Consider the following 144,179-nt stretch of genomic DNA (forward strand, 5'->3'; position numbering starts at 1 on the left):
TTTTAATAACCAGTCACCACAAGCGAAATTACAACATTTTTGAAGTGGGCCAAAAACTCCCCTATACAATGGTTGGAGCTTACGACTCGTATGAGGCGGGAATATCAAAAGAACTAATTCAAACCATCTACTGTAATATGACCTTTATAGTTATCAAACTTTTTGATCCATTGTAGATCTGGTATGGTTATTGAAATGCTTAAGGAATTCTAAAAAAAGTTCTGAGTTGGACCATCCAGAAGGGTGAGCAAAACCAATACTTCCTGGAGCTGCCTTCCTTTAGCATGTGTTCTTTAAAAACACTCTTGGGAGGTGGGAGGAATAGAATTACCTATTGCGTTTACGCCTGCGATCATTGTTACGTTGATGCCTCTCTCACCTGACGTCATGTGTCCTACTTATTTCATTTCTTTTAAGGCCATAACATTATTCGGATTATGGACAGTTGATATTCAAGTTTTGTCTATGTTATACACTCTCTCTGGAGTAAAATGTTCTCTTTCCATCAAACCTGTAAGTTTCACAAAAAAGATGGATACGTTGTACGGTATTGTACGGTTTGAAACTGGTGAAACAGAGAAACAGCATCCTTGTCACGATTCATGAATTCATAATACCAATTTTTTGCAGAAAGACGCTTAGAAAGCTTAAAATCATTAGCATTCTTTCCCAAGACATCACACAACGGAATATATTACGGCCACTGCCGTCTGTTGCAAACAAACACTGAATGTCCTCGTTGTTTGATTTGAAAACAGAACTGTAGTATAATATGCCTAAAAAGGCTTCAATTTCTATAACATCAAGGTCTTCCAGTTCTGGTTTATTAAGCCGCTTATAGTTTCTTCTTAACTCAGATAATTTTCGATTAGTATGTATAAGAATTTCAGTTAGAATGTCATTATCGATTACACACCTCCATATTTGTAAAGGCGATGCACTTTTGCCCAACTGTTTGGCATCAGCACGAAGTCATGGTAAATACGAAAGTATTTACGAAAAGGTTGTGACGACCACTTAAAACTATTTTTACCATAATAACTCATTCCATTTTCAACTTCTTCACCACTTTCAGAATCGGATTTGTCAGACAAGTCACCACTAGCTCCCTCACTATCATCTTCTACTACCGAATCTGTATCATGCTCACTTTCAATGTTATTTAAAGAGCCACCTGACTCTTCCATATCGCTAACCTCACTTTCTACCTCGTCATGCCATGCAAATAGAGTTTCTTCATAGTTTTTATCACCGTAATGTACTGTTTTGGATTAACCTACCATTTTCGTAAATTTTCCACAAATACTGACGTGGTGCCAAAATGACCCCTTTCAAACTTTAGATAGTTATAAACTAAATATCACATTACTGAAAAACGTATGAATAAGTGAAGCGATCGACGTCACTGTAACTAGAAAGTAGCTGCGAGTCACAAACCTGTAACAACAAAAATAAAAAATTACGCGTAATTTGAATTTAGACGTTGATCATGCGGGCACCACGTCCGTAGTAGAAAGTTAAGATAGGACGGCTGAGGTGGATAGGACATGTAATGCGAATGGAACAAAATGAACCAGCTAGAAAAACGCTCCTTGATAGACCCATTGGTCAGAGAAGAAGAGGAAGACCCAGAGCAAGGTTCCTTGATAACATCGATGAAAACATGAGAAATATGGGAATACGTGCTTGGCGGAGAAAGGCGATCAATAGGGACGACTGGAGAGAAATTCTTGAGGAGCCTAGAACCCACGCAGGGTTGTAAAGCCAGAATGATGATGATGATGATGAATTTAATTTTCTAGAAGATGCGGCTCGTTAAAAATGTTTGAATTTATTGCCCTTGCTGCAAAATAGCAATAAATACAAAACAAGAGGGGGAAGCAAGCCAAATTTTATGAAAATTGATTTAATAGATTTCGCATAATAATTTTGCAATCTGGGATTTCATGGTTGTTTCATCAACAGTATTGATGTGACTGAAAAATTTTATTATAAGAAAAAGCCATATTGTGAAGATTGGCAACTGTTCATCATTTATTATACATGTGCCTTCGATTTACCTCAGCATTCATGTTGTTGTCCATTACTTTTAACTTATTTATCAACGGTATTAGATTATATATTGGCTCCGATTTCTTGCTTGTCTTTGAAGATGATATCAAGATCTCCATAATTGTTGATTCTGCAGTTGTTCCACTGTTAAAAGAGGATCTCTTCACGCTCTACAAATGGACGGTTTTAAATTGTAGGGAGCTAAATATTTCTAAATGTCATTGCATACCTTTTTTAGGATGCGTTCTCCAGTCTTTATATAGACAGAGTAACCTTGCAATTGTCTTTTAAGAGAATTCAAGATACTCTTCTTCTTTTTATGTAGACATGGCTCTGTCTGTTTTTATGTGCCTCCAGTAAGTTGTTGTTTCATCGTTTTCGTATTATTTCTACTGATCGTCTTTCTATTGGAGAACCGTCTATTGCCATTACTACTCTATTTGTTGTCATTCGGCTTATATGATCGTACCATTCTACTCTTCTCTCTCCCTATATCTACCCAGTCCTTGATGTTCTCCACCTAGAATCTACGTCGTATATCTGTGTGTTTTATACGTTGAGTTTAATTAATTCCTCTGTAATTTTCTGGGTCCGTTTTGTCTCCCTTTTTGTAGAGAGGTTTTAGGATGCTTAATATCCATTCTTGAGGAATTGTTTTGTTATATGATTTTTTGGATTAGTTTTAATAGCTGTTTGGTCAGATCTGTCCTCCGTCCTTTAGGAGTTCGTTCGGTATTCTGTCCTCTCCTGATGATTTTCTACTTTTTTAATTTCGTTAATGCTTCGTTTACCTCTTCCTCCTCAATATTTATTTCTTCGTTTGTCTTCAGCTGTGGTGTTGGTAGTTCATTATCGTCACCTTTAGCAAATAGGGATCGAAAGTAGTCTGCCCATGTGTATGCTTCTGAATGTGCTTCGTTTTTATTAGTTTGTACGCTGATCATTCTCCATATTTGCTTCTGAATGTGTTTCGTTTTTATTACTTTGTTTATCTGTTTTCTTTGCCCTCTGATCATTTTTCCATATTTCTTTTTGTGTTCCGTAGAAGTCGTGGGTCCATCGTTTTGGTAAGCTCTGCCAGTGTTTCTCTTTTATTTGCTAAACGAAACTAAAGTATTCGTTTCATTTCTGATTCGTTTATAGTGGTTGTATGCCTGTTGTATTTGTTGTGTGCTGTATTGTAAAAAGACTTACTTGTTTTCTTCACATTTTGTCTTCACGTCCTATCCAAACCATGGAATTTTATTTTTTTATATGTTAGTGTTCGTTACTTTCCTCTCTCCAAGTGATTATGTTGCTGCGTTAATATAATGTTATTTTTGAGTTTTTCCCAGCTTTCCTAGATGTTATCGTTTTCTAATATTTCATTCCCAGCAATCTTCTCTGATATTCCTTTTCTGATTTTTATTTGAGTCGGCGTGATTCAAGATATGATTTTCATAAATCATGAGTTTTGAAATGGTAGATTTTTTAGAAACAAACCATACCATTCGTCAAAGATTTAGCACACTATTCGTTCGAAATATGGACTCAGGAATGAATGAGTCACAGCTAAGACTGACTAACAAGAATGCTGTTGAAGTGAAAGAACACGAATCGTGTCGAATTAAGAACTTGCAGACTACCTTGACGCAGGATCACCAAGTAGGTTTGATTATTTTAGCATTAGAGAAGACTTAGGAGGTAATCACAAGAAGAAGTATCGATACTGGATGGGTGGAGTCCCCTGTTGCGTAGAATCGAAAGCCAACACGGTGCATGAGATTCGGACATCTTGTGGCCGCCTGTAATAAATCTAGAGATGTATGTCTGAGATGTGAATTACAAGGATACTTGGCGAAGAATTGTAAGTCAAAGAAATCTGCATATTAAACACGCAGGGTGACAAACCACAGGCGCTAATAAAACCAGATAAGAAGAAGAAATATAAATACGAAATGAACAGCGGAGGCATGGCTAGGAACGAGAGATACAATTAAGTAACTGCAAATGAATGTTAGTATATGAGGAGCAGCGATTATCTGGAAAACGATCCAGGATCAAATGGTGGATGTTGTAATTGTGAGTGAACCGAATGTAAGATGTGCAAGCCGAAGCATGTCATGGTTAGATGAGAATAATGTGGCAATGAGACTTGTCTCTAGTCTAAAACACAAATTAGAGTCACTTGCAAGGTAACCTACGGATGAAGACACAGCAGTGGCGAATAGGAATTAGAAAACGCCGTAGAAAGTTCTAATTCCAAGATACATATACATACAGTTAGAACAATTCTTCATACCTCTTACAACTCATTCTTGTGGTTTAATTGTGGCACTGAAATATTTTTGGAATATGTTTTGAGATTCGTAAAACTTTTCCGTGCCTTACTTTAATTTTAAACTAGAGTTATAAACTTAGCTATTCAAAAAATGACAACAAACCAATGAGTCATATCATGTTGTAAACAAATGCCTAAACTAAATATTTCACTAAAATAACTAAAAACGCAAAAAGCAAACATAATTATCACTGTAACCATAAATCAAATTATTACGTTACTTTTTTCATTGTTCAACACTTCAAAATCACAATTACTTTTGAATACCTATTTTAATTGATCAAACAAAACGTCTACCTACACCTTTTGGCTCACTTGATATTACTTGATATCAATTGAATATCGATGTTTAAAATTAACTCGTGGACCGAATTTACTACACATTTATTTGCCAAGAATCTTATTTTAGTAGTTTTTTTGCATGTGGCTTTGTATTAGTTTATAAACCATATTTTACTAGTTCTTGCATCATTCAAAGTTTATTTTGATGCTTTACTTGCATAGTCTTATTAATTAGGCATATACACTTAACACAATACAATTTAATTTTTTCAAATGTTTTGAGAAATTTACATGAAAGTATACTATATTTATAGGTAAAATAAACATCGGTAAACAATCGTTATCAATGCAAATGTCAAATAAAAGCCCTCAATTAACAGATAAATTTTCTCCTATCCTGCAATTTTGCTAGTTAGCTAGCTTTAGTTACGTCACGTTAATTTGTTCTAACCTAAAAATCGTACAATGCATTCATTCAGCTTTGTTGTTTTTAATTACTACGACTATTTTAAGACATACTATAATTATTTTAAGACATACTATAAAGTCAGCATTGTCCATACAATCTTAACAACCAACTGTTATACAAACAAATACTGAGATCATTATGAACGCATGGTTGTCAACTATGGGGCTGTGCCACTTCAAGTAATATCCAGATCATCCAGAGATTCCAGAATAAAGTATTAAGGAACATAGTTGATGCTCATTGGTATATTAGAAATGACTACCTCCACCAGGACCTTAAGATGGAAGATGAAGATAAAGTTATCAAGAAGATGGCAGGTAGTCAGGAATAACGGCTTCGTAGTCATGTAAACATCGAGGCCTTCCAGCTCCTCGATATACTGGGTTAGAAAGAAGACTCAAATGAAGAAAACCATTTGAGTTTGTGTAAAGTGTTAAGTAGTCTAAAAGCAGAGCCTAGTGCTGTATTGTGGGTTATCTATAGTGCATAGTTGTTAGATAAAATATCTCTTATTAGAATATGTCTCTCCTTAGAATTTAGGTACCATTTAGTAATTTTAGTTAAAGAAGAATTGATAATTGGTCAATTGTTACCAGATTTCGGTGGTATAAACATAGTTTAGGTGTTTATTAAATAAAAAAAAAAGCCCTAAAGTCTATCAAAAATTGAAAGAAGGTACGTTCAAAAGCGACATTTAACTGTTTTATATTAAAAAATTAGCAACACGATTTCTACAAAAATCTCTTATTGTAGAATTAGCAATTATTTGTTTAGATTAGTGAGCTAAGTGGTTTTATTCGATAATTTCGGGAACCGCTCATTTAGCCACAAATTAGATACGCGCAAATTGTTAACCTAATTGAGGGTTTTAATTTGATAAATATAATTATTTGATAAGGTGTAAATGAAAAATTTTATCGTTTGAATGAATATTTCCTTTGTATGTCTACCTATTTGGTGCCCACCTATCTAACCGTCGTTTATGTCTTGTGTGTTATAATGAAGTCGCTCTGACGAACCCCTGAGCGTGAAAAGTGTCCTTCCTGTACAATTCTGAATGAATATTAATATTTGTACGTAATTACGTGGCTAAAGGTTCTAAACCAAGCTAAAACAAAAATACCTTGGTCTTGAAGGATGATTATGTTTATTTTATGGGTATATAAGTATAGTATAGTGATAGAGCTGTGTATAAATTATAAATATTTATACAGTATTGCCCAAAATAAACAGTACTGAAACTGAAACATAGATGTCACTTTGTGCGCGCCTGTCATATTCAAATTAACTAGTATAGACCTGTCAAGTAATCCTTAAACAAATTAATTATTAGGGCCTAATTGTTAAAAATGGTGTTAAGTACAGAGGAGAAAGTGTTTCTTGTGGAGCATCATTTTCGCTCATAAGGAATCGGCCGACGTAATAGTGCAAGTCTGCAATACGTGCGTTTAATGCACAACGTTTAATAAACGTTCTCCAAATAATGCTGTAATTTTGAAGGTTGTTGAAAAGTTGAGAAATACGGGTAATGTATTGTGCCAACGAATAGGAAACTCAAGGCGTCCCAGGACAGTTAACAATAACGATAACCATGTACGTGTTTTTGAGCGAATCTTGGAAAATCTGAAAGACAGCCAGGCAAGAACAGCGTTGCATCTTGGCTTAAAACAAACTTCCTTGCAAAGAATTCTGAAGGAGCAGGATGCATTTTCGTATGTGATTTATGTACATCAACAATTATGTCCCAGGGATTATCGCAGTAGAGTGGAATATTGTGCTAGAATTCTTGCATTACAGTAGGAAAATCCTGAATTTTCGAAAAATGGATGGTTTCAGACGAAGTACATTTTCATTTGTCAAGCTATGTAAATCGTCGCACAAATCGATTTCTGGGCTTTGCCAGACCAGATGAAGTTTCGGGACACGGAATCATTGGTCCATACTTTATCGAAGAAAATGGCAGGCAAGTCACACTTAATCAACAGAGGTACATACAAATTTTAACACGCTTTATCCCTGACCTACGTCAATTTTGTCGTGCACGTAATTTGGCATTTCGAGACCAATTTTTCCAGCAGGATGGGGCAACTTACCATACTGCTGTCGCAGTTCGTCAATTTCTTCAAGGACATTTTCCAAACAAATTCATTTTACGATTTACTGACTTCCCCTATCCGGCACATTCTCCAGACTTAACATCTCCAGACGCATACATTTGGGGCATGGCTAAAACTGCCGTTTTTAAACGGGCATAACAAACCATCATTGAGTTAAAGGATGCTGTTAGAGCCTTCTTCGCGGACTTGAGACAACCTTTATTCCATAACATCACGAGAAATCTGGAGTATCGGTATGAAGTCTGTCTTGAGAGAGGAGAGCTCATTTAGAACATGTTATAAAGTGTCAATAATATGTGTTTTTTAAAACAATAATACAATTACAAGTTCAGTACTGTTTATTTTGGGCTATACTGTATTATAAATATAAAAATGTCCCATTAAGAATGAGACATAAAATAACTGAAGACTCTCTGCTTCAGAATCATACATAATAACAAAAATGTTTAGGTAAAATGTTGCATGACTCTGAAATACCGGATGTTAAAGTTAAAAATTAAAAAACTATTATTTATAATTTTTTTATCGCCCACTATAGTTTTCCTACATTTGATAAAAATATTTTTTGAGTCATACGATGCATCTGTTGGTAAAATGTGTTTATTTTCTTTTACCAGTGGCCCGCACAAGAGAGGTTCTTCAAGAAAAAGGTCTAAATTTAGTATGGAACAAATATAATATCTACAATAATTATTTAATGATGAGGGTACTGATGATAACTTTGAATGGTAAAATTATTTTAAGAAGTAAAGGGTTTAGAGTTAGAGCAGAATGGACTAAGAAAAATAAGTGGAACTAACTGTGATGAGTGTTAGACGATAGAAAAATTGCAATGAAACTGAAAGATAAATTTTATAAGACCGCCTCGCTGTGATCTGATGTATGGGAATAATATCTTTACTTTGAGATTAATTATAGAATGACGAGTAGCAACTTATACCAAATACCTAATATTAATTCTTTAGTGGACACCTCGGTAAGGTCCAGATAAGGTAAGGAAGTATTTACATTAGATTATGGTATCTTATAATAAACTTTCTGTTTATATGGGACTAATAAGGTTTGAACAGAAACAGGTGCATGATAGAAAAGAAATCTAGAAACAAATGGAACCTAAATATCTGTATACTTGTACAGCTTGTCTCAAAATATATCGTCTTGGCTTAGGCTTGTATTAGTGGTATTATTGCCATTAATGATAGATAAACAAGTTTTAAATTTCTACGGAGGATGGTTTTTAATTTAATTTAATTTAATTCAATTCGATTTGATTCAATCGGATTCAATCCGATTTTATTCGATTCGAATCGATTCAATTCATTCAATTTTATTTCATTTTATTACGAAATAAGCATGGGACTGCGTTTACTACTCCACGTAGTCTTTGGTCGCCCATCTGTCGTGTCACTACGTTTGTTTTGTCTTATTTTTTCACACCTCTTCTTTTCACAAAGCTATGCTTCTAAAAATTACGTATTCTAAAAACCCATCCAGTTTGGAAATCAAAAAGGCAAATAGTTTGTTTTATAGGTAATAGTGATTTATACACCAGAAAATATTTGATAAGTTGAGATGCTGCAAGAAAGCTGTTTCAGAAGATAAATATTATTAATGTTTATTATTTTTATAATTGAAAAGCATAATATCATTTATTTCATAATTTGTGTGGTATCTTTCACAAAAGATATTTTATAAAACTGAGATTTGTCTGAAAGAACGCGTCAAATAATGTTTCTTAGGAGACCGACGTAACGAAAACATTTTTTTAAAGAAAAAGTTTTTCACTTCTTAACTGTGCGCTTTCTGTGGTCATTAAATGGAATCTATGGAGCTATGGTGTCTTCAGTAAGTCTCATACCATAGATGTTAGTAAATGAGAGCTGAAGACAGTCACAGAGGTAATGACGAGACGGTTAACTGAAGAAATATCTTGTAATATAGGAAAGGGTTGAATAAACCACGGTATTAGCCCAGGGAAATAAGCTTTTTTTCGTGACACTGATCCGACCAGACAAACGACAGTTTTTTTGGGTAGTATGGACCTACCTAATAACAAGAACCTATATGTTTCCTGCTGTCGACTTTTTGGACTTAATTAGGTATTAACAAAAACCTTCATAATAGCGTTTTTTTAAATGTTTCAATGTTTATTTGTTGCTTAAAAAATTGCAAAAATTTCGGTTATTTATAATTATTAAAAACTTTTTAAAAATAAACTTATAAACTTCTTATTCCAACATTCTGTGGAATTTATTTAAAGCAAATGCTACATCTTATTAATATTTCGAAAAAGCTTAATTTTTTTTCTCAATATTTTCGTAAAAAAATCATCAATATCTTTATTATCAAAAAAGAAAAGTACGTTCAAAGCATAACGTGATTTTATCGAATTGTAATACTCATTAATGGAAGCAGTTAGTTGGCTACAAAAAATCAAACAATTTGAAAGGACAGTTTTAGACTGTCAATATTGTTTACATTTCAAAAAATTGTTTTGCTATTTTGCGTATGTTACTTAGTTGACATGGACCGTATTTCAAGAAATTTGAGCCGAAATGAATGTGTTCATTCAAAGTAATTCAAAGTTTTCGAGAAACAAACGACCATACGAGACGGCGCGTGGACAAGGAAGAGGAAGACTTACAAACTCCCGACAAGATCAGTTTATCAGGCTTCGTGCTATAAGAAAACGTTTTCTCACAATAAGACGTTCACAAATACAAGTGGCAAGTTCATAATATTCAAATTAGTAGAAACACTGTAAAAAGGCGTCTCGCTGAACAAGATTTACATAGGTTTAAGGATACCAGACGGAGGACCAGCTTTAAACGTAAATCATCGTAGGAAGTAGATTACAATTTGCCAGAGAGCACCTTGACTGGAATGTTGATGAGTGGGAGCACGTTTTGTTCACTGATGTATCGAGGTATTGCTTATGTAGCTCAGAGAGACGTGTGAGTTTGACTTTGACGGCCAAGAGAACGCTACGCACAGTGTAATATACGACCTATTACTTTATTCAATGGAGGATCTGTAATGGTTTGGGGAGGAATATCTCTTACAGTATAGTAAATAATTTTCTTTTAATGCATGATAACGCTCGACCACATGTTGCACGTGTGGTACATGAATATTTGGACGAGGGTGGAATACAAACCATGAACTGGCCACCCTGCCTCCCCGATCTCAATCCCATGGAGAATTTGTGGGATATTATTGATCGTCAACTCAGAAGCCGACAATCACCACCTGTCTCTCTTGGCGACATAGAAGTTATGGTGAGAGAAGTTTGGTATGCAATTGATCAAGACCAAATACGCCGCTTGATTTTAAGTATGCCTCGTCGCTGGGAAGAAGTTATAAGATGTAGAGGTGGAAATACTCGTTATTAAGTGTTTTTTGGGAAAGGGGAATTGTTAAAGATTACTTTATATTTATTTGTATTACATGTCAATAAAGTTTATGTAAATAATGTTTTCTTTGCCTTAAATGTTAATAAAAACTTATTACATTTAAAGTTCTGTATAATCTTTGATAATAGATATATCGAGATAATTTTTTTACGAAAATCTTAAGAAAGAATAAATCTATCTTAAAATATTAATAAGATGTTGCGTTTATTTCTAATAAATTCCACGGGATGTTGCAAAAAACGATGAAAAAACAACTTTAATTTTTCACCCCGTGTACGGGTAAAACGTCGATATTTTTTAGAAATATTAATACGTTGATTTACTAAAAATAGACCAATAACATAAAAAAAACATCATCAAAATCTAATCATTCGTTCAGAAGAAAAATAGCTTCAAACTTATGGTACATTTAAGATGGTGCGTTCATTTTGGGCAGTAGTGTATTATATGCATTTTTTTCTTTGGTTTTTATTATAAATCTCTTCGTTCTAAATAATTTTAGAAAAAACTAGAAGCTGGAATAAAAATATTTATACTATCTCCAATGCTTTACATAAAACAATTACCAAGGATACCCAGTTACCTGGGTATAGACACCAAGGTTAACTTGAAGTTAGATGATAGATTCCAGAGCTTTTGTGATGCTCACGGTCATCATCACATGATGATAGTTTTAAAGCGCTCAGCTATGAAATTAAATGTTTTATAAATTTAATTTCGTAAAAAATACCTATTTACCTTACTTACATAATTCATAAGACCAGGCTGATTAAATATAACTTTAAAAAATAATAAACTGATAGCACAATAAATCGAAATAGTATTATTTGGCCATAAATACCACACAATCAGATATCATAATACTTGCAAATATTTTATCATTTTTTAATCGATACTATATTTATTAGTCACTTCTAGAAAATATTTAAACACTAACTTCACTTTCATCATCATCATCACTGCTGAAATGTCTACTGCACCTCCACATTTTTCCCGTTAAGAAAAAAGTAGAAAATAGAGAAATCTTAGGTCTTGAATAACACTTTTTTGCATTTGTTCACATTTATGGATTACCCTTCAATACAGTAGAGATAATGTTAATTATTCAAACCTGATAATAATATTTGAAGATGATAATCAGTGAAGATAACGGGAGAAACAAAATGCCTTACACCTTAATTACTGATTCATCTATATTTTTATCGATTGTAATATCATTTACATGGATTATTTTTTACACAAATCAAAAAATATATACTTACACTGTTATATTTTAAAAGCATGATTTAAAAAAAACATTCAAAATGTCAGTTTTTTTAAGCACACTTTTCTAGTAATAATTAAAAATTATTTAATAGATATACGGTAATTACTAACGATAGTATAAGGGAAAAATAGAGCTATATGATGTACTCTAAGACAATTATTTGGTATTTCATTCCTTATGTTACATAACTTATTTTTTTAATACAGCTACTTAATTGGCTTCAATAGACATTTAACTTCTGGACTAGATGCACAGGTCTTTCATTTTTACACCTGCAATCCAAGATATGTTGCAGACATGGATTATTTTTTTGGGCATGTTGTAGCTGTTGAGATTGCCAATGATCATTTGTGACGCTGATTCGTTTCACATTGTTAAAGTCTTAACATATCACCAATCATCCCTCATTATTTTGTTAAAATTATTAATAAAACAGGAAAATGCATTCTATTTATTTTCGATATATCTCAGCTAAAATAAAACGAGTTTTTTGTCTAGTTCGTTTTCCGTTGAGACTCCCGTTAAAATAGGTTGTTAGATTTGGTATCTAAACACGCTTCGATATTATTTTACCGCCAATTCTCCTCTTCTCAATATAAAAAGTTATCATTTTTACCACCACAATTGGTCATAAATGTTTTTTCCTCGTACCAACCGCTTCGCTAATTCGTTACAAAAAACAAGATTATATGTCTACCTAGAACTGGGTCAATAATGTTTATTTATTCGCAGAACTCTTAAAAGGGCAATAAATCTTTTAGTTTTATTGTTTTTATCATTTTGCAGTTTCTTCGTAAATGTATGGACAAAGTGGCTTATTAGAACCCACCGTTGGCACATTCAAAATTCGTTACAAACCGTTGAAAAATTGACGGTTCTTATTCATATAAAAGGTTGAATCAAAGCGGCATTCGGAGACATCGTTACCGGTCCTAATGCCGGACATTCAAGACTTCTCTCTCGGTTCTCACTCGCACCAGACTCCGTTCTCTGTTCTCGTACCTGACAGTAGGTACATCTCGACCTCTCAAGATTTGTATAAAAATTCACGCGCTCACATAGCAGAAAAGTAAATAGTTTGGTTTTAATTAAATACGTTTGTAAAAATAACTATCTTTTGTAACAGTGCAACGTAAAATAAAGTGTCCTTAAATTCATCAAGCATTATTATTACCATTTCGACTTAGAACATTGTTTCGACGAAGGATTATTTAATCCTAATCTACATACTTATCCAGTTCCAACGTCTGGTCCGCTACTTGTGTTGTAGAAAGGAGACAATTCACAATACACATGTCAAATTCATTTTGAATAGAAGCTATAGTTAGTGCTACATAGCCTTCTTGAAAAGACATGGCTTCTAAATGGATTTTTCTGCCATGTGCTCGATATCATAATTGAAGAGCTTATTTCCAAAGTGTCGTAAGTCCATTAAATAGTAAAACTCAGAAATCATACTTTTATTTTAAAAAGGAGTTAGTTACTATTTTAATGGGAATAAACCACAATTGAAGTTTAAAATAAGTTTATTGACGTTTCAATTTCCACTTCGGAAATTGTTCCATATTAAAAGAGAAAGTTAATAAAAGGAAATACCACTATTAGTAAGACAGTAAATATATAGAAAACCTTAACAGAGAAAAAGAATTCAGAGCATTCTATAACAAAATTAACATCAACAGAAAAGAATTCAGGGCAACCACAAGACAACGCAGAAGTCAGAATGGCGACCTATTAACAACAAGGAAAGATGTATTGAGTAGATGGGTGGAATACTTTAACCAGGCACTTAATATGGAGGAGGAAGAAAACCTGGAAGAAACCACCAACGATTCTTGAAGTTAAAAAACTAGCCAGAAACAAATCACCCGGAATAGATAATCTCCCAGCTGAACTATATAAAGAAGGTAGCCATGATACCATTATGGCATTAAAGCAGCTTATAAAAGAAATATGGACACAGAAACCCCTCCCTAATGATTACAATTACCACGTCGGGATAGTATTATGAGGTTTTTTCATGGTTTCTAACAGGAGAATTTAATTTTACTATCATCAAGTATGTGGTTGTCTTTTTAAAGACGAATCACATACTATGATTTTTCTGACACATATTCTCAAGTTAAAGTTGATTTAATGTAATCTAATGATCTATCTTACAATAAGGTCGTCCCAGGAACGCAGCTCAGCAATATTCTCAATATCATTTTAAAGTCTTCTTCTTCTTTTTATGTAGACATGACTCTGTCCATCGTTTTCATGGTCTTCCTACTGATCGTCTTCCTATTGGAGAACCGTCTCTTGCCATATTTACTACTCTATTTGTTGTCATTCGGCTTATATGATGGTTCCATTCTACTCTTATATGTCTTACCCAGTTCTGGATGTTCTCCACCTTGGATCTGTCATACTTCTAGCGCTGTCCCATAGTGTCTTACCATCTCTGCTGTTTCTAACATTCTTTTTGTCCTCTCTGTGTCAGGTCTTGTTTCTGCCGAGTATGTCATTATTGGTCTGATGACTGTTTTGTAAATTCTGCCTTTAATTTCTTTCCCGATATTTTTATTTCTCCATATTGTTTCATTCAGGCAACCTGCGGCTCTGTTTGCTCTATTTACTTGATATTCTACTTCAGTTTCAGGCTTTCCATAGCTATATAGTGTGATGCCTCGATATTTAAACTTCATCACTTGTTATATTATCTGACCTTCCAGCGCCAATTTACATCTTAGTAAATTTGCTGTTATAACCATGCATTTTGTCTTTTTTGGGGAAATTAACATATTAAATTTTCTTTCGGTTATATTAAATTGGTGCAGCATATGTTGCAAATCATCTTCACTTTTTTATTATTTCATCCATAATCAGGTTGAACAATAGAGGACTCAGGGAATCTCCCTGTCTTATCCCATTGCCAGATTCAATAGGGTCGGTTAGTTCTTCTTCTACTTTTACTTTTATTGTGTTGTTTTGGTAGATATTTTCGATTGTTTTGATTATTCCATTCCGTGGATAACATCCTGTAATTTAACATTCATAACAGTCGTCTATACGATGTATAATATATGTCTGAATTGTCAATATAAATGAGTCAGATAAAATTAAATTATTAGAAGAATTTTTCACCAAGTAACAAAAAACAAAATTTGTTTAATTTATTAATGTTAATATATTGAGAGTGATTTTAAGTGGAAAATTGAAATGTTAATAAACTTTTTTTTAACTTCAATTATGGCCTATTCCCATTAGAATGGTAATTGCTTTAAGATGCCACAAGAAAATAGCTTTAGAACAATATTAAGAAACCATTATGGGCTCAGCATTATTCACAATTTTGGGAGATTGGAAATTGTTTGTGAAAAAATGGCACATTGTCAAAAATCAATCAAATTTTTATGAAGACTTGCTATCAACAAGTCCTCAGACTTCGTTTAAGGACTAGCAACCCCAGTGAAGTCTTACTTTGCCATGTGATAACATCATAGTTTTTAAATATCAAAGAAGTAGTAACCCAAAGTTAATCACATTACATTTAGAGGGTTTTCACTCACATATTTAGTGGCTTCAAACATGTACATCTAGATAGCACTGATAATGGAATAGTTATTCCGAAAATGTTCTGTGATGGCCGGCTCAAAAAACAATATTTGAGCCGGCTCAAGGAGTAAAGTGTGAGAAGTAAAGTGTCTTGATAACATTTTCCTCGATTCTGAGATACAGTGCAAGATGGCCAGAATATGTGAACTGGGTTCTCTGATCACAAAGGACAACAGGTTGGTTTTTCATTGTATCAAGTAGATAAGCATCAGGAAGAAAAAATTGCTTTTAGGCCAATTACACAGAAAGGTCTCTCTGCGTCATAATAGAATATCTTAAATAAGATATTCTATTTTTGTTTTTTTTCTGTTCCCTATGGATCAGTCAAACACACCATGAAAAGATGTGTAACAAAATTTTAACTTTCCAACTAAATTTTAAAATGTATATTGTCCATTATTTTAAATGTTATATTTTATATGTGTGTTTTTAATGTTGAGTGTCGTAGCTTTGCAAAAATAATCTCAACGACTAGTAAGTTGTAATGACAATTTGAGATATGTTGTAAATATTTACACTTTCTTCTAATTGCAGTGTCTTGAAGAAGGAATAAAAGAATTCCTAAAGCTCGACCAAAAGTCAAAAGAGTGTTTCTATAACATCCCGGCCAAACCTACTGACTGCAGCCCTAATAAACTGCGTTGTTTGTTTATATCGACAGTCAATAATATCCAGTATTTCTTATATATATATATATATATATATATATATATATATATATATATATAGATATATGTTTTAAGATTCTATTTATTTATGTAAAATTTTATAATATAACCAGTGATCAGAGCATAAACCACTTTCTGTCACTTGTTTGGAGTAAATTTCCAACTTATTTCATATATTTTAAATGATATTGCATGGGTAAAGAACTATGGTAAAGAACCATGGACTCAACTGTAATAAAGAATTGAATTGATTTTTCTAGGTATGTGGGTGCTTAGTTTATTATGTTAGGGTTGTGTGGCAATAGTTTAACAATCATTTTTCTAACCTATGGATGTGCCTAGCCCATTCATATATTGGTCATCCTATTCTCATAATTGTTTACTTCTTTCTTTAGAGACTTATCACAAAAAAGATAAGTACGTAAATATACTTTGTGTAAGAAATCGAAAGGTGGAAATTACCTTCAACAGAGTAAGAAATGTAAATAAAAACATTTTAAGTGCTAAATGTTTATAACTAGATGTTGAATTAGCAGAAGCAACTGGAAAAGGAAGAAAAATTATTTCTCACATTTGATTTTGTTTAATTAAAATTAAGTTGATAAATTTTAAGTTGTTCTCACTTTATTAATAAATATATTTCTCTTTTTTGGCTATAAAACATATTGTATATGCCCTGAATAATCAAACATTTTAATTTGGTCCAGAAGTAGACATATTAATGCATTCTTTGTATTAAAACATTCTTGAAAATTAAACAATTTTCCTATTCCTGTTTAACTCGTAATTATGTGATCACAGGGTGTTCTTTTTTGTCTGGTATCTCAGTGACTTTCCAACTTTTAAGTTATCATAATCTTGTTAGTAATAAATACATATATTTTTATGAAGTTTTCCAATCTAAATAGGCCACAATTTACTTTCTGTTTGAATTAATAGTTTAAATACATCTTGTAGCTGTTGGTCGCTCTCTTTTCTGGAACCATTTTCCGGGTGGTAGATACGAGACTAGTTGGCATGCACAATATCCTGCCACAGACACTTGCAATTTTTATATATCCTTCTATTTAATGAGATTACAAAATAAGAGAGGTAGAGTGTTGTATGCAGTTGTGATGGCCAAGATAGTATCTGAGAAATTTGTTGAGGATTTGTTAAGATGCTAAGGTATATTATATTCAGGTTACATACAATTTTAGTTTAAACTTATATTAGTGTTCATGTTGTAGATAGAAGTCTATGGTTCAACAAGGAATTGAAGATAGATTTGAAGAATAGCTTCAATTCAAATTATGTTCTATAAAATTGAAAGTCAGATTTGTTTTCTCTTTTATAACACATGTCTAATTGAATTATGAATTTTCTAATGATATCTCAAATCTAACACTTGCAAATTTAACAATGTACAATTGATTTGTTCACAGTACAATAAACAATTATTTCTTCATGTAAATGTTACCAAGCATTGTTTCAGTCTCTTGCTCCAGCAATTGTAATTAAAGCCCTCTTAAAAAGAAAGTTGAGAGATTAAATTACCATTCTCAAGAACTACATGTCAAATTCATAAGTGGTTCAAAAGTATATACCTACATATACTACTTGAATTCGACTATTTAAATTACTGGAATTAACCACACATTAACTAATTAAATAAAAAATCTAGGACATGTCCATTTTTGGTCTAAAATATCAATGTCAACTTTACAACTTGTGGAAAGAAATTTCGCTTTTTATGAGATAAAAATATGTGCAATTTGATAAAGTTTGCTTAGAATAAACTTTCTTGGTCGAGTCTCAATAAACAAGTCGAGTTCTCAGTTCTCCCTATCTAAACTAGTCAATTGTACATGAAAGATAACCTGCAATAAATGGATTAAATATATAATTAGCCTCTCGTGACTGAAGGAGGTACATCCTTGAAACTGCGGATATAGATATTTAACTCTGAACCAACTGTAAAAACTCTGCTATACGCCCAGATTTAGTAAAAACAATCCCAAATAGTTATTTTTTACCTGGTAATAAGAATCAGCCATTTTGAATCCAAATTTTACATCACTAAATTCACAAAATATCTTCCTATTATTTTTTTCAACTTATTCAAACACTTTGGTTCTTATCCATCTTCATAACGTTGATCTTAATTCACATACACTTAATAATACTCTGGATTAATATCAAAGAATTTTCAGTTTTTATTATTGTAAGAATACTGTATTTACAAATTTGGCAGGCAGAGACATTTTTATATTTATTCACATCACAATCACGAATCACAAATCACAACAATCCAACCAAATTATTAAGTTGGTTCGTTTCGTTTTTATGCAATAGTATAATAAATATGTTGTTTTCGTCTAACCCACAAGGTCTCTTTTTATCTCTCTTTAGTAACAAAACCAACACTGACATTTTATTGAATTGATACATCTGTACAGAGTGGAGCCGAACATTTCAGTGTATTTTTAATGACAATATTAAGACATTGAAAAAATCGTAAGTAAGGTTTTATGTGGAATTTACATTTAAGTGATGAGTTAAACGTTATTTAAAAATAATTTACAAATAAAATTACATGAAGGAGTAGGAAAGGGAGATTAATGACGACCTAATGGTAGTGGTAGACGCTTTCGTAACACCGTAACACATATCACTGAAGGGGATTGATTTTGGAAGGACACAGGACACAAGAAGAAATGTAATGGGGAAAACCGCTTCTCCATATAAATAAAGTTAATAAAGGTAGAGAGAATGATGATCATGCCACCTGGTTACAGTACGACTGGTGTATAAAGAGTATCTTTACTTTGAATTAATTTTGTTGTTATTACTACGAGACCACAATCGAATAAAAAAATAATAGTTTAACAGTTTAAAAATAACAGTTAAAGAAGCTTAAACCATATCAGAAAAATACTAATGGGTGAAACTTTCGTAGTAACTTGGAATCTATTTGTATTTTCAGTTAATAAGAGTTAAGTATAATATCTTAAATATACTATTCCAAATGTAGTCCAAATTTTCAATATTATTTAACAGGAACCTTAACTTGATAACCTTCTATACTTTGAAAAGAACTTGATGCACGCCTACACCATGCTAAATTGGCAAATCACCGGACAGCCGCATCACAATTGATTCATCATACTGTTACTGCGTTCACCAGTCCCGAGGAATATTATCATCGTATCTAGATGACGGAGGAATCTCTATATCTAGAGATAGTATAGGAGGAAAAGTGTTAAAGATAGTGCAAACACTCCTGACCATGGAGCTGCGCGAAGGCGGAGTCGAAATTCACGTAAAGGCAGAAAGGTTCTATTGTAAGTGGAATTATAATAATTAAACTGAAACGTTCCACCTTCGACGTTGCATAGTACGGTGCGTTTCCCATGGAAGTGGGGACTAAACCAAATTTCGTCTACTGCGCCCTGGTCAGGAGTGTTTGCACTATCTCTACCTAAGCTATGATCCAGAGAGCTTACAAACTGTGGGTGATTGCAGCCTTGGCACGTTATGGGCATACTCTATGACTGATAGTATTTCGTCCGAACTCATAAGAATAAAATGTAGAAAAAGACAAAAAGAGATGTTCTAGAAGAGGATTAAGAATGACTGACTCTTCTGAGTCTACAAATGAAAATATAAAGAAGAGTTACGATTTCGATCACTAACTTCTTCACTAAATTTTCTCTTTCCCAAACAGGGTCGAACCTTTAGCACAGTAAAGCAGCTTCAGCAGAACTTAATGTTTCTATTATAAGGTTCGATGTCATCTTGAGATACCAGGGACAAGAGCCCTGAGTAGGGGAACAGGGGATAATGAAAGCCAGCGAGTAATGGGAGAGGTATGACTAGAGACAAAACTATCGCCTGTATTTACTTGGTTACTACTCGGGTATATTCGTCATCCCGCCGCCATGTTACCTGCAACGCTTTGCATGCCAGTCCCTCTTATTGTGTATTCAAATTGTTTCCTTATAAGCTTACAAAAAATACAAAATTTCAACAACCCGGTAAGTGTGAAGTTATAAGAAGCTATATTCAGGATATCATTTTACTAAATTTTAAGATAGTAGTATTCGGGTAATCAGAGCTTATTAGGCTCTGGTTACCCCTTGTAGCTCTCATTACCCCATTGCATTTTAATATATTGAACTGTTTTTATAAATCTAATTTATTGACTTTATTTATTATAAAAAATGTTCTACACTTGTACTTTACGAGTTTATTTACAGACATTTATTTATTTAATCTACATAGAAACACTTTAATAACCATTTATTTACATTTATATAATTTATTTAATACATTCACACCGGTTACAATTTAAATAGCCGCGCGAACAATTTATTAATCGACACTTGTTTTCCGATTGTCCTTTTAAATCTCAAATCGCCCGTTTTATACCTGATTTGTTTATCTAGAAATTTCCGCCTGCTTCTTTAACCTTCGGTCGGGACACCAACGATATTATTCGATCCTCATCTGGAAAGTTATAACAGCAGGTATAAGCGGGGACCCGTGTTTACCGCTTATGGTATGACTCACATTTATCGTAACAATATTTTGTAATATTTTTTCCAGATGCCAAAATGCAAAAAAAAAGGAAACGAACCACTACGAAAACATCTTGGACTGTAGAATCCATGGAAAATGCTGTCAAAATACTTCGGCGTGGCAGTACATATGTATAAAAGGTATCAAAAAGGACTGGAATACCCTACAGTACTTTGAAAAAGAGGTTTACATTAGCAAAGTTGAATAATAACAGGTACAAATGTCCTCCAAAGCTAGAAAGACCCTCAGTGTTCACTGCCGGCTGATCATCTTCACAAAAAGGCAAATACATTTTACAGACTGACGCGGGGTCAGTTTTGTAAGATATGTTACTCCGTGGCTGAAAAATTTGGTGTCGTAAATCGATTTAACGAAGCCAAGAACTCTGCGAGCAGAGACATTTTAACTGGCTTTTCAAACGACATTCTGATCTAAGTATTGGAAAGCCAGAAGCGACAAGCATTAATAGAATACTTGGATTCAATAAAGTCGAAGTAGAGATCAATACTTTAACAATCTGAATAGTATCATGACCAAACATCATTTTCAGCCATCTCATATTTACAATATGGATGAGACTGGCATAACGAGGGTTCATGAAACAGAAAAAATTATAGCGCCTAAGAGACAAAAACGAGTGGCACCAGTAACATCATGGGAAAGAGGTAAAAACGTCATGGTTATCTGTACTATAAGAGCTTCAGAATTCTTCATCCCGAATCTTTTTATTTTCCCTCGACAACATCACTCGTCACAATCAAAAAGATGGCTCACCATAAGCTGTATATGCATATTCTTATAACGGTTGGTCAAATAAAAGCATATACATTAAATGGCTGCGATATTTCATTGAGCACTTAAAACCTACTACTGAACAGCTTGCTCTCTTGATTGTGGACAACCACAATAGTTATTGTACTTTAGAAGCTTGGGAAGTGGCTAAATCAAATAATGTCATAATGTTTTCCCTTCCACCACATTCATCACATCGCTTACAGCCTCTGGATGTGACTGTTTTGGGCCGCTCGAGAGCGCCTACAACAAGGAATGCGACATGTCTATAAAATCCAAAAATATGGTAAAAATTACACCATACGAGATTGTAGGACTATTCAACAAAGCTTATTTCAGAGTAGCAAGCTTAGACAAGTTTATTAAAAAATTTGGTTAATAATATTGAAGCGAAAATTCTATACTGGCGTTGTATTACTTTTCTCTCTATAGTAAAATGCCGAGGCCTTAGTAGAAGTAAAACATTAAAAGAATATTTGTTTGAAAGTTTAGAAGTTTAAAAACATAGCATAAAGCTTTGCACTAGTCTACTATATCGCCTACTCTAACAACTTTTTTTTAATTCATAACTTTATCATCTTGTATTTTGGAAACAAACATTTTACCTAAGCGGAAAATCTTCCGATAATCTGTTTCATTCTTAATAAAAGGAGGCCCTATATCATTCTATAGATAGATCCCGGGACTAACTCTCCAGTGTCCCTTCAGCTACGCCCATAGGCAAATAATGGTTAAAATTTACATTTAGAGGTGGCTATTATCTTAAACTTTCAACAATTTTATAGATTATTTGCCATTTTTATATTAGCACCTGAATATTTAATATTCCCAGCAACAGACAATTAAAATCGATGGATAATATATTTAAATTTTAGGGATTGAACGTTCCGATCGGATCTATTCAAGTTGTCCGGGTTTGGATCTTAGACTGCATCTTCTTTGAATTTAACAGGTGTGGATTAATTTCGGGTTATTCAAAAAACATACTGTAAATAGAGGCAATTCCATGCCCATCTTTCACCTGTAGCAGCTACATAATTATATCTACTTACTCTACTCCATGGCACTAGAGCCCATGGTGGTTAGCTCAGGTCTGACCACTATTTACATTCTTCCAAAAAATGGATCGATTTGGCATAGGGTTTGGGTTAAAATGCAATTATTGCATTTGTGTCAAGGTTATCTCGAATCATTTATATTTGTGTCCTATTATAACCATATTACTAATACTAGCGAATTTACTATTAAAAGTAATAAAACAGTAAACTATCAGTTTGTAAACGAATTATTATTAAAAAATTGGAACATACTATTTTTGATTATGTGTTGAAAATACAGACATATATTAATTCAAAGCAAAGTTGTATTAATATTAATATAAAATTTTCAGTAAAATTGAAAGAAACGTTTTTTTAGAAAACGAATTTTAAGCAAATTGATAATGGATGTCTCTCAAATTAATTTGATGTAATATTGTGAAACCTCCTATATTTGTTTCACTCTGTCTGGAGGAGTTAATTGCTTTTCCCTTGTTACACTGTCAAACGAACGCAGCTCGGAATACCCTCCTAACGTAACTGTAACGACAGACACTTTTTGCTGATTGGTTAAGTTCTGTGTTGTTGACGTTGTATGTATATGCGCGCAAGGATTTCGTTTTCGTGAAACATTTACGTTGACGCCAGCCTCGCCATCTCTGATTCGATAAAAAAGACGCAGCCATTATAACACGCCCTCACAGGACATTCTTGGAGTTAAGGGTAAGAACTTTGGTCATTTTCCGATAATGCATGTTTAAAGCATTTTATTCACATGTAGGATATATATTATCATAGCTTTTGGTACATAGTTGTAGTAACGGGGCGAAAGTTCTTTAAATTAATGAATTTCCTTCAAAAACTTGGTTTTGTTAGACCACCATTTTCGTCCGTTACTCCAATTGATGGCAGCGCCAGCGTGCTAAATTGTAGAAATTTTTGTCGAAATGCCCCCTACATCCAGCGCGCTTAACTTGCCGATTTGATAAGTTTTCAAATAATCACCAATTAACTAAAAATTAATATGCAATTATTGGAAAAAATTAAATTGCAAACTTGAAAATGGCGTCTGTCCGAATAGTTCTGCTTTCATTTGAAGAAGGTGACCTGGTGATAGTTTATTGAGGGTTAAGTTAATCCTTTATTTCTGTGTTTACAAGATCCCCTTATTGTAAAGTAAAAAGTATTGTTAAAAATCTGTGGTCCAGGATGTTTAATTAAAAAACAGTTATTTCTAATGAGTATACATAAGGAAGATTGTGAATATTGGGAAATTATGTTGACAATGTAATATACAACTATATAATAACATCAATTATTAATATAATAAATAGAACAAGTTTATCAATGCATATTCTAGGAGCTCCATAATGAAGTTTGATTTATCCAGAACTAGTAAAATAATTATTAAGAAATATAGTGTACCTATAATCACTTGCCACTCAAAATTTCAATTCATCAGCTTGAGAATAATTTAGTGAAATGTGGATAAAATCAAATCAGTTTGTCTATCTGAAAAATCCGGTTTAGTAAACAGTTGATGGTTACCTATAAAACCAAATTACAGTACTTAACAAGGAAGAAATATATGTTGAATGAATCCAGAAAGGTATACTTAATTTTTTGCTCATTTATAATGTAGGATATGTGGTAATTTGACTAAACAAACCAGAAAGTTATTCAAAAATCAATCAATAAAAAATGCCAGATTTTACATTGTTTCACTTGAATAAAAATTTCTATTCAAAAATTTTTAACTCAAGTAATAGACTTGTTATTTTTTGTAAAATTAGTATATTTGTTAATTAAGCAATTTGTTATAGCCATTTTGTATTATGCTACATTAGTTGACATATATGCTCCATTATTATTTCGTTCTGGATTGTTGCAGATTCAGGCTTGCACTAAGATTCATAGCCATTCTGCAATTTGTTTATATTATAGCCATTCTGTATTATGCTATATTAGATGACATATATGTTCCATTATTATTTCGTTCTGGATTGTTGAGGATTCTGGCTTGCTCCAAGATTCATAGCCATTCTGTTCGGTTACTGGTGACCTGTTACTGACATTGTTGTAAAACTGACTTGGGATATTAAAATTCAGGTATAATAACACCAATGTTATTCACGGTTAGCAACAACGTGTCGATAAATCTACCTTTATCAAAAATGTTTATTTCTTTAATAATGGGAATAAATTAGATTTTAAATACTTCGTACATTTAAGCCATCTTTTCATCATTTGTGTTATTAGTTTTATTTTTAATTCATTATTTTGAAAACTCTTCTAAATATAAAATTCCTTATACTTCAGTTCTACAATATAAGAGTTGTTAACAGACATACATGTTCTTGTTGTACAAAAAATATTTAGCCAATCATGCATACATTTAATGAAGAAAACAGTTACTATGTTCTAGTTTTGCATGTCGTGGCCTAAATGATTTTTTAATTGGTTTCTCTTTAAACTTGGCTCTGTGTTCAACGATTTCCTTGAATATCATTAATCAATATTCATTTTTTTATGTTCACACAATTCTGACGCAATTATTGCTATTTGTACATATAGTTCTATATGCATTACCCAGAAATCTAAAATATCAGTCAACCTATAGCGCATATTGAAATTGCTGCAGTTTACTTCAAATTAGTTCAGTAACAAACAAATATAACTGTCCTTTATAACAAAATATTAACAAGTAATACAGTCTTTTTGTGATAAAAAAATTAAACATCGATTCGTTTCATATAGTAAAAACAACCTAACTCCCTAGGGAAACATCCCTAGTACTGGTTGTCTTATGTGTCAATGGACGACTTATTCATATATCTTTATTATAGCATTTTGAAGTTGGTATGTACTCTATTTAGATTTTCCTCTGTGTCGAGCGATGTATCCAGTTCCCCCGTTTCACTTTCGAGATACTCTTTATAAGTATTTCAATCAGTCTATTTTAGGACTCGATATTCCTCAAGGCCCTCTTAAGATGCACCCACGTTGAACCTTATGAGTTGATGGTCCAGCATTAAGGCTTCATTTGAGACATGCCAATTGTATATTTTATTTGCTATAAACGAATTAGTTAGGGTAATATTAAGAATGTCTTTCCTAATTGCATTTAAAGGTGGGGTTGTTACCTCTGTTTGTATTTTTTTTAAGTTACACTCTTTAACAATCAATACACAAATATTGTTCTGTAAGCCTGGCTGCGGAGCAGAGGGCTCCTATTGGCTTGGTGAGGTCTTCACCAGTGACAAGACCACTTTAACTGTTTCTCATGTCAGCTGGCCAGTTCCTTTTGTGTCTCCTATCGCCATTATGTTCTATTAGATGTTGAAGTAAGGAGTTAGTGTGTGATTCTAGTCCTCACATCCCCATAGTTGGATTCCATACATCCCGATATGTTTTATGATAGCTCTATAGACAAGGATTTCATTCACTTGGGTCAGTTTTGATTTACTAACGACTAGTTTAGATCTCCTATTCTTAGGTCAATTAGAATACGCTTCTTAAGAATATCTTCTTTCCAATTGAGTTTTGAGTCAATATGTATTCCTAGATATTTGGTGCTAGAGGAAGTTGGACATTGTTAAGTGTAACTGGAGGACACTGGTCTCTTCTCCAGGTAAAAGTCACTTGTACTGATTTTGTTTCATTTATTTTAATTCTCCGCTTGTTTGACCATGTCTCAATTTCATTCAGTTGTACCTGTAGAATGTTAGATGCTATAGTTATATTTTCGTCAACTGCCAGGATGACAGCATCATCTGCAAACATACCAGTGATGGTTTCATTATTGTAGGGTAGATCTCATGTGTATAGCACATATATTAGTCCAAGAATTCTGACTGGTGGGACACCAGATTTTATAGGAAAATTATTGGAATTACTTTCATTCACTCTTGTTCCGAATTCTCTCCCACTTAGATAGGATAGGACAGTTTCAGGTAGGTGATATGAAGATATCTCTTGCTTTTGAAAATCTGGCCTGTGTGCCAAACCTTGTCAAAGGCTTGACTAACGTCTAGAAAAGCAGCTGTGCAGTACTGTTTGCTTTCCATTGCAGAATTTATGGAGTGTACTATTCTGTGAACCTGTTGTATTGTTAAGTGTTCTTTTCGAAAGGCAAAGTCCAGTAGTGAAACCCACATAAAATGTAATTTTGGTCATCCCTGTTTATTCAAATAGTTTCAATATTAAGAAATCCTTTTTTTTTCATATATAGAGTTCCACTGTAGGCCCCATATTTTACTGGCGCTTTGCCGTCAGATTGCACCTTTTGTCACCATCTGGTTATTTGCCAATGAGGCATGAAAAAATTTTGAGAGCATCAACCTTCATATCTTTTCAATACATTGGAATATTCACCTGTTTTTGTCTGTATCAGTATATAACAGTATAATTAACTAAGTAATTTTTTTACTTATTATTAATCTATTATATTAAGTATAAAACAAAAAGCTTTTTCGTAAAAAAAAAGATCACAGTCGAAGTATTCTATTTATCATTTTTTTGGAGATTTTGAGTAATAATTGACTTAATTAACGTTTTATATAGTCTTTTATTTCATTGATAATTCTTTGATATATTTTCTGACGATTTTGTGTCCTTTATAATACTCTGCTTAAGAGTTATTTGCACTTTCTTTATTTTGCAGTTTAACTGTATTCAGTGCTTTTTGTGTTTCTTTTGTCAAACTCTTATCTAATTATTATCTATCGTTTATCTATCTATCATTTATATACCTGTTATTTTTCTATTAATCACATCCTTACCCACCCCCCAATGAAGCTCCCGAATTGAACAACGTGGTCTTAGAAAAGTCTTGGTGAACGATCAGCTTTTATCATCTACTATTTTAGCTACAAGCTTTTTCGTTACAATATAACACTGTTCTACAGCGATTGAATCTATCTATTACATTTTGAAATGCTCTCTTATTCGGTTGCCGACGATCAGGATATCGCTCATGATAGACCCTTGCTGCAAGTAAACAGTTCTTTGTATATTCACTTTATATCCATAGCATGTATGTCTACCAGTTCTTCTCTTTCAAAATTCATTCTTGATTGTTTTAAAATAATTAAAATTCAAGACAATGTCAAAACAATTTGATTCAAAACTTAATTGTCAATTTGTGAAACATACCTTCATAGTAACCTTGATTTTAGTGATTTCACTAAAACTCTAAACTCGAAACTTATTTCGAACACCTTTTATAGTGAAAATATCAATTTCTTATTTAATTTTTTTTCCATTTTTTAAATTAATTTAAGTACTTTAAAAGAAAATAATTAATTTAATTCATTAAATAGCCCTTTTTCACTACAATTTAAAAGAATTACATTGACTTTAGTTTATGATGGTGATATAAAATACAGGTTGATGCTTTTAAAAATATTGACAATTTAAAACTATGACTACAAGTAACTGCTCTTGTACCCCTCTTTTATTATACAGGGAGTTGAACTTGTTCCGATTTTTATTGAAATTGGGTTATAACTTTTTAAATACCCTGCATAACATAAAGCAACATTGTATTTTTGTAACGAGGAATTGAAGCAGTGTGTTTTCCCTATATATTTGTAGACCCTATATATTTGTAACTAATTTTAAAATGTGAGGCTTACAGCTATCTCCTAGTTTTTGAAATAACTTTTTCGGTATATCCAACAGATATAACGGTCTTTGCTACAAAAGTTGATCACCCTGTAGCCTTTATAGAGGATTCACTCAGCTTAGAAATATTTTCAGAGTCATTGTCGGAATCATACAACAAAAATATTCCTACCGCTCATTATTAATAGCTGAAAAACTTATATCGCAGACATCTTTAATTAAAAATTAAGTATAATCATGAATAATTTAAGTGTTAATTGTATATTCATTAATTTTGTTTATAAATCACTTGTAAATACTAATCTATAAATGACTAAAATTTCAGAAATAAACGTTTAGTCCTTTGTGTTATTGTTTTAGTTGATACTGTTTATTTTGTTGATAAACTGCATGGGAATAATTGTTTACTCTTACGTTAGAATTAATATTAGCTATGAACACGTGTGCTTAGTGGGACAAACAGTTTAAAAAGCGACGGACTTTAATGTATAGAGTATAACAGTTTTTATTAACACATTAGCTGCCACATATTTATTGATTACTAACTATTGGTGCCACATATATATTCAGTATAATAACATTACTACTTAGCCAATGCGACATTTGAAGACTGTATATTACTTTTATCTCAATTATCTTTAAGGTCAGTTCAAAAATAAAGTTTAGGCTTGGGGTAGAAGAAAAAAAATTGAACGCCTAAAAGCGTCACTGGCTCCTTACTACTGTAATAATTCCTATATGCCACCTGACGCCGAAAGGAGTCAAAAATATTAGGAAACTGAATTACAATGATTTTCACAAAGAAACGTAAAAAACTTAAAATTAAAAAAAAACTTTTACTTTTGAACTATTATGCAACAGTCCAATCAAAAGCCGGGAGTGTTAGGTCAGAGTTTACATTCATACTCTGTTTCGACACTTGATCCCTTCTCAGCACATTGCATAACTCTTCCTGTTTCACTCTTTTCTTAACGTTTTTGACACAATATGTTGCTTTACAAATGACGGCTCTTCAGTTAGTTTTGAAGTCAGCATATCTCTAATAACCAATATATGAAAGTCATATAAGCTGATTCGTTTTTCGGAATATTACTTGTACAAGATTTGTGCATTTATCAACATCATCTGAAGAATATGTATATAAATTTTAGTAGGCCATCTTACTGTTTTCCTTTGACATGGGATAATAAGCAATTAAGTTGATCTTGATGATCCTCTCCAGACATATGAAGGGTACAGGGAAGAACGATCATAGTCACAAAAAGTAAATTTTTCAGGGGAGCGTTTTTAAACTTTAAAGACTTGTGCCGAATGTTCGATGTTTTTTATGCACTTTATTTTTATTTTAAAATTAACTTTATCTTATTGAGATGCTATAACTCTAATACTAAACTTGTATCAGCATCTATTTCTTATTATACCTGGTGTAAAAAAACTACTGCATGGACAATGATCATTATTCCCCTGTAACTTGGGAGAATTTAAACAAAACAGCTGTTTGTTTAACGTAATTTAATTGTACATGAATTATTTTTATAATTTGGATGGAGTATATTTTATTAACTTATTTTGGTTTACAATACAAGAAACGAAGTTTATGTTCAAAAAACGTTTTTTTTATTCGGGGAAGTCTTGTCTTTTTTAATCTGAAAAATAAATCTTGTTTAGTTATCTAATATAAATTCTAATAATTTTCATGAGATTGAAGTCTCTCAAGATATGTATCTACTAACCTTTTAAAGATAATCATCATCGTTGCCCTCTTCACCTTGCTGTTTGTAGGGAAGGCTATTGTAGAACTCTTGGACTTCCAGTCTACAGAACTTCTTTAAGACCTGAAGGTCGCTGTACTTGTAGCTTGGTACAGGTATCGGCTCTGGATATGAAGATTGTAGCTCCGGTAGGGGCTTTGGGACGAGGGTTTGTTAACAATCCTTATCTGTGTGGAAGTGAACGCTCCATTGTAACTATCCCGGTGTTCAATTGTTCGTGATTTTGTCTGCGAAATCTTCACTTCTCGAATGGGACGTGTTGCAGCACTAAATTTTTTCGTGTACTCAGTTGAGAGGAAATTTCCCCATAGCTTGAAGTTTTTTCTTTCAAAGTTCACAACATGAAAAGGCGAAGGCTTGACTCTTGCTGATGCTATAATGTCCATCCAATCTTCAGGCATTTGGGATCAAACCCATATTCTTATCGGGTTCCATGTACGAGTGGCCTCGTAAACGTTATTGTCACCTCCTTGAATCTTTTTTTAGTAGCAGTCATGTAGTGGAAATATCTGAGTACAGTAAAGTTTTTATTTTGGCCACTACATGAGTCGCAAAACACTTTTAGCTCCTCAACTGATTCATCTAAGTAGTTTTCAATGTAGTGATTTATCATTGAGATAACATCGTCTGCTCATTTTTTACCCTCTGTTTGTGTGTAAAATACTGATTCAGATGTTGCTAATACGTGGACATTAAATAAATAAAAAGATAATTGGCGTCTGAAGTATAACTCACTTGTTGATATATCTGGAATTTGTAGGTTCCTGCCAAAGTCCATGGCAATAGCTACAGTTTTAGCAGTTTTTCTACTAATTCTTTTAGCTTCTCTTTTACGACTATAAAAACTGTCAGCTTTCTTTTTGTGCAAAGTTATCTCAGTACGTAATTTCCTCAGCTTTTGTTTCAATGAAACCTTATTTTCAGCAGATGCGTTTTCTAGCGATTTTTCTAAACTATTTTCACTTTATACTCATCACATAATGCACACGTGTCGGTGCGTGGGTAGCCAAAGGCAATGTTAAATTTTGTAACAAACATTTTGCAGAATACTTCGGAAGAGATTTCAAAATGCTTATCGCTATACTTTTTCAAGAATAAAACCATCAGCTTTTTTATATTTAGATGTTCAGGTAGGTACACTCTTTTTGAGTCCTTAAGACTATAGTGCGCTTTTCTACCCTTAAGAGAAGAAAAAAAATCTATCAAGGCTTTTTTTGTGTCATCTGGTAATTTACGAGGACGGTTTTTATGCATACCTCTACCATCAATAGGAGCAGAACAATTGACGCTGTTATGCTAGGCAGATTCGTATCCAATAGTAATATTTGCTGTAAACAAGTTTAAAGTTTTTAAAACATTTAAAGTATTTATATTTTAATAGAACTAAAATAAAATCAACAGCGCGAATAATACAAATATTTTGTACAGTGTTAAATTATGACAAGTGAAATCAATTTTATATATTTACGGAAAATTTTATGGGTTTAATATACACTCACACCATTTATAATAATTCTTTTTTTTTCGATAAAAGAAGTCTGCAATATTAAGTTTATTTGAGCTGTTAATAGTGTGAGATACAAATTTTTGTGTTGTAGTTTTTCGACTACGAATCTGCCAAAATATAGGGTGTTCCAAAATGTTTTTAACTGCCTTTTAATTTAGGAAGTTATGAATATTTTTATTTGAAACTTGGGAAATGTCAATTGGACATACAATAAGTATACATGAGATCTGTGACGTCATCAAAAATTGAATGGATCATGGAGGTGAAGGTTAGCTCAAACGAAAGGCTTTTTTTATCTCAAATTTAACTGTGTATCACAATGGGGGTATTAATGTTAATAAATACGCTAAATTTTCAATTTAATGGCGCATTTATCATCTACAAATTAACCTGAAACTAGGATATTTTTATAGTTTTTACAAATTTACAAGAAAAACAAGTTGCATCTGAGATTTTTTTTAAATCATTTTTTGACAAATACAAATAATAGCTAGTGTCATTTCTTGTGTTCACACACTAATAGTGGCGGATCGAGACATTTGCCTTGGGTTGAACTTCCAACTTAAGGGGAAATTTCCAATGAAATACCAACCAAAAGACGTAAAAAAGATAAACCTAAACTACATAAAAGGCATAAATAATAGATTTTATTTAATTTTGCACCTTCTTGGGGGGGGGGGGATTTCCTTTTTTTCACTCCCGTGTATCCGCCCCTGCATACTAATATGTGCATTGTAGTTTTAAAACAGAATTTTGGTCAAACCAATACAGACTGTACAAAACTTGGTGAATGTTTTAGAATATGTAACGATTAATCCACATGTGTTCACAAGGTCCATTGCTGCAGACGGCGGGCGTAATTTCGGCCGGTAATCCCTTGGCCTACCTGCATAAATCAAGGGGTACCATTTATGACAGGGGTAATTTCGGCCGAGGGGTTGATGTTTACGATGAGATTAAAATATTGGTAATTACGCTTCATAGTTTCTGTAAAATATTAATTGTGTATTTATTTGGAAATACCTAATCCTGTGTACCTGTCGGAAATACCTTTAATTTACTTATCTCTTTATTCTAATAACTATGTTGTACCTACTTAAGATTATTCCTTTAAATGTATAAAATTCACAAATAACAGGTATAAAATTATTATAGCTAGTCAGTATTATAACTTATCTTGAAGCTACTAGTCGATAGAAAGCATAAAATATATTATTTGTATACGATGGCATCTGTTTCAGTAATTAAGAGTTCACGCGGTTGTGACTTACTAGTTGTAGAAAAGTTTCAGTTTTGTAAACAGGACGTATTAAAAAGTGGTGAAGTACGTTGGAGGTGTATAAAGAAAAATTTAAGATGTTTATCCAAACTGTACACTGTTGGTGCGGAATACACAGTTACTAGAAGTGAATTAATCCACAACCACGAGTCCGATGAAACTACGTTGGAGAGAAAAATAGTGACGACTTCATGCAAGCGCAAAGCTGAGGAAGACATATCGGAGAAACCTTCAAAAATTATTAAAAGCGTTCTTTCAAATCATTTGCCAGAGAATTTGTCATCGATAGATGTCAGTCTAATAAGAAGAAATTTGTACAACAGCCGCCGTAAGCTCTTACCAGCCCTGCCTAAGGATATTCACGATGTACATTCTGTACTCGATAGTTATGGACCGAAAACCACAACAGGTGAAAATTTTTTGTTTATTAACAGCACAGCTGATAATATCATTGTTTTTTCTTGCCATACAAATATAATAAGTTTATGTAAAATGAAAGATTTTTACATGGATGGCACATTTTCTTATTGTACAAAATATTTTTATCAGTTATTTACCATCCATGGACTGGAAAATGGGCATTATGTTCCTCTTTTGTATTGTCTGTTGCCCAATAAGACCAGTGACACATATATGAGACTTTTTCTGTTGGTAAAATCTAAAATTTTTGAACTTTATAATATTGTTTTTGAACCGAAGGAGGTATTTGTGGATTTTGAAATCGCAATTCATAACGCATTAAAAGTTGTCTTTCCCAAAACCAAACTAAATGGTTGTAGATTCCACTTGCACCAGGCGTGGTATAGGAAAATACAATCATTAGGGTTAACCCAAATGTATAAAGGTAAAAACTGCGAGGAAAGCAAATGGCTTACTCATACTTTTGGTCTAACTTATTTAGACCCCTCTGAAGTTGAAGATTGTTTCATATTTGATCTCATGTCATACAAACCGGACCATAAACTTATAGATAAATACGCAGACTATTTATTAGAAAACTACATAGCGCCAGAATCTCATTTTCCACCAAATATATGGGCATATGAAAACCCATCAATTAAAAGAACCACAAATGCCTGCGAATCATTCCATTCGCACTTTAATTCTAGTTTTTATTCAAGTCACCCTTCTATATTTATTTTTATAGAAAAATTAAAAGATTGTCAGATCGATGCATATTTAAAAATAAAAAATTTAAATATTCCAGCAAAAATTAAAGACAAACAAGTAAAAAACAAACTAAAATTTATCGAAAACATGGTAAATATGCTTCGATCTGACAATATTTCTAGAATTAATTTCGTTAAATCTGTATCACATCAAAACGTTTTTTAAAAATTTATAGTTTACTTAATTTATAGAAATAAGTTGATGTAATAATTTTATTGAAATAAAGAAATATTTTAATATAAAGCATTCTGTTATTTTATTTGATTTGCGGCCGAAAATACCTATGAGATAAGGAAGCAACTTAAAACCTCCGGCCGAATTTACCTACCGGCTTTTAGTACCTGCTCTTTTTCCGGCCGAAATTACGTCCGCCCGCTGCAGAAACTGGAGTGTCTTCGACTACAGTTAAAAGAATTTTAAATAGCTCCCATTATTATCCGTTTAAACTGTTTGATACGATGATGCAACACATTTATGACCTTTTAATTAGAATTTTGTGGAGTAATGAAACTCGTTTCCATACTTATGGGATTGTAAATCGCTATAACTCACATTATTGGTCAATGTAAAATCCGCACTTTTTTAGAGAAACTCGCTTTCAAACTAGTTGGGGAATTAATGTTTGGTGTAGGTTATTTAATGGGCATTTAATAGGTCAATATTTTTTTGAAGAATGTTTAAACGGTCAGAGATATCTGAATTTTCTGAAAAATGAGCTACCTTTGTTACGGAGTAATATTCCTTATATGCAAAAGAGGAGTTATGGTATGGCAACAAGATGGCGCACCCTCACATAAGAGGGGTATTTTAATCAATTACCTTAATGCCACATTACCAAACAGATGGATTGGAATTAACGGACCCAACCGATAGCCTCCAATATCGCCCGTGCTATCACTCCTATATTTTTTTGAGTGGATCTATTTAAAAGGAATAATTGTTTATAACTAAAATCTACAGTTATAGACGATTTAAAAACTAAAATTAGACAAGCGCGTACCCTGATTATGCAAGAGATGATACATGCCGCATGTACAACTGAACTGCTTAGACAGTTTGACGCTTGTATTGAAGCAGAAGGTCATTTTGAACACTTAAAATGATTTTTACATTTTGAATGTTATTGATTATTGTTGAAAATAAAATTTTCAATTTAATGTACTTATTTAAATTAATACCATTATTTTGGCACACCGTTGAATTTGGGATAAAGAACCCTTTCATCTGACGTAGCCTTCACCCCCCCCCCCCTGATTAAATTTTTTCCATTGTGATGACGTGTTAGCGCCCGTGGTGACGTCACAGATTTCATGTATACATCGATTGTTAGTATTTTTCAATTATTAAATAAAAATATTCATTACTTCCTGAATTATATATAGCCTGTTAAAAACACTGTATTTCCGAGCAGAATGAATGGACTATACCATATATTTTCATTGTTTTGAAAGTATTTTTTGACATTTTTTGTACTTGACGTTAAAAACTGTCTTACATATTAAAATACAATTCTGTATTGTTAACCATTTAAATTTTACGTTTTCGTGAAATATATCTAGTCTAATTTATCAACATATGGTTCTGAAACTATTTGCTTGTGTCGTCTTAATTACCAACATCTATAATATATATAATTTATCAACAAGAAATGCAGAACATTACCGTCGTTACACTACAACATGTTAAAGAAGAATGTATTGACCGGTGGATTCATTGTGTACTGGTTAGTGGAGAACAATTTCAAAATTTATTGTAAACTTTCTTTTGTTCGTTTTCGGTGGTGCATCACTGTAATTGTATACATAATACGCAATTCGATTTAATTTGTTTATTACTATTTTGTAAGAATACAGCAACATATAATTTTATATCATATGAAACAACTTGTATTTTTGCAAACTCAGTACCAATTTCAAGCAACCTGAGATACATTTTTGAAATCAGCTTAATAAGGAAAATTAGGAAATTGAAAAAAAAAAAGAATTTTCTACTTTAAAAATTTGTTTTTAAAGTCATCAAACGAAGGAGTTCACCCTGTATATTAAATTGTTGCTTTAAAAAAGTAATAAATTTAAATGGAAAATGGTGTTGCTTCGAAAATTTTTAGTATTGTTTATTTAGCTAATAATTAATTTTTTTGTCATTCAGTATAGTGAATCATTATTGTCATTCAACATTTTTCATTATTTTTACAGCATGCATAAGAGCTAAGTCACCATGAGCGCAACATTTTCGGAACCTCCTACAATAAAATTGGAGGAGACAAGCGAAAACGTCACAGAAATTCAGTCATATTTAGAAGGGTTCCAAAAAGAGATCGTAGGAGATTCAACTGTTCAGCCTAGTTCAGGTAGGTTCACTATTCTTCAGTATCGAAGTAATTGAATATAAATACATATTATTATTACTTTATTACATGTGATATTTTCGTAAAAACATTGAATATTGTAGTACTGTAGAGTTGGGTGACGACTACAATTTGGACATTAATTCAGTAATACCTGCTATACTGATAAATCTATCACAAAACAAAAAATATGGTGTTGTGCCACTTGGTAAAGAATAGAACATTTTTTGAAAAAACAAAAAAAAAGTAGAAAAAAAAATAAAAACCGTGTTTCTTAAAACTGTTAAATGACTTGAAAATATACTATAGGTGACTTGACATCAAATTTAATTAAAAAAATCTGTTACTATTGTACAGGGTGAAATAGATTTTTGAGACCACTTACTTAAAAAGTTTACATTGTATTGGACTTACATCTTAGTTAACAATATTTTTATTAATGTGTTACTTAACCTATTTGTTTATAAAACATTATCAGCTTCAACCAAATCTGTCAAAAATTTGAAACGTTCTCAAATTAAAAACACCGTTAACCTCAAAAAATAAAATAAAGAAAATAGGTTAAGAAGGTAATAAACTATTGTAAAAAAAATATTACATATAATTTGCTGATACGGACACCTGTTGATGACCTTAATTATATAGCATATCAAAAATCGTGGTTTTCTTACCTTTTATTCAGTATTTTTTGGGAGCCAAACAAAACAATTATGTACAACTTTTTGCAAGTAAATATATCAGTTCATCATTGTAGAATACTTTAGAAATTGTTTTAAGTTTGAGCATTTACCTAATAGATGGCAACAGCAGTTCCAAAAATCATTGCTTGCTCTTTCAAGTCACTCCAAAAATTTCAAGTCATCCAACTCGCAAGTATTATAATAACAACGCAATATAATAATCGCAACAAGTATTATAATAGTTTTTACCATCGCATCGTAAATGTTGAAATCAAACATACGAGAAAAAAGAAAATGGTTGAAATGTATATTAACACGTAAAGTTTTTAAGAATATATAAAATAAAGAAAATCAATGCACAATCAAGCAAATTAAAGGTCGATCCTGAAAAGAGGTAAACCAACAGCAATTCAAAAATAAATAAAAAGTTTAATATATTTGTACACACTTATAATGGAAAAGAAAAGTATTTTTGAGGTGTGTAAAAATTTATTTCCTAACTGAGCGCTTTCGGCTTAGAAAGCCATTCTCAGAGCTATGCTACAATAGAACATTAAGTTTTAAAAAGCTACTTAAGAAAGATCTGATTTGGTGGAAAAATCCCTTTCTTTATTAAAGTTGAGTTATAAAAATTTATTAAAAAAAAATCCATAAAAGATGGACCATTGGACTCCACAAAAAACACATTAAAAACTTTGTTTATGGTACGGGTATACAGAACCTTGAGTCAATCCATTGAACTGTGATTGACCGTTTAGAAACCCGTTTGACGCTTAAATCAATGATTGACAGTGATTTATAGAAAGTTTGAATGATTCAAGCGGTTGTAGAGAGCGCTTGATCGTCTAGGGCAATTTTCATCATAATCGTCAGTCACTCGGTTGAAAACGTAACGTTCACTACTACCGAGCTTGCGGAAAAAATAATTAATGACACAATTTTTGAAGCGGAAATGGGCAGGTTGACTGGAGAAGTAGTGCGTTTTCTAATGCCCCCACGCTGGACGATGTCGTCACCTTCACCATGGTCATCTTCTTCGAATACTTGGCAAGGGTACCCTAACCTAGCTCCCCTAGGAGTAAGCCAACCCCCAGGGTGACACCAAGAACCACACGATGAAGAAAATGTTGCTAACTTCTTCTCCTCATTTGGCTCATTATGAACTTTTACGCTTATTTGTGAATTATAATTGTTACTTACTTAATATATGATATAAAAAGATATACTTAAAACATAGTTACCTGAATGCTTTCCTTCAATGCGTTTGTAATTGCTGATCAAGTTTCCATTATGATGCACTGCAGAATCTAAGGAGCAATGGCGCAAGTGAATTTCAGGTCTTCTAAATCTATGCCAGATGCTAGGTACCTCATTGTGATAGATAATTAGATAATCTCTGGGTTGCAGGAATCGCTTCATGCATATTTGTTTAATTTATCTAATCTTTTCGATGTCTGGACGTACTAACTCGAGTAGATAATCGAAACTTTCTTGGTTCATTTCCAAAAAGTTCCTGAATCACGCAGAAAATTTAGTAAATGGGTGAAGCGGTTTCCATTTTGTACTAATCCTTACACCACCGTCGTTTCTTCTTTTGTTTTTTTTACGATTGAAGGCAATCAGTGTTAAGGCGAGGAAGCCAAAATCTGTATTAGAAACCATTGTTCACCAAACTCAACAACACGGATGAAACACAACCCCAGAACGAATGTAACGTGTGAACTGTACGTCGATTACTGATGAGGAGGTTTTTGTAAAAACATTGAAGAGTTGATTGTGGTTGATTGAAGCGCGCGTGAATCGATTAACTCAATCGTTTGATCAGGCAGATTGATCGTCTAGGGCCTCCTTAAGAACCCGACCATTTAGTTGGAGTTGAAGCGGCAGACAGAATGAGAGAATCGATTCTTCTTCTTCTTCAAGTGCCATCTCCGCGGCGGAGGTCGGCAATCATCATAGCTATTCGGACTTTTGAGACGGCTGCTCTGAAAAGTTCATTTGATGTACATCCGTACCACTCTCTCAGGTTGCGCAGCCATGACATTCCACTCCTCCCTATGCTTCTCTTTCCTTGGATCTTTACCTGCATAATCAGTTGGAGCAAGGTGTATTTCTCTCCACGTGTAATATGTCCGAGATATTCCAATTTTCTTGTTTTAATTGTATTTAAAATTTCTATTTCTTTATTCATCCTTCTCAGAACCTCTTTGTTTGTGACGTGTTCTGTCCACGATATTTTCAGAATTCGTTTATACACCCACAGCTCGAATGATTCCAGATTTTTCATCGATGTCGCATTTAAGGTCCAATATTCAATTCCATAAAACAAAGTCGAAAAAATATAGCACCTCGCCAACCTAACTCTTAGTTCCAATTTTAAATGCATATTTGTCCACTTGTTCGACGTTGGTTCCGTTTATTAGAAGATTCTCGTTATTTCTTTGAGTTTTCGATATTCTCATAAATTTCGTCTTCTTGACGTTCATTGTTAGACCGTACTCTTTTCCATACTCCCCTATTCTGGTCACTAGTCTCTGAAGATCTTCAATATTTTCGGCTAAGATCACAGTGTCGTCAGCATATCTAATGTTGTTTATTGGGAACTCCATTTACCTTTATTTCAGCTGTTTCACCTTCAAGAGCGTTTTTCAGGATCTCTTCGGAGTAGGCATTAAAAAGAATTGGCGACAATACGCATCCCTCTCTCACTCCACGTCTAATTTCAATTTCTTCTGACAGCTTTTCGTTGACACGTACTTTTGCTCGCTGTTTATGTCGTACTTTATCGAAGGCTTTATTATTATATGATTTAGGCCCCTTAAACGATTTCTCAAAGAAGGTGACAATCGACATCTGTCATACATCGGAAACTAAGATTATGTAAATGATCAAAAAATGGATGAATTGAAATTCAAAACGAAATGAGAAATTTATAGGACTATCTGAACTTGAGCTAAATTTTTGAGACAGTTTTCGAAAAATTTCTCATTTCAATTTGAATTTCAATTCATCCATTTTTTGATAATTTAAATAATCTTAGTTTCCTATGTATGACACACGTCAATTTTAACATTCTTTGAGGAATCACTTAAGTGGCCGGCATTCGATTCTTCTTTAACTTCAACCGAATGATCGGGTTCTTACACCCGTGCTATAAACAACATTTTTTAATGTGTTGTTTGTGGAGTCCCATGTTCCGCCATTTATGTGTTTTTTTTCGGAGAAGTTGTATAACTTCAATAAAGAAAAGGGAAAATTGTGATCTACTTATATTAGTGTTCTATTGTAACGTAGCCCTGGGGATGGCTTTGTAAGCCGAAAGCGCTCAGCTAGGAAATAAATTTTTACACACCTCAAATATACTTTTCTTTTCCATTTTTTTATTAGTTCAAACATAGATATGTATACATTCAATTAACGGGATCATTTGCATCAGGGTCACTATAAACAACAAAAAAAAATAATTCAATAATTGTTTTTCATAAATGTTTTTCATCTCATACGCAATAGATCACACATTTCACACTTCGCTTACTGATCCAAAAATAATCGTCGTTCTTCTCGCTTGTACGATGTACGAAGCGACATTAAATCTTCTCAAAACACCTGAAACATCGTGTCAGCAAACAAACTTCTTATTTTGTAGAAAGATATATTATTCGGATAAAAGATAAGTAAAAAGCCTTCATATCTTTTTCGAAAATGAAAGATGAAATTGTCGCAGAGCAGTCCGGTAGATTTTTTTTGCAATCTGGAGGCTAATCTTCTTTATGTGCCGTCTTCTACCGAAGGTTGGCGACCATCAAACGATAGGTTTCTCTGTTTTGTGCCGCATGTATTATGTTCGCAGCTTCTGGTATTTGAAACCGTTATCTCAAGTTTCTCAGCCAGGATTTCTTCTTTCTGCCCAAACCCCTTTTACCTTCAATCTTGCCTTCCACGATAAGCTGTAGTAGACTGTACTTATCATTACGGAACACATGGCCCAGGTATGACGCTTTCCTCCTTTTAACAGTTGTTAATAATTCCACCTCTTTACCCATTCGTCTTAATACCTCTGTGTTGGTCACTCTGTCTGTCCAAGGTATTCTCAGTATGCGTCGATACAGCCACATTTCTAGAGTCGCTAACTTCTTTATAGTTGCTGCTGTTAACGTCCACCCTTCAACTCCGTAAAGTAGCGTAGAGAGTACGTAGCATTTCGTGGCGCGTCATCGGAGGTTAACGCTTAGGTGGCGGTTGCTTAAGAGCTTTCTCATTTTGATGAATTTGGATCTTGCTATTTCAATTCGGATCTTAATCTCTACGTCTGGGTCCCACTTATCATTTACTGTATACCCCAGATATTTAAATCGGTGTACTCTTTCAATACGTTCGGCTTCAATATTCAGGTCGATATGTTGAATTCTTTTTCCTGATCACCATAAATTTAGTTTTCTTTCTATTGATCTTCAGTCCAAATTGGTTGCCAGTTGTATTTACTCTATTTTTTTTTGACTGGAGGCTAATAACCGTAATAAAATTACGTGATCGGTAGCTTTTCGTCCGACCATGGGGACTCCGAATGACCCTTTTGGTCTACTCCGGAAGCATTTCCTCACAATTGCGGTATAAAACGTGAAGCGTTTTTGAGCATATTTCTTATCTTGATCATCCAGTGAAATTTCAAAATAGATTTTATATGCACGCCTAATAAACGGTGTAGTATGTCGACTTTGACGAATTAGTGTGTAGCAGCCACATACGTAATAAAATAGATCAGCAGTATTTAAACAACTAAATGTCTACGTATCTACTCTTTTCACAAACAATACTGAACGTACTAGTGTATACATTTTTTCTTAAATAAAATAATTTATACCGGGTGTTAAGATTTCTTTGTCACTTAGTATATTTAGTTAGTATATGGCTTATAACATCAATATTTATTTAGGGAGTGAAGAACAAGAAGTTGAAAATGAACAGGAAGAAGGAACTTATTTTGTTGACCAAGCTGGGCACTACTATTATCAGGCTAAGGGTCAAACACAACCCGTCATGACAGTAGTACCAACAATTGCAAGTGGAGATGCTGATGAATACGTTATTAATCAGGATAATGATGAAGAAGGCGAGGAGGGAGAAGAGGTAAGCTATTTTATATATACATATACAGTGAAATCTGAGTAACCTGAAACCTGATCTTTGCAGGTTTAATTCTCTATAATTGCTGGTGTAATTTTTTTCGTCTTTTTTAAATAGTGAGATCATAATATTAGTTCTCTATTTCTAAGGTAATTCATCCTAATCATTTTAATAAACGTTTAGTTAATTGTTGCATTCGTTGTGCATATGAGCTCTATTGTTGTTTCATCTCGACATCTGACATGAAAAATATTGTAACTCACTTTTGCTTAGTTTAGAAAAAAACGATTTAAAAAAAATTTCTTATTTTATTTTTTTATTTCGTCAGTTTTTTGTAGTATTCTTAGTCCATATTTTATTACTTTTCCTCAGATTTTCACTTTCACATACCGCATTGTTGTCAAAATTACTGGTTCTGATGTAGGTCGAGTTACAATACCAAGTTTTTCAAGAATTTTAGGTGAAGATCATTCTAAAGGTCATGGCATATTATCGTGCACGTTGCGTTTAGTTTCCGAAAAATATAATTTAAATGGTTTTAAATATGAACAACGCACACTGTCCGGAACATAGCGTTTCAGACACTTAACGTTTCCGTTCAGTATATTTGAAAACAATATTTTCCTGATGCCGACGGCTACGTAACGAGTCGTAATCGGTTGGTAAGGATAATTTGAATTAGATGTCCGTCGTTTTCCCCCCGTTGTTTATTTAGGTATTTGTTTGATTTTGATACAGAGTATTTAAAAAAATAATTTTCGAGGCTATTTTGTCATTTATGCATGTGTTTTTATTGCTTTGTGACAATTAATCACGGAAGTGATAAACAATTAGGACTTTTGTACGGAAGTGATACCTCTTCTTTTTAAAAATACTTTTTGGTTTGATATGTATGGCTTCGTTAAATGTAGTATTTTGTTTTTTAACTGAAGGTGAAATTAAATTTAAAACATATTTAAACTGAATCCTATTCATTCTAAAATATCCATAATATTTTTCATCGTCATCAATTAATTCTCTGTATAAAGTCCAGTATTCACATTCCTTCTTCCTTTCTCTTAGCATTGGATGTACTTCAAACCTTCTTTTTATCACAGTTTTTCATTCTTCATCGTTAAGTAGAAGAGCAATTGCACATAATTTTTGTCGAGAAAAGCGAGATCATATCTTCACCGAACCAAACTGAAACGTTCTATGTATGAAAATGAGAACGCGCAGCCCAATTGCTGGAGTGGAAACGCTTCGTGCCGGAAACTATACGTGCACGATAATATGCCGCGACCTTAAGTGGTTTATACAATGATATTTCAACAAAGTATGTGTCATTGATTAGGTGCATATAAATGGTAACTAATGAGTGTATATCAAAATAAAGAGATTATTATTAGTTTTTTTATTCAGTTAATCTTAACGTAATTTTTTTTACCGAGACAAGTATCTAAGGATTTACATCATACATACTAACAAAAAGTAAATGTTTGATTTATTTATTACAAAATAAGCATTTACAAATTATAAAACAGTTTATAATATTTGCATAACAATAACCTTCTGCAGATCCAATATCAAAGATAGTAAAATTATACACTTTAAACTTCCTTTTATAATAAAACAATGACACCTCTGATTGGGGTGTAGTTAATATTTTTTGCAAATCAAAGCCGGTAGTTACAACTGTTGCTGTTTTCTTAGAAACCTCTTTCTTTCTCTCTCTCTGTCTCTCTCCATGTTGTGTATTGTTGGTCTCTAAAGATCTCTTTCTCTGGTCGTTTAATTTGATTGAATTTGGCCTGTAATTTGATCGATCGGTCTTGTTGGAGATCTCCCTCGTGATCTTCAACCTTCTACCTTTCCTTGGATAATAAGTCTTTCTATGTTTTCTATGTCTGCTCTTATAACATGTCTAAAGTATTTTAATGTTGGAGATGAAATTTGCTTGATAACCGTTTGCTGACTTTTAGCTTATTTAATAGTATCTGTCCTGTGGTCAGTCCACGAAATTCGTAACATTCTTTTCCAACACAACATTTTAGTGGCGTTTGTCTTTTATACAGTCAATACAATTTGAGAAACGTTAAAGACTCATTAACATACATCTTAGTTGTTCTTTTCTTGCGTAGTGGGATTCTTTTGCTGGAATAGAGTTTATATGCGCACAAATCGAATTTTTAATATTTTCATCTGCAGCATTTGCTTTGTTCTTATGGCGACCATGAATATCTCCAGGTATGCAGCCTCCACCTTCCTGACTATCACAGTGGCGGATCCAGAAATTTTTGTCAGGGGGGGTCATGGGTCTTGAGGGTGATTTTGATATAGGATTTAGATTTTTGCACCTTTACGATTGATATGATTTGTGCCTCATGTAAGGGAACCATTTTTTCAATAATTATTTTAAGCGATATATTAAACGAATGAGAAGTTATTAAAACCGAAATACCCTACGAGTGCAACGAAGGGTACAACATTAAGAGGTCTTAAACTTAAACCAGAAAAAAAATTATTTATACCCACATACTCTATGACAGTAAAATCATGTGTACAAAACTATTAAACGAAAGGAAAGTTATTAAAATATAAATACTGAAAAATCAAGGACTGTCAATTTAAACTAGGTATTTTAAAGACAATTAATTTAAACCCACCTATCCTATGGCTATAAAATTAAGAACAAACCAAGGATAAATAAGTATAAACCAAAGTTAAGTAATTTAAATGCAATAACTCAATGTAAGTGTAAACATTAGTTAATGTATTTAACATTCCTAATAAACTCTATCTTATCGTTGGATATCCGATATCAATTTGTAAAAACATGACAATTGAACGATTCTCTGGCACTCAAATGACGAATTGACAAAATTTTAAAATCGCGTAACTCTGAATTCGTGAAAGTCTTAGTCGAGGTATTACTGTATTTAGAATTGTTGATTTTTATAAAGAGCACTTTAAAAAGACTTCCATATAATTCTACACTTACCCCTAGAATAAATGAGTTTGAATCATTTCAACTCTTGACTTCCTGCTTATAAGGTTGATGGGTTTTAAATAACTTTTTTAGGATTATTTGATTGATATTTAATTTTGTTTTGGGGGTGGTCATGACCCCCGTGACCCCCTCCTTGGATCCGCCACTGGACTATCAACTATTTTATGCTTTGTTAAAATTGTCTAAACATGTTTTCTTACAAACTAGGAGTCGGTGTTCTGCTAACTGCAAATTATATTCATATGTACAGTTTCTTCTGGACTCTTTGAACTTTGCAACCTTTCTCTCTTGTCTGAGAACATATCTACATAAATATTCGCTCTGTTTGTCATGATCAACCATTTCTCAAAAATTATTAAATAAATTGAGTCTATCATTTTCAGATAATTCCGATTTACATTTTCTGTTACATTAATCGTTACATCCAGGTCCCAATTCTTTAATTTTCGTTAATTTTCCAGTTTTACTAGTATATTTTTGAGTTCCACAGTTTCGTCAAGACATTAATTTTCCAAACACTTGGATTCATTGGTCTCTCCCTTCCCAGATTTTCTTCTTTGGGTATTGTTTTTTCTTAACAGACATATTTAATGATGAACTTGTACCTTTGGTGCATATAGAAGTTTCCGTTGTCGATGTATCTTATGTATGTAATGCACTGTGAACATTTGGTACCTTATTTTTATCAGTAGAAGTTAGTTCGGTCATAAATGATATAAGGGTTATTATTTTTGTTTGAAATTCTAAACTAGTATTTTCACGCGAGTTTTAAGATTTAAGACATGATCACTATGCTTAGCAGTTAATAATATAATACCACTTTAGTCTTTTTTGTTCTATATATGTTAGTATGTCTGTTTCGATTGATGTTCTTTGCTTTATTTCGTCATTACTTCTCCTATCCATTCTTGTTACTCTGCAGCATCTTCGCAGACATTCCAGCTCTGTTGCTACTATCTTACTGCTGTTTTTCTTGTTTATGATCCAATTTTCAGCCCCATATGTCATAATACTTCGCACTAATGTTTTATAAATATGTGTTTTTGTCTTCATATTTAGGGGTCTATCCCACCATACCGAGTTAAGTCGTCGGATTGCTGTTCTTGTTTGACCTAATCTTTGTGTAATTTCTTCCTCTGTTGTTGCCTTTTTCATGATTTTACACCCCAAGTATTTGAATTTATCATTTCCTTTGACTGTTACGTTGTCATCAATCTGTAGATCTTCTATGTCTTCTTCACTTGTAGATAGGTACTCTGTTTTCGCGAGGTTAATATCTAGGCCAGCCTTGGTATATTCTTCTTGTAGTTTCTTCATCATGTAGCTGAGATTATCTTGGTCTTGTGCAATCACTACTTGATCGTCTGCAAAGCTTAACGTATATAGGTATTCGTTCCGTACCGGTACTCCCATGCCTTCGCATTTTCTTTTCCATGTAGTCAAGGCTTTCTCTAAGTATATTTTGAATAGGGTTGGAGATGTGGAACAACCCTGCAGGAGCCCTTTTGTTGTGGTAAAGTCTCCTATGATTCTTGTTCCCATTTTAATGGACACTTTATTTTCTTTATACGGAGCTTTTGTAGCTTTTATGAGTTCCGTCTGTATTTCTAATTTGTACATTGCCTCCCATAGTTCTGACCTTGGTACAGAGTCATACGCCTTTCTCAGGTAAATGTGTGCTTCATCTTGATAAAACTGGACCAAGCTTTCTCAATTCTGGATTTTTTCTCGTTTGTCATATCCCAATTAAGTTTGGAAGCTGTAAGCTAGTTTGTATTCAGCAGATTCAGAAAAAATCTTCCTGTGATAGATATTTTCGACTTCAGAGTTAAATTTTTTTTCGATCCATAATTTTTGTAAAAGTTAATATTATCCGCCCTATAATTTTACTAAAATTCATAGTTCATCTTTCTCAGTTCTAAGAACCATCATCTACATGACCCAGACGGCTCATTTTATAGTTTTTACTTAATTTATAGTGTTTGCTCTTACTTTTTGTTGCAATATTCTATCAGTGATATTCGGGATTATATCGTCGGCTTACTGTCAAAACTAGCTATCTCCATTTTCAAACTTTTGAGAAATCTACTTTTTAACTTTCATTTGAAATGAAAATCGTCTGAATTTAAAAATGATTTAATAACTGAAAAATATTAAAGTAAATGACATTGCAAACGAAAAACTCTGTAAAAGAATTGTTAAAATGAAGTGTAAATTAAAAAAAAGTATCAAAAACATTTTTTTACGGCACTTTTCTAGTTTTCGCTGTTCATAGTTCATTCAGGTCACTTTAAATATCACTGTTCTCAATATCAGGCTCAAGTATACTGTCTTCGATGTCCTCCAAGTTCGGTAACGATTTATAATACTGATGAAACTCATCCGGGATGATTCCTGATTGGTAGAGCTGTTAAAGATTCTGTTATTTTTGTTTAATTGATGAGCCGAGGTTTGAGTATGCCTTTTTAAGTCTGTTTTGCTCAGATTAACAGGGCCATCTTAACAGGATAGGTTAGGATTTGTTTGTAGTAAATACATAAGCAAGGCAGTAGGGCAGTTTACTTACAGCTCTGGATAGTTATCGATATATCTTAATGGACATAATGGACAGTCCAAGACAAGAAGCACTTCGGAGCAGAGGAGGCCCACCAACTAGATGGGATGATGACCTGAAGCGTGTTATATTGCAATAATTGGATGCAACCCGCACAAGAGAGAGATAGATGGAAAGAACTGAGGGAGACCTATGTTCAGCAGTGGATGCATACAGGTTGATGATGATGAATGGACAGTAAGAGTTAATACTCTCAAATACCGTCAAGTTCTAGGTACAAATCTTACGGCTATAATATATCGGATTTACATCACTACACGGAATCTGCATCACATAATTTAAGATTAGTTCACCAACGCTAGCTTACAATAAATCTATGTTTAAAATTGAAAACATGTAGACGCCGACATGTACTGAAGGATAATGTACATCTCTACAAATTATTATCTATGCACAACATCGTACTGCATACATTGATAACTAAGCATAGTTATCACATGAAATTTGTTCATTCATACCGAAATTTCAGCGAAAACAACCTAACTGGCACTTGTCTTGTTTTGACAGCACTACAATATTGTAAATAATAAAATATTTTATTTAATAGACAACTGCACAAATCTGTTTTTGGCTCAATAAAAGTGTCATTATTGGAGTTAGATTTTTTTAACCCCTTCTGTTTCACACATTTAAAATCTGTTTGGACTTGTCTGGTTTTGTCAGTACATTGTTTGAGAATTTTTAAGTTCAAAGGAGTACTTAACTCAAAATCGACAAAAAAGTGGAGTTGGCTAGTTTTTCGATAGTATTAAATAGAAGTAGACTTACGAAGTTCCTCTGAGGAATGCTATTCAACTGCCCAAATACTTTTGCTGAAAGAGTTGGTGTTTTATTAGGTTTTCTATTATTTTATTATACTGGTAATTTTTTTATAATTATGTTATTTTTTTAGCAGATTATCCAACAAAATGAAGATAACCAGTTTGTAATTAGTTCCGGCAACGCATACCAAAGAGTGACAGTAGTACCATCTGATAACAATTCCGGCGAACTTAGCTATGTGCTTATTGTTCAAGATCCCTTGGATATTAAAGAAGGAGATCAGACTGACGGAGAACAAGATATGACTGGTAAGTGAAATTTTTCATTCAAACAATAATTCTGAAAATTGTTACAGTATAAAATAATCATCATATAAAATAATTTGGGATAGTCCCATTTGTATTGTATATGTTAATAGAGAAATTATTGCATTAAAAGATAAAATGAGTAAATTCATGTGTACCTGAAGGAATAAGAAAAAAATAATTTAAAAATCATAAAATTATCCCATTGGAAAAATATTAATTGGCGTGAAGAGCCATTGTAATAAATTGCTTACTACCATTGAAACCTTTCTGTTAAAGACTAGTATGTCCCAGAAATGACATTTCTATAAAATTTATGATCTCTTAGAGATGTATATTCCATATAGTTTTAATTCATTTTGTAGTTCAGTTTTATTAAATATTAACGCAATGTCGTATATTACAAGTGACCTTTATTTTCTTATTTTATTCTCTGCATTCGAATATGTATTGGTACCAAATGGCAACAATCGAAATAGAGCACGCAACAATCAAAATAGAGCACGCGACATCTGAAGATATACGAATCAGATGAGGAGTGCGACAGGGTTGCGTCTTATCACCGCTATTATTTAATCTGTATTACTAAATTACCAGCATAAATAACATCAGGTACGCTGTTGATACCGTCCTAATAGCAAGCAATGCACAAGAACTGCAAAATATAATAAATTCGGTAATGTGTCATAGCGATAAGTTAGTCTTAAATCTAAATGTGTCCAAAACTAAAATCTAATATTTTCAACGACACCAATAAACGTACATTTTTATGTACAGGTAACTTCCATAAAATATTTTGGTGCAAATAAAAATAAAAAAAAAAACAATTCTATCAATAATCGAACAAGCGGGGAAAACGCCCATGATCATGAAAACATTTTTTTACAGGATCAGACTGTAGTCTGGATCTCATCAGAATTTGAATGATCAGATTTTACGTTTTCTCGATTTTACGACATAGTCCTTATTGCAGCATTGTACTGGCCAAAAACATTTCAACTAATAGAACGCAAATTGAAAAAGTGTAAACCTATAAGTATCTGGGTCACGAGATTAAATTAGGAAGAGACAGTCAAACAACAGAGTTAAACAGGAGAATAGGACTAACGTGGGCAGCTTACGGAAAACTAAGAGAAGTCCGATCATATCAGATATTCCCATGTGCTTGAGAAGGAATGTCTTTGATCAATGTATACTTCCAGTCCTAACGTATGATGCAGAAACATTGAATCTTACCAGAAAAGTAATCAATAAGATACAAATGGCACAGAGATCAATGTTAAATATATCCCTCAGATACAGAAATGATAATGATGATGATGAGGAATAGATAGTGTATTAGTGTCTTTGTCTAGAATATACTGGTATCTGATCGGCCTATGGTGGAGCAGTACGGCAAGAGATAAGGGTTTGCGGCTAGGTGATACTCCTCCATAGATCCCTACCGGAAGGGCGTCGAACGCCTAAATACCGGGTATATATATATATATATATATATATATATATATATATATATATATATATATATATATATATATATATATATATATATTAGTGTCTTTGTCATCTTTGCAATGGACTTCATTTATTTTATTACGTGTTAGCGAGGTACAAAACGACATTCAAGATCGAACATCTGTCAAAATAACGTGTGCTGTTATTCAGTCCGGCAGTTGATGATTTTTAGCCATTGTGTTTGTAAATGAAAATAAAAGCTGTATATATGGTGATACAATTATTCTCATGCGATAGTGGTTAAAAAAAAGTTCCAAAAAAAGCACCAAAGGGAACTTTCTCAGCTATTAAAAGTATCATCGTTGGAACTGAATTCTATGATTCATAGTGTTGCTTGTAAAAAAGTTGCTGTTAATGTGCTATGAACAAAAAATAATGGTTTTGACACCAAATTGTCGCCAGTGATGAACCTTGATGTTATTTCTATGAACTAAAATTCAATTAACAATCTCCAAAAAAATGTCGGTTTCAAATTTCATCGTAAAAAGTAACGGTGATCGTATTTTTTTATTTATGAAGGTTAGGTTTTCTGGATTTTAAAATTTAATGCTGTGCGATATTCAAATACCTTAAAATGCTTACACATTAACATTAAGAATAAATTTCCCGGAAAACTCAGAAATGTAGTCATTCTTCTGCATGACAATACATATACTTCAAGATTTGTTTGGGCATATAAAGTTGGAAATCTTAAAACCTCCCTTATATATTTTTTTATGGTTGTAACGTACAATGGCCTGGTAAGGAAGAATGGGTGCCCAGAAGTTAGTTATTACGGTGGGTACTATAAAAATTAACACCAGGGAAAGTTTATTATTGAAATATAAGTTGGGCGAAAAATTCCAGGTCCAAGTACGTTCACTTTGCAACCGACACTCAGGTAATTTGAAGAACACAAGGGTGAGCGGGCGAAAGGACGTGGGTTTACATTATTAGTAACGGGGGATACTGAGCCGGAATAATAAAGCAGATGAATCCTACTAACTGAAAGAATTTGGGCAAAAATTTAAACAAATAAAAAGGAAAAATTGACGTCACCTTGTCTTTTCTGTGAGGGACAAGGAAAAGCCTTAAAAACCAAAATACAGATATAAAAAAATAACAAGAAACAATCACCAAAATATCTGACATGTTCGTTCAGCAAACATGTTTAGAATTTATTTATATGTGTTACACAAGAAAAGAAGATTGTTAAAGAAATCAAAAATACTATGTTGTTACATACAAGCTATATTTATTATTAACTGAAACATATATTTAACTGGAAATACTAATTTACATCTTACAAGTAAAAAATGTCCATTACAATTTGATACTTTCATCTTTATAGAATGTTAAAAATTAATTTTCTCGATGATCTGGTAAAAATAATTGTGTGAAAGATGATCTCAAAAAGAAACACTATTTAAAAAAAATGAAAATTTAAAATTTACCTGGCTATTATTATATCATGATATGTAGGATTTTCGCTTCTTATAGTTTACACACAAATTTAGTGTGGTATATAAAAAAATATATTCAACATGCAAAGAAAATTAGGGTACCCCTTCAAAAAACACTAACACTACTGCACTGGGTACATATAGAAGAAAAATAAAAATAGTGACAGATATGTTTCCTTTTTCGTCAGTCACCCAATCAGAAAATATTCAGCATTGTAATTTAAACTGCCTTGACAGCTTATAGAAAAATGGTAAAAACTTACGGTGAATTTGGGCTTTCACCACCAAAACATGAACTAATTTGCTCTAACTTAAACTTAATTTCTTGCTGGTTTGCAACATACTTCACTTTACTGCATGCTATTTTACTGCATATAACTAATGCCAGCGATGACCTGATCTCCAAAAATCCACAAACATCGACCATATCGTTGAAAAGCAGGTACCGGCTGACCCCCTTAAGATCCGAGCCGAGAGTCCATGCTACTGGCGTCGTCAGCACCACTTGAGTAGCGTAAATGCTAGACCCAGACTAGCCAAAGGCCAGGCCAAGACTGAATTCCTTCTCCCATAACTCGATCAAATTTTCCGGCTAAAACAAATTTAGCAACAATTTCCAATGCAAATAAATAATTAGATTTTGTTTATTCTAATCGAAGAGATGCCAAACTGTTTTTTTTTTGAATATATTTGACAACGCATATCAAAAACTTATACAAGATTGAATTTGAAATACGTGAATTAAAACTTCACACAAAACGGAATTTAAAAATGCTACGTGGTTTCGTTGTATGATAGTGATACTGCTATATGTTCCATTGTGCTTCATTGAAACAATTCTATAAGGAACTCTGTGCTGTACAATAATAAAGAAGACTGCTCTTATAGTTAGTGTGACTAATTTGAATTTTGCTTTCATTCAATTATCCCCCACATTTTAGTTGAGAACATACATGTTATTTTCATTCTTGCGATATACTCTTGTTTACAATTTTTTTTGTTATTGTTTTTTCTGTTATTGTTTTAACTTTCTAAATGTGTGAATAATTTAACTTTTTCAATAGGGCTTTAGCTTCATATGTTTACTTTGTTTAATATTTAAACTGTGCAAAGTATATTCTTTATGTAAAATATTGTATATATAATTTACAAATTTTATATTTTTAATGATAAATGAAATTCGTTGTAGTGTATGATTTCGATGATGCCGAAGACGGAGGAGTAGTAGATTCAGACGAAGACGATAAAAGTAAAATAGTTAAACTTCTGCCTAGAAAATCGCAAGTTGTTGCACAAGCTCACATGTGTAACTATTGCAACTATACTAGCCCCAAACGCTATCTTCTTTCCAGGCACATGAAATCACATTCTGAAGAACGTCCCCATAAATGTAGTGTATGCGAGAGGGGCTTTAAGACGCTAGCTTCCCTCCAGAATCATGTGAACACCCATACTGGAACAAAACCACATGCTTGCAGATACTGTGATGCAGCTTTTACTACTTCAGGTAAGCAAAATTATTTTTGCTATAAAAAAATATATTTTTTTATTATTTATATGTAATATAAATTTTCTTTAGCCATGTTTACACTCAGTTTAAAATCAGTTTGAAACCTAAAAAACACAATAGCAACCTGACTGAAAATAAGAGAGCCACAGGACTATATGATACATATGAATAAACCTTTCAATGACAGATGTATGCCATTATTAATTAAACGTACCGTTTAAAGAACAAAATATAATTGAAATGTCAGATGTTAATAGTTCAGATTTCTTTCCTAGGTGGCGTGGTTACCTTACTGGACAAACAGTGTGACTTGTCGTCCTAGCCGTCTCTGTATCTGTAGAGTAGGGAGGGCGAGTTAAGTTATACAGCACGTAGGCCACAATTGCCCCAATGTGCATCATCCTAGGGAGCTGTCGTTCTTAGCCCATTGTCCATCCTGCCATTTCTAGGAAGGTGGATATTACCAGGAGACATCTCCCTTATGTGGGCAAGTGTGGGCCAGGACTCGCCGAACACGTACTCTAGTATTAACGATTTTTCCGGGCATTCACATAGGACACGCTGTACAGTTTTGTCTTCTCGTTTGCACTTCCTACATAGAGGTGTGTCTACTAGTTCCAGTGTGTGTGGAGGTGTTAGCTTAGTTGACAATGACCAGTTAAGCAACAATGAAGCGTAGGCTTTTCCTGGTCATTCCCAAGTACTTCTTTAATGTTGACTTTTCAAGGTTACTTAGTTTTACCCTGGCAAGTCTACATCCTTGCCCTTCTTCCAATCTTTTTACGGTTTGCGTATGGGAGTGACATTTGACAATTTTCGCAATTGTTGTAGTTGACCAACCAAAAAGATCCCCAGGCCTTCCTAGTCAATTGGTCAGCAATGTGGTTGCCTTTATTCTTATCGTTCCTTTAACCCATATTAATATAGTTTTCCCGGCTATACCTTTTTGGGTTATCTCTTTTGCGCATATGGAGATACCAACCAGGTCTGTTTGAACTACGGTGGCATCTTTGCCCATATACTATTTTATTCTTAGGTTAACTGATCTAGAGTATATCCCGCATCTTGAGCCTTCTTCCATTTTGTAGCCATCGGTGTATATGCAATGGGCATTCGCCACGTTTGTCTCCCTATGTCTTGTTTCGATTTTGTTTAGTGAGGATATGATTGCTTCTTCCTTCCAGTTTGGTGCTGTCAAGGCGCTAGAACCGAGGACGCGTGTTTTCATCAGGATCTCCGCCAAAGGTTGGAAGTTTTGTTTCTATCTTCTGTGGGTTCGATGTGGGTCCTTTGAGAGCGCTTTTTGTAGCTTGGAGGCCTGCGGGAAATCTTCGATTTCCTCACAGAAGGTTCTCCAAGCAGCTCTTTGTCTTTGCCTGCAGACTTTCTTAAACTCTCTAAGATTTGATTGATAAGAATCCCAATCCTCTTTGAGTCTGGTGCGTTTTGCTCTATTAAAAGCTGTTCTCGCTATCCTCCTAAGATGTTCCAGTTCAGTGACCACCAAGAGTTGGTTTTGCGACTTTCCTGGACCATCCTTATTGGACAGAATTTTTTATAAGCATAGCTTATTTTGTCTTGGATATATACCGTATACCTTTCCAATTCTGTATTAGTTCCTGGAGTTAAAGCCTTTTCATTACGCAGAGCATCTTCTAAGAGTCGGTTGTAGAGTTCTACATCCGACCTCCTAGGGTCGCGCGATTTGATAAGGTTTTTTTTTCCAGACTAATATTATAGGTTAGCCAGAGGTGATCATGACATAGAGATGTTCACCGATACCTGCCAGTTCTGAATTTTATTAGATATTTCAGCTGTTGCTAGCGTAATATTCATAACTGTTTGGCTACGAACATTAATAAGGGTAGTTTCGGTGCCTCTATTTAAGATATACACATATTTTCTGGAAATATAGTCATAAAGAGACTTACCTCGAGCTTTGTTATCTCTGCTGCACCAGCCTAGATGGTGAGAGTTCAAATCGCAGCCGATAATAAGTTCTACCTTCTCACTGAGACAATGGTCTACCAGATCTTACATCTCCTTTGTTGGTGGTAGGCAGGCTGCATCTTAGGGTAGGTAGACCGATGCTGGTATCAACTCTCTATTTTTGCCTTTTCCCCATGGGGATTTCACTTTATCCGCAGTTACGTCTGAGGTGCAAAACTGCGCCATGGGGGAGGCGTTGATTTTCCTGGGAACATATATTGCTGTTCTCGGTTGTTGATTACTTGGTAAGCTGAAAATTTGACCATTTATACTGCTAAAACCAGTTATTTTGGTCTTAGTTATCCAAGGTTCTTGGATTAGTGCTATTGCGTCCTCCGTTACATCCAGGCGGCGGCATAGTGTCGCCGTTGCCACCTTTTTGTGTTGGAGGTTGCATTAAATAATAGTAACCTAATTTTTTCGACGTCCTTGCCCATGGTTTAGGTATCGTTCCAGTTCTTTTAGGTGTTCATTTCCTCCTCGGTTGAGGAGGGGGCAGCCTTAGTAGTTTCGGAGTCTCCTCTACAGAGTTCGTCGACCATCATCGGATGGTCTTCTCTCTGCTGTGGGACTAAGGGTGTCTCAGTATCAACAACCGTCGTCGGCTGCCGAGTGTCTGAGGTTCCTGGTCCCTAAAAAATATTTTATATCACTCCGTTGACGTGATTATAGCCATATTTGAATAATTCAATGTCAATTTAGAGGTATTATATTACATTATTCGTTAATCAATAAATTCTTTCCTTAATAAATCGAACACGAAGATAACGGTAAGTCGTTATAACAACTGTTTGTTAAAAACATTGTATATTCAAAGTACGAAAAAGGATTGCATATTTAAATGACAAGAAAATAGATTATAAAGACACTACAAACGCTGTCAAAACAAAACTTAAATTGCCAGTAGGTGAAACAATGAACGACCATCTTCCTATAGCTGTCTTTGTTCGATGTATGCTGTTGTGCATGGATAGGCGTCTGAAGTTAATCATTTTAGTTTCTGTGAGTATGAAAGAGACGTAATATAAAAAATAATTCGTAAATAATGTCATACTTGTGCAAAGTTCCAGCGGATAGACTGTAGGATGTTATGTGATTTTATGTTAAAAAAGCAAAAAATATTAGTTTTACGCACAAAAACGAAATATAAGCACTAAAGCTTGATTTTATGCAAAATATATTATGCAAATTTTCTTAAAATTGCATAAAATCCCAACTTTAGTTATAACACTTCTTATTTAATATATGCTTGCTTTTATAGATTATCATGTTATCGTTTTTTTTTTCAGGAGAATTAGTTCGTCATGTAAGATACCGTCACACCCACGAAAAACCTCATAAATGCACAGAATGTGATTATGCTAGCGTTGAACTATCCAAATTGAAGCGCCACATTCGCTGTCACACCGGGGAAAGGCCTTATCAATGTCCACATTGCACGTATGCCAGTCCTGATACTTTTAAACTTAAGAGACACCTGAGAATCCATACTGGGGAGAAACCTTATGAATGTGATATTTGTCATACACGATTTACGCAGTCAAACAGTCTCAAGGCCCACAAACTTACACATAATAGTAAGAATATTTTATTGAGTTGTTATTAATGTTTTAATTAGATATGGAATTTCAATGAGGTGGCAAATTTATGTATGTCAGGTAGCTGCCACGGTCGTATATTCATTAATAATATCTGCAAATTATTGCTTAAACTTTATATAAAGCAGAACTGTTACTGATAGAAAAAATATTTGACAGATCAATAATTATCGAAGCACTGGATTAAATAATTCATTAGTAATTTTTTCTATTAGCAAAATGATCGATGGTATAAGTCATTTATTCATTGACCTAGTAAATAAATGAATAAAGGGTACCAGCATAATGCATAAGAATTCAACACATTTCTGTATTTTATTTTAAACTCACTTTTTGCAACAAACTGTTGCAAAATCGCCGAGAACAAAAAATGTTGCATTCGCGGGAGTACGACAAAAGAAAAAATTGGATCTTAGAGGAAACTTTGGATCAAGAGGAATCTATCTATCAAGTTTCAAGTCTAGAATTTTTTTCGATAAAATTAAAAGGCATTCAAAATAGGAAGAAGACTTATTAACCTTAAATTCAATATTCTAACACTAACTAGATATGTACCAAATTTTAAAACTCTAGGACAGACATTGGCATTCATTTTTTTAATCATTCACTTTTCTAATAAAATGATCACCGATTTCATGCTAACCTCAAGTTGAAAGTTTTTCACAATAGAATGAGTATAATTTTCTCAAACCTGCCTATAAAATCTATTATGGCAAAAAAGTACCTAGAGACGTCGCAGTAAGTCCCATCCGGAAGTCATAGATGCTTGTAATTTTTTTCTAAAAGATTGTGCTCCATCAAAACTATGACAAGTTTTACTCTATTAGGTCTCGTTAGGTAGTGGTATGTCGAAAAAAAATTTAGAATCAGAACTTTAGGCTTCTCGCCCGTGTTTCTCACTACGGAGTAGATACGAGTACGTGCTATTAGACCATTGGATTTCAATATGAATTTCAACCAGGATTTTATCCCTTATGCCTTTTTGTGTACTGAAAATGTCATATGAAATAAGCAAAAAAAAAAGGAAATTAACAACTTTACAGCAACTTTTCCAATGTAAAATTTTTCCTTTTGTAGACCTGCCGTTCCTTATCGTGAGAATTAACAAACTTTTAGTGGCATGAAGGAAAAAATCACGGATAATGACCTATTAACATTACATGTTTAGGTCATAATTAACACCCTTAGGACACCAGTAGCCCCATATGCCAACATTTTTAAAAATAGAATCAATACTCCTCTACCGATTCGTAAAATGGCATAGACGAGAATTTTTTTTTACAAATCAAGGTTTTCTTTATAAAAGAAAATTCAATTTTCACCCAAATTTCCCCAGGAAACACTACAGTTTTCATATATTTTATCTTTCAGTACTCTCAAAAGCATAAGGGTTGATTTATTTTTTTACTGTTACCAAAAACTTTTCACATTTTGACTAATGTGTTCGTTTAATAACTGAAAATCAGTTAGTTGCAAAACAGTGCCAATTTACTGCATATAAATGCCATTTTGTTATACAATGTGAGTCAAATGCATGGAATGCGTGAATTATTGCAGTCGCTAACAGGATAGTTGTGAAATTTTTAGGGTTGAGCCGATTCTCTTACGACATTTGCGTTGTTGTCAGATCTTTCGTTTTTCCGTCAGCACAGGGAACTGTGTTTTTAACTTTCAAACGGATCATCGTGTATATTTTAAATAATTTTATTGACAATCATCTGAAATTTACAATGATGCTCAAAATATTGTCCATTTACTTCCAAACAGCAAGTTATGCGATCATTAAATTTGTAGACCGTATATTTCTCATCTCTTCTCCGTATCTATGCATTCATTCTATCTTTTAATTCTTGAATATTGGCAGGTTTTACTTTGTGCACCGTGTTTATTAAATTACACCATATAAAATTTAATCCATTGCTATCACATGATCATAGGGGTTATTCGATAAATCACGTCTTCTAATCCTACTAATAAAAACGTTCTTTAAATATCCTCTAACTTCAACAAAATAGTGAGGATAAGATTTGCCTTGTTGTAATCAAACATAATCGCTGGAGGTGTTGTTATTATCTAAAAGTTGTATAGAATGAAATTTCTGCAATAAAAGACATGAAAAATACTTATTTGTTTGGGAAATATCCCAGCCAACTCATATGTTTTCTAGCCAATAAATTAGACATTTTGATTCCCTCAAATGAAAAAGGGATCAATTTTTTTGGATATGTGAATCAAGCGTCCACCGTGAATTGTGTTGCTACAAAAATTTATAATTATTGTGCCTATTTATGGTTTTTTTCTGAAGCCGTTGGTTATAACCAGTCGTATTACAGCCCATCGGCTTATTGTACATCTTCCATTCGTGTAACCTTCTGACTCAGGTTTTAGTATTAACAACTACTTACGTAGGCGGAACCTGCGACTTTACGTGCCCTCCGATGCACGGTGGCGTCTCAGTTAAATTAGAAATTGAAAAATTTCTTGTGTCTGCCGGGATCGAACCTGGGCCGCACGGCTTGGTTAACCGGTACCTAGCTACTGAGCTATAGCGTCCGTCCTATTTATTTTTAATAAAAAAGTTGTTTTGTCAGAGAAGATTACATGCAAAAATATGGTCCAAAATTATTACGTAAAATTCCTAAAATAGATCTTATGAAATATTACTCCGGCAGCAGGGTATCTTTGTGTATGAATGTAAGGGTCAATAGTTGAATACTATTCTATCTTTCAGCGTAAAATTTTTCGCTGAATACGAATATGTAGAACCCCCATCTCAAAAAGTGGTACCAATTTTTATAAACAATTTTGTACTCGCCCACTATCTACTTGTGATTTTTTTTAATAGTAAATTGTTGAAATAGGTTCAAACTTTCTATTTATATGCAGCTTCTAGAGAAAAATGCACCATGCAAAAAGTTATGAGAACTAAAAGTTAGACTAAATCTTTGATTTATCGACTTACAAATTTTAATACCTTTAATAAACTTTTTATAAATAACATCATCATAGCATTTTTAACCGTACTTTACGATGGGACTATTTGTAAATTAAAGTATTAAAATTTGAATATTTATAAAAAAAATTGTTTATAAAAATAGGTACCACTTTTTGAGAAGAGGAACTATATGAACTTCCCTAGATATTTGTCTATACCTCAGTGGGATCTTCTACCATGACGCAAAAATCTAATGATTTGATGATCTTATGCGTTTTCGGTTAGAATATCAATCGCAAAAGATATCAACTATAGTCATTGTTATTTAAGATCGGGGAACATTTAGAAATTATACTGGGTGTTCCATTAAAAAAACAATATTTCTTATATTATAGGACAGACGGAAGATCTGACAGTAACATAAACACAATATGAAGATAGACCATACCACACAACCCCTTCTTCTTCATGTGTCACATCAGGATTATCCGACGTTGGCGATCACAATTGCGAAAGCTTCTCGATTTATGTCAGATGGAATCATTGTTTTGCATTTTGTATCTTGAGTCCATTCAAGAATGTTTTTTAGCAAAGTAACCTATTTTCTTCCTACACTTTTCTGACCTTTTTAAGTATTATTTTCAGATTTAGCCATACGGCTCACACTCCCTCTAAGGGGAAAATTCACTCATCCCAGATACCTACGGTATCAAAAGAATTGAGCTCTGGTGGGACTCTTTCCGTGTTATCGAGCCCTAGGTGACTTGGTTTGCTGGAGTATCTCCCAAAAATTTTCGTACACACCTGGACGTCGCGAGGAGTACAGCTTTCTGCATGGCCTTGTAAAGATGTTCATTTAGACCCAGCTGTTTTATGTTCGCTAGGAGGTTTTTGGGAATAACACCAGTAGTAGATAGAATAATAGGTACTGTCTGGGTACTTTCCATTCTCCATTGTCTCCTGATTTGTATTTCTAGATCTCTATACTTGGCGATCTTTTCGTTGTATTTAACACGTAAATTATTGGTGTTAGGTATCGCCACATCAATAAGTGTTGTTTGCCTGGTAAGTTTATTAACTAGTATGAGATCCGGTCTATTATGTGCCACTGGTTGGTCTGTGAGCACAGTGCGGTCCCAGTATAGCTTGTAGTTGTCATTTTCAAGCATTCTGTCAGGGACATAATATTGATAATAAGGGAGATGGTCGGTTTGGAGAAGTCCCAGTTTGTCAGCTAGTTCTTGGTGGATCACCTTTCCTACTGAGTCATGGCGTTATTTATAATCAGTTCCGACAAACGCCTGACAGCCCCCGGTAAGATGTTGGATGGTTTCTTGGGCTTGGCATCCATATCGGCATTTGTCATTTTGGACTTGAGGATCTTTAACAATATATTTCAGGTAATTTTTAGTTGGTATAAGCTGATCCTGAATGGCAAGTAGAAAACCCTCAGTCTCGGGAAACATCTTTCCTGGTGTCAACCAGTAGTTCGACGCTGTATTGTCGACATATTCTTGGCTGATCTCATTGAGATGTCGCCCATGCAGAGGTTTACTCATCCAGGTGCGCATTTTTTCTTGCTTAGTCAGATGGTTTATGCGCATTTGTTGTTCCCTCAGTTTTAGCGGCGTTGTGTCATCTACTGCGCAAATTACTCGATGTAAGGTAGATGTCTCAGCCTGCACCTGAAAATAAGTTCTTAAATTAGCAACCTGTTTATCCATGCTCACCTATGATGTCCATAAGTCCTCTTCCCCTTTGATATCGCGGTAATGTTCTCTCTACTGCACTGCGTGGATGGTGTTTTTGCGTGTATTATTGCGTGTATTTTGCGTGGTGTATTATTTTTATTATTATATTTTCCTTTAAGAATTAGTTGTGGTATTCTATATCGATTTTCCCCCAATGTATTCTCAACAATTTTTTTTGTATCTTATCTTTTATATCTGACAATTATACTTTTTTTATTATTGTATAATTTTTGAGGATTACAAAAAATTGTTTTTTCCTTTTTTACATTGTGTTACAAAGATGGCGCCAACATTTTTAGTTCAAAAACTATTGCTCCATGGCGGACACTTAATCTCTGTAACGTCAAATTTTTTTTAGTAGTTTTTTTCAAAATCTTTAATCTTCGGATCTAGTCTGTCGATTTTAATAAACTTTGAAGCATTTTGTTTTTTTTTTGTTTTCTCTATGATAGTTTATTACAAATTGACCAAACAAAATAATAATTTTTGTGACTGAAAAAAGTCGAAAAAATATCAATTTTTGAACAATTTTTTCAAATGTCCCCCATTTTGTTTTGTTTTAAGAATTTTCAATTTCTCTGGTAAACTATCACATAAGGGCACTTCTTTTTTAAAACCCTCCTTAAATTTTATATTTTAGATTGGCCGTTTCAGAGATTAAGTGTCTGCCATGGAGCAGTAATTTTTGGCTCCATCTTTAAAATACGCGAACGCTGAAAAAAAAAATAGAAATAAATTTTTAGAAATAGAAATAAAATCTTCAAAAGTTGTATAATAATATAAAAGAAGTTTACTTCAATTACATAATAAATAATATATAAAAAAATGTTGAAAATATGCCATTTTTAGGATTCTAGACGATAATAGTACCTTAACTGTTTAATAATTCTCTTTGTTAAGCCTCATTAGTACTTCCTCGTTAGTTTTCCTTGCCTTCCACGGTATCTTCAACGTTAGTCTATGAATGCACATTTCTAATGCTTCAATTCGGTCCATGCTTGATACTTTTAAGTTTTCACTCTTCTGCTGCATGCTAGAGTACAGACTAAACATAGCACTTAATCTCTTAATCATTTTTGAAATAAATCAAGCGTTTATCAGATTATATACCCACTTAATAAAAGTTTGTCCTCGTAAATTAGTTTATTTAATATTGGAAATATTGTAACAGAATAATCAAATTTATTTAATTATATTTATTCTTCATGAACAGTCTTGTAATTCTTAGTATTCTTTTATGAATATGATTACTAGTGTACTAGTAACTAGTGTCACTAGTACACTTTTTCAACATGTTAATGCGTTCCTTGATATACTCTTCAGTGGTGCTAGATGACTGTCATTGTCCATGCTCTTCAAGCGTTTAAAAGTCAGCAAAGGCTGTTACTGACGTCCTAATTAAGCAATTGTCAGTATGATTGATTAGTATTTTTTTAGTAAATAGTATTTTAGTATTCTGTAACCTTGTGGGAAAATTTTGAAAAACTTTCGTTGTCAACTGGTATTCTGCAGCGAAATTATGATAAATGAAAAGTCTGTTTTTTATGTTTTACCTTTTTTGTGTATCATTCGTTTATGATATCATTTATGATTATTGATTATTGATATTTAACTGAAATACACTTAAATAACTGAAATATGCCCACACCTACATAAATAAATAAGTAAATACACGTTTCTTTGTACCGAAATAAAACCTAAAAAAATTTGGATACTTTGTGCGGTGAATTTATGCTGTGAAGATTAATGACGGATTTAGCTTAAAAGTATGTAGGGAAAACAAGAAATTTTTACTATTAAAAACTACAGAATCAAACTAGCAAAATTACGTGTACTCATAAACGAAGATCGCAAGAGTAAATTTTGATAACGGGTTCATCATGCTCATGAAAAAAAAGCGTCTTAATGATATTACTTGATGGCGATGGACATTTTTGACCTTCGACTGAAGATTGTTTAACAAAATGTTGATTTTTTTATAATCCTTATTAAGTGACTATATTGGGCAAGCTATTTACTTTGATCCGTAAACTATTGTCATCATCATCCAGCCTCAAGAGTCCACTGCTGAACATAGGCCTCTTCCTCATGTTTCCAACCCCGTCTATCTTGCGCCGCTCTCATCCAGTTTTTATTGAGTCTTCTTAAAAAAGAGAAGCGTCGGTCGACCACCTACAATATGGACTGACGATTTAAGAAGACTCGATTTAAGAAGTAAACTATTGTAGAAAACGTTAGTTATGTTGCTATTTTTATGTTGTTATCATGCAAAGCTTACGTTCTGAAAAAAGAAATTCTTTCATCAGTTTGTGCCTTTTTATTATCTTCTAAAGGTACTAATTTAATCTAAATGAATCTGCTACATAGACTGAAATACGCTGGTGTATTTAATCGACCTGTGGATGAGCAGTATAACAAGACTTCTGTCTTGTTATACTGCTCATATGTCACTTTACCGAATGCAATTTTTCTTCTTAAGTTATAACTTTGTAATGCTTTTATATCTATAACTATGTACTTCTACTTAACCAACTGCGACAAAACAGTATAAACAAATCTCATAAGAACCTTTGCTCTTCTAGCTTTGTTTTTTAATACACCAATTAAATATAAATTTGCGTATTTGTATATTCAAAAATGTCGCAATCAAATTTGAGACAGTTTTGTTTTTCTTGTTACTTGTGGATTTACCTGAGAAAGTAACAATACAGATTTGCCATTATATCTGAAATGAAAATACTTAATGTACAGCGAAACCATAGTTTACAAAGTATACTAACGTATTATTTTCTTTTAGTTGGAGACAAGCCCATCTTTCAGTGTGACTTGTGTCCTACGACCTGTGGACGCAAGACTGATTTAAGAATTCATGTACAAAAACTTCATACCTCAGATAAACCTCTTAAATGTAAAAGATGTGGAAAATCGTTTCCTGATAGGTATAGTTACAAAGTAAGTATCTTATAAAATATTATTAATTTTGAATTTTTACATGTTTATGTAATCTTACTCACTTCTGGGAAGTATCTTTCTCTTCTAAAGTGTCTATAATAAATTTAAGAGGCGAATTTCACTTAAAAGTGTTTCCATTGCATAGAAGAATAGAAATACACCTCAGGGCTCCATCATCTTGATCATTTTGTTTATTCAGTGTTAAATATGGTTTTCAGAATTAATTAATGACTTTGTTTTTACTACTGTTGAGGAAATTGATGATTAAAGATCGAAGATCTTTGAGCCTCGTAACGGGTATTGTTCGTACAAAATGACTAAAACTGTAGTAAAGGTAATAAGATACATTTTGTCAAACATTTGAATAAAATGTATCTACATACAAAAATTAACACAATAAAATTAAAATAAAGAAACCTGTGTATAATGATTTAAACAATAGAAAACTTATTAGCTAGGTAAAAAAACAATTTATTTTAAATATTTATTTAAGTATCGTATACAATCATAAATTTAAGATTTCTTCACTATCAGAATTTGAGTTATTCATATTACCAGTGCCTATTATTATTGGTTGAATGTTAATGTCAACCATATTTTTTTCTCTTTTTCTCGGACATACCACTTTTTAATAATTTCATGAGTATACCTCACACATTTTTCCCAAATTTCTGTCTTACATTGGTTTAATGTCTCTTTTCACATTATTTATAACATCACTATACTTAGTGCAATATGAATTGCAGTTTGCCCTAATTAATAGCTTTTAATTCGCAGTGATAAGGAGGTTCATTCTAGTTAAAACAGTGGAAAGTTGCTTTAAAAAAAACACTGTGATATGGAGCATTATCCATTACAATTGATGATGGCTCTTCTAAATTGGGAATTGATTGTTCACTTATAAATTTAGTGAAAATTTCATTATTCGTTTCCCCATGATAATCAACTAAGTAGATAATAAACTCACTTTAGTAGCAAATCCTTTCGAAGAAACAGCATGAACAATTACAAAACGTTGACCGTCATACCCTTCTGGTTTACGTACGTTTCGTCCAATAAAAAGGAGGTCTCTGGGATGCTTACTATTAAAATTTTCCATATATTTAGAAAAGAACTTAACTGTTAAAGCAGCAATACTATTATAGTACGCTCAATTAATACTCTTCGATTAATGTCCTTTTCGTAATGTCCTTTAAATCCCAATTCATTTAACAAAATTCTAACGGATGACATAATCTAACAGACAGTAAGGCATTATCCTTACCCTTTGTGGGTCTACCTTACTGCCCCTTATCCCACCTTTTATAACTTGTTCTAGCCGGTCCGCCGAGGGCGGGTGGTTTCGAACCATTTCCACTTCCCATCTAACATTCTCATCATATACTCTCCAATTAGTAGATTGCATTCCGCATCGGACTCCCGGATTCTGAGATGTACTGTTTCTAGTAGCGACGCCCATTCCGGTTATAGAGAACCCAATGTAGCGGTGTTCCATGCCTGTGTAGGTTTGCAGCACCGAACAATATTTCTCACGGCAAGATATACGTTGGGACGCGTAGGTAACGTCGATATACGAACCTGTCACATAATTGTCTCTCGTAAACGTAGGTTCTGTACCTCTGTTGAGTACAACAAGGTCCAGTGTTCCAACCAATTCGCTCAGCATATGACCTATACTGTCGGTGATAGGAGAACCCCATTTCGCGTTAAAGTCTCCCAGCACCACACACTCTTGGTTCAATCGTCTCACTTCATTTCGGTGAAATATAGCAACATAACGCTGATTTAATTTCCTTTTGGGTTATATCTGGAAGTTCCTCTGATCCTTGATTTTGTACTGCTGGGATTTCTACCTCTGGAAAGTGAGCATCTGGTCTATATAATGTTCTGTAATATGTTGTGCTCTTCGAAGCAGTAATTAATATAAGTAATAAAATAAAAAAAAACGGGTGTGGCAGTCCAGTGGGACTGCCGGTGGAAGTTCTATACACGCATTCGCCGTTACTAATTTATTTGGGAGTCAATCTGCACAATCATTACTATATGTAAGACATAGCAGAAAGAGAAACAGAATTAATAACAACTTACTAACAATGAAGGATTGAATCAATATTTTGATGAAAATGTATATTTTTATTTTCATATATGTATGAAAGGAGTTGAATGCAAAATTTTTTACACATACTCTGCAGTAAAATTTATTGTTTATTTTGTTCTTAATATAATAATACAATACAGAGTAAACTGCAATATTTATAAGTATTTAAAAATGACAATAATATACATAAAAAAAATACACTACAATACAGTGCAACATAATTCCATATATAATAATTCAATACAAATTAAAATGCAATATCCATAAGTATTTAAAAATGACAATAATGTAATAATATTAATAAAAAAGTCCTCCCCGACTGGGAATCGAACCCCGGTCTCCCGCGTGACAGGCGGGGATACTGACTACTACACTACCGAGGACATGACACGAATATATTTCAAAATTGGCAGTTCTGGATCATATAGTGATTTATTGAGATTATTATTTGGAAATACAAAAGAATAATATAATTATGAACATTTAATAAATAATACAAAACATATTACATAAATAATAATATTAATAAATATTTTATTATATGTATAATATTATATGTATATATATCTTTATATAATATATATACAGTAGACTCCCTCTATAACGAGAACTGAAATGGCAGACTAATTACCTCGTTATAAGCGGATCTCGTTATATCCAACAACAATAATACTGTGCATACATATGAATATGTAGTTTTCTAAAACATTAACTTTCTATAGTGAAGCCATTCGGAGCAATATAAGATGCTAATAAATATTGTTTGAATGGTGTTTTTGAAAAAAAAGTTGTTTACTTTTATTGTCAATGAAATACATTAAAACAAAAAAGAGTTGTTTACTTTTATTGTCAATGATATACGTTAAAACAAAAAATCTGTATTCTGTAAATCTGTATAAAACGTATTTTAAAGAATAACATAAACTACTGCGTCTGCAATTGGAAGAAGTCTGTCATTTTTAACTGCTTTAAATTGTCCAGTATTCTATCTATCATATTTTATAAAGATGTGAAACAGTTTTATGCTTCTTCATTTGCTATTTTTCTTTGGATAAAGTTTCTGACAACCTTCAATTCCACATCTTGTCTATTAGGACCTATATTATTAGGTGTGAATGGTCAACCCCCTACAATGACACTTGTGAATAATAAATTGTATATTTCCGACTAAGAATCATAAATTGTAAGAAGTTTATTGCGGACGGCACTTAAAAAGGGTATTTTTTTATAGCTACGATCGGGCCAAAACGTAACACGTTTTTCAATCTTATTTTCTCTCGTTATAAGCAAATTTATCTCGCTATAGAGGGTTATAGTTCAATAGAAATTTCACCTTACATCTAATGTACCTCGTTATAAGCGAAAACTCGTAATAACCGTGTTCGTTATAGAGGGAGTATACTGTATAATATTAAATTATATATACAAAAGGAACATTTTTATATTCGAGAGAGGCAGAGAGAGAAAATATATCTTCTGTCTCTCTCTTACTCATTATCTTACATATGTAATGATTTCACAGATTCACTCCCATACAAATTTTCAACGTGGAGCGCGCGTATAGAAGTATAACTTCAAAAATATGTATTAATAAACCGGATGGCAAAACACCGGCCATACAGGAGGATCCTTAGGATTCCAGATTCCTGGATGGAATGGTTGAAAAAACCCAAATTGTGATTCCCAATCTCCTCTACCACTATGGGACAGATGTCGAACCGATCCCGAAGTAAAACTGAATCATCAGGGGAGAAATTAAAACCAACATGTAACTTTAAACAAAATTCTTTCCCAAAATTGATCCCAGTATCTGGTTGGTCGGCTAAAATAAAACAAATCTCTTATTTACTCTACGTTCTTTCCTCACTTGAAAAAATGTTTTTATATGGTATTGAAATACAAAGGAACTTTCTTTTGCCAAAAAAGAAAGTCACAATAAATTTTTTCATTAAAAGAAATGAGTTTCACGTTAACCTTTGGACAAGTTATTGTCCAAATGTTATATATTTTAAATATTAAGAAAACTGAATATTAATTATATTAAAGAATTTTAAAGGGAACAAAATTTTTAATAATGGTAGTCCGGAAAATTCGCCTCATGGCTCTATGTGGCGAATAGACACTCTAATTTGGTTCTAACACTGCAATTATATCTTTGCTTTTTCTATTCACATCTAAATTGTAAAGGTAGACAGATAAAACTATTCCTTGTCCACATTTGATTAATCTCGTTTATGAGTTTTGTTAGATTCCTGACATATTCACTCTCCCCCACATGTCAAAAAAGTAACCAAAAGGATTAAAACTTGATTTAAATTTGTATTATTAAGAAATACCTAAACAACAAATTGGGTTATGTATGTGTGAAAGTAACTAATCTTAAAAGACCGACGGAAGACGTAGTCTATCCTGTTGTACGTTATGAAATAGATATTAATATATGCTTTTCTTCTTATAGCTTCACAATAAATCACACGAAGGAGAAAAATGCTACAAATGCGAACTGTGTCCATACGCTTCAATATCGGCCCGTCACCTTGAATCTCACATGCTTATTCACACTGACCAGAAACCATTTCAGTGTGACCAATGTGACCAATCATTTCGTCAGAAGCAACTTCTCAAGAGACATCAAAATCTTTATCATAATCCGCACTATGTTCCACCGGAACCGAAAGAAAAAACTCACGAATGTCCAGAATGTACCCGAGCATTTAGGCACAAAGGAAATCTGATTAGGCACATGGCTTTCCACGATCCAGATCCCACTATCCAGAAGAAGCAGCTGGAATTAAAGTTGGGCCGACAGAAGAAGATTCGGATAATAGATGGTCAACCAGTAAGTAGATTTTAGAGTTTAGTTTAAATGGATATTTACTTACTTAAAACTGTTAAACCATAACCACAATTTGTATTATATTCTGTAGAGCATTTCACCATAGAAGTACTCACCAGTACTACACGACTAAGAGGAGAAGGCATGATTGATGAAATTACCATTCACAGCACATGTTTATTTAGAAATTTACTTAACATTTGTTAAAGTCGGTCCGTCCACAAACCTTATTATTTAATTTACATGAATTTCAGTCAAATGTTTGTTAGTGATGTAATAGTTGGGAAATTACTAACATCCTGTTTTCTTTTTATTTGAATGGCGCTACAGCCCAGATGGAGCCTTAGTCTCCTGAAATTTCGGCCTTCAATGTTAGCGGTCCCGCACTGATCTTTCCAAGCTCTGACATTTAGCAAATTTTGGGCGTCCTTTGCCACTGCGCTCTCCCATCTTTTACGTGGCGTTCTTTTAGGTCTTCTGCCTGTTTCTGCTTCAGCCCATCGAAGTCTCTGGAGCCTAGCGAATTCCGAAATTGGTGTTTCTTTGAATAGTTATTAAAATCCGTGATTATATCTAGATATCTATATCTCCTTCTCGGTAAGAGTCCAAAGATCTTCCTTAGAATTTTTCTTTCGAAAACTTCTAACTTTCTTTCTATATCACTCATGTCTCACATCCATTTTATTGACCTTAATATTCGATTTTGGACGTACGGTTTTAGCGGAATATGTCGGTCAGGGAGAAATAGACTTTGTGACTCTTCACTATTCTTTTTTGAATTTCGGCTTCTGTTTCCTGTAGATTTCATTCAACTCCTGTAGATATGTAAAGCTCTTCACTGTTACAACACCGTCCTGTACTTTAATTTGATTTCTGATCCTCGTTGTTCTTGTCTGTGTTGGTGTTTTTGTCCTTTTTATGTTTATTTCAAGTCTAATCTCCTTGGTTGCTCTTTTCAATTATGAATATGTTGCCTCCTCTACTCTACGGTACATGATGTTAATGCTATCAGCGTAGGCGACAAGTTGTACTAATTTGTTTTTAGGAAAATTGGCTCTACCGACATTCAGCTATCTTTATGACCCAGTCCATCGCCTTGTTTTAGACCTTAGACTATTGTAAAGCTTGTAAGTTAATTTTTTGTGCGGGCCGTTGCTTTTGGTGAGTCTACCGTTGCTTTTATTAATCGGACATATTTCGACGGGATGTTGAATTTTTCCAAGATGTTATATAACTGGCTGCTCTTTTTTCAGTCATATGTCTGTTTGAAATCAACAATATTATGAACATCGAAATCGTGTTTCCGGGAATAATTAGTTTGACGTCTTAAATCATATTTATTAAAACAATAACATTTAATTTTAGGTTGAGGTCATGCAGGGATTCGGTTCAGAAGATGAAGAAGAGCTCGATTTGATGTCGGTAGAAGGATCTGACGGACAGCAGTATGTAGTTTTAGAAGTAATTCATCTGGCCGATGGAGAGGAACAAGCTGTGGTTGTAGGTGACAGTGCTGGTGAATTGTTGAGCGAAACAGTATTACCGAACCATGGTAAGTCAACTACTGCTTAACTTTTTAAATACGGTGTATATTACACTGCTCCAAGAAATTAATGCACCATCTTCAAAAACAAAAAAGCGGTTTATTGGCATTTTAAATTTAATTATATTTATTTTTATATTGAATGTACCATGTATTTGGAATGTTTAATATTTAATTTTATTTAACTTAAGTTCAGCAATGTTATCATTCCAATGTCATTTTATTCAGTTATGTTTGCGAGGATCACTAACGCACTCAAAATCAGGTCATGACCAATTTAGTTTTTTATTATGATGTACATACCTAACTTTTTTACGATCTTTTAGAATTAAATGATGAAGTGGTAAAGGTATTACAGTCGGCACGGCGGGCAGCAAAAGAAGAAATCGAAGAGGATCAAGATGAAAAGAAAATAGTGGATACTGATATGCAGAACTGTTTTGGATTTGATGTAAGTAATTTGTGTTGTTTACACAATATATTTTAATTCAATGGACCAACTTCGTTTAAGTCTTTTTTATCAATGATATTGAGTGTTTTTAAGAGGTATACAACTTTCAAATTGAATAAAAAAAAGATAAAATGTTTAAATTTTTATGAAAGTTACTTGATTCGAAAGATACTATTTTGCTATTTCTATTTAAAGATAATTTTTTGCATATATGGCTCTGATGTATGTAGTTCAGTTTAGAGATCCAATTTTCAAGAATTTTTTGCAACATTCGTAGCAGTATATCGGCAATAACGCGGAAATGTTGTCCTTCAAGTCTTCAATCGTTTCTGACTTGTCGGTGTACACCAGCGACTACATAGTATGCTCACCCAAAATAGTCTAGCGGCACTAGATGGGTCCGAAACGGAAAATAATCAGATCACTAAATGTTTCCTTTAATAAATTGGTTGTGGCACGAGTTTTGACATGTTGTATCGACTTATTGAAACTACAGTTCCTCCACCTTAAGGATATTCAATTAGGTAACAAAAAAGTCCGTGATTATGACTGTATAGCGGTCACCATGTACTGTACTGACTGTACTGCTCTGGCCAGCATCGTATTTGAAAAAATACGGAAAAATGGAGTCCGCCAATCCATAAGGGGCACCAGTCAGTTTTTCTAGATGCAACGGTGTCGTTAACATACACTTGAGGATAAAGACACCATCTTTAAATACGACAGTTTGGCCTTATTGCCATTCAACCAATCGTGTATCGTGTAGATAAATTCTGGCATAAGTTGGATTTTGTAAGCACGCAAAAGAAGATCATTTTGTAAGATCTTCCATACACTGGTGAATACTGCTCCAATTCTTGTGCACATTATAACTTCTTTACTAGCAGAACGGAGGTTTACATTAAAAACGGCACTAAGCTCGGGCTTTAGTCTGGTAGAGGTATCTTGGTCGGGGTTCTTTGAGCTCAAGCATAAAGAATTAGCAAGTGGAGTACTGAAGATAAAGAGAATATACGTTAGAAGAGAAAAACTCACAATACTCAGAATACTTACAATTGAGGAATACAGTATTGTACTTACAGACAGGTGGTCACAGGTTGTGGAGATCTTTCATAGAACGAATCTTCGACAAAGGCACTTGACAGGTTACGCCCACAACAGATGTATTGGGACGTCTCTAGCGGAGTAGATGAGGCAAGTAAGGTACTATCAGGTACTATAAGGTTCAATCAGCACATCAACAGTTAAATCAATGTAGGTACAGGAAATACATCACATCAATCATCACAATAGAATATACTGGAATGTACTGAACAGAACTGAACCTAGTAGACTGAATATACATACTGAATGGAACGGCAAACAGAATTGACTCCGTGTCTGTAAAGACAAGAGAAAATATATTGTAAAAAAAATATATATAGATAATACGAAGATAAAAAAATGAAACAAGAAATTTTAATTACTCACAGCCGAATTGGAGGATGTCTGCACTACACGAGAAGGTACAAGGAAAAGAATAATTCTTTTAGATATACTCGAGGGCTAGACTATAGTTGGGAAGTAGGGGCACGCTGGCGTTTGTTAAGCGAAAAGAGGCTTAAATTCTAATGCTGCAATGGTCTTATTTTCAAATTAGGCTACTTTCTCTCGGCTAGGAAAATGACTGTGGAGAAAGCATATCGTTTCTCGGGTTCTTCGAAAATATCCTGTGCGCTCAACAAAAGACGACATATTCTTTGTTACGACGAAAGAAGTAGAGTATAGCTAAACGAAAGATAATGAAATAGGAAACGCACATCACAGGCAGTATATTACTACTGTGAATCGAGTAAGGAAATACAACATATCGCCCGGGCTTGTCAGGAGTGTAAACGGGCAAAGGAATATTTGGTAACCTCTCCAATGGCGGCGGGAAGCAATGGCGGCGTTAAGACAATTTTCTGGAGGGAATTATTAAGATAATTATAAGAATTATAAACATGCTTCAATATGAGGAATGGACTCATTCGGCTCTAACCTTCTTTACTGGTGCTTGAAGTAAACTAGCTCTCCTGCTCGAGGCGGCTACTTAAATAGTCGATCTTGGCACGTTTCTCCCAACCGGTCATTGGCAGTGCTTCTTGTGATTGGCCCTTTACGTGTTTAGGTAGGTTAGGTTCTACTTGTTGGCCTTATTGCCTGGTTTATTTTTGTATTCTTCTTCAACACCGTTTTCCATGTTATTGGAAGCTTTTAACCATCATATCTTTGGTTTAGATTGTTGGTATTTTTCGATTGGTCTCTCTGATAATGTAGAATTTGTCACAGTCCTTACATGGAGTGTCGCATACTCCCTAATTTTTTAACGATATTTTGTTTTTATGGATGGTAAAATAGTTACGATTTTTCTGTCGGTATTAAATATCGTTTTTATTTTGTGTTTTTTTAGCACTAGTCCTAGTTTCTCTGTTGTACCCGTTACATATTGTAGTATGGTTCTTGCGATCGGTTTTTCGTCTTGTGTTGGGTCCTTAATTTTTTTTGAGCATTCTGGGCCATTTCAATGTGATGTTGAGAAGCCAGTATTGATTAACGCTGTTTTTACATTATGCATTTCTTCTTTTTTATGTTCATTGTCTGTCAGTCTTTCTGATGTTGTAATAAGGGTTAAGAGTGTAAATATCTATCGATACTTGTGGGTTTTCGGTATACTGTATGTATCCGTCCTTCTTTTTTATTATTAAAATAGTAGTTGTTCGTTTTCTTCCAGTTCCATAGTGAACTAAATTTTATGGTGTTATTGATGTGTTCTAAAAATACCTGATACTCCTCGAAATCGAAAGTTTTCACTTTCAGTTGAGAGAAAATTAAAAAAAAAGTGGTACAGTAGACGGTACTGTAGACTAGCGCGAAGCTTTATACCTGTTTTCTATATTTTTAAATTTTAAATATTTTTAAAATTGAATCAAGTAATTTTATTATTTATTTATCATTATCAATATTCTAGCTTTACAACCCTGCGTGGGTCCTAACCTAGTCAAGAGTTTCTCTCCAGTCGTTTCTATTCATCGCCTTCCTCTGTCAAGCATATTCCCATATTTCTCATGTTCATCGATGTTATCAAGGAACCTTGTTCTGGGTTTTCCTCTTCTTCTCTGATCAATGAGTCTATCAAGGAGCGTTTTTCTAGTTGGGTCATTTTGTTCCATCCGCATTACATGCCTTACTCACCTCAGACGTCCTATCTTAATATATTTTACGATCTCGGGTCCCTGGTATATTCTATTAAGTTCGAAGTTGTATCTTCTTCTCCACACTCATCTACCGCTCCATAGATTCACCTTAGTGCTTTCCTTTCGAACCATCCTAACATTTTTTCATTAATTTTCTTCAAGCCTCTGAACCATATGTTAGGACTGGACGTTATACTGTTTTGTAGTGTTTTACCCTTGTATTTTTCGATATAATTGAGGATTTAAGGAGATTGAGGCAAAAATAGCATATGTTGGCCATGCACATTCTTATTTTTAATGTTAACGAGTGCTCCCAGGTATACAAATTCGTTAACTGCTTCGATGACGTCGTTTTCTGTAACAAGTGATCGTAGGATTTGTGTTTACCTGCTTAATTTCATGTACTTCGTTTTGTACACGCCTCTCGTACAGCGTTTTTCGTTCTCCAAATAGTTTTAATGTAATCAGCATAGGCAACAATTTTCACTGATTTTTTATACGATTTGTTATTATATTAAACTGGTGGTTGTGATTTGTGACCTATTACTTTTTCCAGAGCCATATTGACCAGTATAAAGGAGAGAGGGTCTTCCTGGTGCAGCTCGATATTTGTTTAAAAAGGTTCAGACAGTTCCCCTGGATTCGCACTGTACCTTAAAGTTTTTCAAGAATTAGTTTTGTTCAATTTGGTATTAAACTGATTTGGTATGTCTAGCTCTTTCATAGCTTCGATCATTTCTCTTCTATTTACAGAGTCGGAGGCTGCTTTGTAGTCTATAATACTCCGTTTCAATCTGATGAATTGTCAATTTACCACCTCTGAAACCTGTGTGGTAGTTTCCTACTATTCATTCTGCGTATGGTGCCATACATAGTATGGCTATGCATAGTATAGTTAAAAATATTGTATACGCTACATTTAGAAGCGTAATTCCTCTGTGGTTAGAACATTCAAAGATATCTCCTTTTTTCTGCATGGTGCAAAGTATTCCAATATTCCAATCACTTCTTCTTTTTGATGTGCCTATCCGTTACGAATATTGGCGATCATGATGGCAATCTTTATCTTATCTGCAGCAGCGCGGAAAAGCTCCACATATGTTGTATTGAACCATATTCTGAGGTTCTTTAATCAAGATGTTCTTCTTCGTCCCGGACCTCGAAGAATTGTAACTTTTGAGATTTGATGGTGGTCAGTACCTCTCGGTTCTTATTCATTCTTCTAAGGACCTCCTCATTTGTGACTCGGTCAGTCCACGGTATCTGAAGTATTCTCCGATATAGCCACATCTCAAATGCTTCCAGTTTTCTGCACATATCTTCGTTCAAGGTCCACGATTCAACACCATAAAAAAGGACAGAGAAGACGTAGCATCTCAGCATTCTTACTTTTGTATCAAGAGAGAGGTTGTGACTCTTGAAGAAGGCCTCCATCCGATTGAAGGTGGATCTAGTTTTTCTAATGCGTGCTCTATTCTCCTGGTTGTTGGTCCATTCTTCATTTATTATGGTGCCGAGATATTTGTAGTGCGTCACTCTTTCTACAGGGGATTGGTTGACGTAGAGTTGACCTTCTGTTATCCTTTTCTTGCTAATTATCATAACTATCATGTCTTCTTAACGTTTATATTGAGCCCATATTGTTGACTGTAATACGTGATTTTGTTCATAAGAACTTGTAGGTCTTCTAAGTTGTCCGCAAATACTATGGTGTCATCTGCATATGTGATGTTGTTTAGCCGGTAACCATTTAGTTGAATACCTTTTTCAGTTTCGTGCAAAGCTTCGATAAATATTCTTTCAGAGTACAGATTGAAGATTAGAGGAGACAAAATAAAGCCCTGCCCCACTCCACGCATGATTTTCAAGTAGCAAGTGTGTTCACCTTCAACTCTGAGATTTGCTGCCTGATTCCAGTAAAGATTTCTAATTATTTTTAGATCTTGGTTGTTAATTCCTGCTTCTTTTAGTATTTGCATCATTTTGGCGTGCTGGCAAAATCTAATAAAACTGCGGGGCCTGACACAATTTCAACTGAAATAATTAAATTAATATCAGAAGATCAGATCAATGTGTTAGTAGACTTATATAATACGGGTATTATTCCGAGAGATTGGCTCAAATCAACATTTATTACATTACCAAAAAAACCTAATGCAAAGGAATATAATGACCACTGTATAATTAGTCTAATGAGTCATACACTAAAAATATTCTTAAAAATTATCAATTTTACGAATTTTCAGAAAAGTGGAACAAGACATCACTGAAACCCAATTTGGATTTAGGAATGCCATGGGGACACGAGAGGCATTATTTGGATTTAACGTCCTCATGCAAAGATTTATGGAAGTAAACCAACCACTCTATGTTTGTTTTATTGATTACAATAAGGCGTTCGATAAGGTCCGACACAACCGTCGTATACAGTTACTTAAAGATAAACACATTGACAAAAAAAACTTAAGAATAATAACTCATCTCTACTTTAGCAAAAGTCAGAGTAGGCTAAGAACTTTCGGAGGAAGTAGAGATAAAAAGAGGCGTAAAGCAAGGTTGCATACTCTCCCCCTTATTGTTCAATCTATATTCGGAAATAATTAAAAAATAACTCGAAAATGTAACAATTGGAATAAAAGTCAACGGCAGACCCATCAACAATATCAGATATGCCGATGATACTATACTAATTGCAGAGAATATACAAGATCTACAGACACTTTTAGATAATGTAGTAAATGCTAGTGAGGAAAGCGGACTAACGCTTAATGCTAATAAAACAAACTTTATGACAATTTCCAAAACACAAGAACAAGACATTTTAAACATAAGAGGGGTTCCAATAGAAAAAGTAAAAAAATACAGATATCTTGGTACAATTATTAATGAAAATATCGAGTATACAGAAGACATACGAATGAGAACTGGACAAGCTAGAGCCACATTTAATAAGATGAGAAAAGTATTATGCAGTAGAGACATAGAAAAACCGAACACATAGAAGCGACATAGCGGTCCAAAAGCGTGTACCATTTTTGTATACGCATGCCCGATTCTGGTTGTATTACTGTCAAAAACACGTGCTTATTCTTTAATTCTGGTTGTTTTCGATAGTCCGTAGGCATCTATGGTAAATACTCGACACCTGTGCACCAAGTGCATTTGACCATTTATATAATTTATTTATAGTTAAAAGGTTATAGTTATAGTTTATAGTTAAAAGTTTAATTTATATTTAAAATGGCTGGATATATTTGTGCGATTCGCGGATGTTCATCTGTGACAGGAAAAGGAATAAGTTTATTTAGATTTCCTAAGAATAATAACAGGTAATTACTATTGCTTTGTAATTATTATTAGTTATTACTAATTACATAATAGTATTGGTTTGACTTTCGAACAGTAAGCCAACGCCGACGTGTGTGTCCGAGCTATAAAAAAATAAACTTTGGTCTGCCAAGGGATACCTAGTTCAAACTGAAAACATTAAATTTGGTGACAGTGCTATTTCTTTTATTGAAAGACGCAAGTCTCCGAAGGCTCAGGTCATAAAATCAACAGATGGTGGCCAAATGTCGGCGCGCTCGAAGACAACAATACGAATATAGTATTTTTAAGAAATAAAAATATATAGAGGGTTTTATACACGGGAATATTTGATTTAAGAGCGTAGGCGCAAAATTTGGGGCAAATGTTTTTTAAATGTATTCATTTTTTTCGAATCCTGAAAAAACTAATAAGTATTTTTGAAAAATTTAAACGCAGAATGAAAGATCACATTATTACTGAGGGCCAAAAGTCCCCGAAAACTTTTATAATGTTTATTTTAATAAGTTACAGGGGTGAAAAAAAAAGAGAAAATTTAGTGTGATTTTTAATTTCAAATATCTCATTCAAAAAAACTTTTTGTTTATTCTAAGGGACTTTCGGCCCTCGATAATAATGTAATCTTTCATTCTGTGTTTAAATTTTACAAAAATATTTGTTAGTTTTCTCAGGATTCCAAAAAAATGTTAAAAAGCATTGGCCTGAAATTTTGCGTCTACGCTCTTAAACGAAACAAAGAAATTACTAAAATGCTCAAACTAAAAATTGTTGGAAACATAATTAGACCGATAATTGGGAAAATCTTAAAATTCCAACAGAACAAGACTTCAAAATTGCAAAAACATGGTTGCAAATAAACAAACTTACATTAAATTATGAAAAAACTAAATAGGTACTCATCTACTTTTTGCTATATACAAAAGTTGTCTGCCAATGTTTAATTCGTTAAATATAAATAAAAAAGATCAAATATATGGATCGAAATACATAAAATATTTAGGAGTTTTAAATGGGAATTACAAATAAAAAATATTAAAACTTTATTTGTTGTATATCTCAATATTTAGTGACACTTTTGTGACTTCACCAGGAGAAAACTGAAAATTTATTAAGATTAGATATTGACAAAAGTTAAATATTTCATTACTTACAATATACTTAGAATATACTAATACCATGGAATAACAGTGCTAATACTCTTATAATTGTAAGTAATAAAGTATTATTTATAAATACAGAAAAAGTTCTTTGTTTAAAATTTGTTCTGTTAAAAATTTGTAGTGCCAAAGTGTGGATAGAAGCTTGCAGACGAGAAGATTTGTTATTCAAAATGGATTCACTTTATAATAATTATAGGATTTGTGAACTGCATTTTGAAGATAATGTTATTGTAAAAGGAAATAGAAGAAAAACATTGGCGCATGACGCAGTACCTTCAATATTTTCATATACATTATAGAATAAACATTATAGAAGTTTTCAGGGACTTTCGGCCCTCAGTAATAATGTAGTCTTTCACTCTGCGTTTAAATTTTTCAAAAATACTTATTAGTTTTTTCAGGATTCGGAAAAAATGAATGCATTTAAAAAACATTGGCCCGAAATTTTGCGCCTACGCTCGAAGAATTTATATTGTGCGATATGCCCACTGACTATTAATTTTCTGGTTGTTAGCTGTCATTGGCGGCTTGGCCACGTAACTTCAAAGAACTGTCGCTTCTCTGTGTTGGGTTGTTCTCTGGTAGAGACCTTAGTTTGCAACTCAAAATAAGAATATTACGTTCATATGTGTTTTCGGTGCTGCTGTATGGGGTGGAGGCCTGGACCTTAAAGAAAGAGGTGAGCGATCGACTTGAAGCATTCGAGATGTGGATCTACCGAAGAATATTAAAAATAAGTTGGGTAGACCGAATAACAAATGTTGAGGTCCTCAGAAAAATGACAAAGGAAATGGAAATCATGAATACGATTAAGATAAGAAAGTTACAATATCTCGGCCACGTTATGAGAGGGGATAAATATGTGTTGCTATGAACCATAGTGCAGGGAAAACGAAGTATTGGAAGAAGACGCATCTCCTGGCTCAACAATCTGAGAAAGTGGTATAATTGCAGTTCCGTCGACTTGTTCAGAGCTGCAATCTCAAAAGTGAAAATAGCTGTGATTATTACCAACCTCCTTAGAGGAGACGGTACCTAAAGAAGAAGAAGAAGAAGGCGTACTGTACTCGATCAAACGCTTTCTCGTAATCAACCAGAGATGCGTATACGTCACAGTTGACGTCTCTGCATCTCTGGAATAAGACGTGTACTGAGAACAAAGCCTCTCTAGTACCAAAAGCATTTGTGAACCGGAACTGGTTGGGAGAAATTTGACTTTCACACAGCTTGTAGATTCTCTTATGAATTATCTTTAGGAACAATTTTAGGAGATGACTCATGAGACTTATAGTACGGTAATCTTCGCATTTTTTTTTTATTTTCCAGTCACTAGGGAGGGTTTTCTGTGTACATATTTCTTTTATGAGCTGCTGTAGTGCCATTATGGTATCGTGGCCACCTTTTTTATATAGTTCAGCTGGGAGATTATCTATTCTGGGTGATTTGTTTCTGGCTAGTTTTTTAATTGCATCTTGAACTTCAAGAATCGTTGGAGGTTCTTCTTTCCTCTCGTCTGTTCCGTTTACCTCATCTCTTTCGTCTTCCAGGTTTTCTTCTTCCTATTTATTAAGTACCCGGTTAAAGTATTCCACCCATCTATTCAATACATCTTTCCTTGTTGTTAATAGGTTGGTCATTCTGACTTCTGGATTGGCTTGTGGTTACCTTGAAATCTTTTCTGTTGATATTAAAATTCTTATAGAATTTCTCTGTTGAGGTTTTCTATATATTTAAGTGTTTTTTTTTCTTTTGTGTATCCCCTTTTTTCTCTTCTCGTTGTCTGGTAAGCATCTTTCTCTAGACTTTATTTTTTTCTTTTGTTGCATTCTTGCATTCATCGTCAAAACAATTATTTTTATGGACACAATTTTCTGTTACGTGTACAATTATTTACTTATAATTTTTTTTATTTTACGATTTTTTTACAATCATCGATTTTCAAAGTTTACTTATTTATTTTAACAATTTTTGTACATTCGAAAGTAAAACCGCCGTTAGTTAATATCCTTGGTATAGATTTTAATAAAATGGAAAAAGTTAACGTCATGTTCTGTACTCTCCTCGTCGAGTAAATGGACTCTTCCAACTATTTCGTGTCACTAATTTCGTGACTATCGCCTTAACATTTTACTATAGAGAAAAATTAATACAATGCCAGCATAGAAGCTTCGCTTCAAAAATATTTACTCATAATCTTCGATAGCTAGAGGGATAAAGCTCATTGACAGCTAGCTCTACGTTTCGCGAGCTACTTACTTAGATTCATATACTTTTGTTAAAGTTAATATCGTCGCCGACTCATTTATTTTATTCATTTTTCAGGAGGATGAGGAAGACGAAGATGAGGAAGACGTAGGGGAAAAAGAAGGCATTACGCTTATTGGTGTTGATATGCATTAGAATGGTTTTTATTACATTGTTATACATTCATTGACGAAAATAGAAAATATATTAATCTTTATATTATTAAAAATATTACATAGACAAAATTATGTATATCTGAAATGTAATTTATTTGACACTTTATTAACGTTGTCTTTGAGGGAATGAATTCTAATTCGAACCATGAAAAAATAATGCAATAAAAAGTATTCTATTCGACATTTTTATTTTTCTGTTAAAATTATTACAGATGATTGCAAATCTACCACGATTGTTTAGTTTCTACTTGACATGTTGGGGATTATTGTCTATTGTAATTGTTCTATTGCATGGTAACTACTTTTGATGCTGATAAACATAATGATATTCTTAAATTTTGTCAATGATTGTATAAAAATGTTTTTTTTATAATAAGAATGATCACCTGTAAATTTTTGTATAAATAATGCACAATTATTTTAGTTGGTATGTACATATTCTAACTTATAGTTAGATAGATATGTTGAGGTATTTAATTAAATAAAAGCGATAAATACTTCATTGTTGTTTAAATTAAAGAAAAAAAAGGAAGATAAGAGACAGTATAATAATCAGAAAGAAAATTTCTTACACTTAAATGGCAAGTAATGATAAAATTTAACGTTAGTTTAAAATTTAAAGTTATATGAACAGCAAACAGTATTCTTCAAAAAAACTTTGTGAACGGAAAAGCTTTACTTGATACACTTGTTTACGCCACAAGTCATACTTAACGTAATAAGTGTGTGCTGTTTATGTATTGCGTATTTGCAGAGCTGACAGAGCTAAATGGGACGAGTACCACAGAGTGACATATTCCGGTTCCGGCTAGTACGCAAACACAGACATTCAATTAAGACTTCTAATATACATAAAAGCATGTGCACATATACCATTTGTAAGGTTATTTTTAGTTTTTATAATTAAATTCTATACAGTTTGAGTTTATAAGTTACTTTACTATCCAACCATAACAGATTGGTCCTTCGATGTGGATATCTACTACAATTGTACCAGAAATTATGTGAAAATAAACAATAAACTATTTATAGTGAACAGTGCGACCATATTATTTTAAGTTACAAAACAAATCACCCGGAGATCCAGACAGATGTTGACAAAATCTGCGGTGCTGTCGAACGATATATTTGATTGGTCGACTATAATATCTATACAACGGGCGAGTTTCTTATTTTATTTGAATTGCTCGGTATGAATCAAATTTGTAGCTATCTGTGAGAGATTTAGTGTTTTGCTATAAAATGTCCGAATTAATAAGACTAATAAAAAAACTGGAGACTGTAAAGACAGGGCTAACGATTTTTACAAAATATTTAGACGATATTGCCGGTAAAACCGATTTAAGTCGCGTGGAAATGATTAAACTTAGGGAAAGATGTAATCATGCAGAAAATTATTTAGTAGAATTCAAATCATATCACAATGAAATTATTGAATTACAGCTTGACAATCAAGCTGAAGAGCAGCTAATCGAACAGCAACTATTTGAGAATTCATTTTTTGACGCAACAGCTCTTTTTCCGACATTTTATCAACAATCAGATTATAGGGACACAAATCTCTTATTCGTAACAATAACCGATTAAACAATATGCAAAAGTTCTACTATTTACGGGGTGCGTTAGAGGGAACTGCGTTAACTTCTATTTCTAAAATAAAATATTCGGCAGATAATTATGACGTTGCATGGGACACTATTACAAGTAGGTTCGAGAATAAGAAAGAACTTATTTACTTATTTGTTCATCTGCTTAGCCACAAAGGCGGTGCATTTATAATTAATCTAAAACCTGTCTTCGGAAGCCTTTATTCAAACTCTGCGTCGTTTCGTCTGGAGGGAGACATTCAAAAATATTTTCAGACAACGGGTCAAATTTTATAGGCGCGCAACTCGAATTGAAAAAATTCTTTAATTAGAGTAGACAGGTAAAGAGACTCATTTACCTGTCATAAGTGTCGATCCTAATGACCTTACTCCGTTAGTCCCAGCTCACTTTCTTATTAGAAGACCTATAGTAGCTGTCCAGATCAAGATGTGACCGACATTAATCTGAATAGATACCAGCTTCTACAAGTCACCCAACATTTTTGGAATCGCTGGAAGATTGTGGAAGTTTCTTAAGGAAACCGTAATAATAATGTCAGCAAATGCTCCATATGTAATCATAGGTCTGACTAGTCACATATAGCCAGTACATCTGTTTAGGTTTTATAATCCATGTTTTCCATTTACGCCGCGCCGCTCATCTAGTATTACTCCTAGATATTTGATCTCACTCGCCTCTTTGACAGTTTCTCTAGATTGTTATCTAGGTTGCGTCTCCTTGTAAAACTGACTACTACTGTTTTGCTAGGATTGACAGAGAATTTTTCCCTCACCTAGTAAGGATATTTCTGTAGCGGTATGGCAATAGTGAATATGTCAATCTAACTAATTTTTCAGTAGAGCATTTTGAAAATTTGAAAGGCCTCCTTAATTCTTGAAATTTAAGTTACTTGCCAATGATTTTTTCAACTTATCACATTATATTTGCAACATTTATTAACTGGTATTAGGTAATTATTTAAGGAATACCTTTTTTGATGATTTTCTTCAGAATAGTAGACATGTCATGTTTTGTCAACCCAAAAACGAGAAGTTAATGGACATATTAATCAATGGATAAAAATAAGAAATTAGTTTATTTTACAATAAAACCTATTTTCCCCTAATTTCACCATCTGCAAGTTATTCAGTACAAAGGATTGTGGAACTGCAATGGTCTCCTGGACCAATCTGAGTATAAAATTGACTATAACTAAGGGTTCTCTTGCTTCAACTTTGCGAAAGTGGATGCAGTCTTCTGGACAGGGTCGTCCACTTGGGCTATCGGCATTGTGATTTTGAGTACCTTTACGATGTTTAATATCAAAATTATACATCTGCAGTTTTTCTAGTCATGGAGAAACCTGCCCTTCAGGGTTTTTAAATTGAAGTATCCATTGAAGAGAGGCGTGAATGGTCCGAATAAGGAACTTCCATTCCTATAAAAATTTATGAATTGTTGCAATGTTTTCACCATAGCAAGTAATTCTCTTCGTGTTACACAATAATTATTTCTTTTGGTTTTGGAGAGAACTTTATTAAAGTATCCAATATCTCGTTCTATCCCATCGACCTTTTGCAAAAGAACGTCACCAAGACCCACGTTGTATCAGTGCCAACTATGAAACTTGCCTTGGAATGTGATGACAGTATTGGTGCAATGGTGAGTCTTTCAGTCTATAAAAAGCTTTTTGGCACTGTTCATTCCAGTTAAACTGTTGGTCTGCTTCCGTTAGCTTATGCAAAGGTTTTTTAATATCAGCAAATCCTCTTACGAAGCGACGATATTAGAAATATGAGCCCAAAAAGGATCTCAATTGATGCTTGTCTACAGAAACTATCCAGCTCTTAACGTTTTTTTTGTTAGGATCGGTGGTCACTCCCTCAGATTAAATCACATTTCCAAGGAATGCCACTTGCTTTTGGAATAACTGGCATTTCTTGAGATTCAATTTCAGATTCGCACTTCTCAATTCTTTGAATACACTGGTAAGGTTATGGAGATGTTCGTCAAAAGTTTGGCTATAAACGATTACGTCGTCTAAATAGATGAGACAAATTTTTCAATGTAATCTCCTCAACACTGTCTTCATCAAACGTTTAAAGGTGGCTGGGTCATTATAAAGACCAAAGGATAGAACAGTGAATTACCATAGACCTTGGTCAGTCTAAAATGCTGTCTTCGCTTTGTCTGCTTCATCCACTTTTCAAATCTAATGTTGAAAACAATTTTGATTCAGTCACAGCATCCAAGGTGTCATCAATACGTGATAATGGATAACTATCCTTATCCTTGGCCGTAACTTAATTTAATCTCCTGCTATCCATACATAATCTGGTAAAGCAATTTTTTTCTTTCCCCAAGACAATTGAAAAACTGCATGGACTTATCGAAATTACTATGTTTATCGAGTTAAGAATTACTGTATACATTTATACACTCATGGACAAATATTGATATGGAATTTTTTCATTTTTGTTTTTCAAAATAAATTCTAGTCAATCAAGTCGTTTATTGTGAAATAGAGTTTATTTTAACAATGTTTAATAACCAATTTTAAGTTTTGATGCGGAGAAAATTGCGAAAAAAATGAATGTTTAATATTAGGTAAATAAGGTTATTTTACTCTAAACTTAAATGCTAATTTAAATTGCTTAAACAAGTCGTTTTAACTAAAAGAAGTGCATGATCAGTAACGAGTATTCCCCCCTCTAGCTCTTATTACTGCTTGCATCTTTCTCATTATGCTTGCAAGTAAATTTTGGACATATTTTTGGGAAATTGCATTCCATTGATCCTGTGCAGCAAGCCGAAGCAGCTCTATCGTATTTGGAACGGGATTTCTTTGTCGTATGCTGCGTTTTAGGTGATACCACATGTGCTTTATTGGATTTAAATCCGGGCTAAACGGTGGCCAATCCAATCTTCGAATTTGGACCTCATCAAGATAATTACTCACTATGGCAGCGGCATGTGGTCGAGCATTATCGTGCATTAACGTGAATCTTTCATATCCAATGTAACCAACATATAACAAAACATGATCTTGCAGGATGTTTTAAACGTAAGAATCACTAGTCATCCGTCCAATCACTTCCACAAGTGCGGTACGTACCTCCCAAGTAATACCTTCCCAAAGAATTATACCATCAACTCCAAAACTAACGGTCTGGGCGAGACTGCAGCTGGCGAATCGTTCTCCAACTCTTCTGTAGTCATAGTTTTGACCATCTGGCTTCCATAATAGGATTCTGGCCTCATCAGTGAAAAGAACGTTTTTTTAGTTGTCGATATTCCACTAAATATGTGTTTTTGCAAATTCCAAACAACGAGCTTTATGATTTTGCGGAAGACGTGGAACTTTGGCTGGGCGTCTGGGCTTTAAGTTTGCTTCTTTTGATCTTCGTCTAACTGTTTGTGAACTCACATGAATTTGTCTAACATTTAATAGCTCATTTCTGAGGTGCATCGATGTCAATGAACGATTTCGTGTAGAATTAAGAACCAAAAAACGGCCATCAATTGCGGTTGTGCACCTTGGGCGTCCTTGACCAGACCTTCGTACAAAATTTCCTATTTAGCGGTACCTTTTTAGAGTATTCGAAACTATAGATTCAGTTCTGCTAAGACGTCGTGAGATACCTTTTTGTGCATATCCTTCCTCGTACAAAATTACAATATGTGCTACTTGGACTTCATCGCAGTGTCGAATTGATGGGATACTTGTTTTAAACTTAGTTAAATCAAAACAATATTTAATTAAACGTAATAAATTAAACTCAAAATAACCGAATTAGTATGATTTTTCCTTTACGTGAAGGATTTTTATGATAAAATGTATGAATGACACTAACCACTGAATAAACGTCAAAATAAACATCAAAATATTTTAAACCAGTTGAGTACATCAGCCTACTATATGAGTATTATCAGTAATCTAAAATTATTTTGAAATAATAGTGGTTACAAAAAAAATTGGAAAATTCCAAAATATTCGATATTTTTGTCCATGAGTGAAGAACATCTTCTTCAACACAGATGCGGCATATTGTTTCACTATATTCTACTGACATCAGCACGACTTCTTTATCTTCAATTTGAAGAACATTTGCTTTTAAATCCAACTTAACGTTATGGTGAAGCAAGAAGTCCAGACGAACAATGACGTCATCCATGATATCAGCTACCGGCACACGATGTATGATTTTCTGCTCTCCAAGCTGCAACTCCACGTCGGTATAATCATGAAGAGGAGCTATTGGTCCAGTTGCGGTTGTTAAAGTATAACTTCCCTCACATCGATGGATTTCCAAAACAGATATCATCCTTGGATGAATTATTGTGTGAGTTGCGCCAGTATCAATAGTTATTTGACAGATTTTTCCATTAAGCTTACCGGAAATCTTAAGACTTTTCCCATTGTGCTGAAAGTTCATATACTTTACCTACTTCTCTACAATTCCAACATCTTAGTGTGGTTGAACGACTATTGTGGTTCCTATTTTCTGTTCGCTTGAGAAAACCTTCAAATCTTGCTGGAAGTTCACCAAATTTTTCATTATGGTTGGCAGCCTGAACTTCTTATGTGACTTTTGGCTGCCTCATACTCTAATGCATAAACCAAGACGTCTCCTAGTGTTTTATTTCTAGCCATTCCATTACCTGCTGCATTTCGACATCGCGTAGTTCAAAACTCTGAATGGACAGTTGTCCCAGAAAGCCATCTGGGGCGGTAAGGTAGTCTGATAAGCCGTGCTATATCGGCGTCGAATTCTTGTAGAGATTTACCGGATTTCAGCTATCTGGACCTTAACTGGGTTTGGTATACTTGCTGCAGATGTTTGCCACCTTATTGCCTTTCTAATTAAGATACCAAGCTGGAAAAGTTCTTTTGTTGTTCCTCAGAGGTGGTCCGCAAAATATTCAGGGCTTCTCTTCGAAGGGAAACTACAAGTGAAGTGACCGTTTCTTCATCGGAGTTTCAGTTAACTGAGTTAACTGACTTTTCAGATACCAACTAGTCGTACCATCGAATGTTGGAGGTTCGATTTAAGCCGGGGTGGAATGATGTGCAAATTGATGTAACACTTACCTGACTCATTATTTCGGCTATATCATCTCTCAATTCGCGGTCCAATTCCTGCATCTCTGTTCACAGTTGCGAAGTATTCTCATTCACAGCATCTTGTATCTCTGTGCAAAGTTGCGTGGTGGTAGCCCGAACTTCCGCACGAACATGTCTTCTTTAAGACAACCGAGGTCTGGTTTTCGGTCATCTTACTTTTTATTGTAGTCATCAAAACCTTCAGCATGGCTAGTAATGAAGGATCTTGAGAGAAAGGACCTGCTGGAACATTTCCAGATTCCGCTTTGACCTCTAGTTCTCAGCATTTTCAACTAATAATTAAGAAATTAATTAATTTGACAAACCACCTCGACCCACAACTGTCGTCGCGTACATTCTATAACAATGTCATCCCATGGCGCTTCTGGTTTAAGAGTAATTCCAAATACCAACAGCTGTTACTCGGTTGTCAGTCGTAATAATATAATAGTTAAATATGTACCTTGGTAGAAAAAGAGCTGATGTCCAAAATGTGCTATAATGAGTTAACATCACTACTAAAATAGGTCAATTTGATACATTTATCAGAAAAGAAGCCAAAGTCAAAATATATTTAGTTTTCAAGTTATTTTTATCATAATTTGGCCCAAGTCCATTTCCATTAAAATGAAAAAAGGCCAATCTAAATCTCCCTGGAGTTTGGCCCTTTAATTATTATTTTAAACAGGGAACCAGTAGAACTGAAAGAGAAAGGGAAAGAGTATGTATCTAAAAAGGAGTTATTAAAAAGGAAAAGCAAATGAAACGTCCATGTGATTGTCGGAAAAAATGTTATCAAAAATTCACTGAAGAACAAAGAAAAAAATTGTTTGAAGGTTTTTATAATTTATCAAAAGATGAAAAAGATCATTATATAGTAGAAACCGTCAAAGAAACGACAAAAGGAAGAACAAGAATTAGAAAGGAAAGTGAAAAGTCTGACGGCATTAGCCGGAGGAAATTTACCAGAAGTTATTTGTTAACTACTACTACTACTACTTGATGAAAACGAGTCTATTGAAATATGTCAAGCGATGTATATTCAAAAAGTAAGGACAATTGTCGAGACAAAAAGAACTAGTCAATCTAAAGTCTGTCCAATGGATGGCAGAGGAAAAGCATTTTAAACATTATAAAATCCAGGAAGATAGAAAAGATGTGATTAGGAAGCATATCAATAGTTTTCCGGCTTATAATAGCCACTATTTCCGGGAACGTACTTCCAAAAAATACCTGATCTTTCAGTGAAACAAATGTCTCAACTTTATTGTGAATATTGCAGAAATAATAATACAAACCATAAAAAGCAGTCAATGTATAGAAAAATATTCAATGAAGAATTTAATCTTTCTTTTCACGGTCCTGCAAATGACACTTGTGCTAAGTGTGACCAGTTTAATGTAAGTCTAAGAAGTATGGAAAATAAGCAACTAACAAAGAAGAAGAAGAGGAACAAGGAAAGGTTTTACTTGAGAAGGGAAAACATTTAGATTTAGCTGAGAGTGCTTATAAGCAAACGTCATTAAAAAAAGAACGAAGCAAAATAGACCAAACATTTGTGGTTGCTTCTTTTGACTTAACAAATGTCTACCAACCCCATACCTCCGGAACGGTGTTTAGTTTTATAAAAAACAATGGAAATTATGGATCTACAACTTAACAGTGTTTGAGACTACTACAGCAGGCAATGTGGGAATTTGTTTCCTATGGAATGAGACAGTGGCTGGTCGTGGTGGGCAAGAAATAGCTTCATGTATAAGAAAATTCATTTTATTGCTACTAATAGAAGTAGACATGCTTCATTTGTACTGGCCAAAACAAAAACATTTTTGTATCCACAATGATATTGTTAGTGATGCGTGAGATGAAGAAAATAGGAAAAAGTTTGAAAGAGGTACATCATAAATTTAAAGAACCTTTATGGAGGCCGACATAATTCATGCGGACATAAAGACAGCTAAGAAAAAAACAACATCTGAAATTCCACATGATTGGAGTAATTTCATAAAAAGTGTACAGAATACTCCTCCCCTTCAAGTTGTAGAGATGGAACAAACAGATTTTTTAAATTTTAGTAGGGTACTATCAGGAAAATTAGTACATCATAACAGCGGCGGCTCGTGGCCTAAAAAAAGTAGTGAAGATGAGGAAAGCTTGCCGGAGCCAAAAGGAGTTTTGGTACCTAATTCGCGCCCAAATCTCATAAAAAATTCGTTAAAAAAATGTTTAGAGTTTATGGCCCTAATAACTTGAAAACAGTTTTTCTTGTTCAGTTCTGCTTGCCTGGGGTATTTTAGTTCTGAACCTCGACATTTCATTGAGGGTTTTTTGGCGATTAAAACACCACGCCTGGGGTTGGTGAGTTTCGATTCAGCCGCCCACTCTAAGTCAGATGCTGATTGCAGCCGACCACTCTGGATCAGACGCAGATGTTTAAAATACTGGTTGGTCGACAATGTAAAAGAACATCCCTTTTATCTTCATTGTTCCAATGCCTAAATGGAGTTTCTAATATATTGCACACCAAGAAATTAATTTAGCCACCATTTAATATAGTCTTCTGCAGGTCATCATGCAGGGTAGAGTCGATGGCAAAAAGGGAATAGGTAGAAAGAGGAAATCATGGCTGCGAAATATTTGAGACTGGACAAACATGACTGTAGACGATTTATTCCACGTTACAAAAGACAGAGAAATTTTTAGAAATGTGGTCGCCAACCTCCGTTAATGGAAACGGCATAGGAAGAAGAAGTCATTAATTGGATTCATGTCTCTCTAAAATTATTTTTATAAAAACGAAATCCACGAGAACACTTTATATCCGAAATCCGAAACAAACCACAGAGAAATGTATTAATAAAGTGCACTAAACAAATAAAATTAATATTGTGACTAAACTAAACTAATAAATAATATACTATACACTATACTATATAAAAATATCTATATAATGGACTAAATTTCAAAATATTGTCGCTTAGAGAAATTTCCGAAAAATAGGAATACCAAATACACATCCAACAGTGGGTGAAGACGAATAATATATTTTTAAGCGGAACTGAACGTACCAGTTTTCTCAGCTATCACCATAGAATAACAGAGCAACACAGGTGTGTGTTGGTTGTTCTCAGCTATCACCTGTGTTGCTCTGTTATTCTATGCTATCACTAAGGATAGGCTGACGTCACGTTGCCATGGCAACCGTGAACGCTGATGCAGATGGATTTTGCATTTCAAAAATTATATTCACCTCTTCCTGAATCCTATTATACACAGCTAGTGACACAGGTCAGGACTTGACCGTCAAGTACGTACCGCTAATAAAGCTAGTTGTCTTTTTTAATTTTTAGATTAATTAAAAGAGAATAAATAATTGATTTCAGAATTTAGATATAATAATGTTGTTTTCATTTTTTATTTATTTGTCTAAATTTAATTATATTTTTTTTTGGTGAACCTCACCTTCACCTGCTTCACCTGGCCGGCCGCCGCTGCATCATAAAAGGAATGATGATGGGGAAGCTGTACCGTGGATGCAAATAAAGTGGTTAAAATACACCCAAGAACATGAGTTCCAATGCTTTTACAAAAAAAGTTTTGTGGATGATGAAGCTTTTAAAAAAATTGATTTAAGGAGGGGTTCTAAAGAAACCTAGAGAGGGGACCTAAAAGGCGATAAAACGAACTGGAAATTGAGCAACCAGAACCCATTAATTCAGAACCATTGCCTCTAGCCTACATTAAAGTAAATAATTTGTTGGATTTACTACCTTACATTAGTGAATACAACAGGCCATTTTATCAAAATCTTCAAATATCAAATGACATCGATGCTGACACTATTACAGTTCCAGACACCAACGACGAAGATATGGTTTAATTTAATTTGTTTTGTGTTTTGTATATTAAAAACTAAAGACTTTTCTTCTAAATCATATTATTTTACTGCTCTGTTGCAGGGCCAATATTATTATTTTTCTCCAAACCCAATTTTCTCCAAACAGTAAAAATGGACATTAATCCTTTTTCTATGAAGGTACAGAAATATAGAAATATTATGTATTGTGTGTATTTGCACCGTATAGGTAAAGAATATAGACGCTTAGTACCACGTACCACTAAGGAGCGGTCATGTCAGCTCTATTATGGCTTCTAAATATGAAAGAGTGGGGCAATAAATGAAACTTTAGATATTTTTATATGTAGATGCTGCGTGGTCGTAGAATAGGATTAAATTTTTGCGTTTTATAAAAATTTTTAGAGAAAATAATATTATTTTAACTTTTAATAAATTAATCTTTTTAGAAAAATTTTGATTCAAATTCTATATAATAGAATAAGCGTATATAAGAGATAAGCGTCTATATTCTTTGGTATAGTAGGTATAGTATAACTGTGTCTATACTGTGGTATAGTTGTTGTTAGTAGGTTATGTTTTTCAAAATAGATGGTTGACTCACTTGGCCTCGATCTTGTATGCAATAGACTTGTTTTGGTTGACAAAAAATCTGAGGGTGGTGTTTTTACCCTGGAAATATCCAATTCTGACTTTTTTGTGTGTTTTATTGCTTTATTTGTTTGTATAAAGTCTGTTTAACGTAGATTATATGTTTGTGTATTGTATATTGCATATGTATTGTGTGCAATTATTGTAGATGATGGCTGCGACTTCCTTTAATCCGCTATTGTTGGTATGTTCTTTAAATGCTCAATTAAATCTATGGGTTTGCTACACATTTTTCTCCATAAGTAGGATGAGACCTGCTTCTTCGATTTTCTCTTTTTCAGGTCTGTTTCCTTCATGATTATTGATGGACCTGTCCATTGTACTCTTTGCTAGTTATCCCAAGCCAATTTGCATATCTGAGATTTGTCGAAGTCTCGCTTCTTGATGTATTTTTTATGTATGTAAGTATCTTCTATATAATCTAAGGAACGGGAAGAAATAAAGTATCTCCACAACTTGTGGCAGAAAGGACATAATCTAGGTGCAAATACATGTGTTACTCTGTTTTTACCAAATTGTTGGTAACTGAATGTCATACATTGAGTATATATTTTGCCAAATGCGGTTTAAGAATAACTAAGCGTGTTTAGAATAAATATATCTTATATATAGTCAGTGTTTTGTAAAATGAAACGATAATTTTGATACGCACACTATGATTTTATTCGAGTATTTTTTACATTCTCTTAGGAACAATTAGAAATGGTTTCACAAATAAAAAAACACTTTGTTTCACATACTACGTCGTTCCAAGTAAATCCATGCTGACCTACAGAGAGAAAGGCGATCATACAATTTTCCGCTCTGTTGTCAGAAGTTACATTACTTGGTTCGTTAATGAACCAATTTGTATAAGTATACTGTTGTCCAGTAGACAACCATACCCATTCACCTGCCAAATTTGTGCCTGGTGTCCAATCATTCACCAGATTTGTACCTGAGGTCCAAAACCAAGTTAATGCCAAACCTGAAATATAGACATGATTACCGTTAATGAAATTATTATACGTTTTTATAGTTCTAATATAATTATGTGTGAAATTCGTTTTGATTCTTCTTATTAGGTAATGTGCCTATTCAATCTTCTAGGCTTCCCTCACATGAACAACAATTTTTAAAGGGAGGGCCAGATAAAATACAAAATTTCTAGACGAAAAAGAAAATTAACAAAACACATTTTTATAAGTGGTATACTCTATTTATACATCACAACAAGGCTACAATGGTAAAAAAAATTAAAAAATAAGTTTTTTTTCCTGGTATTCATGCCTTTGGTTACAACCAATTTGCCAGAAAAAATGTTATGAAACTTAATCATTTCTTAGAAGAATATAAAGGCATATGTGGCAGATAGTATTGTTCTGAAGCTATTTTCTTGTGGCATTTTAAATTAATTACTATTTTAATGGGAATAAGCCACAATTGAAGGTTAAAGTACGTTTATTGACGTTTCAATTTCTACTTCGGAAATCGTTTTCAAAATATAAAAACGTTTTTGTATTTTGAGAACGATTTCCGAAGTGGAAATTGAAACGTCAATAAAATTACTTTAACCTTCAATTGTGGCAGATAGAGCTGTAACTGGATTTCTAAAACTGATTGACTGAGATTCTACAAATTGTAAATAATATAAAGAGTCACAAAGCTCCAAACATAGGTGACATTACAAATGAAACTTTCAAAATTATAGTAATGGAAATAGTAGAGTATTTTAAAGTAGCTATCATTTAACTTTTATATCAAAATGGTGAAAAATATGCAGCATACTGATCCACCTGTTTAATATACGCAACCACGAAATTGTACAACCTACTCTACAATATATTGGCTGAATTGGCAATACCAAACAAGCTAATTAGACTCATTAAAGCCACAATGGGTGAAACTCAGGCATGTGTACGAATACAAAACCACCGAACGGTTCAACTGGCCGCTTATGACGATGATATTAATATTATGAGTAGAACATCAACAGGAATACAGGAAACATACAGAGTTAAAAACGCAAACAAAAATGCTAGGTCTGGAAATTCGTCATCATCATCATTGGCGCCTCAAGAGCCTCGACCTTACCAAGTCTATTACGCCAGTCAGTTCTATCCATTGCCAACTGTTGCCAGTTTGCTGCGCCTATTTTTCTACAATCCACATCTACACCATCCCTCCATCTGAGTTTTGGCCTACCCCTACTTCTACTTCCCATAGGTTGTGACATAAGGATTCTTCTAGGAGTGTTGTTCTGCTGTGATCTTGCCAGATGTCCTGTCCATCTTAGTCTTCATATTTTTTACCACCAAATGTATGTTTATATCTGTGATATATCTCATAGTTGTACCTCTTTCTCCAAACACTATTTTCACAGATGCCACCGAATATTCTTCTCAGGATCCTTCGTTTAAATATAAGCAGGAGGTTTTCATCTGCCTTGGAAATGGTCCATGCCTCCGACCTATATGTCAACACTGGTTGTATAAGGGTTTTGTATATGGTTATTTTTGTTTTTTGGCTTAAGTTTCTGCTTCTCATATGTCTACTCAGTCCAAAATAGCATTTGTTTGCTAGGATTATTCTTCGCTTGATTTCTTCCGTCATGACGTTCTCCTTGGTGATTAGGGAGCCTAAGTATGGGAATTTGTCCACCACTTCAAAGGTAGAGTTATCAACCGTGAATTGGTGGCCGATGTTTCTGGCTCTATTGTTGGGTGTTGATGCCATTATCTTAGTTTTCTCCTTATTTACTTGCAGGCCCATATTTTTTGAGGCGTTTGACAAGGTGGTATACATTTCTTCTAGTCTGCGTGTTGTGAGGGCAACTAGGTCAACATCATCTGCATATGCCAAAATTTGGGATGATTTATTAAAAATGTTTCCTCTGTTGTCTATTTGGGCATCCCTGACCGCCTGTTCCAGAGCTATGTTGAAAAGGAGCCACGCCAGCGCATCTCCCTGTCGCAGTCCAACATGCGTTTCAAATGCCTGTGATTGTTCACCCTGTATTTCGACTTTGCAAACAACTTTAAGCATTGTAGCCTTAACCAATCTTATCAGTTTTTATGGGGATGTGAAATTCATCCATGGCTTCATACAATTTATTTCTTAGGACACTATCATAGGCCGATTTAAAATCTACGAAAAGATGGTATGTGTCGATATTGAATTCATTGGTTTTTTCCAATATTTGCCTTAGCACAAAGATCTGGTCTGTTGTTGATTGACCAGGCCTAAAACCACTTTGATATTCGCCAAGAAGCTCCTCTGAATATGCACTCAGGCGACCATATAAAATACTCGAAAATATTTTGTATGCTGTATTAAGGAGGGTTATTCCCCTATAGTTTCTACATCCCAATTGATCACCCTTTTTGTGTAGCGGGGAAACAATCCCAATACACTACTCTTCCGGGATTTGTTCCTCATTCCAGGCTCTCAGTATGATTTTATATATATTATTAGTCAGAGTAGCACCTCCACATTTAATAAGTTTCGCGGGTATACCATCACCTCCTGGAGATTTGAAATTAACACAGAAAAAACAAAAATATTGATACAGACGAGAAGAAATTTAGTCCCACAAAACATCATACATGAAGATGACATTGAAACGGTTGGAAAGTTTACATACCTAGGAGTAGAAATATATGCCGAAGGATCAGAAGATGGATAAATACGGAAGAGAATAACGCAGGCAAACAGAGCTTATTTTACCCTCTCCCATATATTTCGGTCTAAAAATGTCCACCCAAATACAAAGATGAGAATCTATAAAACCTTAATTAGACCAATAGCATGCTATGGCAGTGAAGCATTGGTCCTGAAAGAAACATCCAAAAGCAAACTCGATACATTCGAAAGGAAAGTGCTGAGGAGAATACTAGGACCTGTGAGGGAAAACGGAATCTTCAGAAGTCGATACAACAACGAACTTTATCAACTATCAACTTTATAAGGAAGCACCACTGTAAGACTTCATTAGAATACAAAGATTGCAATGGGTCGGATATGTGATAAGAATGGGAGAGGATCGGCTACCAAAAGAGTACTGAATGCTAGAATGCAGGGAAAGAGACCGGTTGGAAAGCCACAAAAGCGCTGGGAAGACACAGTAAACAGCGACTCACAAGCCCTTTTAGGAGTCCGTGTATGGAGAAGATCAGCCACAGACAAGCAATGGCGGAGGACAAAAAGTAAATGAGGCCAAGGCTCAATTTGGGCTGTAGTGCCGTAGAAGAAGAAGAACCACGAAATTGTATCGAGGAAACGAAATAATGATAAAAGTAAGCAAACTACTATCTGCTATGTTAAAACATTAAAGGACTTTCTCAGGGTTTTTATCCATCTTACACAATATTTTACTATACACAATTTATTTAGAAAATACTCTAAGACCATGAAAAAATGTTAAGGGTTGAGAATACCAATCCGAGATGAGCACTTGTACACCTTATGCTATGCTGAAAACCAAGTCATTATTGCATAGGAAAAAGAGGACCTAGCTATTATACCGAGGAACTTGAAGACGGGTATAATTATGCAGGATATGATATAAATTATATAATAAAACATGCAGAATCTAACGGTTTAGAATGATATTAAAATTAAAGGCGCTGAAAATTTTAATATATTAGATGGGAATCGCCAATCCAGAATACAAGCACATTCTTAGTTTTCGTGGACATATCTACACATCCCTACTTAAAACTTTTATTCCTAATTCCATTATAATAGCTCATGACGGCACCTCTTTGAATTTTTTAGCACTAGTTAATATATGCTTCCATTGCAGATAACTTGGTCATCTTTCCAGTAGCTGCTCAGAAAGCAAGCTTAACTCAAACTTTGTAAATAATTACGATACATTTTTCGAAACGCTATTTTTTCAAACAGAACTCAAACCATTACACTGGCGTGGAGTGACATATTCGAAAGGGGAAGGGGAGTTCCATTTAAAATTGTTTTTATATTCCGAGGCATTTTTCACAACACACAACTTTCAACAATATGACGCTTATTTATACTGGTCTAAGGTCTGGTTAAAGTTTTGGGTTTTCCGATAATTGTTTAAGGTACTCTTTTTCAATGGATAATAGGGCAAACTTGGAAAGTCTGTCTTCGCTTGGTAAATTTCTTGTAAAAGTTTTTTTGGGGGTTTTAATACTGAAAAACTTCGTTCAACGGATGCACTTGTGGTTGGGTTGGTTTAAAAAATTCAACAGATCCCTTGATATTTCTTTATCACTAATGCCAGTTGTTTCATAAACGACACTTAACTGAGAATGCAAAGCTGTTATTATCCTAAACGTCTCGAAAAAAGTCTGTTAACGAATCACGTTATTGAAACACTATTTGCACTAAATGTCCACTGTAGTTTCATCTCGTCTGAGCAACTTTTGGAAACCTTTTCTGAACGTGAATATCCAAAGCATGGCTTCTTTTTGATGATTTTGAAAAAAAGGAGACCAAGCTAATTAGCGCCGAAAAGAAAACTTGAACACTTTTAATTTTTAATCTTATCCATGCCTCGAGATAAAACCAAGACTGTGTGCAGCGATTACTGCAGCACCAATAGCTCTGGGCGACAAGCTTGGAATTACATTCTGACTTCGAAATAGTTTCACAAACAACTTTGAACATAGCTTCTACAGTTCGATCGCTAGTTATGTTCAAAAATTCTAAGAATCGCTCCTGAGGAATGCCATCAACCATATATCGCACAACAATCGATAACTGACAAAAATTAGTTACATCTGTTGTTTTATTAAGTGCAATTGAAACAAAGGGTTCTTTTTTAATCTCATTTTTAATGTGATCCATTACAACGTCAGCAGTGCATGTAATTAAATCGTTTTGGATTCTGTTTTGGACAGTCAACTACTACAGTTAATACAATATCAGTATCATCCAAAATCAATAGATCTAGCTCAGTAACCATATCATCTCACACGATTATAACTAAACACTCTTCGCCTTCCAATCTACACAATAATTCAAGCTCTCTTAATAGAGATAGAAATTATCAAACACCACAAGAATGACATATCGCAATAAAATATTATTCGATTCTGAAAAACAAATATTAACCTTCGAGAAAACAGTCGATTTATTTGAAAACATTCATGAGGCAAAAGATGTTATCAGTGTTGCCAATAAATATGCTTCAAGCCCCCTAGCAATTATGCAACGTTATCCAAAATCCATTTATTCACGTTAAACCGCTAATTAAAATCGAAATGTGTGCAGTCCACAAAGTTCAAAGTAATAGCTCAGAATACGCAAACAGAAAGATGAATAACCCGACATCGATACGTCGAGTAAGTCATCCTAGGAGCTTAAGCCTTTAGTTACTAGTACATATTTATACCACTTGCTGTTTCCCGCAACTTAAAACTCGTAGATTGTAAAACTAAGTAAAATCCCATTTGGAATAGCAATAGCGACAACTCCGTGTAACATTGTAGTGGCGTAATAAAAAGCCGAATTATAATTGCAAATAGATGGTCCATCAAAGAACTTAGCTAACAAACGAATGTCTCAAAAAACTCGACTGCTTAACCCCGATAGTTCCCGTTCTCACATATAGATCCGAGGCATGGATCTTAACCAAAACAGACAAATCCTCTCTATTGATTTTTGAAAGAATGGTTCTACGCAAGAGTGACCTCTGGAAAACATTGAACTGCAGAAAATCTGCACGCATAAATTTTGTGAAAAAGATATTACCACTAAAATCAAGCGAAACCGTCTGCAGTGGGCAGGACATATAGCCCGGGCTCTGGAATCGAACATGAAAAAAAAGATTCTAACAGCGCAACCAGTGGGAATGAGAAGACGGAGTAGACAAAAGCTGAGATGGGTAATCGGGATACCACAGGATACTGAGAAGATCGGCGTTGCCAGCTGGAAAATCCAACCAAGGGTCAGAGCAGACAATGACGCAGAAAGTTTGAGAAAGTCGAGGCCCTTTAAGAGCTGTATCACTGTGATGATGATGAACCAGTGTTTTTTATAACTCATAATACCAATGTACCCATTGGTATACTACAAACTCCATACATTATGAATTCACACTATTCCGAATGGTATATACACCACAAAATCATTACACAAAAACAACAGCTCGGTTGTGAAGATAAATATAATAGCCCTTTCAATAATCCTTTAAGCATATATGCATTTCTAAAAATGAAAATAAGCCGCCACCGTACTTCGGAGGGCACGTAAATTCTTCGGTCGGGTTAGGGTTAAATGTGCAACTGGCGACGAAACAATCCGAAAGGATCTCACAGGCAAAAATGCCATTCGATATTACTACTCTGCTGCTGGGCCTGATATATATATATATATATATATATATATATATATATATATACATATATATATATATATATATATATATATATATATATATATGTATATATATATATATATAATATATATATATAATATATATATATATAATATATATATATATATATATATATATATATATATATATATATATATATAATAGCTGACCCGGCAAACGCTGTTTTGCCTTATAAATATTTTCTAGATAAATTCTAGTGTAGACAAAAAGTTCCTTACTTATTATAACGATAAGGGAATATAAAAATAACAAACGCAAAACAATATTATTTTCAAGTTATTATAGTTTATTACTTAAAATTACATATCACATATTAATTACGATAGTAACCCTAACAAACAAAATCAATATCTTAATGCTATAGCGTGAACAATATTTTTGAAGTTATACTTCTATACGCACGGTCGGCGTTGGAAATTTGCACGGGAGTAAATCTGTGAAACCATTACATATGTAAGATAATGAGTAAGAGAGAGACATAAGATATATTTTCTCTCTCTTCCTCTCTCGAGAATAAAAATGTTCCTTTTGTATATACATTTAATATTATAAATATATTATATATAATTTGATCACCCACTATATATATATATATATATATATATATATATATATATATATATATATATATATATATATATATATATATATATATGTATATATATATATATATAATATAATATATATTAATATTATTATTGATGTGATATGTTTTGTATTATTTATTAAATGTTCATAATTATTTTAGGCTTCTGTATTTCAAAATAATCACTGTATGACAGACATATGTCAATTTTAAAATCCGTTAGTATCATGTCTAATTGGCAAATCTTTTACATGTTTGGTTCATACGCTGGTGTACGTGAGTTCGAATTCCAATAAGTATGAATTTCCTTTTTTATTTTTGAAATATTTAAAAACCTCGCGTTAATATTATTAAATATATGTAATATACGCAAAAATGCTAAATTTTAAAATAAAATGAAAATTTACAACATAATCCGAGTTGTTGATTTTTTATTTTTATCTTCGTAAACTAAGTTATGTATATTGGCAGTTTTAAATACTTATGAATATTGCATTTTAATTTGTATTGTATTATTATATTGAATTATGTTGCAGTGTATTGTATTGTAATTTTTATATTAATAACAAAATAAACAATGAATTTTACTGCAGAGTATGTGTAAAAAAATGTTTTTGCATTCAACTCCTTTTATACATATATGAAAATAAAAATATATATTTTCATTAAAATATTGATACAACCCTTCATTTACTATACTCCTATTACAAATCAAATGTTTATATACAGCAAACGATGCACTATATACCCATATACCTAATTCTTTTTCTCTTTCTGCTCTCTCTTACCTATAGCATTAAATATGTAATGATTGTGCAGATTGACTCCCATATAAATTTGTAACGGCGAACGCGTGTATAGAAGTATAACTTCTACCGGCAGTCCCACTGGACTGCCACACCCGTTTTTTTTGTTAGCCCATTTTTAGCGAGCACAAACAAACTGGATGGTTTACCCACTCGAGAGCATGCTACGTACAATTGCCTGTGTGAAAAACATGGTGTACTCAAATCTAAGCCACAAATAGACATCGTTTGGCCTTGGGATTTGTTGATTGTCATTGCAAATGCCAATCTAATCGGAAACTGAATTCGTTTGAATTGAATTGGCACATCTGTAGGTATGATAGGAATCCGTGGTATTAATATATTTTCGAATGACTAATCGCGTACCGTTGCACAGCCGTGGCGGGTTTAAATTACGAAGCAAGATAATTGGAGATCCGGCTTTCAATTATAAATTATGCGGTGGCATGCCTGGCAAATCCAGTGAGTTCAAAAATTCTGTGGGAAAATTGACAGCTTCGCTGGCGTCGCAAACTGTATCAATAGATTTGTATGATACCAAGTTCCCTGGCAACAACTGTTGTATCTTCAAATTTAAATTGTTGACGTCTGCATTTTTTGCTGCTACAATAGCTCTTTCTGCAAGCCACTCATGATTTATGTACTGTGTGTGTACAACAGGAAATATTTGTTCATTGAGAGTATCTTGCGAATCAGCGATTGTGCAGAAATCGGTCGGTAATTTTACGTATCCAGTTTCATCTGTAGCAACTTTTCCATCCATCATCGATATCTAAGAGTTCTTTTGAGAATGTTTCAGCGGATGGATCTTGAAGCATTTGAACGCGCATATTTACTTTCAGCTGTACTTTTTCAACATTACGCCACAATGGAGATGATTTTAAGCAAGCGTTGATCTCATCAGCGTATATTGAACGTGGAATGACGGAAAGTGTTTGTCTGAAATCACCTGAAAGCACCAACACAGTGCCGCCAAATAGTTTGTCGTTGTTTTTAATATCTTTCAATGTCCTGTTTAACGCCTCAATTGAATGTTTGTGTGCCATAGTACATTCATCCCAGATGATAATTTTACACTGTTTTAGCACGGTAGCCATGGACGATTGTTTTTTAATGTTACACACTGCGTCAGGGTTATTTTGAATATTTAGTGGCAGCTTAAATACTGAATGAGCTGTTCTGCCTCCATCCAATAAAGTTGCCGCAATGCCCGATGATGCAACGGCCAATGCGATGTAAATAAAACTTCATTAACTGATCTAATCGTGCCGAATACACTTAAAATTAATAATTTTATTATTATGAATAAAATAGTAATAATTAATAGTTATTATGAGAGATAGTTATTATACACAGAAATAGAAAATTGATAATTGTGAACGTTACTACTACACTTGATGCATAAACAATAATCATGGATGGCCGAAAACTGTGTAGGGAGTGAGAGAAGTCTTGTGTGAGTGAAACAGGAGACCGGCTTCAGTTTATGGTATAGTGTGGCATTTCACTCACCAGTAAAGGTGCGGCAAATTTGAAGAATCTATGATTGGTAACACTAAGCATGTATCAGGATTAAACTTTAATAATAAAAATAAATGTTTATTTTCTTAAAAAACATTTTAGATTTTTAATCGAAGTACAGTTAAAAACACTATAATTGATCAGTTATCGAGCGAGATGAAAAATGATTAAATTACTAAAATAGCCATAAAAAATAGGGGTTGATGATAAAAAAGTAAAAGTTTAGGGTTGTATGTATTTTTTAATGCAACATTATAAAAAAAAATAAAAATAAAAAATTTCGTCGAAAAATAAAAAAAAAATTAAGGGTGAACAACCCTTATCACTGAGGGGTATGAAAAATAGATAGTAGCCGATTCTCAGACCTATTGAATGCGCATATAAAATTTGGTAAAGATCGGTAAAGCCGTTTCGGAGGAGTACGGATATATATATATATATATATATATATATATATATATATATATATATATATATATATAAGTAGTATTCTTGAAAAATTGCCAGGCAATGCCATGAATTTCCTTTTTACAATTTTCAACCGGTTTTCTACATTTTTTTCTTTCCAACTTGCAACCATTTACTAACTAGGTATATCTATTCTCATACCTAACAATTCGACAATTCGCGAACCACAATTTTATTATACAGATCCATCTCGCCCACTAATATAAGTTCATGAAGTCATGAAAAAATCGTCAATAAAATACTACTATCGATACCAGAAGAAAATCTCCTCGTTAACAATTAGAGTGAATTTCAACAAAAGCCAACTACTACCCATAATCGCATTGATTTAGAATATGAAATTGTTTAATATTTTGCTTTTTTGGTAACGGAAGATACTTTTTTATATTCCTTTTCTATACTTTGCAGTGTTTGTAAATATTACAAAAGCATTTGATACATCATTACGCTACGGCAGCGCAATTTCCAAATAAAAGTCGACCACTGCACGTCTGAGCTGATATATTCGAGCAAATGGCACCCTTTAAGAGTATGTAATAAATGCAAAGCTACTTTTCATTGCCATGAACAATGTTATACCATCAAAATCTTGTTTCGTAATAGATTATGTGCAGACGATCTCGTGTTATTATCTTTGGGGAAAAATATCTGTCAAGTTTAGCGTCACTTACAAACCGCATTTCACGAACTCGAAAACAGGTCTAAGACAAGAGGATTGCCGTGTCCTCTCAGTAAAACCAAGTGTATTTTCAAAAAACCGAATCCTGAATTACGCTGAGGATATTGGATTTAAACCTTTTGAACCTACCGTCCTTTATAAAAGCCAGAAGGGTATAAAGTTTGGAGATGAAATAATTATTTAACGCATATACAAAAGAATTTTTGTCGGTAATAATATCATAACAAGTGCTCAAGTATCATGTTCTTTTAAAAGGCCAGTAGGACAATCAGCGTCAATAGTGTTCTGTATTACTAATAAATGTTTTTTTTATTTTTCTCAGTCGTTCGTACTGGAAAAAGCCCCGTACGCTAGCGGAGCTACTTGAAGAAATAGAAAAAGAAAATATTGACGTTCCAGATAGCATTGCAATTTTGCCTCCTGAAAATGCTAACGATGACGTTACCGATGGTGATTCGGGTGAAGAAGATAATGTTGATATTGAGAATTTACCTGGATGTCAACTTAGGGCAGAGTGTCAAGTTAATCTACCAAATCAATCTGATTCAGATGATGATAAGTCATTAGCAGACTTTGTTGAACACAAACCTAAGAAATTTAAAAAATTCAAGTACTCAAAACGAGATTTACAATCGAATTTCTCTACATGGATTCCAATTTAATCCGTAAACAATCAGCGTTCACCAGCAACGACAATTGTTTATGGCTGATATAGTTAAGCAAATTACGGAATATAGTAATACATTATATGCCCAACAAAAAAATTCTGTAGGTGATATATCTACGGATGGAATGTTCTGCTTCATTGGTATATTACTGCTTAGTGGTTATTGCTCTGTTGCTAGAAGAAAAATGTATTGACAAAATTCTGATGATACAAATAATATACTAGTTTGTTCATTCACTACAATGACAAGCCCATTCGCTGGGGCTACAAGTTTTGGGTTGGAGCAACAAGATTTGGATATATCATTTATTTTGATCCATATCAGGGAGCATCTTCAACTCTACCATCAAAATATAGTCATTTAGGTTTAGGGTCAAGTGTTGTTCTCAAATACGCCGATGATTTACAGAAGATGCCATTTGCGCCATTTCATTTGGTTTTTGATAACTACTTCACATCTTTGTCTCTCCTGAAAGAATTGAAGTTCAGAAACATAAAAGGTACAGGTACTATAGAGTTCCAGAATGTCCCCTAAAAACAATAAAATAGATGAAAAAACTGGAGAGAGGTGCTTTTGATTATTCCATGGTAGATGATGATAGTATAATATGTAATTGAAATGATAATAGTGTCGGTATGGACTGCCATAAAAAGGCAAATTTTATTTGTCATAAGTGTAATGTTGTTCTTCATCCTAAAGAATGCTTTTATAATTATTACACTCAATTAATATAAATTGTACTTGTTAATAAATAAATATTTTTGGAAAAAATAAATTTTTCATTTAAAGTAACTTATAGTCCTACTGTCCTTTTAAAAGAACACCAAATTGTGGCCAATCTGGAGGTCGGATATTTTTTTGTTTATTTTTCCCTGACTTTTGAAGCCCTTTTAATCAATACTCAATGTATACATTCAGGTTTAAAAAAAAAAAAAGTTTCAGGACTAAATGGGTCAAGAATGATTTTCGATACGGAACTTACATGGAAAGAACATATATTACAAATTAAAAACGGAATTATAAGCGGATTATAACTGTTTAATTTATCTTCATAAAACCTCATTAGATCCAAAACTGAATATAAAAAAGAGAAAACTTGAATACTTAGGCCACCTGATGAGAGGACAAAAGTACACATTCCTACACAATATAACGCAAGGAAAAATCCAAGGACGCATAAATCCAGGCCGTAGAAGAATGTCCTGGATGAGAAATTTAAGAGAGTGGTTTGGCTGTACCACTAACGAATTATTCAAAACAGCAGTAAATAAAATTAGAATCGCCCTAATGATATCCAATCTCCGATAGGAGAGGCACTCAAAGAAGAAGAAGATCCAAAACAAGCACGGCAGTAAGAATAACTACGGGAACTTTCCGGTCTAACCCAATAGAAAACTTACGAACAGCAACTGGAGGGCTACTACTTAAATAAAGAAGATTGTGTTTAACTCTCATATATATACCTAATCGCTGCTGATTTCAATCCGAACAATCCAATTCAAAATATTAAATACTGAGAATAGGAATGTAAAACTACCATTCTACAAACGAGTTCGGCAAACTCTTATGGCTTTACACATTCAAATACCAAATATCTATATCCAACTCAGTAAGAACTAATCGTCTTTGGAAAATAATCATTCCGCAATTAAATATTTTTATTAGAACAGTTACCAGAATTTATAAAATAATAAAGGAAGAGATCAGTAAACGAATGAACGTAACGAGAGACTTTGAGTTAAAGACTTGTAGTGTTTGATTATGATCGGATCTGTAGTTGTTTGGCATTTTTGAGGGTCCGGTCAATGGTAAGTCAACAGCCAACACGAAAGCAACCCAAACCCTAATAAACAAGAAATGGGCCCAAATAGGATTGGTAAAATGCAAAATTGTGGTGCTCAAATACAGGCCAAAGACGTGCAAAATGCATGCCTGCATTTTGAGCATACAATAACATATACAGGGTGGTCCTTAAGTAATTGTACAAACGAAAACCGTAAATTCTACACTTTAAAATATTACAATTTAAGCCAACTTGCTTTAATAAAATGTTGATATTAAGAAATATACAGGGTGTTAAAGTGGAAATTTAAAATTCTATTTTTCGCTATAACTTTTACGTTCGTAAATATTTTTGGACAAAAATTTATAATTGGATGCTATAAAGCAGGATAAATTATAATTTTATACAAACTTTAATGTAACTGATAGAGGGCGCCACATGTGTGGCATAGATTTGCGCTTAACTTTTTTGCTCTTAAAGTTAGCTCTATTTGTGTTAAAAAATATTAAAGAGACATTATTTTTACAAGGAAAAGGTATACTTGTTGGTAACCTCAAAATTTAACCGTTTTCGAGATATTCGCATTTTATAAGTCAGCTGCATAATAATTCTTAGTTGTAATATTTGTGCGGTGAAGCACTGAATAACTGTAGATAAGCATAATTCACAGTTTATTCTTATTACAACAACTCAAAGATGATAATGTAACATTACAAAATTTTTGTTATGGCTGCTAAATGTCTTATGAAAATATTCTTCATCTTCTTCTTTAGGTGCCGTGTCCGTATTCAGACGTTGGCCGTCATCATGTTTACATTTTCCCTTTTATATCGCTTCTTAAGTTTCTATACCTACTGGAGTTGTATTACTTTTTCCCTATTGTAAAATGCTGAAAACCCAAAATATGTGGTTTATGTAAGATGGTACACCACCACATTCTAGAGAGAAGGCAGTGAGAACATACTTAAATATAACTGTTCTGAACGTTGAATTTATCGTGGCAGTCATAGTCCTTTGCAATGTGATGATATATTGATATAATTATTTATAATTATAATATATAATTATTTAATTTATAAAAAATCGCAAAAGAATACTTATTATTCATTACGTAAATTATTTAACCATTTTTATTAGGACAATTAGAAACTAAAGCCCAGGTATTGAATAACACATATGTGTCTTGTTTGATAATACTTTTGCTACAAATCTAACCTAAAAGACTCAGCATTTTTACAAAAACATCATCGTTGGCCTAATAACTGATATTGTTATAAATATAATAAACACACAGGTAATTTAGTTCAGCATAATATTAGTTCGTTAGTTAATCATAATAGACCATTTGTTTGAAATGTAATTATAGTTACTCGTAAGCTGTAACGTAATCATATAAATAATTAATGACATCTATAGGTTATTCAGTGTTTATATAAGTAACCAATGAATCAAATACATCACAGTTTAACCTCTGCCACAAAAAAGATGTAGTTCCATAATATACCATAAGGTTTGGATATGTATCCAAGAGAATATATTCATCCATTATACATTATAGCCACCACGTAGCCCTGAATTTAATCCGCTTGATTTTGGTGTATGGGGCGTATTAAAACAACGTGTCAATAAGAATCCCATAAACATTCGCAACCAACTATGGGAAGAAATAAATACTGCAGCAGTTTCTTTAGAACCAATGATGCTATTTAACATGAGACGATCTTTTATGTAATATATTGACAAATGAATTAAAGAAAATGGTGGACATATCGAACACTTACATTGACAAAAAGTTATGTTATTTAGTTTAACTATTTCTTAATTTGGTTTGTAAACAAAATGTTTTGATTATGACTTTAATTTAACATAAAACGTAAAATTATTGATGTAAAATCCCTATTATTCTGTTTTTGTCAAATCATATTATTAATTATCCTGCTGATATATTTATTTTATTTAATATTTCGTTAACTATTGACTTTAGCTAAAGGTATTTTATACCAAAATTTAGATTTATTAATGTTTTTGTCTATTTTTCCTTCGTTGCTTGGACTAATTGCCTTAAATCAGAATTATGCAGCTGATTTGTAAAATGCGATTATCACGAAAACTGTTAAGTTTTGAAGTTATTAAGAGGTATACCTTTTTTTTGTTAAAATAATGTATCTTTAATATTTTTTATCAAAAATACAGGTAACTCAAACAGCAAAAAAGTTAAGTGCAAATTTATGCCACATATGTGGCATATGTGGCGCCCTCTAACAGCTACATCAAAGTGTATATTAAATTATAATTTCTCATATTTAAAAGAACCCAGTTGTAAATTTTTATGCATAAATCTTTACAAACATGAAAGTTATAGCGAAAAATAGAATTTTAAATTTGCACTTTAACACCCTGTATCTTTCTTAATATCAACATTTCATTAAAGCAATTTGGCTTAAATCATAATATTTTAAAGTGTAGAATTTACGGTTTTCGTTTGTACAATTACTTAAGGACCACCCTGTATGTAAGGAAAGAAAAGGGGGAGACAAGTGCCTTAACTGCTGGAAAGAAGTCCACGATACGACTGCCAAAATACACCTTATTGTGGCATATGTAACAGCGACCATAGAACGGACACAAAGGACTGTCTGAATTATAGGACATTTTTTAATAAAGAGCTTTTCTTGAGCTTTTGAGAAGCTCAAAGCGGAGGGTGAGGAACTAACCAATAAATTTAGTCCCACAATAGAAGAATTTAAAGGTGTGGCAATACTACAAGCGAACCAAGGGATGTATGTAGGTCGGCACATGACATACTCACGATAAGATGGTAGGAAACTGGGGCGGTTAGTAGTAGTATCAAAACCCAATAAAAAGATTATAATCAAAGGAAGATGGATTGTAGACAAGAAGCAAGACGTAGGAATATCAGAAACATATACATAGGAATGAACACATGCCTAAGGAAGAAGAGGTTTGTGGTCCTGGTCCACGGAATGTTCGTCCTGGTAGCGACCTACATCTCGCCGAATACCACACTATTCGGTGAAACTGATGTTCGGGATTTTCGGATGGCGAAGGAGGTAGTATCGTATATGAAGGTATGCTGGCTTTAAGTCACCAGGCGAGGACGGCATTATGCCGGCTCTGCTTGAGCAGAGTCTGGACCTTATTGCTTCGACACTGGTCAGGATATATAGGGCCTGTCTTGCGATAGGGTATATTCCTTTCCGACCAATCAGTCTCTCATCCTTTCTTTTAAAGGCTCTAGAGATCGGTTCACACGTGATGGAGCACTAAGGGACAGCCCTTTGCATGCACGTCAATACGCCTACCAGGCTGGGAAGTCTTGTGAGACGGCCCGGCATCACCTTGTCTACAGGGTGGAGGATGTACTAGATCGGAAGCAATACAGACTGAGTATCTTTATGGATATTGAGGGCGCCTTTAGTCGCGCTACTTTTTATTCCATGTGTGATGCTGCGGAAAGCCATTGGGTTGGCTGCAGTTTGATCGGGTGGGTCCGGGCTCTGCTTTCTCAGACACAAATAGCTGCGTACAGAAACGGTTGTTGCGTTCGGTTGTCGGCATCTCGTGGTTGTCCTCAGGGAGGAGTTTTGTCCCCCGTGGTTGACAGCCTTCTTCAGCGACTTTCCGAACAAGGTATATATGCAAGCCTACGCCGATGACGTAGTTATACTGGTTGAGTTCGTGCACCGTTCCCGGGAACTATGCACGAAATCGCCCAGGTGAACCTCGGGCTCGTTGAGGAATAGTGCTAAGAGCAGGCACTCGGGGTTAATCCTGAGAAGACTGCTGTAGGTCTGTTCACTCGGAGAAAAGCCATCGGACCTACAAGAGAGCTTACCTTCTATGGTAAAACTGTATCGGTTTCCAAGTTAGTGAAGTACCTAGGAGTGATCCTTGATTCTAAACTTTCATGGAAGAAAAATCTCGACGCAAAGGCGAAGAAGGCCGCGGCAGCTTTCAGGGCGTGCAGAAGAGCTATCGGAGTCAAATGGGGTCTGCACCCGAAAATTTTATATTGGATGTATCAATCCATGATAAGGCCTATCCTGACGTATGCGGCCATTGTGTGGTGGCCCCGGGCTAGACTGGCTTCAACTAAGGCCCAGCTGACCCAGCTGGAATCACATCCAGCGATTGGTATCTCAGGAGCCATGAGGACCACCCCCACAACGGCTCTTGAGACTTTGCTGGATTAACCTTCTCTACATCTTAATGTAGAGCACGAATGCATGATGGCAGCCTATCGTCTTAACTGCTATGGATACTGGTTGGGAATTAATGGTCGGATGGACCAATGTAGATAATTCTGTAGATCACCACCTCCCTCAAGGGACCCATTTACTCAAATATGGGAATATCCAAGTATATATCAAAATGTATTTGGAAAGAAGTTTTTCTCCAGTTTCTCCAACTAAATAAAAGTGGAAAAAAACTTCTACATACATCTAGGTATGGCATTTTACCATAACTAAGTAAAAGTGAAGAAAAACTTCTACCTACATACACATTACTGTACGGTATATTTACATACAATATATACATAGATATTTCCGTAAGTATTTGAGTAAATAGGTACCTTAAGGGTGGTGGTAATCTACAGAATTATCTGCATTAGAAGAGTCTTTCTTGTGACTGATATGTAAGTTGTGACTCTGTTATATAAAAGTTAATTTAAAAACTTTTTATTTTAAATTTACAAATCCTATATTAATTCATGACTGACTCTATTGTGTAGTTCCCATTAGACTGGTTATAAACAATGCCACTGATAGCTGATGGCTTATTTTAATAGTTCTTGTTTTTGAATTAGTTTTTTATTGTTTGTTTCATGTTGTTTTTAGTTTGTAGTTTTGTTATTAAAACAAAACTTATGTACTGGGACCTGATAATTGGCATATATTGTACAACAATAAAAAAACTACTTAAGATTGTGAGTATTGACTCATCTCCTATATATTAATATTATGGACTAACATTGGCAACATTTTCATCATTTGAAAAGTTTTAAGTTAGAAATTTATTGAAAAAACTGTGTACTGCTTATTAGAACATTGTAGACAACATAATTAATGTTAATATGATACAAACATATATAATAGAACTGGTTGTGCAATACTAAATTTACATTTTTTAAAATATTTAAAAACAATACAAATAAATGACAAAAATAATACAACTGTTAATCCACAACGAAGTTAATCAAAAAAAGTTATAAATGACAAAAATAGATTAAAGAATGTTAGTGTAGGTATACTACATTTCTCGTGAACCCTTTGTTGCTGTCTTTTAGCATTGTAGTGAGGTGTCCAAAACTTAAACTTTGATGTTGCATCTTTGTCTAACCCTAGAAAAAGCCCAGTAAAGCTGCATGTGACCAAACACAGGTTGAAGTAAATAAATCCCAATACGTTACAGATATAGTCACCTGCTACAGATTTAATAGTAGTTTTTGTGGATAGGTGGCGCCAGGGTTTTCGTTACAGACAGATTAAGCAAATTATATACATTCATTTGCAGTCATTCTTATCACTGCTATTATTTAATCTGTATTCGGAGTGTCTATTCAGAAAAGCATTAGATGAGCTCCAAGATGGAGTCATGGTCCAGCATAAACAACATCAGGTACGCTGATGATACCCTTTCAATAACAAGCAACCTAAAAGAACTGCAAAGTAGAATTTGTTTGAGGTTTCTTTAAGGAATCTTTATTATATAAAGTTAAAATAGAGTAGCAGTTCTTTATTTACTTGCAATTACCTTTTCTTGGTTCTGTCAAATTTTTAGCAATAGGTTAATCAATTGGCAAGGGTATAATTTAAAATTTTATAATTTAAAGTATTACCTTCCTTTGAAATGTCTTTAATTTTTATAAAAATACATAAACAATTTTTTAAAAAAGAACTTACAATTTTATACTTAAAAAATAAAACAACTTTTTAATTTAATTACTTGGTAATAATTTTCTCACATACATTCTCTAATAATATGAATAATTATTTCAAAAGTATTTAATATTGATGGTGCATTATGAAATAAATCTTTGGCATGTTCATCTAGCTTGTCTCTCCTGAGCATGCTATAGCTTAAATTATAAACAAAAGTACCATTAAAACATTCTGTTATAAGGAAATCCTGATAAGGCATATTAAGTAACTGATTAAGGTTCTTCATATGAAGAAAGCAACTTTGAAATTGTGACAATGAATGCATTAGTTTTCTATCATACATTTTTAAATCCCTTTTCAATTGTCTATTAAACTCAAAATATACTTTAATTATGTTCATACAAATTACTGCATCTTCAAAAGTTATATCATCTAAGGCATCTATTAAGTTGTTTGAATGTTTTAAATGCAATGATTTTTTGTTTGTCATTATATCTTTTATTTTACTGTAAAATTCAATATTAAATTCGTCCTCAGATCGAAAAAAACCAATCTTAGGATCTATATAATCAATTACTATTTTGCCAATAATAATTGAATATAAAACATACCAAGATATAACAGATTTATTTCTCATATATTTTAAAGTGAGAATAAGTAAATGCCAAGATTCTGGAAAATGGTTTAAACACTGTGTGGAGAAGTCTACATCTATATTTAAAATGAGAAATAGCAATGCTTGTCTTTCTCTGAGTTCAGTTGATTGAATTTCTGTTAAATTTGGGAGGTCAATATGATATATAGGTAATGTTATCTCCTTTATATCACTCTGATTCCTTATAAGACAAATCAAATTATCTGTGGAACTTGTTAATATTTTATGAATAGCAGACATAATTTCATAACTTATTGCATTAGCATCCTCAAATTCTTTTACTTCAACTTGTGGTCTAAAATTATAGTACTTATTCTGTGTAAATATATCCATAAACCTGGTAGGGTACAAAGTTTTCCTAAATTTCTCTATGAAAAGTTTTGGAACAGTATATAATACTTTTTCAAAAACATTGAATTCATCTTCTTCATAACCATTTTCCAATTCACCAGTTTTTATACCATCATTAAAATACTTTAAATATTGACTGTTTTTAAATGTGTAACCAATAATAGCATCTTCAATTTTTTTATTCATGAAATCACGTTCATCTTGTCTGTAAGTGTTTAATACTTTTTTTATTGCACTATTTTTTGTTTCCGTCTGTAACCATTTAATTATGGCTTCAATTCTGTTATAGGTGTTATAATACTTCACTTGCATATTAAGTTTGGATATGTTAATTCCATCCATAAAATCATTCCCCACTAAAGCAGCAAATAATGGCAAAAGTTCTTTGCTCATTCCACCTGCACATTCTAAAAATTTGTCTATTTTATAAATTTTACAGGGAAGATATCTGTAATTGTGGTTTTCTTTTGTGTCTGTATTTATATATGAAGCAGACTCAACAACCAATTTAATTGTTGAAAATGGTATATAGGGCACATCAAAAATATAAAAATCTGAGTCATTACTTATTACAGGGCATTTTAAGGCCTTAGCGATGTTAGCAGTTTCTTTATCACCTTCAAAATTACATCTTATTATCTTAATTCCTAACTTACGAGCTATATCTTCAAATGCTTCTCGAAGAAAAATAGGGTTGGGTTCTTTTCTTGGATCAGTTCTAGGATTCAAATTTTCTGCTATAACTATTCTATTCTTAAATGTTTGCAATATGCAATCAATTTTTCGACTTTCATAACCTCCATCCAGTATTATGTATGGAATTATTTTACATTGGAAAAGCATGTGAAAGAACTTGTAAATTGTATTACCGTATTTATCGTAATCTCCACCAAAACAACCATTTCGTGAATTAACATAATTGTAATATAATTGGCATAAAACGGCATTACCATCTAATATAACCTTTGTATCATGTAATTCATAAAACTCCATACATTTTTCGGACTTTCCATGGATAAAACTCGTTAAACCTTTGACCCCCATCTGGTCTTAGTCTTAATATACCTACCCACAGGTATAATTATTATTTATATCTAGATAACTAAAAAGCCAGGCGTTATTTAAGTATTATAATACATACAATTCATAGACTATATATTTATAAAAAATGATGAGACTTGAAATCTGGAATATCAACATAATAAACAAGAACAGACAAAACACAAAACACAACCCACGAACCCACCAGTGTGAAGTTCTTCTTCTTCTTTTTATATGGATGGGCTATCATTAACAATTCATCATTCATCCAGTTAAAATTGAGGAAATACCCTTTGCGGTCGTTGTCATGCAATACCACCATTACAACTCGTATAGTCGTATATACTTCATCTCATTTACTTACCGTTGTACGTCATCCGCGTCATAGGCCGTGAGGTCACATGATACAACAGTGTTTAGGCGGTAGGTGTGCTCTTTTTTAGAATCACTTTGCCGAGTACACTGGCATTACAGCCAGTAGACATATTTTATTATATACGCGTCGAAATAATATTTAAAGATTTCTATTAATGTGAACTTAAATAAATACCCAATAATTATGTTTCATTTAATTTGTATAAATGCATTATAAAGCGCTTTTATGAAGAACATTTGTTCGGAACACACTGTAACTGTAATCGAACGAAGGTGATATTTTGGCATAAATTGGTAACACTTATTTGACAGTTGCGGTGTTGACTAATGTTAATAAGTAATGAAAAAAGTGTTGTTTTTGTTTAAGTATTCCATTTTACATCTTTATACGACGCATACAAGCGGCTCAAATTGTTTTTAACAAGATTATTTTTTAACTTTTGTTTTGTTTCTATTTATTTACATTAAATATTAATTTGTTTTGTTGTATAATCCACTTTTGCAATAATTATGTGACCTATTTGATTTAAAATGGATTCAGGATTTTTTTATACTTTGGCAACTATCTCAACTTCATTCTCTGTCAATGATAATGACGTGCAAAGGTATGTAAATTAGATGGACAGTAGATGGACTATATATTTATACTATATAACAATTTTGCCCAGAGGTCGCCTGGCATCACGGTTCGTAGACTTACTACGGTTGCCTCTTCCGCCTAACCAATGAACATTAAGACCGAAACTGTACTCTCGTGACGTAATTCTTCCCCTTCAACCAATCAACACTGCAATCGACCTGCCCTCTACATTCAGTTTCAATCGCGAATAAATGGGTTTTGTATTCTTGTGCACTCTGGTGACGTAACTCAAGCATCCCCACCCGAGTCGGAAGTGGCAAGGCAACCGTAGTAAGTCTACGAACTGTGGCCTGGCATGTCATACATGAAAATCGTAAAACATGGATTTAGTCGTTGACATCTCTAGCAACGTCTATAAAGACATAACTCGATAATCATTCTATAGATGAACATTTTAAAGAGATATTTGAATTTTTCTTTAGATTTAGGTTGAGAATCATCCATATCGGTTTTTCGGCATACCTGTTAATTATTTTGTATGCGTTTATACATGCCTTGCGTTTCGGCATACAGACCTTGCGCGTGCTATACATGCTCCCATTTCAATTAAAGAGAATTACTTTTTATAAAGAATATATACACTAGTCTTTAATAAAGTTCAATTAAATTTAATTTATGTTTGCGTTTAGAATATGCTTATAAAATTTAACAATAAATTTTATTATTTTTTAAAAACATGAATTTTATTTGAACCAAATGAGAGTTTAATTAACACACCATTCAATTTTAAATCCAACTGTAGCTTATTTAACATATTTTGTTCAGTTATGCCAAATACAAATTCTTTAGAATAAATAGAAACAAAGATATATCAATTTTAAATAACGTTGTTAGAAATATTGGATTGATAAAACGGCCACGACGACCTTAGTGCACTTTCATGTATCAAACAGTCAGTAGGCATGTAATACATGACAACGACTTGTACGTCACTTTATCCGTCATTGCGTTCGACCGCATAGGGTTTAATCGTTCATCATTCTGTAATCAGAATCAGTATTTGCAAATGGGGTGTGAGCCCCCCAGTCCACAAACTTCGATTGTACTATTTTACGAGACGGAGTGGTCAACTTCAGAACTTTTCATCTTACTAACAACACTTCCGTTTCCTCCTTTTCCGGTTACACCTGTACTCAGACCCATCCTGTTAGGGAGTCGCTGGTTGGCGGCATCACTACTTGGATTGCATTTCCCGGAGCACTATGATCTTAAACACGCGATTTTCTGGCCTAGCCGCAGATCCCCCACACGCGTCTCGCGATGACGATGAAAGCCAAGGAATCCCAATAAAACCTTAGCCCCTTACACATCAAGGAATCCGTGTCAACAAAAATATATAACGAAGATTCCCTCCCCGAGTGGTAAAAGCCAGGGACCCCTGGTGGTGGACGACCCAATACGCTACCGTTTGGGTAGAGTAGGTGCATATAGGGTATTGCCAACTTCCTACAGGAGGTCTATCCTATTCTGATAGAATAAAATGCCCCCGAGAGTCCGTCTCCAGTGAGGGTGGCACGATAGCCACATCGTGGCACTCCACCCTCCCTACAGTACCTGTGTTGCAATAGTTGCCACAGTTGCACGCTAGTGGAATAACGGACCACCAAGCACGTTTGACAGGTGCCGCCGAGGGGCCTACTAATCTACCACTCATCTCCAGCTACAGGCACGTTTCACAGGCGCACGCCCAGATTGGGACTGATCGTATAGAACCTGCAAATCCTGCAGAGGTTATGCGGAACAAAAGCAGAGTGGTCCCAGATAAGCTAATCGCGGATACTAGGAACGCAACCCGTTGATCAGTGCGACTTATGGACTCGTCTCCCTTCTAGTAGCCCCCATACCGACTACCGACCCCTCAAACGACGGCCACGTTACTGTTCCTACGTACGAGCTCTGCTCAACTGCTCAATTTTCTACAAAATACGCTTTAAGAGTCGTATCAGTTTTTTTAGGAACCAGCTGTACCATCACTATTTGTTTGTTGTAAATATAGTAAAATCATATTAAATAAAATAAAAGTTTCAACTTAATTACCGTCAATCAATAGTTATTTATTTACAAAATATTTAGAGGAAATAAATGCCACAAAATTAGGCAGTTAATCAGAAAAGGTTGAGATAGTGCGACATACTTCATTGTTTTGTTTTTTTATCTTACAACATAAGTATCTTCACTTAATTCACTATGGAAAGAAGATTTAGCAAAGCAAATAACAGTAATTTTTCAACAATATACGCCGTTATTGATAATATACAATATACAATATACAATATGACAATATACGCAGATTTGTGTCCAATAGTAAATTTTGCTCATTAGAATTCGGCAATGTTGACAATTTCCATTATGTAAATAAGTGAATTTAAATAATGTATGTATGTGAATTTATAATAACTGATCTCTTTTCTTATTTCAGTTCGTACGATTTGCATTAAATGTTATTCATTTTTATCTATGGATGTGCTTAATCTATATCAATTATCTATCAATACTTGGAGTCCTTTCTTATTTGTTTTAGTCATTGTCGCATCCATACATTAAAATAGGTCTAAAGCTTGTATTATGCTCTTAATTCCTTCAGTGGCATTATTACCAACTGCGATTATTGTTCCAAGATATTTAAAGTCTTCCATACTTTCGAAATTGTGGTTGTTGACTTTAATATTCTATCTAGATTTACTGAATCGGACTCTTTTATTTGGGCGCTTGTATTTGGTTTTCACTTCGTTGATTATAATTGAAACTTTTTTCGTGCTCTCTGGCCTTTGTTGAGTATGTCGTTTACATATTTATAGATGTAGATCTACATTTAGATCACAAATTTTTAAAAACAGATACAATACAGGGATTACACATGGATTACACTCTTCTCGCCCAGGTGCCGATCAGGGCATTTTTATAAACGATAAAAGGTAGGCCTCGGACAGACAGGTATACATACATTAAGGAAAGACATCAGGTATCAACAAAGGTGGTTATATTTGTGTATTCGTTGTTCTGACGAAAGACAGCAAACAATCGTAAATTTCTTTTCTGTCTAAAGCAAGAAGATGCAGTATATTATATGTGCTTTCAATGTTTAATTTTAAAAGTTTTCTGAAAAGATCATTAGATTGAGCTCTATATTTTAAACAATCAAAAAATATGTGGCCCCGGTCACCGATTTTATCACAGACTTCGCAAAGATCACTCTCAAGTATTTTTATTTTAAACAAATGTGCTGGATAACACGCGTGACCAAACTTCATTCTGCTGATAGTAGTTATACTTTTTCGACTGTAATCGTACTCATTGTACCAAGGTTTTCTCCTTAATTTGGTTTCAAGCCTGGTATAACGTGATGGATTTGTAAAGCTGTACTCTTGACATAAATAGGACCATTTCTTCATCATTGTCTGTTTTGCTATGATTATTTGTTTATCTGTGGTTAATTCGTAATTTATTTGTTCCCCCATTACTATGCTTTCTTTGGCAATTTGATCTGCAATTTCATGGTTTGTTATTCCTTCGTGTGCTTTGACCCAGAAGAATTTTATATATTTATTTTGATCTTGTAAATGTTTAAGTATTGCTTGGATGCTAAAAATTATGTCATTGGTTGTGTTTGAGTTTGATTTTAAAATTTTAAGAACGGAAAGTGAATCGGAAAAGATTATAGCATTCTGATCCTCTTCCTGATGAACATACTCTAGTGCTTTTAGAATTGCTATTGCCTCAGCTGTGAAAATAGATGTGTTTTTGTTTAACTTATATTTTTTCTGTATACGTTTAGGTATTACGAAAGCACAACCTGTACCATCGGTGTTTTTTGATCCATCAGTGTATATAGTGACGTAGTTTGGACGTTCCTCTAAAATTTGATTTATGACTATACTAATAAATGATGCTAACTCAGAATGAAGGGGTATATTCACATCACAGGAAATAAAGTGACCAAAGTAGTCGGTCGCTACCTTTGTTTGTGGTTTTAAGGTCACGTTTCTTAATCCATCACAAATAGGAGGAGAGTTTTTATGAATCCAAAAAGGCATAGTTAGGTCGTATTCGTTTAAATTATATATGCTTAATGAACGGTGAGTTTTTGTTTACCGACTTAATAATAATTTTTTCAGCTAAAAATGATCTGCTTAGTTCTAATGGAGGTTCGATTGCTTCAGCTCTGAACGGTTCAACTGGTGTAGATTTCATTGCTTCCAGACATATTCTGATTAATTTGTTTTGTATAATATCCAGCTTACATAGATTTGTTTTATTGGCTGTTCCATAAAGTGTACAACCATAATTAATTATTGATCTTATGTAAGCTTTATAGAAGATTAGATTTGTTTGAGGTCCTGCACCCCACCAAGTTCGCATAATGGATTTTAACAAGTTTAGTCCTTTATTGCATTTTGTCTCTATTTGTTCAATATGAAGTTTCCAGGTCAATTTTCTGTCTAATGTGATTCCTAAGTATTTGACATTGGTATCAAGCGGAAATTCTATACCATGTATTGTAGTTTTCTGCATCGGTTTCATGTTATGTCTGGTGAAGATTATAACTTTGGATTTTTCTGCGGAAATTTGTAGCCCTAAATCACTTATGGATCTTAAAACGAGTTTCGTGCTCGAATTCAAACGATTGATGCATTCATCGAGATGTTTGCTACGTGTATAAATAACAAAATCATCGGCATATTGTATAATAGTTGCTTTAGATATGTAGGTGTGTAAATTAGTAGTATATATTAAAAAGTAATGGTGCAAGGACAGATCTTTGTGGTAAACCTAAAATTGCATAATGTCCTCTGAGCCCTACTTGCCTGTTTATATATAATTTGCATATCGTATTAGCAACTTCTTGAGGGATTTGTAATTGCATCATTTTTTTCCCGTAAGATGAACCAGTTGACATTGTCGTAGGTACCTTTAACATCTAGAAATATCGTTCCATTATACTCGTTTTCAGCTAAGCCTATTTGTATCTCTGTAACTAAGTGTGTCACCGCATCTATGGTGCCAAAACCTTTTTTAAAACCATATTGTGTAGTTGGCAAAGTGCCGGTTATATTTTAACCACCATTCCAATCGGTTAATTTCGAAAACCTTGAGTATACATGACATAAGTACAATAGGTCTATATGAGTCACATAGGTGGGGGTCCTTGTTTGGTTTGTGTATTGGTATTACAATATTTTATATACTTTTTCCATTCTTCTATACTTTCCTCATTGATCCAGATATCATTTAGAATTTTGATTAGTTCAGCGATGAAAATAATCTTTCACATGTACAGGTCGTTACAGGTAATTTAATTATTAAATTAGCGTTTTGGATTTTTTGTATTGTGTGTGAAAGACAAGTTACATTTTCCTATTATTCTTTATATATTTTTTACTTTATATGCCCTGGACAGGGGCGGACTAAGGCCTAAGCAACCTAGGCAAGTGCCTAAGGCCCGTAATTTTTGGGGCCCGAAAATTAGGTTTATAATTTTAATTTGTATACTAAATTTTTGTTTTTATTTAACAAGAAAACGTATTCATAATTATTGTTAAAACGCGTATAAAATTATACCCAATTGTTGATTGATAAAGTCGACAAGGTTGGACGAACGTCCCCGTATTTATCCTTACACTATTTAATTAAATAATATATACTTTATCTAAAATACCACAAACGGTCATTTAAAAGTAGTCTTAGTAGTAGTAATAGTAGTAGCATTGTCTTTAAAACAAGTTCCAATAAACATTTAAGTGGAAGTGAAAAAAGAAAAAAAAAAATGAGTTACATGATGCGAAAACTATTAGAAGAATTTACGGAGTGGGGTGAGTGAGTGGGGTAAGTGAATATGGAAAAAACTGAGTACATGAGTATCGGAGGAGATCAACATAACCTTCTCGTAGAGAAAAATCAAGAGATCAAACTATGCGATGACTATAAATACCTAGGAGTAAAGATTACTCAAGACGGAAAATTAGATGCAGCCATTAAGGAACGAAATACACAGGGAAGGAAAGGCATAGCCTTACTGAACAGCGTACTGTGGGATAAAAACATCTCGAAAGAAGATAAAAGAAGAATATACAACACCATAATAAAAAGTATCACAACATATGGATGCGAAGTGTGGCCCCTAAAAGACAGAACAGAGTAGAGCAATAGAAATAGACTTCTGGCGCCACTCGGTGGGAATCTCCAGACGCGACAGAATAACAAACGAGAGAGTCCGAGAAATCATGGGGGTTACACATAATATTGTTGATGATATCAAAACGACACAACTCAGATGGTACGGACACGTAAGGAGAATGCCGGAGAATAGAATACCAAGACAAATTCTTGAATGGCAGCCAGGAGGTAGGCGGAGACCAGGAAGGCCTAGAAGAAGTTGGAGAGAAGGAGTTGATAAAGAAATCAGAGAAAGAGAACTGGAGGACGATCTATGGAACGATAGAATAAGATGGAAATTGGAAATCGGAAGACGTCGAAGAACGTTGTAAACCGACATTACATATAGAAAATAGAAAATGAAAAGCAGATCGAGATAAAGTGGCAAAATAAATGAGAAGATCATTGGACAATAAATGTTCAAATGGAAATGGAAAACAATGACAAAATTTGTTATCATTTTCACAGATTTATCCTGCTCAAACTCCAGAAACATCACTTGTGTCTAAAACTATTCTGCAAAAACAGCAGCAGGAAAAACCAAGCAATTCCGATTGTGAAGATGAAACACAAGGAGAAAATATAAATTTAAAATCATCTCAAACTAATGAGCATTGTAGCCAGAATACTTAACAGACACCATGCGAGAGTATTATATAAAAAAATCCTCCAAAATCAATTAACATAGCATTGGGATGAAGAAGGAGCAGAACCAACAACTTATTGTGACTTATTCTATTGTCTGTAAATTATTTTACAATCAAGCAACGCCGATGACAAAAGGGTCGAATGATTGGAAAAATGTATATAAAAAATTGTCAGAATATGAAAACTCCAGTGACCACATTAACTCCATCACTAACTGGCGGGGACAGCGTTATGATAATGCGTTTAATATGCCGGTTAATATAAGGGACTCCGATAAAATTGGAATAAATTATTATATTTTTTTTGACCATTTCATAGCTGCTGCCGAAATTTTTATGGAGAATGAAAATTTGCTTTTTTAAATATCATTCAGAAATTGTATATACTTTTTCAAGTTCTACACATGACTGGAATTCATTACAAAACACTTGAGCTTTAAGCCTATGTTGTGACATCAGGTGTCTGCTTGTTCCGAGGCTGTGACATCTTTAAAGGAAAATTATAAAGAAATTAAATACTGTTTGCGTCATTTTTCTTCAAACAAAAATGAAAAACCATTAAAAAGGTCCCAAGCTGCCGGTTCACAGAAAGAAGTTAATAATTTAAGTATGTTCTTACTTTACTTACTATATGGGAAAAGATTTTAGAAAAATAAATGCTTTAAACAAGACCCTTCAACAGAAAGTCCAATACCTAAATACATTGAGTAAGATTCATTAAAAAAAGTAGAAAAAGTTAAAGAAATTACATATACTAATGATAAAAAACGACAGAAAATTTCATAATGAAATTCAAGAACATGAAATAAGATTCAGTGATAACCAACATTTAAAGTTAAGATTTATGTTGTTGTGTGCAATTCTTTACTTATCGCATAAAGTTCTGAAGGATATAAAACTATTAACAATATATTCAAAACAATTTTTTATGCTAATCATGTTAGAGACCTTCAATTATTACGTTAGGAATGTCCTACGGTTAATTTTCGCAAGAGACTCCTGGTTAGAAAAAATACAAAATTAAATTTCTATTACAAAAAAATTACTTTTGTATTAAAATACACAAATGTGACTTTACAAAATTTATTTAATTCAGTTTTCTTCAGTGGTACAAATTCGACTCACTAAGAGGATACAATATCGCCGCATACTTGTCAGCAGTTATGCCTAAGGTCTTAAGTGAACGAAGTTGACTATCAATCATATCATAAAGAGCAGAAATATTTCAAGAACTACTAGAAACTCGACTCAAAATTAACTTTAAGAGCTCTCTAATATAAACTTCAATCTGGAGATCCTCTCTGCCAAACCTAGACTGCAAACTTTGAATATTTTTTGAGTAATTGTCGGTTACTGCAGGAAAACTCTCCACTAATCGTCTGGCCTTACTAGACTCTACAGTGGCTTGTCTCAAATAAGTTGTCTTATCAGTCAAATTAATTGATGGATCGTGATGCACTACTTTGAACTGCGACCAAAAAGGAAGCCAATCTCAAGTCTCCATTAAATTTCTTGAACTCGATTGGAGGTAATTTAAATTTGCGCTTACCTTTTATACTTGATGACTCTGAACTTACTGAACCTGTTCTGTCATCATATTTGTACTTATGTTCAAAGTATCTTGCACTATATTTATCTTTTGCCTCCATCTCACTGATTTAATCTTCTTCGGAAGCTTTTTCCAATATAATTTCAAGTACCGCACTTTCCACTTCACAAAGCTCATTGTACTTTACTTGTAAAAGTTCCCACCTTACGCTAATTTTCTGCCAGGATCGAGTGTCCACCGGTTCAGCTAACAAACTGTCCAAAACAGTAGCAACTTTCGTAAATGCACTACGAAGCACCGTTCTGCGTTTTTTATCGGACTCCATTTTTCGCTTTAAAAGGTTAACTGTGGCCGAGCCTCACGACAACAGCAAAATTATTCGCCTAAAAAATGTTTGCACTAAAATAAGCGAAAATAACTAACTTTTAAGCACACCCGTATATAAGTCCTGTGATGGTCGCCAAATATTACGTTAGGAATGTCCTACGGTTAATTTTCGCAAGAGACTCCTGGTTCGAAACAATACAAAATTAAATTTCTACTACAAAAAAATTAATTACTATTTAAATGGGAATAAGCCACAATTAAAGGTTAAAATACGTTTATTGACGTTTCAATTTCCACTTCGGAAATCGTTCTCAAAATACAAACATTAGTAAATTAAACAAATTTTGTTTTTCGTTACTTAGTGAAAAATTCTTCTAATAATTTAATATTATCTGACTCATCTATATTGACAATTCAGACATACATTATACATTTTAAAGTAGACGACTTTAAAATGATATTGCCAATATTGTTGAGTTGCGTTCCTGGGACGACTTTACTTATAAGATAGTTCATTCGATTACATGAAATCAACTTTAACTTAAGAATATCCGTCAGAAAAGATCATAACATGTAATTCGTCTTTAAAAAGACAAATACATGCCATGATGACAGTAAAATTCTCCTGTTAGTGATTCCATAGTAAATTATGAGGGAAAAACCAGGAAAAAACCTCATAATACTATCCCGACATGGTAAGTATTTGATCGTGCATTTAGTTTACCTTCAATAAACACCAAATTCCGATTTTATATGTTTGTTATTTAAAAAACATAAATGATGTATTCTCTTAATGTTACTGACTTACCAATACTGGTATTTTCCTTTTAATAACTTCCTCTTTCAATATGGGTAACCAGATCCTACTACATTCTTCCGAGGAATTCGCGACACAATTGGTCTCATTAAGCATAATTAAATTATATATGACATAATTTAACATAATTTATGTCATCATGGCATGTATTTGTCTTTTTAAAGATGAATTACATGTTATGATCTTTTCTGACGGATATTCTCAAGTTAAAGTTGATTTCATGTAATCGAATGAACTATCTTATAAGTAAAGTCGTCCCAGGAACGCAACTCAACAATATTGGCAATATCATTTTAAAGTCGTCTACCTTAAAATGTATAATGTATGTCTGAATTGTCAATATAGATGAGTCAGATAAAATTAAATTATTAGAAGAATTTTTCACTAAGTAACGAAAAACAAAATTTGTTTAATTTACTAATGTTTGTATTTTGAGAACGATTTCCGAAGTGGAAATTGAAACGTCAATAAACGTATTTTAACCTTTAATTGTGGCTTATTCCCATTTAAATAGTAATTAATTTAAAATGCCACAAGAAAATAGCTTCAGAACAATAACAAAAAAATTAGTTTTATATTAAAATACATAAATGTGACTTTAAAAGTTTTATTTAATTCAGTTTCCTTCGGTGGTACAAATTCGACTGACTAGGGGGGTTTCAAGTTAAATTAATGAATTTTCTTTATTATTGATATTAAAGTGAGGTTAGCTGTCAACTTATTCGAAGAATAAATATTTATTTGGCCGATATTGGACTAATAACTTATTTGGAGTTTATTCATAGAATAAGTCTTATTTGACGTTGGTGAAACGCAGATATGTCAGTTTTATTGGTCGAATAACTTTATTCATTGAATAGACTGCTATTTGTCGTTGGTGAAACCGGCCCTAAGAGGATACAATATCGCCGCATACTTGTCAGCAGTTATGCCTAAGATCTCAAGTGAGTTGTAAATAATATTAAGTCGTATCAGAAACGCACCTCATAACATTGACGATATTTAAAGCCGTATACTTTAAAATATTTAATATGCCAGGATTGAACATATGAATAAGGCAGAGACAACCAAATTATTAAAAAAATCTTTTGTGTTACCAGGAAAATACTTTAATTAACTTGTACTTTGAGAACTATATAATGTATTTTCAGCTGAAATTGTGGTTATTTTCCATTAAACATAGTAGATAGCATTAAAATGCCACAAGATAGCTTCAGTACTATCTTAACAATTCACTATTATCTTGTTCATTCAAGAATTTATTAATTAAATCTTATGAAAAAAATTGGTGGAGGAGGCTAGTCTCTCACTTTAGCCAAAATAGTGATAATGTTGTTATTCCGAGCTATTTTAAATTGAAATTATATATAATAGTTGAGGAAATATGTTACCTTTATCGCCAATAAATTTTCCAAGTTTTTCATTTTCAAGGTGATTGGATATACTTAGTAATTGCATTCCTTGTTCTCTACAATATTGTGTTGCTTTGAAGTAATTTGCCTAAAATATTGAATACGGTAAAACGGGAATACAATAATATTGTTCCTGTAAATATTCTCCTCAATACGTAAACGTAGATAGAAGAGCAGGTTGATTACTTATACCTTAGGTACACCTTATTGTTCAACATTATTATGGATGAAATAATAAAAAAAGTAAGAACTAAAAAATGATAAAATGGGAGGAAAACTTAAAATAATGCAGATGACGCAATACTACTCTCTCAAAGTGAAGATGATTTACAACGTATGCTGCACCAATTAATTATAACCACCAGAAAATTTAACATGTTAATTTCCCAAAAAATAAAACACAAAATGCATGGTTATAACAACAAATTTACTAATATGTAAATTGGACCGGGAAGGTCAGATAATAGAACAAGTGATGGAGTTTAAATATCTAGGTATTACATTATCTAGCTACGGAAAGCTCGAAACAGAAGTGGAAGATCTAATAAATAGAGCAAAAAGAATCGCAGGTTGCCCGAATAAAACAATATGGAGAAATAAAAAGAGCGGGAAAGAAATGAAAGACAGAATTTAACAGTCATCAGACCAATTATGACATACGCGGCGAAAACACGACCTGACACAGAAAGTACAAAAAGAATGTTAGAAATAGCAGAGATAAAAACACCAAATTGATGGTAAAACACTATGGACCAGAGCTAAAAGTGTAGATATACCACGCAGATGCAAGGTTTAGAACATCAAGGTTTGGGTAAGAAATAGAAGAGTAGAATGGAATGATCATATAAACCGAATGACAACAAATAGAGTAGTAAAGACGACAAGAGACGGTTCCCCAATAGGAAGACGATCAGTAGGAAGACCACGAAAACGATGGAACGACAACTTACTGGAGAAGAAGACAACTTACTAAGAAGAGAAAAAGAAGTATTTTAAAAGTAATAAACATTACAGAATGCATGTTTAAAAAAATAGAGTTATATATATATATATATATATATATATATATATATATATATATATATATATATATATATATATTATTGTAGATAAATAAAGGCAGAGAAGAAGAAGAAAATCTATCTATTGTATATACAAAATTGTAATACGTTAAAGCAAATTTTTAAAAAATATTTGTTTCTTGCATTTAAACTATAAAATACCTATTTGTCTGTCTATTGTTAACATACACACATGTCCAAAAGTTTGGAATAGGTATATATAATATATCTACGCGTCTGGTGGTTTTAAAACTGTTGTTGATATTTATTCCAGAGCGTTTTTAAATAAAAATGATAACAAATTTGAATCGTTTTTGTATGATTTTGGTCGCATTCAACTGATTAGCGTATTTACACATTATTTCAATCTTTGTTTAAATTTGAATTGAGCCGTTTAAAAATGCCTAGAAATGTGATATCTCATTTTGACAGATCTAGAGTAATTGATATGTTACAACACGGCTTTAGTCAAAGTTATATCGCGAATATTGTTGATGTTACTCAGAGTGCTGTATCGAAAATTAAAAAAAAAATCCAAGATACAAATGACGCCAAGGATTGTCCCAGAGGTAGTAGAAGTCGATGTACAACAGCAGCAAAAGACCGGCAAATAACATTGATAGCTCGTAGAAATCGTCTGGAATCTACAAGTATATCCAGAGAAATTTCTAGGCTTTAAGGACTGAATATTTCACGGCAAACAATAACACGCAGACTAAATGCGGTAAATGGTAAATTTGTATCGTAGAAGACCGCTACATGTTCCTAAACTAACCTACCAATACAAAATAGTAAGGTTGCAATGAGCTAGAGAAATGGTATTAATACTGCAGCAGTTTCTTCAGAACCAATGGTGCTATTTAATATGAGACGATCTTTTATGGAATGTATTGACAAATGAATTAAAGAAAATGGTGGACATATCGAACACTTACTTTGACAAAAAGTTTAATGTTATTAAGTTTAACTATTTCTTAATTTGGTTTATTAATAAAATATTTTGATTATGACTTTAATTTAATACAAAACGTAAAATGTTTGATGTAAAATCCAATTATTCTGTTATTTTGTCAAATCCTACTATTCTATCATGCTAATTTATTTAATTTATTTAATATTTCGTTAACTATTAACTTTATTGAAGAGATTTTATACCAAAATTCAGAAGTATTGATGTTTTTGTCTAATTTTCTTTCTTTGCCTGGAGTAATTGCGTTAAATCTGAATTATGTAGTTGATTTGTAAAATGCGATTATCTCGAAAACTATTGAGTTTTGAAGTTATTAACAAGTATACCTTTTTTTTTGGTAAAATAATGTATCTTTAATACTTTTTATCACAAACACCGGTAACTTAAAAAGCAAAAAAGTTAAGTGCAAATGTATGCCACATATGTGGCATCGCCTATATCGGCGATTGCTGAAGGCTGAATTAGATATAGAAAAGTTGGCACGCAAGCGATGCATTGCGTTTCCACTCCTTACATTAGTTATACATTTTCGCATAATTTTTGTATAATAATATTTTTTTTAGAACAATTTCAGAGGTGTTCAATTTAAAATGTTTTATACGCCTCTAAAGTTTTAGTTCATTTGATTCACATAGTTATAAAATATCATAAAATGATCTTTAACAATCTTTAACGCATTTTATGTTTTTTATGTTTTTATAACTTTTTTTTATATCTAATAAATTGAGAACGACTGAATCGATTTGGCTAATTTTGGTTTTGACATATTTATTTGAAGTCTTAGTAAGGTCTAATAGATGAGAAAATTTGAAATTATAAGGAAAAAAGTAGAAGCTACGGTTTTATTTTCCCATACAAACAGATCCATTATACTCTTATACAAAATATTTTACACGACTCTACCTTTACAGTAGTTCATTTACACATTAAGTGCTGTTTCACAAGCTTCACGTCTATTTACATTTTTCGTTTCGCTTAAACTCGAAAAAATATGATGAAAACGTAAGGAAAATACTAAAAGCAATTTTTTTCCCATACAAACAGTTTTATATACTGATCTGTATCATATATTATCAGATATCAATTTTAATTAGTTGTATATAAAGTATATTGAAAATTATTATAAACAAAATATGTTTAGAACTAAAAATAATTTTAAAATGTTCAACACTATTGGTGGTATATTCTTGTTGTTAATTTCTTTGTGGGGGCCTTGTAACTGGCTACCTACATTCGAGGGTTGGAAATCTTTTGATTCCAAGCCTTACTTCAAAGGACTTGTGAATGGATGTATCTCCATAGGTTTGGTTCTTCAGTGACCGTTGAAGGATAAGGATTGTTAATGTGAGCAAATATAACTCCAGAGAAATAAAATCACCTTTAGTTTATCGACTTATAATTAACTTATTTTTAGAGTAGAGAAGCCTCAACACGGCTCTAGCTGACTATACAGTATCAAATAATTCTTTCTTTATCGCACGTAAAAGAGAAAACCGTATTTATGAGAAAAATGACCGATTTCGGCGTATATTTTATACGTGAATTGAGAGTGTTTTAAAATGCGATGCCTCAAGGGCGATCTGTGAGAACGAACTAATAAAATAATACTTGGTGCGTAAAAGTGTAGATTACCCCTCTTGTATTTAGGTGTGAAAACTATTTAAGAGGCTGTGGCGCCATTAAGTCGGCTATCCCGAGCAAACTAGATATTAGTGAATATTTTACTTATTCTACACTAAGAAAAGTGTAAAGAACTATATTTTTATTTTATATTTTAAAATGATATGTTCATTTCTGGAACATAGACCTGAAGTATTTACTTCAAAACGAAAGAAAGAGTGATTTGAGAAAGTAAGCAAACTTAACTTAAATGTAATTTAAGAAATAACTATTCCTAAACTAGAGTAATACATATAAATGTGACAAAATTTAAAATTTTAATTTTCTACTTTGTTCACAGGAAGAGGACAGAGTTTTGTAATGGGTCTGTTAAAATATCCATCTCTAGTCTTTATTTTAACACTACGGACCTTATCGTCCTTACCAGTAAACAATTCAACAATTCTTGCCAATGGCCAGTGTAGGGGTGGAACTTTATCTTCCTTTAATAGAACTAAGTCGTTAACTTCAAGATTCTTCTGTGGTGTTAACCACTTGGGGCGATTCTGAAGTTGATTAAGGTAATCAATTTTCCAGCGTTTGGCAAATGATTGCTGAATCTTCATGTAGTTTTGCCAAATTGTTAATTTATTGTCAGGTATTTCCGTCACTATCTCTTCAGGAAATGACGTAATTGGTTTTCCTATTAGGAAATGTCCTGGAGACAATGTGTTAAAGTCATTTGGATCATTTGACATACCACAAAGAGGGCGTGAGTTTAGTACTGCTTCTATTTGTGCGAGAACTGTGCTAAAGGCTTCAAAAGTTAAAGTGGTATTGCCTAAAAGCCTTAAAATGTGATATTTGGCACTTTTTATGGCTGCCTCCCAAATTCCACCATGATGCGGAGAATGGGCTACAATAAATTTCCATTGGATTTCAGAAGAGGAGAGAAAATTGAATATGGACTCAGAGGTTTCCTTTTGTTTAAGAAATAGTGCAACTTCCCTCAACTGATTTCTAGCTCCTAGAAAATTAGTGGCGTTATCTGAGTAGATAATTTGTGGACAGCCTCTCCTACTGATGAATCTTTTTAAAGCAAGTAAGAAACTTTCGGTGGAGAGACCTGTGACTAATTCGATGTGCACTGCACGAGTAACCATACATACGAACAACGCTATGTAGGATTTTATTTTTGGAGCCTTTCTTAAATTGGAGCCTTTTATAAGTGGTAAATCAGCCATTAACTGTGTGGCTGTCTTTGCTTTAAATTTAAAACAATCGTGACATTTATTAATTATTCTTTTAGTTTCTTTGAGACCATTTAGACACCAATATCTTAAACGAAAACTGGAAAGAGTATTTTGAGGGCCTGCATGACATAATCTTATATGTTCTCTATGCAGCATTAATTTTACTATGTGATTATGAGAGGGTAGAAGTAATGGGTACTTCTGTTCATATGGGACGTCTGAGTACCTTAGACGACCACCTACACGAATCATTTGCTGATTATCTATGAATGGGTTGAGTTTTAAAATTGTTCTATTTGAAATTATCTCCTTATTTTCAAGACAAGAAAATTCTCGAAAAAAGTGTGCCTTTTGCAAAAGTTTTATTATTAAATTTTCAGCATTTTTTAATTCTGAAACAGAGAAGGGTCCAACATATTTTTCATTTGGAAACTTGAAATTGTGAATATACCTGAGAATAAGTGTGATACTGCGTTGTAGTTTTGAGAAGTTTGAAAATTTGAGAGATAAATTTTCAATGAAACTTATTGGACTTTCTTGTGCTAGATGAACTATTTTCTTTTCCTCGGGTATTTTACTTACATTTGGTTTTGAATCATAAGAAGTTAAATCTAAGTCATAATTAAGTAGAAATGAGGGACCTTGAAACCAAAATTTTGAGTTTAGAAGTTCAGGAGCAGACATGCCTCTTGACGCAATATCTGCGGGGTTTTGTTTTGACTTTATATATCGCCACTTAAATTGTGGGTTTCCTTGTATTTCAGAAACTCTATTTGCAACAAACTGTGACCATCTCGAGCTATGTGAGCCTAACCAAGCAAGTACGATTTCTGAGTCCGTCCAGCAGTTTATTGAGTCTATTTGAGTTAATTTATTATTTAGAATTTCAACTATTCTTTTAGTGAGTTTGCTGCATAAAACAGCACCCATAAGTTCTAACTTAGGTAAAGTTAATGTTTTTATTGGAGCTACCCTACTTTTAGAGGCGATGAGTGTGGAAGAGACATTCCTTGAGCTATAAGTAACTCTAATATATATGCAGCTGGCGTATGCCTTTTCACTAGCGTCGGAAAATGCGTGTATTTGTATAGTACATATTGTTATGATATGTAAAATCGAGAAAAATATTGGGTTGATTAAAATATTTCAAAGTTCAAAAACATTAAAATAATTCAGATAAGTAGGATAATAACCAACAAACATTTCGAAGAAGGAAAGTTTTTAAATTCTTGGATTACCTGTATTAAACAAAATGTAAGCTATGCATAAATTATTTTTTGTTATACTTGAGTGATCCGCATAATTTTAAGTGAAATCCAAAGACAATTGAACCGGGTTTTCCAAATACATTAATGCAGTGATTAGAGACAATAGAAGAGATTTTAGAAAGAGGTTTTTGTTAGTTTTTAAGAATTATAGAAAAATATTATTTGTAAATAAGTTTTAGGAAATTTTATAATTATAGGTAAAAATTTGTTATCGAAATGAAAAAATGGGGGAATTGTGACGAGTTTTGATTGGCGGAGATTGAAAAAGGTGGGATAGGTATGTAGGAATGAAAGTTTAGCTAGATTGAGGAGAGAGAAAAGATAATCAGTTGGTTTTCCAAGTCTGTAAGACGAACAGTGATTGTTCTCTGGCGGTTCCCGAGAAGTAGCAAGCAGTAGTGTTGAATGTTAGTGAGTTTTTGTGAAGTTAGTGTATCTGACAGAGGCTGAAGCAGCAAAATATTGTAAGTCATATTTTCTACTTATATTCCAAGAGTCACTGTTCAGGCCAACGAGAGATTCAGTTTATCGTAAAGAGAAGATATTCCAAGAGTCATTTTTCACTCGGGCCAACGAGAGATTCAGTTTATCGAGAAAAGAAAGGCTATCATAATTTAAATGATTTGTGCTTTTGAAGGAGATCATTAAGGACGATATACTTGCAACAATCTGTTGTAAGATTGCTGATTACATAGGGAGTGGTTGAGAGGAGATAATATAGTCTACAAGGAACAAGGATTTGGACCACTCATCATCAGAGAGAGATATTTTTGTTTTCTGCAGTTTTTTTCTTTTATTGATAACACAATTTTTACACTTAATTTAGAAAGGATATAAATATTTTGATTAGGAGAGTTAGAATAGTTTGGGATTTTGAGATTTCAATTAATATTGTTTGTACCATTAATTTTGAATTGTTCACGTACGTAGAACAAAATTTTGAGAATCATTATATGAGATTTGTTTATTGAAAACTTTTGAGTGTGAATTATTTCATTATTTTTATTTCAATATATAGTGTTAGATCATATGTGTTTTTTATTATTCCGGTATTCTTTGGACCTTACCTTTCACATGTAATAGCATAGATATTGAAGCACGAATTTAACTCTGAGATAAAAGAATTAAAAATTGTGATAGAGTCATAATCATATCATTTAAATAATTTTAATTAATCAAAAAAATTAATTAGCTAATTATTGCTTGGCGCACCAAGACTTTAAATATCACAATAATATATAATTTTCAATAAAAAAAGGTCTGTGCATTTTTAAATGTTTTAGTGCTGAAATATGTTTGAGAAAATTTAACCATTCATTTAAGAGTGTAGAGTCTAAACTTTCATTCCACTGAATTTTTGAAAGCCAAATTTTTTGCATTATTATTTTTGCAGTTACTATTACAGGATTAATTAATCCCTTGGGGTCGAAAAAACTTGCGATTATCGAGAGCACTTGTCTCTTAGTGTAGGAATCTTTTATTTCGATTTCTGGTACTGAAATAGAGAAACTATCTAATTTAGAGTCCCAACAAAGACCTAATATTTTGTTGGAATGATTTTCTGGAGATATGACATACGTGGAGTCAGTTGAAAATTGTGAAATATTTTCTAAAAATTGTGGTGAATTTGAACACCATTTGTGAAGAGATATGCCTGCCTTTTGTAGCAGTGCAGTGATTTGCTCATGCGCAAGTGTGAGTGTTTCAATACCATTTGTACCATATAACATGTCACCAATATAGCAAAAATTAATGAGCATATCATGAGCGAGAGGATATTCTTCCTTATGCATGTTTGCGAGTTCAATTAAACATCGTGTGCTAAGGAAGGTAGCTGGTTTCGTTCCATAGGTAACCGTTTCCAATTGTATACATTTTAACGGCTCCGAGGGAGAGTTGCGCCACAAAATATTTAATAAGAAAGTTTGGTTGGGGTTAATTCTGATTTGTCTAAACATCTTTTTTATATCAGATGTGAACACATACTTAAAGAGTCTAAAATTGACTAAAGTGTCAAATAGTTCTGGTTGTGTGGTATAACCCTTTAACATAATATCATTAAGGCTAAAACCAGAAGTGGTTTTCAAGGATGCGTCAAAAACTACGCGCAAACGACTTGTGAGAGAAGTGTCTTTTTCTACACTGTGGTGAGGCAAGAAATATTTGTTTTCGAAGTGTACATTCTGCAGAGATAACGGAACATATTTTGCATGTCCTAATTCAACATACTCGTCTATAAAAGATTTATATTGTTTGTAAAGAGAATCATTTTTTGAGAATTTGTTCTCCAAATTTAGAAATCGCCTTCGCGCCATTTGGAAAGAGTCGCCCAATTTATTATTTTCATTAGGCGTGCATAGGGGTAAATCTACTTGGAACTGTCCATTCGGTAGGATTTGTGTTGTGGCTTTAAATATTTTCTCAGCCTTTTCATCATCAGGACTTAAATGCTTTATTTCGGGAACTTCTTCAATGTCCCAAAACCTTTGGAGAAGATTATTTATATTTTCTTCTTCAGTGTGAGATTGAACAAATAAAGAAATATGATTCGAGTGTGAATAGTTACAGTTTGAGTGAGAGTGCATCTTTTTCTTAGATGAAACTTGTGGAGATAAGTTACCGAACATGACATATCCTAAATGAGTGTTTTGAAGCACTGGAAGACCTGCTCCAATATGAATTAAACCATCCTTTAATAGATCACAGTAAATTTCTGCACCTAATAAGAGATCGATTCTCCCTGGGGAGGAGTAAGAGGGATCACTGAGCTTTATGCCATCTGGTATTTTTATTTTGCTACGATCTAGAGGTACCTGAGGTATTTTACACGTAATATTATCCAAAACTGCACATGATACTTCAAATTTCATATCATTGTTTTTATATGGGAAAAATTCAATGTTTACCATTTCATTTGAGATGGAACAATTTTGAGAGATTGTGGAAATTTGTAATCTTTTATTAGTGGTAGAGTAATTTAGTTTATTTACTAAATCCTTTGTTGCAAAGCTCGATTGAGATCCATTATCGAGAAGACATCTTGCGTGTACAGGTTGTCCACTATTAGAGTAAATTGTTACCAGCGCTGTGGCTAGCAAAACTTCGTTTTTTGGATTGAAAGTGGAGAGAGAAGAGATGCAAGATGAATTTTTGCGTGTCTGAGAGTAGACAATTTTCATTTGTCTGAGTGCTAAAGTGAGTAGAAGTGTTTGGTGATTCATTATATGAATGTGGACAATTAATTCTTTGAGTAACTTGGGCATTATTACTCCTTTGAGGAGCATGAAAATGACTTTGAGAGATATGTGGTGCACTATGGCGAGTTTGTGAATCACCCTGTATACTTGTGGACGATTGAGAGTTTTGTGGTGCATTAAAGCGTGATTGTTGCCTATTGGCGTGACTTTGATTACCATCATGTGAATTTGAAGCACTTTGATTGCTTCGAGTGGGAGAGAATAAATTATTTTGATGAGTGTGAGAAAAATTATTTTCTTCATGCAGAAGTGTATTGTGCTTTTTATTGCAAATTTTACATGTGTATTTAGAGATGCATTTATCAGTAAAATGCTTAGTGCCAAAACAGTTTCTGCAAAGCTGTGCTTGCTTTACAAAATTAAACCTTTCTCGAGAATTTGTGTCTTTAAATAAGTTACACTGATATATTTTATGACCAGTTTGTTTACAAAATATGCAATTTTCATAGCTAGATTTATTATTATTTATAGTGGAAATATGAGCAGTTTTTTGAGTGACTTTATTATTAAACTTTGACTGAGTTTCAGTGTAATTAAGTTTCTCTAAAACATTACATCTTTTTTCTAGAAATTCAAAAAATTGCTTGAGTGTTGGAACATTTTTAGAACCTACTTCATATTCAAAAGCCTTCTGAGAAGCAAAATCTATTTTTTCTAAAAATATTTCTATTAAAAGGAGGTCCCAATGTTCAATTGGAACTTCGAGATTACTAAGAGCTTGAAGCGTTTGCTTCGTGTGTACAAGAAAATCTCTTAGTACCTGAGGAGTGCATTTAACTAGAGATTGAGACTTTAACAGCTTTTTTATAAGAGTACTAATCACTCGTGATTTGTCATCATATCTTTCTTTTAGGGTTTTTATAGCGATAGCAAAATTTGCATCTACTACTTCGATGCTGCTAATTAAGTTTAAAGGTTCTCCTTTGAGGAAGGATTTTAAATATATAAACTTTTGTACATTATTTAAACTTGAATTGTTTGTAATCAGAGTTTCACATAGTTGAAAAAATTCATTGAATTCTGAGAAATTGCCGGTAAAGGTTTTCATGCTAATTTCAGGCAGCCTTGCACTGGAAACAGCATTATTATTTGAGCTAGGTACTTTATTTTCTGTTAAATTTAATTCTATTATTTTTCTTTGCAAACCTTTGAGTGTGTTGAAGTATTTTTCTTCAACATTTGCTCGATCAGCTGATTGTTGGTCGCTGTCATCAGTCTGTTCGATTTCTAATTGAGTTTGTTCATATTGTGTGAAAAAATTAAAAAGTTTTTCTTTCCTATTTTCAAAATCAAGTATTTCGTTTTCTGTATCTTTATTGGCTATAAACCATTCTGAGATACGTGTAATTGATGCTTTAAGTGATTTGCGCTTTTTCTTTAAAGCTTCCATTTTTTATTTAAAAGTGAATTTATTTGCAAATATATGCTGAGCGAGAAATAAGAGTGAATGATTTTGTTTAGTGTAAATGTCTTTTTCAACTAAGACGCGATTTTAATTTTAATAGAGTATTTTTACTAGAGTGATAAATAAATATTTTTCTTGAGAGCGGGCTGTGAGACAATCTGTATAATAAATAATTGTCAGCTATCTTTAACGATATTGAGAAGAAAGATCTGTTGTCAAATCAAAGCCATTAGTTAATATAAATATTAATAAACAAATAAAAGTCGAGACAAATATCTACCAAATATAAATGTGTGCATGCAGTGACTATAGAAATATATAGAAAGAGTTTTAACCTCACCAAATGTTTTTCAAGTATCCAATTTAATTACCGCTGTCGCTTACCAGCACATAACGCACTTTTCACAAAACACACGTGTCTAATCTTGAACGAAGGTCAACTTGTGCAATCTTTCTTCTAGGGACGAGAAACCATTATTCTTTCTTCCTGTTGCTCTCCGGCGTGTGTAATCCTTTTCTTTCTTCAGTCCTGTTTCATCAAATAATCTGTGCTCGATAAGACCACGAAATGTGGGGGCCTTGTAACTGGCTACCTACATTCGAGTGTTGGAAATCTTTTGATTCCAAGCCTTACTTCAAAGGACTTGTGAATGGATGTATCTCCATAGGTTTGGTTCTTCAGTGACCGTTGAAGGATAAGGATTGTTAATGTGAGCAAATATAACTCCAGAGAAATAAAATCACCTTTAGTTTATCGACTTATAATTAACTTATTTTTAGAGTAGAGAAGCCTCAACACGGCTCTAGCTGACTATACAGTATCAAATAATTCTTTCTTTATCGCACGTAAAAGAGAAAACCGTATTTATGAGAAAAATGCCCGATTTCGGCGTAGAGAAATATTTTATACGTGAATTGAGAGTGTTTTAAAATGCGATGCCTCAAGGGCGATCTGTGAGAACGAACTAATAAAATAATACTTGGTGCGTAAAAGTGTAGATTACCCCTCTTGTATTTAGGTGTGAAAACTATTTAAGAGGCTGTGGCGCCATTAAGTCGGCTATCCCGAGCAAACTAGATATTAGTGAATATTTTACTTATTCTACACTAAGAAAAGTGTAAAGAACTATATTTTTATTTTATATTTTAAAATGATATGTTCATTTATGGAACATTCTTATTTTAGTATTGGCAACCAAAGTCTGCTACATTCTGCTCATGGGTTTGCTATATCTCGTTACGAAGAAAAATGTAACGAAGAAAAATGTCTAGCAAACCCATAAGCAGAATTAGCAGATTTTGGTTGCTAATACTAAGAGAATAAGTCAACAACAAAAATATACAACAATAGTGGAATATCAGGAGGTCGAAAAACATCACACAAAATCTTATACGCAATACATATGCAACACACAATACACAAAATACAAATCTACGTAGCACAATTTACGTTACACAATCACAATTACGGCAGAGTTTACACAAACATAAAATCAAAAGTCACAATTTGATATTCCTCGGTTAAAAACACCACCATCAGATTTTTTCAGCCATTCATATTCTGGGGCCTATAAGATCGTGACCAAGTATGTTAATTTTGAAATGACACTACCTAATAACAAATAACTTTGGTTATATATTTCCCGCAGATTTTTTTTTATATTTTTTTGAGAACGATATCCGGAGTGAAAGTCGAAACGCCAAACTTTTTTTGTACTTTTTTAATTAATCGCTTTTTTGTAATTAATCTCTTAAATCTGACGTTCTTGAATTTATTGAACTGAAAATTTATATGAGTAGCTTTATTTTGAAAGATTCATGTAATAGAACATTTATTTAATTAAATTATTCAAGTGTTGATTCCAAATTGTTTATTTGAAAGATTTATGAGAGAGACAAGGAATGCTTCTTACCAACCTATCATTGTTAGAGCTAACTAAACTAGTAACACACTTGTTTTAAATTCGTTTCTATTAAGAATCTTTTTTTATTTATAGTTAGAACCTAACCTAACACAAATAAGAAAGAATTTAAAATTAAACCAGTAATCCTTCAGAATTATTAAAAAATATATGACATAATATGCCTAAACAATTGATTTATCCTATTTACCCAGATTTCTATAATATATAAGTAATCTATTGTTACCTAGATTCATATTATTTTACATTTATACTTGAAATAATACAATTTGGGACAAAAAGAAATTGTTAACAGTAACGCCATTTTTGTTAACAGGTAATAAAATATGAATAACCAATATGATCATAGTTATTTTGGTAATAGTTAGATCCAAGAAAAAAGCACAAATTTAAAATTATAAATATTGGAATCCGGATTTGAAATATTCATAGAATATATTATTTCAGTTGATTATAAATAATTATCCTTACCTTGAATACAGAGCCTATATAATATCTTTTTCCATTGTATGAAAACCCATTTGGGAGTCCTGGTTTTGGTCTGTTGAGTACGGGAGAAACAAACGGTTGACCACTTTCTAAATTCACTTTAATAATATTACAAAGAAAAAATATCAAAAAAAGCTTCAAGTACATTTTAAATTAAAGCACTTAATTAATATAAATATATGTATAGTCATGTAATCTGCCTTTGTTTGTTATTGAGATACTATAAGAACTGGAATGATCAATGACGCTGACTTGGTAATTCCAGTTAAGAACTACTTAACATTTTATTTTTAAAAATACACTGCTCCACGAAATTAACGCACCATTTATAAAAACAAAAAAGTGATTCATTGGGATATTTGGAATGTTTTTATAAAGTTACTTGTTTTGTTTTTTGTTTCAACTAGTTTCAAAGGAACACAAAACAAAGATGTATTCCTGACCTGGAAGTTAACCAGTATAATAGGAAAATATCGGCTCTTAAGTTAAGTGAATTTTAAGTTAAATATATAGGTACCCGTTGAAAAATTACAAGAGTGAGTTGGTGAAGTTCCTGAGTAGGAGTAACATCAGAGACTCTGTAACTCAGCTTATATTACATAAATTATTAGTAATAAACAAAAATATATATTTGACAACATAAGAAGAACCATCGAATATTTCAAATACAAACAAGAATTTCTTATCTTTTTTGTTTTTGCACCGGCTTAATTGCCTTGTTATAGTTTGGATACAGGACCGCATTCAGATGTAATGACTAGTTTCAAAGTTTATTTAAATGGATGATATTAATTCCGAATTAGCTCAGGAAATGAGCTGTATTTCACCACCAACACTTAAAAAATCGTACTCATCAGTAACCAGTACCCTTAATTTTCCATGCAGAAAGCAAGCTATTGTATTTAGTTCATTAGAAAATGTAAAATTAGAAGATTACCTTGTATCACTAGGATCAGTTATTTCTTCAACAGATATATTGTTCTCTTCTCGTATAGCTAACAACAGGATTTGTATTTGTTTATCTAAGGAAGAATTTGTTGACAAATTTATAAATGTTCATCAAGGAAAAATCATAGTAAACAATCAAATAATACAAGGAAGAAGATTAATTACTCCTAGTGACCGACTAATACTATCCAATGTATGTCCAACAATTCCACATAGTATTCTAGAATCAGAACTACAGAAACTAGGCTTTAAACTTTTGTCTCCCTTATCATTCCTTAGAATTGGCACATCTCGTCCCGAATTTCAACAAGTACTAAGTTTTCGTAGACAGGTATAAATTTCACCTTTAGTGGACCTAATACTTCCTGAATCCTTGTTAATTTGTCATGACAATACAAACTATAGAATTTTTATGTCTGTAGACCAACACTCCTGTTATATTTGTAAAAAGATTGACCATATCGCCTCAAACTGTCCTCAAAAAAACAATAACTCCAGTTCAATAATAAATAACACAGTGACTACAGCAGGCATTATACTCGACGTAACACAACACTCAGTACAAATCCATTCAGAACCAAATTATTTGGTACAAGACACTCAATCTAAACAATACAGAAATAAAGATGTAGATGTAAATAAACCAAGGCCAAAAAACGATTACCCCGCCTACAAATAAAGGTATAAACGTTAATGAAATAGGATTAGAAACTAATGAATCATTGATCACTTCACCAATTAGCACAGAACCAACACTGCAAACACAGAGCAAAAGAGCTTTCTCCGAAACAGTTACACCACCTGAAACTCCTGAATGCTTTATACCGCCTGCTAAGGATACACGTTTAAAAAAGAAGAGAACTATCCAGCAATAAATCTCCAATTTTAGCACAGTATATACAGGAGAACTATTCGCAATCTACAAAGCATAAGAATATGCACTGAACGCCAACTTGGATAGGTGCCTAATAATATTAGATTCCTTAAATTCCATGAGTAGCTTAGGCACTATTTACCCAACTCATCCATTGTTGCGATTGAAAAAGAACCATTTGTACCAACTTCAGCAAAAGAATGCGATTGTAAAATTTATGTGGATTCCGTTACATATAGGTATACATGGTAATGAAAGAGTAGATGCTGCCGCCAAATCTTCAGTTAACAACGAAGACTTGATAGAACCCACCTATAAGAAAAATTTTCATCACTGGATTAACTCGACATTGAAAGAACGCTGGCTTCAAGAATGGAATCGATCTCAACAAAAACTACGAGATATAAAAACAACAGTTACAAGATGGAAGAATATGTGTAGCAACAGGAAAGACCAAATTATAATAAACAGACTGAGATTAGGACACACACGCTTAACACATGAATACCATATTACTGGAAGTGTTCGTCCAATGTGCGGTAAGTGTTTTAACAGTTTAAGTGTCCAACATTGCTTAATCGAATGCCCTGCATATTCAAATGAGAGGAAAAAGTTTTCTAAAATCAATAGGAATATACAACCAAATTTAAACATCAGTGCGTGTACAAATAAATGTGTAATCTTTTATTAACCAATGTACTTAGTTTAACTCAGATTTATGTATGTAAAAATCTATGTATGTCAAAATCTGTAAATTATGTATCCAAAAAGGTAAAAAAATTGTAATACCAAGCGGCGCTAACAACCACTTAGGTTGATGCGCCTTAATTGTAAATAAAAAAAAAACAAAACAAATATGTTGTAAATTTGTTAATATCGATAAGAGATTGTGTGAACTATTGCTGTTTGTTGCTAACATTTTGCTATTGTTTTAATCAAAATGCAACGGGAATAGAGAAATTTGACCAATGAAGAGTGTGCTCAAATAGTGGTTGTGCACGAATAAAGTCGGGATTACAGAAGTTTAGGTGAATGGTTCGGCGTACACCATATATCGGTCTCACGAATGATGGAACGGTGCAGAGAGACCGGTAGTCACTCTAGGCGTTCAGGACCCGGTCGACATCGTGAAACAACGCCTGTTCAAAATCGTTTTTTACGACTTCGCACCTTAAGACAACGATTTGTAACTACCAGAAGCTTACAATCCCAACTTAAAGATGTTCATAATGTTCGAATCAGCTGTGAAACGATTCGCCAATGCCTCAAGTAAGATAATTTGGTAAATCGTATACTTACCAGAGACCAGAGCGCGTTTAGAATTTGCACGAAATCATCTCCATTGGTTGGAGACTGATTGGAATAGAGTGCTGTTTACAGATAAGAGTAGGTTCTGTCTTTATAATTGTGATAGGCGTATTCGCGTGTACCGACGTAAGAATGAACGACGGTATGCATAGTGTAACGTGCGAAAAACGACCTTATTCAGTGGAGGGTCGGTTATGGTCTGTGGTGGCGTTTCTTTAAAGGCTCGTACAAAGTTGGTGGTGTTGAATAACAGTACCATCAACGTTCACCGACATATCGTTGACTTTTTTCAAGACCATGTTGTGCCATTTGCTCCTTATAGTGGCGAACATTTTGTTCTAGTGCACGATAATGCACGACCGCACGTTGCAAATATAGTACAAAATTATCTAGAGGAAGTTAAAATCGACGTTATGGGATGGCCAACGGATAGTGCCGATCTAAATCCTATAGAAAATTTTTGGGACTTACTTGGTAGACGTCTGCGGAATTCTCCTAATCAACCAAACACTCTGCAGGAACTGGAACAACGTCTTGTCCAAATTTGGAATGAACTGGAAGACCATTTATTTCGAGTATGAATCGTCAATGCAAGCTGTCATTCATAGCAGGGGTGGAAATAAGCAGGGGTAGTTTATGAATATTGAAGATGGTTAGCGAGAAATTGCCAAATCGGTTTTTTTACAAAGTAAAATACATAACACGAGGTAAAATGCGTTTCATTTCAGTTAATATTTTCATGTTACGTGGTAAGTTTTAAAGGGGTGTGTTAATTTCTTGGAGCAGTGTAGTATATTATTTCCAAAAACTTTATATTCAGCTGCCTTCGATATCAATACACAATTTTAATAAACAAACTGTCCTAGATAAAATTAAAAATAGAATGAAATTGGAATGTTTGTGAATTTTTATAAAATAATTTAAATTGAGGTTTTCGTGATTATTATATACAGGGTGTCACACAAAGATTGGTCAAAAATTATACCACAATTTTTAGGGATGAAACTAAATTGATTTGACCTAGCTTATCTATATTCAAAAGTGTACCCAGAAAAAGTTACCAAAATTAAAGATACAAAATAAAACCGAATTTTTTGATATTGCTCCTAAATGGTTTAAAACTTTTTTATCAATATTTATATTATGTGTTAGCAAGCCATGGCCAATAAAATAGAAGTATTAGCGGAGTATTGAAGCGAAAATCGAAGTATTGAAGCAAAAATATTTTTTTCTCGACTTTTCTAGATATTTGGAGAGGGTCTCAAAACTTTTTACCAATAACTTTTTTTTTTGGTATAATATTGGATTCAAAACAGCCCTAATAGCAGACGAACGTCCAGTGGATGTCCAAAGTACGTCCTTCACGGACTAAAAGGACGTCCCTCGAATGTTC

At 33.3% G+C, this 144,179-nt stretch overlaps 3 protein-coding genes across 10 annotated transcripts in view; 1 reads left to right on the plus strand and 2 right to left on the minus strand.

Annotated features, from left to right (window-relative positions):
* Positions 1-18,468, minus strand: part of Pkn (serine/threonine-protein kinase N) — a 132,379-nt gene extending 113,911 nt beyond the window's left edge. For 2 of the 4 annotated variants that reach the window (XM_072540334.1, XM_072540331.1), the window contains exon 1: positions 11,591-11,733. In XM_072540334.1, the coding sequence (XP_072396435.1) occupies positions 11,591-11,641 (51 nt within the window). In that variant the 5' untranslated portion in view covers positions 11,642-11,733. Of the gene's footprint in view, positions 1-11,400; positions 11,425-11,590; positions 11,734-18,200 lie in introns of those variants that run through there. The other 2 variants (XM_072540332.1, XM_072540333.1) reach the window with 2 other exon arrangements.
* Positions 18,469-23,153: 4,685 nt separating this feature from the next.
* Positions 23,154-81,990, plus strand: LOC140447594 (uncharacterized). Of its 5 annotated transcripts, none has more exons than XM_072540338.1 (11): positions 23,154-23,297; positions 36,123-36,277; positions 41,888-42,081; positions 48,574-48,751; positions 52,895-53,212; positions 56,494-56,781; positions 64,286-64,440; positions 68,997-69,377; positions 70,740-70,926; positions 71,244-71,368; positions 81,393-81,990. In XM_072540338.1, exons 2-11 carry the CDS (start codon positions 36,145-36,147, stop codon positions 81,468-81,470), a joined length of 2,037 nt encoding a protein of 678 aa, XP_072396439.1. In that variant the 5' UTR covers positions 23,154-23,297; positions 36,123-36,144; the 3' UTR covers positions 81,471-81,990. The 5 variants fall into 5 exon arrangements, with proteins under 5 accessions (XP_072396439.1, XP_072396443.1, XP_072396442.1 ...); XM_072540342.1 differs by having other exon boundaries at positions 48,577-48,751; XM_072540341.1 differs by lacking the exon at positions 23,154-23,297 and adding an exon at positions 23,528-23,701.
* Positions 81,991-93,333: 11,343 nt separating this feature from the next.
* On the minus strand, positions 93,334-139,905 carry LOC140447596 (C-type lectin mosGCTL-7-like). Its single transcript, XM_072540343.1, has 3 exons — positions 139,639-139,905; positions 126,412-126,520; positions 93,334-93,655 (listed from the first exon to the last, which is right to left on the minus strand). The coding sequence occupies exons 1-3, from the start codon at positions 139,801-139,803 to the stop codon at positions 93,375-93,377; spliced, it is 555 nt and encodes a 184-aa protein (XP_072396444.1). The 5' UTR covers positions 139,804-139,905; the 3' UTR covers positions 93,334-93,374.
* Between the last annotated feature and the right edge of the window lie 4,274 nt (positions 139,906-144,179).

Source organism: Diabrotica undecimpunctata, chromosome 8 (genome assembly GCF_040954645.1).
Source record: "Diabrotica undecimpunctata isolate CICGRU chromosome 8, icDiaUnde3, whole genome shotgun sequence".
Lineage (NCBI taxonomy): Eukaryota > Metazoa > Arthropoda > Insecta > Coleoptera > Chrysomelidae > Diabrotica > Diabrotica undecimpunctata.

Coding starts and splice junctions, on each gene's coding strand:
- LOC140447596 (XM_072540343.1), bottom strand. CDS start 139,803: ATGTACTTGAAGCTTTTTTTGATATTTTTTCTTTGTAATATTATTAAA. Junction 126,521..139,638: donor ATATAGGCTCTGTATTCAAG/GTAAGGATAATT, acceptor TCAATATTTTAG/GCAAATTACTTCAAAGCAAC. Junction 93,656..126,411: donor AAAATTTATTGGCGATAAAG/GTAACATATTTC, acceptor TCTATATTTCAG/GTTTGGCATTAACTTGGTTT.
- LOC140447594 (XM_072540338.1), top strand. CDS start 36,145: ATGAGCGCAACATTTTCGGAACCTCCTACAATAAAATTGGAGGAGACA. Junction 42,082..48,573: donor AAGGCGAGGAGGGAGAAGAG/GTAAGCTATTTT, acceptor TTATTTTTTTAG/CAGATTATCCAACAAAATGA. Junction 56,782..64,285: donor CCACAAACTTACACATAATA/GTAAGAATATTT, acceptor ATTTTCTTTTAG/TTGGAGACAAGCCCATCTTT.